The sequence below is a fragment of the Myxine glutinosa genome, chromosome 1 (genome assembly GCF_964187855.1).
Source record: "Myxine glutinosa chromosome 1, kmMyxGlut1.1, whole genome shotgun sequence".
NCBI lineage: Eukaryota > Metazoa > Chordata > Myxini > Myxiniformes > Myxinidae > Myxine > Myxine glutinosa.
The window spans coordinates 204305579-204449757 of NC_136261.1; the positions used below are offsets into that span (position 1 = coordinate 204305579).

Sequence of the window (144179 nt, forward strand, 5' to 3'; positions counted from 1 at the left end):
GGTCAGCCTTCCTCCTGTCCATCGGGCTCCGTTTCCCGTCCTCCGCGTCTGTTGACACCCCACTCCTGGTACCATCTGTGAAGAATCAGCTCTTCGTTTGCAAAAGAAGTCCACAATAGCCTGGAATGGCGCAGCTTTATTAAAGAACCAACTTATACAGATCCGGAGGAGGCCAAGACATCTATAGCAAGAGCCAGTCTCATGCCACGTCAAGCCTTCCTGAAAACACATTGATTCCCAGTCCATTTATATAGGGACACGTTTTATCAGGAAATCTCCGAGGGAACAAACAACACTGGGAGAGGTTCCTCCCACCGTTATCATTCGGGGGAGTCAGCCCGTCCTTATCATTTGGACCAAATGTTTCTCTGGGCTCCGAGAAAACAGAAATGTAACTCACAATGAGGAGAGTGTATGCTTAGCCAAACAAACCCATATATTTTATGGGTTTGTGTACATGAGTAATCCAAAGCATGTTTATACAGAGTCATGCGTTGCTGAGATTAAAACAAAATATATATAGTTAACGATAGGTTCATGTCTTTCTACTAGCATTACGCAAAAACAAGCGCATGTGGGCGTGGTTTTATGACCAGCCTCGAAAAAAGCACACGTATACCATTGTCCAGCATGACCTCATTTTAAATGAAAGCGAAGCAAAAACCTTATTGTAACTCAGGCGTCACTGTCATTAAACAAAACAGTTAATGTTTTTGGCAATTTATCAAAGGATTTATGTCTACGATTCAAGCAGCCTACCTAAGGTTCGAATACATTTTATTAACTCATGAAATAACATTATAGAACAGCATTTTATAACATAGCTTACGTGGTAATACGTCAGTCAACCAGCATTTATAATTGAGCATTAAGCAGTAACAAATCTGAGACCTGACACAGGTACTCCATCGAAAGAAAGGACGCAAATGATCGAATAAGAGAAAACCCAGAAAATAAGAAGAACAAAGAGTGGGTTTATTAATTCGATACAAAAACCCAGAGAAGAGGAAACGAAAGTAATATACAGAAGAAGAAGAGCAAAAGGACACAGGGCAAGCCTTAAAACAGTCTTATATTATACCCCAGACAAAACAAACAGACTCACATGAATAGGGAATGGCTGGAAGGAGGAGAAGGTCCAAGCCGATGGCAGGGCAGGAAGGTCCGGGCAACTGCACAGCGTCGAAGTTGGCTCCAGTCCACGCTCTGGGCTCGAGGCGAAACCCGGCGGCAGCTGCACGTATATTTTCACGCAGTAGGGGCTTTCCGAAGCAGTTCGTCAAAGAGCTCTGCGCAGCTTCGTCTCTCAGCCAGACCCCACCAAGCGCCGTCTCCAACCCAAGTCGACTCTGTAAAAAGGCTCGCGCTGGCGCTTATATTACGCGCTTCAAGATCAATGCGCACTTCATAGAGCCACGCCCGTGATGGGATTTCATCAGCCCTGGTTGGCTGGTAAGGGCTCGCTGGCTCCACCTCTGATGGTGAGTTGACGTGCCACACCTTGTTCTTGCGTCCCGCCCCCTTTTTCCTCGGCTTGAGACCGCATGTTCAATGGCGGCTTGGGGCAAGCAATCGAATCAAGACAAGGGGCAGCGAACGCTGCCTTACCGCTCTCTCTGCACTTTGAAGAGTGGGAGCGATGATTGGGGAAATTGAAGGGGCCTATCTTATTTGATTAATGCAACGCAGATTCAACTATTGGGAACAGATCCTTAACTGAAACACATAATAATGAAATAACTACAGAGAGGTCCTATGGTGCTCTACGTGTTGTACATGGACTAACTGGGGTGCGATATTTAATAAAGCCAATTAATTGGGATATTTACAGGGGATCATTTATAAGGGAACATTTACTAAAATTTACAAAGTGAAGGTTCTCAAAACAGTAACAGTATTCAGACCCCTTCACTTTTTTCACATTTTGTTATGTTGCAGCCTTATGCTGAAAGAGTTAAATTCATTTTTTTCCTCATCAATCTACACTCAATAGTTAGGCAGTTAAGAGTTAAGAGTTAAGGCAGTTAAGGCAGTTAAGAGTTAAGAGTTAGGCAGGAAGCATCGTTCATTTTTTCAGGAAAGCACCAAATTTGGCACAGATGTAGTATGGACCTATACAATTGTTTTCCCTGAGGGGCGCCCAAAAATTCAGAAAATTCAAAAAATCCAAAAAAATGTCCTGGATGCCGTGAAAAAGGGGAGAAAACGGGTATTGATTCGAACTGTAGATTCTGATATTGTGGTCTTGGCAATAGCACACTACTTTACCTACCAGTCACATGGTGTGGAGGAACTCTGGATTGCCATTGGCACTGGTAAAAGCTACCGCTACCTTGCCATCCATAAAATTGCCACCGGCTTTGGCCGCAGGAAGTCCGAGTCTTTGCCATTATTTCATGCCTTCACTGGCTGTGACACAGTGTCATTTTTTGCCCAAATTGGGAAAAATACAGCCTGGAAGGCTTGGGAGGGCATACCCCAGCATCACGCAAACCTTCCATGCTCTCGCTTATAGGCCATCTGTGGACACTATTACTATGGAACTACAGAGCATAGAAAGATATGTTGCCATCCTCTATGACCGGACTACCGAGATAAAGCCAGTGAATGACATGCGCCGACACTTGTTCACGAAGAAGGCAAGAACAATATTGATCAAATTCCCCCAACAGCAGACGCCTTCGAACAACACCTAAAACGTGCATGTTTTCAGGCTGGACACGTATGGAGTCAGGCACTTGTGCCCTACCCAGAATTTCCATCACCAGCTGATTGGGGCTGGATGAAAACAGGGACTTCTTGGACACCAATTTGGACCACAATACCACTGATACAGGAGGCATGTTCAGAGCTTACAAGCTGCCATTGTAGGTCGGCCTGTAAAGGCAACTGTAAATGCTCCAGGGCAAATCTGCCCTGCACATCACTGTGTGACTGCGATGGACAGTGCTTGTAGTGCTACGCGTCTGTGCGAGAACCTCCACCTTTCAAGTGCCCACAATATTTTAAGTTAAAACTGCAACTGTGTGTAACTTCGATTAATTAATACCATTCCATTGTTATCAGAGTCCAATAAAACAATGTGTATCACTTGGAATTGAAATTTTACCTAAAATACTATGAGAGATTCAAGGAAAATGGAAACACCATGGCGGCCATCTTGAAATTAAAGATGATGGATGCCAATCTTTATGCAATTGATCCCATTGGATTCAGAGACCATGAAAACATGGGGTAAGACACTGGAACTGTGGTGTTATCGCTCATAGTATAGAAGTTATTGAGGGAAATAGGTCACAGAGGGCGGTCATGTTGAAATTCAATATGGCGGCCACCAGGGGTTCTGAATTTTTGGGCGCCCCTGAGGAAAACAATTGTATAGGTCCATACTACATCTGTGCCAAATTTGGTGCTTTCCTGAAAAAATGAACGATACGCCCTATTTTTCGATCTTAACTGCCTAAGTACAATACCCCATAATGACAAAGAGAAAACAGGATTTTAAAAAGTTTTGCAAATTTATTAAAAACAAAAAACTGAAATATCGCATTTACATAAGTATTCAGACCCTTTGCGATGACACTTGAAATTTAGCTGAGGTGCCTCCCATTTCTCTGCGTCCCATAAATTTCTCTTTTCCCACAGAATCTTGTTTCTCACAGTCTGAGAGTCCTTTAGCCTTCAAGCGGGCTTTCATGTGTCTTTCACTGAGGAGAGGCTTCCGTCTGGCCACTCTGCAATAAAGCCCAGATCGGTGGTGGTGCAGTGATGGTTGTTCTTCTGGAAGTTTCTCCCATCTCCACACAGTATCTCTGGAGCTCAGCCAGAGTGACCATTGGGTCACCTCTTACCAAGGCCCTTCTGCCCCGATTGCTCAAGTTTGGCCGGGCGGCCAGCTCTAGGAGGAGTCCAGGTTGTTGCAAACTTCTTCCATTTAAGAATTATGGAGGCCACTGTGCTCTTGGGAACCTTCAATGCAGCAGAGATTTTTTTGTAGGCTTCCCCAGATCTGTGTGTCGTGAAAATCAAGCTCAGACACGACTTGACCTCTGGGTAGGTTTAATATCATTTAGATCTGTAGTACATCCTGTAAGAATACATGCATGCAACAGGCATTAAAATCAGAGTATTTCATGAGCAGCAATGGTTGATTCAATATAACAATGGTCCAACAGAGAGGACAGTCAGCGCAGCATTTAGGGGCGTACATACCATTCAAACTACAGGACTATGTCACAGTGAGTTCCGCTGGAGTGTCCGCGCGCCCCGGTTGTCCCGGGTCTTATAGACGCCCCTTCCGTAGCGAGCACCCCCCTGGGTTCACCTTGGTATAATTTCACTACATGTCTTATAGACACCGCCCAGTGGTTTAAGTGAGCGTCACACCTGGGTTCAACTTACATTTTCACCACATTCTCCCCGCCGTTAGAACTATGCTGCCACTAGGCAGGAAGCGAGCGCGCGTCAGCATTAATAGGTAGAGGAAGTCATTATATCATTATTAGGGTGTCAAAGAAATATCCCTATTGATTCTTGTCTTTGCGCCATTGTGTTATGTTTCGCACACTGTCAAAGTGTCTTTAGGGCTTCCTGGAAAGTGCTATACGAAACAAATCCATTATCAGTAGTACAGGTCAGTCGGTCCATCCGTAGAGGTCAGTGTGGCGAATTACCCTGCCAGCACAGGTTCGGAAACTACCGGGTACGTCGTCCCCAAATCCGGAGTCCCCTGCTTCGGAGTAGCCGCTGGAGGCAGGTGTCGGAGTGGCACCTCAGTGCCCTCACCGCTTCAGGCAGGGGTGTATCAGGCGAAGGGAGGGACGGCAGATGTTCTCTAGGCGCACTCATAGCCTGGTTAGCAAACATGTCCGATACTGGCAGACGATGAGCCTGTGGGTCACAATAGGCTAGTCTCACAGGCCTATGTGCTGGATAAGGTGTACCTTTGCGATATGCAACTCATTACATAAGGTGTACCTTGTCGAAGAGCGAATGTCCATTCGTCGCAAGGCAACCCATTACAGGAAGATGTGTCGATGTGGAAGATGTGTAAATCAGTAAGCCTCTTTACAGTAAGCTGTAACAGTAAGTAAGATTACATGACAGGAGGCCACTACAGTAAGTCCATTACAGTAAGTCTCTACCTGCCTTGGCTCCCAAGGGTACATGGTCGATCCACAATAGATCCATGTCATGGAATTGCCGAGGGAGAGAACCGACGAGAGCCATAACGAGAGTTACGCGATACCCCGGAGTCCCCCTGTTTTGAAATCACGAGACTCGAGCGCTCCCTGACGGCAGCGCGTACGAATTACAAGCTCCGGCAAATAGTTTCAAGCAAAACGTTTGTTTGCCACGAGTGCCTTCCGTAGGCTGCCCGAACGACCGGCATGGCAGATACGACGACGCACAAAACGACCGAAATGCGCCTTCCCAGCGAAGCGCGCAGAATCTCCCGACCAGCAGCACAGCGCGCAGAGGATCGGAGAAGATCGGCTATACCGGCTACCGTCCCGGAGGGAGTGTCCCGGAGGGAGTGTCCCGGAGGGATCGGCTATACCGGCTACCGTCCCGGAGGGAGTGTCCCGGAGAGAAAACGTCGAGAAATGGAAAACGTCCCGGACGGATCGACATCCAAGAGAATGGCCCGGATGGATGGAACGACATCCAAGAGGATGGCCCAGATGGATGGATCGACATCCAAGAGGATGGCCCAGATGGATGGATCGACATCCAAGAGGATGGCCCAGATGGATGGATCGACATCCAAGAGGATGGCCCAGATGGATGGATCGACATCCAAGAGGATGGCCCAGATGGATGGATCGACATCCAAGAGGATGGCCCAGATGGATGGATCGACATCCAAGAGGATGGCCTAAGAGGATGGCCCGGATGGATGGACCATCATCTCACCCCCTCACTCATCCATCCCCCCCCCCCCCCCCCCCGTCGTGAAGTGTGAGATAACAGCCGCGCATCGCGCACCGAAGTCGAGCGACCTTCACAGTCTGGGTCAGAGGGAACGCAATCAGGCAGCGGCCGGGCGAGGCGTCTCGCAGTCTCGAAATGTGTGGAGGCGAGCCACGAGACCTGTCCTAGAAGCAACAAGCCCAGAGTCAAGGGCGATCCGGCGGGCCGGTGCCCACGTGGCTTGCTCAGGAGACGAGGGAGTCGGGCGCAACGCTCAATGTCACCGTGTCATGGGGTCACCGTGCACCCCCAAATGCCCCGTGCCTTATCGATTAACGGCATAAGTCCGCGATGTTGGCTAGTCGCCCTCGAAGGCCGCCACGTTATGACACGCACTTTCGGGCAGGGGCGGTCAGATTGAGTATTTCTGCTATCTGTAGAGGTACCCAGGTAGACGAACTCTGATGACGCAAGCGCGGGAAACAGTTAAATGGTGCTGTAAAGCAAACGCGTGATTTAGTCGATGACGTCATCAATTGGTTCGGGCGCGCGCGGGCGGGTTTGACGGCAAGTTCCAGCTGAGCGGTATTCCCAGACGGAGTAAAGTAGCACTCCGAAATCTAAAGTCTCGCGTCCATTGGGCAGCAGCATTCGAGCGGGCTCGAGATCGGTGTACGGAATACGAACCCGGCCGACGAGCGAAAAGTATTATCTAGGCCGCACCGCGTACGAGGGAAACCGAAAGTTGAGCTCGGCCCGTTGAACCAGTGCGGCTTCGCCGAGTCGAGAGGGCGAGCATGCTTGGCAGCGATAGACTGCACGACCTGAAGTAGCGTCTCGTTTGTTAGCTTTCGGGTCAAAGGATCGAATACATATCACGCCCTGAAGTAGCGTCTCGTTTGTTTAGCTTTCGGGTCAAAGGATCGAATACATATCACGCCCTGAAGTAGCGTCTCGTTTGTTTAGCTTTCGGGCCGTGTTTTGTCCGGAGTTTTAGACACAGATAGTCATATAGAATACACATGGTATACGATCATCTATCATAAGCATAAGCCCGAGTGTCGTGAAAGGCTATGAAGGTCCCGCTCGACGTCCTTAGAAACTCATCCGTGCTGCGACGAGTCCTCGCATGGTGCCAAGCGAGCCTCCATTGAGGCGATTCCGGGCGAAACTCATCCGTGCTGCGACGAGTCCTCGCATGGTGCCAAGCGAGCCTCCATTGAGGCGATTCCGGGCAGCGGAGTTCGCCGGCCTCGTTGCGTAGCCACATGTAGGTGGGATTCTGACGAGCCGCGATCAGAATCGCCGGCCCCGCAGAGTGGTGCCCGCGAAGGGCGCAGCGCGTGATTTGCGCGTAGGAGGTGGTTCCACCGAGAAGCGAGTGGTCAGGGTGAGCCGGCCGTGTGAGGCACAGCGTGATTCCGACGAGCAGTGCGCGATTCGCGCGGAGGAGGTGGTTCCACCGAGAAGCGAGTGGTCAGGGTGAGCCGGCCGTGTGAGGCACGGCGTGATTCCGACGAGCAGTGCGCGATTCGCGTGGAGGAGGTGGTTCCACCGAGAAGCGAGTGGTCAGGGTGAGCCGGCCGTGTGAGGCACGGCGTGATCCCGACGAGCAGTGCGCGATCCGCGCGGAGGAGGCGATTCCACCGAGCAGCGAGTGGTCGGAGTGTGCCGGCCCGCGCGGAGGAGGCGATTCCACCGAGCAGCGAGTGGTCGGAGTGTCCGGCCCGTGCGGAGGAGGCGATTCCACCGACTAGCGAGTGGTCAGGGTGAGCCGGCCGTGTGAGGCACGGCGTGATCCCGACGAGCAGTGCGCGATCCACGCGGAGGAGGCGATTCCACCGAGCAGCGAGTGGTCGGAGTGTGCCGGCCCGCGCGGAGGTGGCGATTCCACCGAGCAGCGAGTGGTCGGAGTGTCCGGCCCGTGCGGAGGAGGCGATTCCACCAAGTAGCGAGTGGTCGGAGTGTGCCGGCCGTGTGGAGGCATGGCCGACATGGGAGTCGTGATCACTCGCGTGGGAATCTCATCTCGGGCCGAGGCACGCAAATCTAGGATGATTCTCTCGGACGGAGCTGTTAGCGTTTCGAGCAGCCGAGGCTAGACTCGTACCTTCGGCGCCAAGCGGTTCCGTCGTTCCGACGGGGTTGCGGCCCAGGACATTTCCCAGTGGCCTCCTTCTGCAGGCGCCTTGCCGGAGTCCGTCATGCCTGCTCCGGCGTTCGGGCCTCAGGAGAGCAGTTTGCGTTTTGACGACGCGTTCCCGCAAAAGGCTTGCGAGGTCCCCATCGCATCCGGTCCTTTTGAGGCAGACCGGCGGCGAGAGTACTGTAACACCTCATCGACTCATCCTCATCGACTGTAACACGGACAGCTTTATCGCAGCGGTGGGCTCTGTTTCGTGAGCAGCAAAGTAATTCTCCAGCGTTTGGAGCCAGTGAGTGAACTCCGATGCTGATCCCTCAGCTTGAGGGTCGGCTCCGAGAATCGGTACCACGATCATCTTGTGGTCAGCCATTCCGGCGATCTAAATGATATTAAATGTCGTGAAAATCAAGCTCAGACACGACTTGACCTCTGGGTAGGTTTAATATCATTTAGATCTGTAGTACATCCTGTAAGAATACATGCATGCAACAGGCATTAAAATCAGAGTATTTCATGAGCAGCAATGGTTGATTCAATATAACAATGGTCCAACAGAGAGGACAGTCAGCGCAGCATTTAGGGGCGTACATACCATTCAAACTACAGGACTATGTCACAGTGAGTTCCACTGGAGTGTCCGCGCGCCCCGGTTGTCCCGGGTCTTATAGACGCCCCTTCCGTAGCGAGCACCCCCCTGCGTTCACCTTGGTATAATTTCACTACATGTCTTATAGACACCGCCCAGTGGTTTAAGTGAGCGTCACACCTGGGTTCAACTTACATTTTCACCACATTGTGCCTCGACACAATCCTGTCTCTGAGCTCTGCAGGCAGTTCCTTCGACCTCATGGCTTGGTTTTTGCTCTGATATGCATTGTCAGCTGTGAGACCTTATATAGACAGGTGTGTGCCTTTTCAAATCATGTCCAATCAATTGAATTTACCACAGGTGGACTCCAATCAAGGTGTAGAAACATCTCAAAGATGATCAAGAGAAATGGGAGGCACCCGAGCTAAATTTTAAGTGTCATAGCAAAGGGTATGAATACTTATGTCAATGTGATATTTCAGTTTTTTTTTTAAAAATAAATTTGCCAAACTTTCTAAAATCCTGTTTTCTCTTTGTCATTATGGGGTATTGAGTGTAGATTGATGAGGGAAAAAATGAATTTAAACGATTTCAGCATAAGGCTGCAACATAACAAAATGTGAAAAAAGTGAAGGGGTCTGAATACTTTCTGAATGCACTGTATATGGATTACAGTAGTTCTAGGTTCGGGCCTCAAGAACATCAAAGGTGTATTCAGTTTCCTAGTTTCCGCTCTCCCGCTCTCTCTGTGGTAATGGATTTTTGGTCATAAAAACCTGTATGTGGTCAATTGAGGTAAGGGACTTTGACATTAAGCGCTACTCTGTTGGCTTTAAAATCTGGTAACAGGCCAATTGGGAAATACGCATTTAACGTGCATATGGCGCTGTTCAAAAATTAGGTAACGCTATTTTTTTAGGGAGGCGCGTACGGGTTTGATTAAACCTAACTAACAATGTACCACTCGACCCAAACAAAGCCAATGGAAAGCTGATGCAACAAAGCCGGACAGTGTATAATCAACAGAGGCGTATACAAGCCTTTTCTGATTAGGCCCACCAGAAAACAAGATGGCGGCCATATCATTTTGTCTCGGCACTTAGGTAGGTGGAGTTAAGTGACATATGTGGGTGTGGTCTGGCAGCTGTCCAACCAATGGGTGCACATTTCCAAAATCGATCCTCAATAACAACAGAAACGTGAAGCTCATGTCGACTAGGCCTATGACATGTCGCAGGTAAAAAAGACAACTTAACATAATGCCACGCGAATTAAGCTTCAAACTAACTGTGATATGCATGACTTCACCCCCCATGAATCTCTTCACACCGTAGCCAATGACGATAAAAAACACTGAATTTAGAAATTTAGCAAACATTTCCTATTCTGAATGACACTCAAATTGTTCACAGAAACTCGTGATCATGACAGAAAGTTCACAATGTGATCAAAATCAGGAAAAGCCTCCTCGTGTGGTGCGATGTGATGGAAAACATGTCTGGAAAGTCTAATTTGGCAACAAAAAAAAATCAGAAAAGTTTCTTATTTGTTAAAAAATATCAGAAAAGTTTCTTATTTGGCAAATAAATCAGAAAAGTTCTTAATTTGGCCAAAAAAAAAAATCTGAAAAGTTTCTTATTTGGATAAAAAAATCACAAAAGTTGCTTATTTGGCCAAAAAAATCATAAAAGTTTCTTATTTGGAAAAAAAATCAGAAATGTTTCTTATTTGGAAAAAAAAATCATAAAAGTTTCTTATTTTGAAAAAAAAATCAGAAAAGTTTCTTATTTGGCAAAAAAATCAGAAGTTCCGAATTTGGCAAAAAATATCCCAAAAGTTCCTCATGTGTAAAAGTGAGGCTGCTTTGTTTGAACTTTGGCTCGTGCACATCAAGCAGCACGAAGGTCGAGTTCAGCAGCCGAATTAACGTATTTTCTGTGCAGTCAGTGTGACAGTCAGTGAATGTGTATAGCTGGGTCTCAGGCTAGATAGTTCAGAAGCAGAGTATGCAGAGCTACAGTCTCGGCCATCCTGCCAGCGAAGACAACAGTGAACTGCACTCACGTGACTTGTTCTCGAGCGCTTTTTCAGATTTTGGTCACGTCCTGTCGGTTCAAGCGATGTTATTAGCGGCAGTACAGTAGATGTTGTTGTTTTTTGAGATAAAAAATTTTGAGATCGATTTTTGAGGTAAATTATTTTCTTTTAACTGTTTTGGAAATTTCCATTTTCGTTTAGTGGTTGTGATTTTTGCGATGTGGGACGTATATTACATGTAAATAAGAAAAAGTAATAATATAAATAATCGCCTTGGTGATGCGCAGTGGCGCTGGCGGTGTTGCATCGTAGAGCACGCCTTCTTTATGAAGCCAAATCAAGTCGTTTTTCCCTGTGTAGTATCTGCTGAGCATTGACCACACTACCGTATGTTTCCGCTTTTTAAACGACTTTACCGAGCAAAATTGAATTTACCTTGTGTTTTACTCGTCTTCGATCGTCCATTAATACGAATATGTGGTAAAACCACACGTTGTGAACACGAAACGATTGGGAAATTTGTTTTTAAAGAAGGAAAACTTGAATGCGATCTGAGGAAAGTGCTGTGGAAGCGTCCTGAATACCGCAAGATGGCGTCCTCCGAGTCTGGTTGAGGCCTGCTCGGTATCCTGTCCTTCCTGTTCAGCTGTCCGGTTGGTGTGCTTCTCTTGGGTTTAAATTGTACATAACGACCTTCTGTGGTAACTGTAACGGTGATGGATGGATGGAAAGCAGACGGCGGAAGGTGCTGGGGATCGTTACCTACACTTGATTAAAGTTAAATGCAATTAAAGGCATAATCCGTTCCCCCTTTCGTGGCTCGTAGTCCATGGGGACGGAATTGGAATACTTGTACTTAAATACCTATATATACTGTATAAAAACAGAACAAAGTACACATTGCTAAACCCCACAGGTTTGTATTCCAGCAACTCCTCTGAAGGTGATACCAAAGTCTCATATGTTCTGAGTCGTGTCCGTCAGGGTGCGAGTAGTGGAAATGTTGTGGTTTGTGAAGAAGAAGAAGAAGGGCACCTTCGTTCCACCGGTGGGATAAGGGGAAGGTGATCTAACCTGCGATCGAGGTGAAGTTTTACGTGGCCACATAAGGGAGGTGGGGGTTGTCCCATTGCCATGCTCGACGAGGTATTAAGAGGATCATTTAGTTTATGATGTGAGAAGCAGGTTGCAGGGTGAGATTATGTTGTTGTTGTTGTTTTAAACTGCCTTTAGGGGTCTTGCTGTCATGGAATGTTGCTTTCGGCCTGGTGGGCGATGGTCGTTTTGTTGTGCTGAGATGATGAGGGGCTGCGGCTGGAGGTGTAATTGAGGCTCTAAATAAAGTGTTGGTCATGTTATGAAGATCATGCAGCCATCCATGATCGGTCATGAGGCAATAAACCCACGAGAATATCTCACAAATGGAAAGCTTGATTGTCAACGCTGGCAGTTAAAAGGCATGAAGAGCTGTTGGGAATATATTGTGAGTAAATTGTACATAATGAGCAGAAATCATGACTAAACACAATGCAGCGCTCACTGCTCGGCAATGTACAGCCGTGAGTAACATGTGACTAGGGTAAATATTTGGTTATATCACGACTACACATGTTAGATAGCAATGCTCACGACTCGACAATGTATAGCTGTGAGTAACATGTGACAACAACAACAACAGGCATTTTACGGCCATTTTCCCTGCTAGAGCGGGGGTTAGCCTTGCGGTCCCCATGACAATCTTCTCCATTTTGCCCTATTTTTTGCATCCTTCCTTGTTAACCCCCTTGCCCGCATTTCTTCTTCCACCATCTTCAGCCAAGTCTTTCTCGGTCTTCCCCGTCCTCTACTTCCTTCTACATTCATTTCCATCACTCTTTTCAACCAGTCACTTTCATCCTTCCTCAACACACGACCAAACCATCTCAACCTGTTTCTCTTCACAGCATCCATCACAGGCTCTATTACCATCATCTTTCACAATTCATCATTTGTCTTCCTCTCTCTCAACGATACTCCGCACATCCACCGAACCATTCGCATTTCCACCCTTTCCAGCCTTCGTTGTTGCTCTACGTTCATTACCCATGTCTCGCTCCCATAAATCATAACACTTCTCACACATGCAGCATACACCTTTCCCTTCAGCTTCAACGACACTCCCCTCCTCATCAGCACACCACTCAGTTCCCGAAACTTCTTCCATGCACATCTCACTCGAGCAACCGTTGCCGAATCTGATCCACCTTCTCCATTCACCATGTCTCCTAGGTAACAAAATGTTTTCACACCTTCCAGCTTCACGCCGTCTCCAAGATCCAACTCAACATTTCCTCCATCTGCAGCTCCCTCTGTGCACACCTTCCATTTGAATGTAGCTGCCACACTGGTTAATGACCCTCTCAGACCATTACATTTTTGATGAACCCACTCAGCGCACATTGTACATTGAATGGAGTTCACTCCGACACCCTTCCTGCACACAGCACACGGCCACTTCCCAGTTCTTTCCACCTCACCACATGCTTTACCACTTGCCATCACCTTCGTTTTTCTGATATTCACCTTCAGACCTTTTGTCTCCAAACATTCCTTCTACTTGTTCATCTTTTCCTTCAGTCCATCCATACTTTCTGCAATCAACACCAGATCATCTGCATACAACAACTCCCACGGTAAACCCTCCTTTACGTTCTGAGCCAGCACCTCCATCACAGCTACAAATAGTAGTGGACTTAGTACCGACCCCTGATGCACTCCCACCTTCACGTCAAACTCACCACTGTTCCCGTCCTTCGTCCTTACAGCTGTGCGCGCTCTTTTGTACATTGCCATCACTACTCTGATCAACCATTCCTCCACTCCCAACTTCCTCAATGCCCATGTCACTACTTCACGTGGAACCCTATAGAATGCTTTCTCCAGATCAACGAACCCAAGAAAGAACTTCTTCCTCTTCTCCATGTACTTCTCCTGCAACTGCCTCACAATAAAAAGCGCGTCTGTCGTTCCTCTTCCTGGCATAAATCCAAACTGCATTTCGTCAATCTTCACTTTCTTCCTTATCCTCCTCTCCAACACCCTTTCCAATACCTTCATTCCATGCTCCAATAACTTTATCGCTCGATACGAGCCACAGTCCAGAGGGTCACCTTTCCCCTTGTATAGAGGGACGAGGGTACTCAGTTCCCAATCCACTGGAATGCGGCCTTCTTTCACCACCAGATTACAGATCTCTGTCATTCTCTTCACACCCCAATTTCCCTCTGCCTTCAACATATCTCCCACAACTCCCGTCGGCCCTCCCGCTTTTCTACTCTTCATTGCTTTTGTCGCTTCCTCAACTTCCTTCTCGATTATCTTCTCTGCCGGTCCTAAAACTGGGTTACTCTCTATGTTGCCATCCCATTCATTCTCTGCATTCAACAGTATTTCCATATATCTCTTCCATCTTCCTTTAATTCCATCTGGGTCCACAACGATTTGTCCCACTTCATCCTTCAAGCAACTCAACCCCATCACATCACACCTCTCTTTCGCTATCTGCTTTGCAATCCTGAATACCGCTCTCTAACCCTCTTCCGAATCCAAGCATTCTCCGAACATTTTCCTACATGCCTCCTGCGCCTTTGCTACCTCTTTCTTTGCAGCCTTCTTGGCTGCCTTATAACTTTCATGCTCTGCCTTTTCTGCTCCCATACCCTTCGCCTTCTGCCACTCCTTGAACTTCTTCCTCTTCTCGTCAATCTTCTTTCCAACTTCATCATCCCACCACCATGTTTCCGAGTGCCTCGGTGGTCCTTTTGTCCATCCACATACCTCACCAACGGCTCCCAACAGACTATCTTGCATTGACATCCAACCACTTTCAAGCTCAACCACATCATCCTCCACCATACTCAGCCTCTCTTTGAATGCCTCCCTCACTGTCACCTCTGTCAACCTCCACACCTTCATTCTTGGTTGGTACTTCACCCGCCGAGCTCTCCTCGCACCTTTCACCCTTATGTCGCAGACAACCAAGTGGTGCTGTGAAACAGCCTCCTCCCCAGGGATCACCTTTGTGTCCCGGAGGTGCCCCCTATCTCGCCTACGCACCAGCAGGTAGTCAACGGTTGTCGTCGACCCATCTGACGTGTATGTAACAAGCTTATTATCCTCTTTCTGGAACTGAGTATTACAAATCAACAAATCAGCTCCATCAGCAAACTCCAAAATCCTTTCACCTTCTCCATTTCTCACACCATATCCGTAACCCCCATGAACTCCCTCAAAACCGTCCATACTCCTTCCCACATGTCCATTTAGGTCTCCTCCGACCACAACAACTTCCTCATCTTTCACGTTTTCCATCAGCTTCTCTATAGCACACCAGAACTTGTCCTTCTCTTCATCGCTCCGACCAACCTGTGGAAAATATCCCGAGAAGATGTTCACCAAGAGCTTTCCAATCATCATTTTCACCATCATCAACTTATCACTCACTCTAGTCACACTCACCACACTGTCTACAAACTCCTCAGAAAACAGGACACCAAGCCGTGAGTAACATGTGACTAGGGTAAATATTTGGTTATATCATGACTACACATAATGTAGCGCTCACTGCTCGACAATGTATAGCTGTGAGTAACATGTGACTAGGGTAAATATTTGGTTATATCACGACTACACATATTAGATGGCAATGCTCACTACTCGACAATGTATAGCTGTGAGTAGCCTAACATGTGACGAGGGTAAATATTTGGTTATATCACGACTACACATATTAGATGGCAATGCTCACTACTCGACAATGTATAGCTGTGAGTAGCCTAACATGTGACGAGGGTAAATATTTGGTTATATCACGACTACACATATTAGATAGCAATGCTCACTACTCGACAATGTATAGCCATGGGTAACATGTGACTAGGGTAAATGTTTGGTTATCTCACGACTACACATATTAGATAGCAACGCTCACTACTTGACAATGTATAGCCGTGAGTAGCATGTGACGAGGGTAAATATTTGCTGTTTATGGTTTGTAAAAATAACTTTTTTGTGGTTTGTCTTCCTCCTGTTTATGAAATGTGTAATTTTTTTCGACTATTTTTGTTACTAAAATCGTTGATCAATGTGTTATCTGTGGCCTAAAGCCAAAAAGGTGCAGACGTGCATCTTGAAAGAGATTATGTGAGTAATTTTCATTTTAATACTGACAGGTGATGTCGGGTGATGGATTGGAGAATAGTCTCAACACATTAAACAATGGTAAGGAGGTAGTCAAAAGGCAGACACTGGCTTGATCGCAATACAAAACAAATCATGTGTGTATATATATATATATATATATATATATATATATATATATATATATATATATATATATATATATATATATATATATATATATACACACATCACTGTGGCTTCTGCAAAGCATGTTCCTGAGCTTGCACAATGCACATGGATATTATGGGTAGCAAATCAACATTGGATAAACATGTGACTTTGTGGATGTGAGGACTCTAGGTCAAACATTTGACTTTTTGATGAAAACTTGAGCATGATGGAATATGTATTTGCAGATTCAGATGATGTTGAACGAGATGAAGATGACCAGGGAACGGTAGATGATGGAAAATCTGAAGAAAGAGGATTTTTAGAATTAGCTGGAGAGAAAGAAGTTGAAGCAAAGAGAGAAGGGGCGGAAGGAACAGTGTTCGGAAGAGATGGTGAAACGGTAGATGATGAGTGGGAGACTGCAGAGGAAGAGGATGATGAAGATCAAGAGCCAGATGAAGAAGTGAAACGAGATGAAAACGGAGAAAGAGAGGAACCAAGAGCTGAAGCTTTGGCAGAGGAAAGAGTGAAAGAGAGAGATGTAGGACAAAGAAGGAGAAGCAGAAGAAGAGTAGCGAGTTGGCACCATCGTGTATCTGCTCGATTTCGTCGTCGTCATCATCATAGTGACGACGATGATGATAGCATTTCTTTGGTGAGAAATAATGGAGATTTAAATCTTGATCAGTGGCTCACTTCAGAACTGCAACCGTTGTCAATTCCAAGTTGGTGTGTTGTGCCTGCTCTTCGTCTCCGAGAAGTTGCAGGGCCAGGACGAGATTTGAGATTATGGGCGAAGTTTCGGTTTGAGTTGTCACCTCCACACAATAGAGAAAATCAGCCAGCATCATGTTCAGAACAAGAGTCGATGTTGGGGGTAGAATCTGAGCAAAGCATATATTTCGTTCCGGTGTTTAGGTCTGGTTCAGAGCTAGGTCCGGGGTCTGGGTCAGAGCAAGGTCCGGGGTCTGGGTCAGAGCAAGGTCCGGGGTCTTTGTCTGTTTTAGAGCCAGTTCCACGGTTTGTATCTGAGCCTGAGCTGGTTCCGCTGTCTGAATCTGGGTCTGAGCCAGTTCTGCTGTCTGGATCTGGGTCTGAGCCAGTTCTGCTGTCTGGATCTGGGTTCGAGCCGGTTCCGCTGTCTGGGTCCGAGCCGGTTCCGCTGTCTGGGTCTGAGCCAGTTCCGCTGTCTGGATCTGAGCCAGTTCCGCTGTCTGGATCTGAGTCTGAGCCGTCTTCGCTGTCTGGATCTTGGTCTGAGCCTGAGGTGTCTCTGCTGTCTAGATCTGGGTCGGAGCCGGTTCCCGGGTCCGCATCTGGGTCGGAGCCGGTTCCCGGGTCCGTATCTGGGTCGGAGCCGGTTCCCGGGTCCGTATCTGGGTCGGAGCCGGTTCCCGGGTCCGTATCTGGGTCGGAGCCGGTTCCCGGGTCCGTATCTGGGTCAGAGCCGGTTCCTGGGTCCGTATCTGGGTCGGAGCCGGTTCCCGGGTCCGTATCTGGGCCGGAGCCGGTTCCCGGATTTGGATCTGGGTCGGAGCCGGTTCCCGGGTCGGAGCCGGTTCCCGGGTCCCGATCTGGGTCGGAGCCGGTTCCCGGATCTGGGTCGGAGCCGGTTCCCGGGTCCGGATCTGAGTCGGAGCCGGTTCCCGGGTCCGGATCTGGGTCGGAGCCGGTTCCCGGGTCCGGATCTGGGTCGGAGCCGGTTTCTGGATCTGGATCGGAGCCAGCTCCAGGGTCTGGCTCAAACTCTGTTCCTAATTATGGGGCTGAGTATGAGTCTGTTCTCGAGTCTGGGTCGAAATTGGTTCCTCCTTTTATTTCTGAGCCTAGGCTGCCTCCATGCATTGAGCCACAACCAATTTTGGCCCATGATATGAAGTCAGATTTGCTGATGAAACTGGGGTCTGAGGCAGAATCGAAGACAAGGATCGAGACAGAATCAAGGTCACAAAAACAGCCCGATTTGCAACAGGAAGTAAATGTACAATCCATTCACAGGATGAGGTATAGAACAAGGCTTCGATCCTGTTGGACATGTCCAGCAGCAACAGCAGCTCCCTTCAGACATGCAGCACTGTCTTCCCGCTCTTTTGCCAGCCGCCTTGTTCTGACTTCCCATCTGGAGGGGCATAGTGGTTGTGTCAATGCACTTGGCTGGGATGCCAGTGGCCAGCGACTAGTTTCTGGTGGGGATGACCTTTCTGTTATCCTATGGGATTGGTCACGTTCTCGGACCTTACTTCGTTATGACAGCAAGCATCGAGCTAATGTATTTCAGGTATGTTCAATTGTTACACCACACTACACAACCTATACTTTTTTTTTTACTCAAACAGGATTTAAAAATTAATCTTTGTTGATAAAGATGCCTTTTTTTCACTCAGACCAAGTTCCTGCCTCCCCCTGGAGACTCTACAATAGTGACTTGTGCAAGAGATGGCCAGGTCCGTGCTGGTCACTTGTCAACTGCTGGCGGTCCTCCTCCAACCCGCCGCCTCGTTCAGCACCGTGGCGCGGCACACAAGGTCAGGCTGCTGTTGATTTTTGCTGTAAGATGGTAATAATAATAATAATACATTTATTTTATATAGCGCTTTTCAAGAAGCCCAAAGACGCTTTGACAGAGTACAAAAAACAAGTGCAAAAGACAAAAATAAATAGGTAAATAATCAAAGCAAAAGGAAGGAGAAGGAGAAGGAGAAGAGATAGTCAGGGGTTAAATGCTGTGGGTTAAATGTTCAATGCAGTGTTGAACAGGTGGGTCTTGAGTGATGTTTTGAATGTGGTGAGTGAGGAGGAGTCTCTGATGGTGTGAGGTAGTGAGTTCCAGAGGGTGGGAGCAGCAATGGAGAAGGCCCTGTCCCCCCAGGTTCTGAATTTGGTCTGGATGGGGGGGGGACGGGGGAGGGGACAGGAGGTTGGCACCAGCAGAGCGGAGGTTGTGGGTGGGAGTGTCTGGAGAGGAGGTCAGTCAGGTAGGATGGGGCCAGGTTATGGAGGGCTTTGTAGGTCAAGAGGAGGATTTTGTACTGGATTTTTTACTGGATTCTCTGGGGGATGGGGAGCCAGTGAAGCTTATAAAGGACGGGGGTGATGTGGTCACGGGTCCGGGAATGGGTGAGTAGACGGGCAGCGGAGTTCTGAATGTATTGGAGTTTATTGATGATTATTGAGGGTGAACCATCAGAGGAGGCTGTTGCAGTAGTCCAGACGGGAGGTGGTCAAGGCGTGGATGAGGGTTTCTGCAGTCGTGGAGGAGAGGAATGGACGGAGACGGGCGATGTTTTTCAGGTGAAAGAAGGCTGTCTTTGTGATTTGTTTAGTGTATTTGTGGAAGGAGAGGGTTTGGTCAAAGATGATGCCAAGATTCCGGATGTGAGGGGAGGTGGATACTGGGAAACCGTCAACGTTGAGGGCGAAGTTATGGGTGGATTTGGCGAGCGTTTTTGGGCCAATGATGATTATTTCAGATTTATCATAGTTAAGTTTGAGGAAGTTGATTTGAAGCCAGGATTTTATTTCAGTGATGCAGTTTGTCAGGATAGAGTGGGTGGCGGTGGAGATGGACTTGGTGGAGATGAAAAGTTGGATGTCATCGGCGAAGCAGTGGAATTGGAGACCATGACGGCGGATTAAGTGACCAAGGGGGGACAGGTACAGGATGAAGAGGAGGGGGCCGAGAACTGAACCTTGGGGGATACCTTGGGGGAGGGGAGCAGTGGGGGATTTGCAGTTATTGATGGAGATGAACTGGCGTCTGTCAGAGAGGTAAGATTTCATCCAAGAGAGGGCAGTGCCGGTAATGTTCAAGGTGGTTTCAAGTCGGGTGAGGAGGATGGTGTGATTGATGGTGTCAAAGGCGGCGCTGAGGTCGAGGAGGATGAGAATGTTGAGGTTGCCAGCGTCAGAGGAGAGGAGAAGGTCGTTGGTGATCTTGAGGAGAGCAGTTTCAGTACTGTGGTTGGTGCGGAATCCGGATTGGAATGTTTCATACAGGTTATTGGCAGAGAGGTGATGTTTGAGTTGAGTGGCTACAGCGCGTTCCAAAACTTTTGACAGAAAGGGTAGGTTGGAGATGGGTCTGAAGTTATTTAGGTTGTCAGGGTTGAGTCCAGGTTTTTTCAGAATGGGGATAACAGCAGCAATTTTGAGGAATGGTGGGACGATGCCTGTAGACAGGGAGGAGTTTATTGTTGCAGTGATAAGTGGAGAGAGAGCAGGAAGGGAGGCCTTGACAAAGCTGGAGGGGATGGAGTCCAGAGTGCAGGTGGCAGTTTTCATTCCTATGAGGAGTTCAGAGAGGTCAGAAGGGGAGACTGGGGAGAACTGAGACAGGGGTTGGCAGGATAAGGGGGTGGGGGGGCAGGTGGTTTGAGGGGGAGCAGGTGCGGTGGTGGTTAAGCTGTTGTAGATGTTGTCAATTTTGCTTTGGAAGAATGAAAGGAAGGAGATGCTGTTGTCTACTGTGAATGACTGGGTGGTGGTGTCCAGGGGGCTGAGGAGTTTGTTTATTGTAGAGTGCTTTTGGGTTTCCGGAGCCAGAGTGGATAATTTGAGAGTAGTAGGCGGAGCGGGTGCGGGAGCGGGCATCTTTGTAGTGCTGCAGGTGGTCCTTGTAGGCTTGGGAGTGAATTGTGAGACCTGTTTTATTGCGGAGTCTTTCAAGTTGGCAAGCACGAGTTTTCACCAGGCGGAGTTCAGGGGTAAACCAGGGAGCAGAATGGGTGAAAGAAACTGTTTTGGTTTTTATAGGCGCAAGCTGGTCGAGGCAGAAGGAGAGAGTGTGGTTGTAGTAGTCAGAAGGTGTCAGAGGTCAGAGGGGGTGTGGAGGTCAACGAAGGGAGAAGTGGACATTTTTTCAGAGAGGGTGGATGAGAATGAGGTAGGTGAAAGAGAGTTTAGCTTGCGGAAGTTGATAATGCGATAATGCCTTGGTGCTGGGGTGGGGATGTTGATGGTCATAGTGATGGCTAAGTGGTCAGAGAGGGTGAGGTCGGAGCTAGAGAGATGGTGCAAAATTAGTCCAGTAGAGCAGACAAGGTCCAGAATGTGACCACGGTTATGGGTAGGAAAGTTGACATGTTGAGTGAGGTTAAAGCAGGTGAGTAAATCACTGAAGTCAGTGGTTATTGTGGAGTCCATGTGGTATTGAAATCACCGAGGAGGAGGATTGAGGGGGAGAAGGAACAGAGCTGGGTCAGAAAGTAAGAGAAGTCAGACAGGAATGATGGGTGTGGTTTGGGAGGGCAGTAGGCAACCTGCAGTCGTGGGATTCCGTTTCAACATCTTGAAGGATGGAAATGTGGGAAATAAATTTGCCAGGCAAGTTGCATTTTTGCAAGTAAGCCTGCGCATGCTTTGAGGTTGCTTTGAAAAATAGCATTTTGCAATAGAGCTGCATTGAGTAAACATTTGTTGTTCATGCACGACTGTTTACTTTTTTATGTTTACCTTTTGGTTTTGCAGTAGAAATACCTGCCAAGCCAATAATAATGAGAGTGGGTTAAGAAAGGAGGAAGTGATGTTTGGCAAAAATGGAAGCTTGCTTGTCTCAGTGAACTTTCCAAAAACATATTTGTTTGCACAACACACTTTGAATGCATCAAAATATGTATTTATCTTTAAGAATGATGTAAAATTATTACCTCTGAGCCAGTTCTGCTGTCTGGATCTGGGTCTGAGCCAGTTCTGATGTCATCATGACAGGGTGATGTGATTACGGCTGATGTAATTACGGCGTTACGGCGGCTGACTCCGCACACCGGCATTTTGATTCCAATTTCGGTCAGGCCGAACATATCGTCGAACCTGTCATATATCACAATCACCATGCTCTACCTTTACGTTTTTCATTCAGTGTAAAACACAAACAAACCGATTGTTAAAATGACCATCAAATATCGAAAGCATAGACGTTCTCTTCCAATAGTACGTCTCTTCCAACAATACGGTACGTATAGGCCTTAGGCTTTATGCCTCACCTTTGGACAAATTGAGCCCATGTTTCTTCATACAGTAGTGTATCCTTTCAGTAGTATCGTTTTCGTAATAATATATTATAATAGGCTACGGTGATTCTGTCTGTCTGTCTGTCCGGGGTGTGGCTTACTCCGTTTGCAGAGTAGCTCCACCCATTCTTGGAGAGGCTTCATGTAAACAAATATCCACCATTTTATTAACTCGAATAGCTTTGAGGCCTGTTTAGTTAGGCCCGTGCTGTCTTTCTCTCTCACACAGGTTTATTTCAACTCAAATTCGATATATCATTTCATTTTTAACAGTCGCTAACATCGTTTTAGACTCGGTTGAAAAAAAAACGGGAAGAGAATCCCATGAAAGTTTCCGTTTATAGAACGAAATGATTTCTCAAAGGCCTGTAAAATAAAGCCCATTCATTGAGTCACCCTCACAATTTTATCTCAAATTCACCATCTGATTTTATTTTTATCGATGGTTTTAGAGTCGGTGTCAGAAATAATTGAGAACATTCACGCACACACGGGAAATTGCCGAGATATATTTTTTAAAAATCGCGGCACGGTCGGTCATACACCGCCTAAAATAACAGACGGGAAAATGGCGAGATATATTAAAAATTCGTGGCAGACTTTTCAATTTGATGACAATTGTCACGATTAAATATTTAATTTATCCGTCGTCACAATAATGTGGAGAGAGGGGCATAGCTTCGTTCACGTATCGCCACAGATGGAAAATTGCCGACAGATATTTCTTCGTTATTATTTCATTCATCATTATGATATGGAAGTAAAGGTAATCCTGTTTAAACTAGCATTCATTCCAGCGAGGGGTTGGAGAGGAGTTCGGGGTTGGAGAGGAGTTCGGGGTTGGAGAGGAGTTCGGGGTTGGAGAGGAGTTCGGGGTTGGAGAGGAGTTCGGGGTTGGAGAGGAGTTCGGGGTTGGAGAGGAGTTCGGGGTTGGAGAGGGGCGAGGGGTTGGAGAGGGGAGAGGGGCGAGGGGTAATTGGAGAGGAGCGAGGGGCAATTGGAGAGGGGCGATTGGAGAGGAGCGAGGGGCGATTGGAGAGGAGCGAGGGGCGTTTGGAGAGGAGCGAGGGGCGATTGGAGAGGAGCGAGGGAGGGGCGATTGGAGAGGAGCGAGGGAGGGGCGATTGGAGAGGAGCGAGGGGGGCGATTGGAGAGGAGCGAGGGAGGGGCGATTGGAGAGGAGCGAGGGAGGGGCGATTGGAGAGGAGCGAGGGAGGGGCGATTGGAGAGGAGCGAGGGAGGGGCGATTGGAGAGGAGCGAGGGAGGGGCGATTGGAGAGGAGCGAGGGAGGGGCGATTGGAGAGGAGCGAGGGAGGGGCGATTGGAGAGGAGCGAGGGAGGGGCGATTGGAGAGGAGCGAGGGAGGGGCGATTTGAGAGGAGCGAGGGAGGGGCGATTGGAGAGGAGCGAGGGAGGGGCGATTGGAGAGGAGCGAGGGAGGGGCGATTTGAGAGGAGCGAGGGAGGGGCGATTGGAGAGGAGCGAGGGAGGGGCGAGGGAGGGGCGATTGGGGAGGGGCGATTGGAGGGGAGTGTGAGGGATTGGAGAGGAGTGTGAGGGATTGGAGAGGAGTGTGAGGGATTGGAGAGGAGTGTGAGGGATTGGAGAGGAGTGTGAGGGATTGGAGAGGAGTGTGAGGGATTGGAGAGGAGTGTGAGGGATTGGAGAGGAGTGTGAGGCGGTATTGGAGGGGAGTGTGAGGAGGTATTGGAGGGGAGTGTGAGGAGGAGTGGGATTGGAGAGAGGAGAGTGTCAGGTGGAGAGGAGTGAGGAATCACATATTATCTGAAATAAATAAATTGTGTTCATTGCACCATTTCTGGATCTGATGATTTGCCAGTAACAATTTTGTAAAATTTAATGTGCAGCATTGAAATCAAGATGTCCAAATGTCACACACGTCCATGCCCGTGGGATTCCCACGGGCGACCCCACTAGTAATATTAATAATATAGTAAATATGACCATAACACTTTAATCCCAATGTCGTGAATGGAAAGTTAATGGATTGGAGTGGTGTATGGTTCAGAATCGATGATAAGTGGCGCAACCGCGGAAGTAAGGAATTAACCTCGGTTTTTTTTTATATAGTATTCTTTTTGTCACAATGATAACGTAACGTTAATATTATAATAAATGTAATCGTAACACCAATCCCTTCGTAGTGACTGCAAAGTTACGAGAGGTGAAAATATATCTTCTATATATTAAAGTAGCGGCAGTTTTGTGTCATGCTCAGTAATTACGTCTATCTTCAACTAAAGTATCAAACAAGCCCGGCTGGCTACGCTGCTATTAGACTTTCGGTCTTGTTTCTAAAAAATCACTTCACTATTTACAACACAAAATAACGAGGGTATTTTTCGGTGTATTCGTCGACAATTTTTTCACGGAAGTTCAGGCCTCGATTCATACTCAGAATTGACGTATCTAAGGTTAAAGACATTCAATTGTATGAATGAAAAAAGTGTGATTTATTCTGAAATAAATTGTATAATTATTCATTTAAAATACAACTGCAGAAATCGTTTGCCAATTGAGTGAGCAATTAAACATGAATCTGCTCATTGATGCCTGCAAAATTAGAATGGCATTCGGTAGAGCGCATACCTCTGTCAGGCTGAATAGTTTGTTTTCTATCCCACTGATAGGCCGGATCTGGATTCGGACCTTAACCAAAATCTAATCGGCTTGTTCTTGTCACCTAACCAACTCATCCCCCAAGTTTAGTCACTACTCGTCCATAACTTTTTAAAATATCATGTTATATACATATATCGCTTTTCACCCACTTTCTCAATGGTGAAGAATAACATAACAAAATTAAATACTATTCGTATCCAAATTCATATTCAGATCTTCACCAAAATCGAATTGATTGGTCCTTGTCACACACCCAACCTCTCCACCAAGTTTCGTCCAAATCCGTCCATAACTTTAAAAAAAATATCGTACTACATATCGGTTTTAGCCCTATCACTCATTGGTGAAGAATCACTTTTAAAATTCTCTGATCCAGATCCAGATTTGAATCTTCACCAAAATTGAACCAATTCTTCCTTATTACACACCCAACCTCTCCACCAAGTTTTGTCCGATTCCGTCCGCAACTTTTAAAAATATCATCTATATATCGTTTTTTGCCCCGTCTCTCAATGTTGAAGAATCACTGAAATCGTTTTAAAATTCTAGCATCCGGATACGGATCTTCACCAAAATCAAATTGGTTCGTCCTTTTCAACACACCCAACATATCCACCAAATTTCGGCTGAATCCGTCCACAACCTATTGCGATATCCTACTCACAAACAGAGAAGGGTGGAAACCCAACCTGTCCACCAAGTTTCGTCCACAACGCATCCCCCCAATATAGCACTGTACATGGGAAAATCGTATCCGAATAATGTTGTTTCGTATAGCATCGGTTTTTTAGGAACGCATCCACGATGTAAATTGTCGACTTGCTGTATCGGGAAATTGAGAAAATCAAACAACACCCACACACTTTGGATGAATTGTGAGAAGTGCTACAGGACATTTGGAACAACATCCACAGTCCTACATTGTTAACTGTATCAGATGGGAGCTTAAAGACAAGCTGTCATGTTTCAAAGAAAGTTCAACGCTCCCACACGAAATACGAATGCATTGCACAACATATTCATTTTTTTTTTGTATTTTCTGTATAATATTGCATTATGTAGTGGACAGTGCCATCAGAAAGTATTTACACCCCTTGACTTTTTCACATTTTGTTGTGTTGCAGTTGGAATTAGAAATGGATTAAATTGAGATTTTTTTATTGTCACTGATCTACACGTAATACGCAATAATGTCAAAGTGGAACTTTCATGCCTCCGCAAACAATTATTTTTCCGGTTGCCCGTCTGGCTGTCCGTCCGTCCGCCTGCCCGGGATAGGTTTTCTTTACCGTGCTAACATGAGAATGTCTGAAGGGATCCAAGTCAAACTTGGTATCATAGGTATGCATAATGATGGAATGATGACCTGATTAGATTTTGGGGTAAACAGGTCAAAGGTTAGAGGTCATGTAAAGTAAAAATTCTGTTACCGGGCCAACTTGTGAACCAGTAATGGGAATTTGAACAAACGTAGTATCAATACATGTAATGCAAAGACGAACTGATTGCATTATGGCATCAAGAGGTCAAAGGTCAGAGGTCATTTCATTTATAATGTGATAACTTTAGAACAGCTGAAGGGTTTTAAATCAAACTTGATACAAGTATGTATTATGATGTTAACCTGAAGTCAGATTTTGGGGTCAACATGTCAAAGGTCAGACGTCATGTAAAGTAAAAATTATTTAATTACCGCGATAACCTGAGAACGGCTGATGGGATCGAAGTCAAATGTGGTACAAGTATGTGTAATGATGGAATAATGTGGGCGACGTCGTGATGTCGAAGTGTGCTGTTCTAGTTTTTAAAAAGAAATTTTTATGAAATAATTAAAGATGAAATACAGAAATATCTAATTTATATAAGTATTGAACTCCCTGAAGCAATACTTTGTTGAAATGCCTTTGGCAGCTATTGCAGCTTTTAGTTTTCTTAGGTATGTCTATCAGCTTTGGGCATCTGGATTTGGGGAGTTTCTCACATTATTCTTTGCAGATTTGCTCAAGCTCTGTCGAGATGGATGGGGAGCGTCGGTGAACAGCAATCTTCAACTCTTTCCACATATTATCAATTGGATTCAAGTCTGGGCTTTGGCTGGGCCAATCAAGGACTTTCAAATTATTGTTCTGAAGCCATTCCAGTGTTGCTTTGGCGGCATGCTTCGGGTCATTGTCCTGTTGGAACGTAAATCTTCGCCACAGTCGAAGGTCTTTTGCACTCTGAAGCAAGTTCTCCTCAAGGATTTGCCTGTATTTGGCTCCATTCATTGTTCCCATCTGTCCTTACAAGCCTCCCAGTTCCTCCTGCTGAAAAGCATCGCTAGCATAATGCTGCCACCACTATGCTCCAAGGTAGGGACATTGTTAGATCAGTGATGAGCTGTGCTTGGTTTGGGCTGAAAGGATAGGCTAGAGGTATGCATTCTCACCTCTAACCTGTCTAGCCTGAGTTTGAATCCCGTCCAAGCTCTAAACTGTCATACCCATGTTTCACAGGCAGGGTGATTCATCAATGCGTGTGCCGTCCCTTGGATGGACGTTAAACCGGAAGTCCCGTCTGCCAGCATGGGTTGGCAGACGTTAAAGATCCCATGGTGTCCTCCGCAAAGATTAGGCGAGTATCGCCGGCACCATGGCTGAATTCAAAATTCCTGCCCTAACTCGGCGAATGTCATGCCTGGCCTGGCAGGTTCCTGAAATACTTGGGCCAAGCTTCCCCCGGCCGACCCCACACGGTGGGATAATAGTGGCCATTAAAGAGCAACAACAACTGTGCTCTGTTCCCACCAGATGTAGAGCTTTACATTCAGGCCAAATAGTTCAATTTTCGTCTCATCAGACCACGGTTGCTAAAGTGAGATGTGCAATGAAGAAGTTTCGGGAACTGAGTGGTGTGCTGATGAGGAGGGGAGTGTCGTTGAAGCTGAAGGGAAAGGTGTATGCTGCATGTGTGAGAAGTGTTATGATTTATGGGTGCGAGACATGGGTAATGAACGTAGAGCGGCAACAAAGGCTGGAAAGGGTGGAAATGCGAATGGTTCGGTGGATGTGTGGAGTATCGTTGAGAGAGAGGAAGACAAATGATGAATTGCGAAAGATGATGGGAATAGAGCCTGTGATTGATGCTGTGAGGAGGAACAGGTTGAGATGGTTTGGTCATGTGTTGAGGAAGGATGAAAGTGACTGGTTGAGAAGAGTGATGGAAATGAATGTAGAAGGAAGTAGAGGACGGGGAAGACCGAGAAAGACTTGGCTGAAGATGATGGAAGAAGAAATGCGGGCAAGGGGGTTAACAAGGGGAGATGCAGAAAATAGGGCAAAATGGAGAAGATTGTCATGGGGACCGCAAGGCTAACCCCCGCTCTCGCAGGGAAAATGGCCTTAAAATGCATGTTGTTGTTTGTTGTAGACCACGGAAGTTTTCCTCATGCTCTCAGTTTTTACATGACTTTTTGCAAATTCCAGGCGTGCTGTCATGTGCCTTTTTCTCAGGAGTGGCTTCCATCTGGCCACTCTCCCAATAAAGCCTAGATTTGTGATGTTCTGTGGAGACTTGTCCTTCCGGCAGGTTCTCTCATTAGCCAAGGAACTCTGTAGTTCTGTCAGAGTGGTCATTGGGTTCTTGTTCACCTCAGTGACCAAGGTCCTTCTTGCCCAGTTGCTCAGTTTGGTCAGACAGCCAGCTATAGGAAGAGTCTGGGTAGCTCCACATTCTTTCCATTTCCTGATGGAGCTCATTGTGGTCTTGGGAACTTTCAACACTCTTGAAATTGTTTATACCCTTCCACAGGTCTATTCCTCCTCACAATTATGTCTCGGAGTTCTACGGACAGTTCCTTGGACTTCATGGTAGAGTTTCTGCTCTGACATGCACTGTCAACTGTGGGACCTTATATGGAAAGGTGTGTTTCATTCTAAATCATGTCCAATCAATTGAATTCGCCAAAGCTGGACTCCATGTTGTTGAGACATCTCAACGATGATCAAAGGAAATTGGATGCACCTGAGCTCAATTTGGAGTGTCACAGCAAAGGGGTTGAGTACTTATTGACTCGAGACATTTCAGCTTTTAATTTTTAATAATTTTGTAAAAAAATTATACAAAAACTTCCACTTTACCATTTTGAGATATTATGTTTTGATCAGAGACAAAAAAATCTCAATTTAATCCGTTTTTAATTCAGGCTGTAACAACGAAATGTGAAAAATCAACAGGTGTGAATACTTTCTGAAGGCACTGGACATCTCTCTGTTGTAATCAGACATTATTTGTGCATATCCTGTTTGTTTCAATAGCTATTTCCAAGACTATGTGTGTCTGAAGGCACTGCACATCTCTCTGTTGTAATCGGACATTATTTGTGCATATCCTGTTTGTTTCAATAGCTATTTCCAAGACTATGTGTGTGTATATATTGTTGCGGATCTCCCGAAGCCCGTCGACGTACAGAGGGGGGGGGGGGGGGGGGTTAAACCCCTTTTCCCCCTCGGGTCTTCGTGTCCACGAGGCCGAGTCGCCACTCCCGCAGCGAGTGTGGAAAAAGGTATCGGGTCGACGCCGCATGTACCTTTGGTACCCACGCTGCCACGGAAATGGGGACCGGACCTCGCACAAGCCACGCTAATCGAATACGCCGAGCGGTTTGCGTATCACGTGACTCGTGCTGTTACCTTTTATTGAACCCGATTCGAGCGGTTTTGTTCGTGCGATGCTAAGCCAATAGTGAAAGGACGGGAACGATCAAATAAGAGGAAGAACATGGTTTATTTACTATGTACAGGGCGAAGAGACACAGAGCAGGCACTTAAGCAGTCTTAACTTATCCCCAGACAAAGGGCCCACTCACTCACGCGGGGAAAAAGAAGGAAGGAAGTTCGCGTGCCAAACGCGCCTTGCCGTCGGTCGCTCCCGGACAGCTCGCCGGGCGTGGTCCTCTGGCGGTCACGGCACGTATGCAGGGAGCCCAGGTAGGAGGATCGTCGGCGTAGGTGGCTCCGGGATGGTTTGTCTCCACCCCACGCGATTAATACAGCCGCAGAGCGCAGGGCACAGGGCACGGGGAATGTTCGTGTACAGCGAGGCTATAACAAGCAACTCGATTCAAGCACTCCGACTCGTTCAGGGGCTGGGCGACTGACGCGTTCTGTTGATTCTGACTCCAACTCGCTCTGACTCTCCCCGATTCTGACTGATTCTCGACTGAGGCGGGGGACCCGGGGCAGGGTTTTATGGCCCCGCCCCGGCCTTACCCGAATGTTCTATGCCCCTCCTCTTGTGGCCGTGGTGAGCCATTCCCCTTGAGCTCTGATTGGCGGCTCGCCACTTACCGGCCACTCCCCCTGCAGCTCCTTCCTTCGGCTTTGCCAGACTTGTTCCAGGCCGAGCACATGGCATCCTAGCCCAATTGAGGCCTACTCACTGGCCTGCTCAACGCAAAACTAACACAGGAAAGGAGACTACGCTTACATTTACTAAGAAATAACTGAACTACAGCAAGGCTACATGTTGTGGTGCGTGACGTACTAAGGGGGGGTTAACCCTTCTCCCCCTCGAGCTTCGAGTCCACGAGGCCGCTACCCACCTTACACTCGTGGGGGGCGGATTGCAAAGCAATTCCAGCCGCCAACCCCGCAGCGAGCGCGTGGAAGGGTTTCCGGTCAAATACCCGAGTACCTTCGATACACACGCCACCACGAGGACGGGGGCTGAACCTCACACAAGTCACGCTGGGTTGATACGCCCAAGCGGTTTGTGTGTCACGTGACTCGTGCCATTAATTATTAGGAACCCGATCGAGCGGTTTTATCTCGTGCAATGCGAGGCCAATGGGGAAGAGACGTAAACAGCCAAGTTGGAAGCAAAACACAGGTTTATTACACAATTGTACAATGGCCAGAGAGAAGAGACACAGGATAGAAACTTAACCGTTCTTACTTAATACCCAGACAAGGGCCTTCTGACTCACGCGGAGAAACGGAGGAAGAAGACGCGCTAAAAGCGTGGCCGCTTGGTGCAGCGCGCCCCGGACGGCTCGTTGGGCGTGTCCCTCGAGGATGTTCGCGGCAGGGACGTCGGCCTCCAGTCGTGCATGCACCGGAATCTGCACAGCGTGTCCCGAAGTCAGAGGTGAAGCGCACGTGCAGGGAGCCCAGGCAGGGAGAGATCGTTAGAGCATAGGGCCACGCGAGAGATCGTCCTGCGAGAGCGTTTATCTCAAAAGAGTGAGGGCAAGACAGGAGACCAGAGCCAGGGAAAACGGGGCAGCAGAGTGCGGGGGCAGAACGCAGATATCTGGGCAGAGCGCTGAGAGCTTCTTGAGCTCGGGGGCAGAGAGAGAGCTAGAGCTCTGTGGTCTGGGGGCGGGCCTTATATCCCCCCGGAGCCCCACTAGAATGTTCCAAGGGCCTCCACTGGCCACCGGGGGTCACGTGTCGTGATAGCCCCCCATCAGTTACTCCCCTTAGTTCCCCATTGGCCGCTTGCTGCTGGCCACTCTCCTTTAGCCCCATTGGCTGTTTGCTGCTTGCCAGCCACTCCCTCCGGCTCCTCCCTCGGGCCTCCTCGACTTGTTCTAGGCCCAGCACATAGAATTCCAGGCCCAATGAGGCCTACCCTTACTTACCTGTCTCAATGCATACCAACACTGGGAAGGAGACTATACTTCACATTTAATAAGAAATAACTGAACTAAGCAAGGCTACATGTTGTGGTGCAACTAACTAAAGGGGGGTTGCCTTTATTTCAAAAACCACAACAATATGTAATATATAAAGCTTATTCTAGCCACTCAGACTAACTGACTCATTGGCTGATTTTAATGTTCCGTACCTTCCGGGTGACGTACAAAGCTGAACTTCTGCATGCCGACGGACATCGAAGCCGATACACTGGGAATAAAAAAATCACAGAACCATCGGAAAGCATCCATAAATGAATATATTCGATAATAAGTGCAGCCTTGTGAATACTGCAGGTAAGCGACCTGAGATAATGTGTACAGCAGGGGTGTAGTGCAGCTGGAGCGGCAAAATTATAATTTCTATAATTGTAAACTGTGGTCATAAAACCTTCAATTAATATCTAGCAGGAGGTCGTGATGCTTGCCTATAATCATAAAGCTTCTCTTTATTATGGAGCTACGTATGAAGCATGGTTCGTTATTTATTACTGTGTGTGTGTGTGTGTGTGTGTGTGTGTGTGTGTGTGTGTGTGTGTGTGTGTGTGTGTGTGTGTGTGTGTGTGTGTGTGTGTGTGTGTGTGTGTGTGTGTGTGTGTGTGTGTGTGTGTTCGTTCCACACATCCATGTTACCCATGAGAACTAAATTTATTGAATGGTTTGTATAATTTATCTTGTTTTCACAAATTTGCTTCATTAAAAGCATTCTGTATCTAATGATTATTTTTTATGCCGATTGATGTTTTATTTGTTTATTGTTTATCGTAGTTGGCGCTCTATCCAGACTCTCCATGCTGTTTTGTCTCTGCTGGGGAGGATGGACAGGTGTATGGGCTGGATCTGAGACAGGACAAACCATCAAGGTAGAGGGAGTAGGGGAGTCGAGATGGAAAAGAAGGAAGGGGATTGTGGGTTGAAGAAAATTCTGAAAAGATTGTAGAGGATAGCTTTGGATTTTGGAATGTGATGGATGGAGAAATGGATGGCAGTCAGAGTGGAACTGGCATGCAAGTAATGTGTAGGAAAGACATTGGTAAACATCTGTGTACTTTAATGTTACAAGGACATTCATGGACGGAATAGTAATGGGTATCATGGACAACGGTATTGTCAATGGGATTGACAAATATGTACGGAATAGTAAATTTGATTTGAACCTGAGTTCCGAGCCATTAGTCCGGGTGAGAATGCTAAAGCAGCCCAACCCAAATTGTCAGTGAACCCCTTGCTTTATTATCAAATATGCAATACTTCTTGATATTTCTGTATTGTAGTGGGATTTAATAGTAGTCAGGTGTTGCAGTGGGGAGAGGTGGGTATTTGCACAATTGCCCTTTCACTCACATTTCAGAAGCCAAGTGTACACCACTATTCCCTTATTGAAAGAATATCACATTCTGGCCTTCCATTAGGAATGGCTGCCTGCTGTGTTTCAAAACGCCATAGTTTGGAATCAAAATACACTATATCTGATTTACATGTTATTCGACCTTACATAGTCACGTGAAAAAGTAAGTACACCCCATGTAAAGTTTTGACTTTTTCAACATATTTCAACATACAGCTATTTGATCTTCATTTCAACAATATTGATAGATAAAGGTGATATAATAAAACAAATATCATGAAACATTTACATTTTGTAGTCCATTGTATAATTTAAATAAACATAAATGCAAATTTCTCATGTGGAAAAAGTAAGTACACCCTTGGCTCTAATAGGTGGTATTGCCCCCTTTGGCAGAAACAACCTCAAGTAGGCGTTTCTTATAACTGTCCACCAGTCTCTGACATCGACTGGGAGAAATTTTTGCCCACTCCTCCATGCAGAATTCTTTCAGCTGTGCGATGTTTGAGGGGTTTCTTGCATGCACAGCTCGTTTCAAATCCCCCCACAACATCTCCATGGGATTTCGATCCGGGCGTTGACTTGGCCATTCCAGAACACTCCATTTCTTTCTTTTCAGCCATTCCTTGGTGGATTTACTGGTATGTTTCGGGTCATTGTCATGTTGCAAGGTCCACCTTCGGTTGAGCTTCAACTTTCCGACATATGGCCTCACATTATCCTCAAGCACCCTCTGGTACAATGAAGAATTCATAGTGGATTCTATGATGGTGAGCTGCCCAGGCCCTGATGCAGCAAAGCTGCCCCAAACCATAATATTTCCACCACCATGCTTTACAGTTGGTATCAGGTTATTGTGGTCAAATGCTGTCTTTGGTTTTCGCCAAACATGTCTTCTGGTACTGTGGCCAAATAGCTCTACCTTTGACTCATCTGTCCAGAGCACATTGTTCCAGAAGTGCTGGTCTTTGCCTCGGTGTTCATTGGCAAACTGCAGTCTTGCCCTGATGTTCTTTCTGGACAGCAAAGGTTTCCTCCTGGCACACCTCCCATGTAGATCAAATTTGTGCAGCCTCTTTCTAATGGTAGACTCGTGCACTTTGACATCAACAGTGGCAAGAGCTACATGTAGGTCCCATGATGACATTCTGGGGTTATTGGAGACTTCTTTCAGCATCTTGCGGTCTGCTCTCGGGCTGAACTTGCTGGGGCGGCCTCGCCTGAACAAGCTGGCAGTTGTTTGGAATTTTCTCCACTTGTAGATGATCTTCCGGACAGTCGAATGATTGATTTCAAATTGTTTGGAGATCTTTTTAAATCCCTTCCCAGACTCGTAGGCATCTATAACCTTCTTTCTGAAGGTCTTCCCAGACTCAACAAAGAGCAAACCAAACTAAATGTCTGAGGTTTAAATAAGACAGGTTCCTCCAAGATCCTCTCTAACGATGTTCTAATCATTTGCACCTGAGCTGGTGCACCTGATTCTAATTTTAGGTATTTGAAGTGGTGATAAATGTAGGGGTGTACTTACTTTTTCCACATGCGAAATTTGCATTTATGTTTATTTAAATTATACAATGGACTACAAAATGTAAATGTTTCATGATATTTGTTATATTATATCACCTTTATCTATCAATATTGTTGAAATGAAGATCAAATAGCTGTATGTTGAAATATGTTGAAAAAGTCAAAACTTTACATGGGGTGTACTTACTTTTTCACGTGACTGTATATGGACACATACTTATAATTTGACTTTTCTCCTGGATTCTATACCTTACATACTTTTATTGCATGACAATCTCTAAAACCATTATTATTCCCATACTTTTTAAAAGAAAAAAACGGGGATGTTGTAATCAATCGATCCATCCTGCCATCACCTATTTCTCCAAAACGGTTGTGCATAAATTTGTCAATCGTGGTAGTTATGAACACCACGGGGCAAAAAGATGCGAGAGCAATGTCATTTTTGCCCCCGCCTCTGGGGCCTGGTCAAAAGGTCAGTTACCCAAAAATGCAATTATGGGCACATTTTGAAATGTTGCTTTGATGAAACTTTGTATATATGCAATCAACATTGTAGTGGGGCAGATTTGTGTAAATATCCATAAGGATTGTGGGTTTTGTGGTAAAAGCACCAAAATTGGCATATATGATGTTAAGGGCCTACTAATTGATTTTAGATATTGTACCAAGCAGGATTTTTTCCGAGAAGCTCATAAAGTGGAAAAATCCAAAATGGCCGCCGGCCGATTCGAAATATCTGTCAATTGTCATATCTTTATGAATAGTCAATGCAGAAACCTGAATGAAGTGTCTTTTTGTATGTTTCTGTACATGACGAATCCAATGGAACCATTATTTGCTTTGAAAAATGCATATAAATCAATATAATGGGCAATTTCAGGTTGAAATTCAAGATCGCCACCATTCGATTTGTCGATATCTAGCAAATGTCATATTATACACAGTAATTCATATCACACCATGGATGAAGTGTATTTTATATATTAGACAGTATACATATTTCAGCCACAGTCGCACCATCAATAAAAAAAACAATAACATGGTTGTGATTTGTGTCATGCGGCACCCATACCGAGTGTCATATCTTCCCCAAAATATGTATATCGTATGAATATGTCTTTCCAAACAGGAGGAATACAATGATACCCTCACCTCATTGCATCATCGTTTGGCTTAGATTGTCCATCGTGCCTTGCAGGATCTTGTAGTAATTAGGTGTGGGAAAACGAAATAGGTTATTGTCGTTATAATATTAATGTTTTTTTCGTTGTAGGTGACTGAACAGAAGTGACTGAAATCATGTCGACACGCAAGAAGTGCAAGCTTGTTCATAGAGAGACATTAAGATCACCTGCGGCCACAAATGAACCTATTGACTGGAGTCTTTGTGCTTTATGCCAGGAACGTTCAGACAAACCATTGAACTGTCCAGCCAAATCAAAACGTCCCGACGTCGGTGCTGGATATCATACTCTCGGTGATAACTTGAACAGTTTTCTCAATTTGGACAGCCAGCCATTACCTATCGACAAAAGTAGGTGGGATGATGTACCTCAAATGGTATGAGTGAACCCATACCATTTGAAGAATGGTGCATGAAGCGAGTTGAAGCCTCTCCACAATTCCAGTTCTGGTTTATCGTCATGCAACTTGAGCTCCTAGTCTTGGTGTATGTACGGTCTCTTCGTGATTCCAACTTCTCGCTTTATGTTGCTGTCCTTACAGCACTTGCACCCTGGTTCTTCGCCTTGGACCACACGCACTACTCGAGGTGGGTGCCGATTCACATTCGCGACATGATGACCTTGCATGAACGACATCCTGGTGTAGCTCGCCAGTTTGCTCAAGGAGGCTTCGTGGTGCACAAAACGAAGCGTCCATTCTCTGCCTTAGCTATCGATCATGCACACGAACAAAATAACAAGGTCGTGAAAGGAGATGGTGGAGCAGTCGGGTTGCTGCAAAACCCAAAAGCCTTACTCCGTTGGATGGTGGCGGGACCAGAACTAGCAAGGGTCATTGAGGAGTTTGAGGTCAATTGTTTGGATCTAGGTCCTAGGAAAACTGATAAGACCACTCTCAGGCACCACGAGCATACTGCTTCGGCACAAGTCGCATTTGCTAAGGAGACTGCTGCTCTTGTTCGAGTAATAGAAGACATGGGAAATCCATTCATGGAAGAGAGTGATGACCTCCTGGTACTTGACAGCCGAGATGTTGCTGATCCAGCTGTTGTCCAAACTGTGCGTGCGATAGAGAAGACAGGCCAGGAACAGTATGACAAGTACGTGACTGAGCGAGTGATGGAGCGAATTACACCAGTATCTGATCCCATATGTAAAAATCAGATGCCTTTGTACAGCCGACCACCATGTCGAGTTCCGTCCAAAGCGAAACAGATCGTGACATCACTCAAGAGTGACTGTGCATTGTTTTCCAGACTGTACATTGCCTGTCAAACCCGTGATGGAGACTTGGACAATTTCTTCCAGCATGAGAATCTTGCCTACCCTCCGTCATTGTCGCAGCTGGGAAAACTAAGGTTTGGGTCGAAGTCTAATCTTGTTGAATGTCTGGAAAGGTGCTGCACATCATGTGGGGATGCCCCATTAGTTGATGTCATCATATTGGATGGTGCTGCAATCATCAACATGCTCAGGCCCATTGGCATCAAAACGTTCCAAGAATATGCTACACAGGTATTTCTGCCTTATGTCAAAGCACAGCTGCGCAACGTGATGAGAATTGACATAATTTGGGATGTGTACCTGGAAGAGAGTCTGAAGACCACTGCGAGAGAGAATCGAGGAAAAGGTGTTCGGCGGCGTGTTGCACCATCCAACATGATCCCAGGAAATTGGCAAGAGTTCTTGAGATTGGCAGACAACAAGACAGAACTATTCGACTTCTTGGCACACCAGGTAAGCTTTCAGTATTTCACTGGCTTTTAAAAAAACCATATACATGTAGAATCGATTGTAAACTACACAATATCAATGACATGAAATTTAATCTAGCTTCTTTTCTTTGCCAATTTAGGTTGTAGAACATCTTTCTGCGGAAAAGGATGTGTATACAACATGCGGTCAGAATGTGCTCTGCACGAGAGTTCACCAGGACATCTCATCTCTAGCACCATGTACGCATGAGGAGGCAGACACACGGATGCTCCTTCATACAGTTGATGCAGCAAGGAGAGGGTATCGCCGAATCATGTTGCGTACTGTGGATACAGACGTGCTCGTCCTGGCAGTGTCTACTGTGGCACGCCTTGAAAACACTGAAATTTGGGTTGCTTTTGGCACTGGAAAGCACCTGAGGTACATTCCTGCCCACGATATCGCCACTGAGCTTGGTAGTGAGAAGGCACATGCACTTCCTATGTTTCACGCCTTCACTGGTTGTGATACGGTGTCGTCATTCGCTGGTCGGGGGAAAAAGACTGCGTTCGACACATGGAAGTCCTTCACTGAAGTGACACCAGTATTCTCTACCTTGCTAACGGACCCGACGTCGCTCAATGATTGCATGTCTGTGCTCGAGAAGTATGTCGTCCTGTTGTACGACCGCACATGCACAGAATCTAACGTTGATTCAGCTAGGAAACGCATCTTCACTACAAAAGCGAGGTCCATCGACACCATACCACCCACCAGAGGAGCACTGTTACAGCACACAAAACGGGCAGTATACCAAGGTGGACATGTGTGGGGACAGGCACTTGTCCGTTGTCCAGTACTTCCATCACCAGAGACATGTGGTTGGCAGAAGAGTGCCACACAGGGTTGGCAACCATTATGGACGGTATTACCAGAGGCAGGGGCATCTTGTTCCGAGTTGCTCAGGTGTGGGTGCCAGAAAGGTTGTAGGGGACTATGCAAGTGTGTTAGAGCTGCTCTTAAATGTACATCACTCTGTCGTTGCAGTGGTAATTGTGACCACAATGAGAGCAACTAATATTTGTTTCAATGTAACATAAACATCCACACTCGAAAAAAACCATACACATTTTCACACTGAGGGAAATGTTTCAGCCAGATTGTACTTATTAAGTACTACTTAATATCTAAACCCAATGTCCAACATGTCATAATCAACACAGAAGTGTGTATATGTTTAAGGCTCGACGCTGGGTAAATATTCTATAAATGAACCAGCAGAAACTTGAAAAGTGCAAAATTCATGGTGTTGTTCAAAGTAATCGGCAACAATGTAATGATGTATGGTATGGGAAGTGTTATTTAATGTATAATGCATAGAGTATATACTGTTGCGGATATGGGATTTGGCCTCCATCCATATCCGCTTGTAAATATTCCCCTATTTCCCCAATACTCCCCAACTATCCCCAATCCCCCATTCCCTAGTCCCATTGTCTGTAAACAACACTCTGTAGAACCGACCTTCCCCTTTTTCCCCCATTAAATGTCGTGCCCAGGTTCACCGCATCTCACGTAGACAACTATAGGACATCTTGCTAGTTATTCTTAGTCTATGTCAGTTAAGGACTCGTTTCCATTAATTCTGACTCTTCGTTGCACCAGAATGTGATTGTATGGCACCAGTAGTGAGTTTAGGACCTCCCAATACCTCCCCACAACCTCATCTCCGCATCCTCCCATCATCTCATGGAACTACAACAACAACAACAACAGCGCACGGGGAGTGCGCGTCCTCACTCCGGCTTGGTTAGCCGCCATTGACCATGCGCTCCGACGGGGTTACCACGAAGGGGCTGACTGTCAGCTCCTCGTCAAGGGCGGAGCCCGGTAACCCCCCCGCACCCAATAAGAAGCGGCGGGCCGATTCCATCTGGGGCGGAGCTAACGAGCCGAGGGCGTGTCACTCCCCGCTGGATATACGCAGCCACTTACCGGAGGTGACGTCAGATGCGCCCCCAGCTTGGAAAGAGAAGACGCCACCTCCAGCGCGACGATACCTCCCCGCATATCTGGACCGGACCGTGTGGATCCTGTCCCTGAGCCAAGGTGCACCTTGTGCTATCCATCGACTACCTGCCCTTGCCATCCTTGCCATCAATCCCTGTGTGAGTCAGTCTTGTCCTGTTTATCTGTGGTCTGTCGGGGTTACTATAAGACCGTGATTAAGTGCCCACCTTCCTATGCTGTGCCTCTTGTCAGTGTAATCTAAACGTTCTGCATACAAATATTATAACCTCCTCCGGAGGTCTTGAGAACTGTACCCCTGGTGTCGTGTCATTTAACCCAGCCGTTGTGTCCTTTCCTTAATTGATTTAGCATAGCGCGATTTGGCCAACGTTCGAGTGGAATCGGGTAAACTGTGCAGACGCGGTCATACCAAACCGCTCGGTAAACTAACATCCAAAACCGCGTCTGTAACATTTGGTGTCGAGGAGTTGGATTCGGACCTGGGACTAAATTTGTTAGGCCCAAATTTTGGAACACCAATTGTACCATTAGAGTAACATTTGGTGTCGGGAAGTGGGATTCGATCCGGAGCGCGTTTCACGCGCTCGAAATTATAACAGCGAAATTTAATTGTGTTTTACAAAAAAAATAAAAACCCGAATTTTGAAAGTCGCGCTATGGCAGACCAAGACGGCTGGGTTCCGGTAGAAGAGAGTGAGGCAGGGTCGATCCAGGACCAAAATGAGGGACAAGAGGAGAGCGAAGCAGTGAGGGTAGCAGATTCGCAAAATAGCGTCGTCGCGCACGAGGTTGCGGCCGCGCAAAATGGCGCCTCGCACATAGCCACGACGACCGCGCCCGCGACCGTAGTAGCGCCACCGGTGGATTTGAACCTTTTTCTTATGCAAATGAAGGCCCTTATGGACAAGAATAATGAAGAAATGGAAAACAGAATGATGGGGGCCCTTATGGGCCAAATGGGGGTAATGAGGGACAAAGCGAGGGGTACCGGTGAGGGGTTAGACAATAATTTTAAGGGATTAGACAAGAAATTTGGGAAGTTAGACGACAAATTTGAGGGGTTAGACAACGGGATAAAAGAGGTGAAAAATGGGTTAATGGGGGTAGAAAACAGAATGGCCGCTCAAGAGAATCAAATGGAAGGGATGCAAAAGGGGTTAGAGGGGTTAGAAAACAGTATGGAAGGCAAATTGAGGGACATGAGGGACCAAGCGTAAAGGGAAGTTAAACAAATGGGGCAGCAGATAGAGGGGGTTAGAATGGGGGTAGAAACTAAACTGGATGCTCACAGGGAGGAAATGGAGCAGATGAGGGTGGCATCTGGGCAGGAGATGCAAGTGATGGGAGAGGAGATCAGAAGAGGAGTGAGTGAGGAGGTCGGAGGAGTGCGCGAGGAGGTGAGGCACTGTAAGGAGCGCATGGAGAAGGAGGTGAGAAAGGGGACTGTAAAATTGCAAGGGGGTATAGAGGAGTTGACGCTGGGAGTAGAACAACTGACAGTGGGACAAAAGGAGTTGGGGGAACAGGTAAAGAAGAACACAGCGGTAATAGAGGGGTTAAAATCGACACAGAAGGAGATGAAAAAGGACGTAGGGGTAATTAAAAAAGAATGTCAGATGGTACGTGAGGGACTGACAGCGAGGTTGGACGAGGTGGTAGAGGTAATGGAGACTAAGGACCGGCAGGTGAGGACGCACATAGAAACGGTCAAGGTAGCCTTAGAGGACGAACTTGAGGAGACGCACCGGGAGATAAAAGAGGTGAAGCAGAAATTAGAAGAAGTGGAAGAAGGGGTGAGCGAAATTAAGAAGCGACGGAGAGGGGATAAGAAAGAGATAAAAGAGGAGATAAAAGAATTGGTCCAAAGTCTGTGTTTGGATCGTGATGATGTGCTCATTAACCGGATGAGGGATTCGCAGGTGATGGAGGAGGAGCGAAGAGGAAGAGGACCCGGTGTAAGTGGTGACCAATATGGTCGTGCGTATGATGCGCCAGGTGATTTAAGAAGCTTGGGGGTCGAGATGGACCCGGGTGTTCGTGAGAGGCCGTTGGTGAAGTGTGCGACAGGTCTGGTGTGCGAAAAAGGAGGTGTGCGAGAAAGTCCGACTCTGGGGTGTGTGAGGAAAAAGTGCGTGCCAAGGAGTGAGGGTGCTGGCGAGAGTGAGTCGGTCGTAGCGCGTGTGCGAGGGAGCACATGGAAGCGCGGTGTGGTAAGTGTTACAGAGGGTGTAACGGGAGAGTGTGCGCAAGAGTGTGCGCGAGAAAGGTGTGTGACGGACAGGTGCATGGGGAAAGAGTGCGCTGTCAAAGGCAAGGAAGAATGCATGCCTGTGGTGAGTGTTACAGAGGGTGTGACGGGAGAGTGTGCGCAAGAGTGTGCGCGAGAAAGGTGTGTAACGGACAGGTGCATGAGGAAAGAGTGCGCTGTCGAGAGTAAGGGTGAGTGCGTTGTCAAGAGTGGAGGTGAAAGTAGTGAGAGTGACATGGAGCGTGAGTTAGTTGTGACAGGTGAGCGAGGATGTACACCTGGGATGGAAGGATGCACACCTGGAATGGTAGAGCGTGAGTGGGAATGCACGCTGGAATTGGTAGTGAGGCACGTGGTTGGGTGTGCGAATGAGAGCACACCTGTGATTGTCACAGAGGAGGTGACCGAGGAGGGGGTGCGAAGAGGTGTGTTGGTGAGGTGTGCGACCAACGAATGTGTGCCAAGGTGTTCGGTGGTCAGGTGTGTGACCAAGTCTGTGAGTGGAATGAGAGTACCTGGGTGTGTAAGGAAAGGTACGACGAGGAGCATGGGAACGGCTGGATGTGTGAGCAAGGAACGGGCTGCGGGGTGAAAGCATGCAGGTGAAGCATCGACGTTAAACGGAGCAGCGGTTAGAACGACTTATAGCCGAATCGGGCCCTCGGTGCGTGCTGGGCCTCGCTTTGAACGGCCGCGTCCGTGCTCCACTAGGCGGAGCGGGCGGCTGGATAGGAAGGGTCGTCATGGCGACCACTTTTTGTTGAGGCATTCCGGCAGGTCGAGATCGGGCCATGGGATGGCTCCGTGCCGAGATGGTGCGAGGGATCTCGGCCCGGGTAAACCTCCTGCCCTGCACCGAATGCGGGACGTGTCCAGCCGCTGACACCAAACAACCCGCATTCATGGCTTGGCTTTACGAAGCCGGGCTTTGGACAGGAATTGGCGCACCGAGAGGCATTAGTGAGTAGACTGTGTGATGAGGTTAGTGTTTTGGCCCCAAAATTAGAGAAAAACAAAATTTGATGATTGGCAAAGGATTGGCAGTAATGATTGGCAGATGATGGGTAGTGATTGGCAAATTTTTGATTTGTTGAAATTTGATGTGCAAAATTGGTAGTGAGCGAAGGGCCCAGTGGGTAAGGGTGGCATCCCTGCCACCCTTCCCATGTGGGGCAAAGGAGCAATAGTTTATGGGGTGTATGGCAGTGAAAACTAGCCCGGGTGGGTTAGGATATTGATAGGGATCTAGCGAAGATGACAGTAGGTAACGTTAAGATTAGTTAGTGACTGATACCTGTAGTGGGGACGCAGGTAGATTAGTGTGGATTATAATGACGAGGGAGCGCAATAGTTTAAAGGGACGACTGGGAAGCGCAAGTTTCAGAGGGGAGTAGTTAGATGAGATGATGCTGTGTGAGAACTGGACAGGTGTGTGGAGCAGTGTATGAGTAGTGAGTGTTGTGGATCAGCGCGAATGCGCTTGGGGAGAGAAGGGTGCAGGTGACACCAGGTGTGAGAGCACAAGTGTGCAAGTACAGGTGTGTGGAATATATGGAGCAGAGAATGAGTGGTGTGGAGAGAGCTGGAGTAAGTGGTACGGAGTGGTGTGCATGGTGCGAAGGTGTGGATGGGGGAAGAGTGGACCCCCTTTCACGAGTACCCGGGGCGGGTAGTGTAAGTGTTAGGTAGAGGGTATAGGTAAATTGTGGGTGGATATTGGCATTTGTGGTGCGGTTGCAGAATGGTATTGTGGATGGGTGCATTAGTGTTGTGGAAATGGCTGGAGCCTGTTAGTGTGTGTAGTTGGTTGGGCACACCACCACTGTGAGGATGTCGGCCAGGTGAGGCCGCAGGTGGGCTCTGGGAGCCGTTAGTGTCAGTGGGGCCCGAGGATCCGGAGGACGGACCCGGGTAGCCCAGTGCCAGAGAGGGCACCGAGTGGGGAGAGCGCCAGAGGGCCTTCCCCAGGTAGTTAGGTTAGGGTAAGGAGCAGGTAAGCTCGGAGGCAACTACAGTGGTGGAGGTGTGCAGGTGGGTAGACCGGCTAGGAGAGCTACACGTCGCAGCCCAGAAATTGTACGAGGGCACCGAGAGATGAATCGGGGGAGTGAGGCCCCAAATTGAAAAGCACCACAGTTTGGTCAATGGGAATTGGTTTTTTAGAACCCATAGTGTAAGAGGGCCAATGGTTTGGCAGGAGAAAGACCCCGGGTAATGTAAAGTTGTTAAAGTCATTTAGGAAATAGTTAGGATTGATGAACCTGTCGCACCATACGCAGCCACTTACCTGTGGTGATGATGATGACTCCACACCTGTGTTTTCTTTGTTTTGTGTTGCAGGAAGTGAGAATTGCTGTTTGGATTTGTGAGACGCATCACGACGTGGATGAGACATTGGGGTGATTCCATCTCTCCCTCCTTAGGAGGGACTGATGATGAATTGGTGATGGCAAATTTTGATGTTGAGTTGGAGATGGCAAATTGTGATGAGAGTTGGAAATGGCAAATTTGATTGGTTAGGAGGGAGAGAAGACGAATTTGGTTTATGGGAGGAACGGGGAAGACAGTAGGGACGTTTGTTGATTTGTAAAGTAGATGTTTATGGGTAGTGTTGTGTTGTGTGGATACAGTAAGGGGTAAGGGAGGGGCCATGTAGGTTACCTGGTGGGGGGGGGGGGGCGTACGGTAGGAACGTACCTGTCTCACCTGGTTCCCATGTGCCCCCAGTGTGCATCATCCTGTATTGCGTGCACTTTTGCGCCCTTACCACCTTACTCACTTGTCTTTTCTTTTGTCTCCCACCTCCGAGGATCTGGCTTTGGGGCAGAGAGAGAGGAGAGAGAGGTGCTGGCTCCGCAGTTGTGGGCCTGCACTTTCGCTGCTTGCTGCCGGGATCGATACACCATATGGACCGCAATGTTTGTGGCCGCCCACCATGGACCGCAGTTCTTTTGCGGCCAAGCACCACCCGTTGATGGACCTATGGGTCAACGTGGCACCTATGCCATACAGGTGAACCACTTTTAGTTGGCCCCCTGACGGCCACAATAAAGAAATGGACGCGGTTGGCGCCTTTCGTTATTTTCTAAGGAAGCCAGAACACCAAGTGGGCTCCATGGCAAGACCAGCGGCAGAACATCGGCCGGCTGCGACACCACCAGTGATTTATGAACACTTTATTGGTGCACCGGATGGTGCTGACTGTATGTAGGGGGTGGTGCTTTTGGTGCTTGGATGGGGTGCTCTGCACATTATTAAAGGCCGTAAGGCCACAGAGCACTCGTGGGTTGGTGTATCGCTGCTGGCATGCGTGCTCTCTCTATGCATAACATCTGCATGTGTTCCTCCAAAAACAGGTCCTGGATCGTAGTGTAAATATCAGTGTAGTCTTATGTAAATAATGCTCCCTACCGGCTGTATGTTTAGTTTGAGAATTCTTTCCGCGATCGGTTATCCTGTGGGTGTGTTTCTGTGAGGAGAAGGGTGCAACGTCGCAGGGGGACATATTTACTCATTTGTGAACATCTGTAAAACTGTCGCACTCAGGGTAGAGTTAATAGTAGAGGGAACTACATCTGAGTGCCACACTAACGTAGGTAAAGATTTATCGGGTCGGGACGCCCCGAGGTAGAGAAGGGTGCAATGTTGCGGATATGGGATTTGGCCTCCATCCATATCCGCTTGTAAATATTCCCCTATTTCCCCAATACTCCCCAACTATCCCCAATCCCCCATTCCCTAGTCCCATTGTCTGTAAACAACACTCTGTAGAACCGACCTTCCCCTTTTTCCCCCATTAAATGTCGTGCCCAGGTTCTCCGCATCTCACGTAGACAACTATAGGACATCTTGCTAGTTATTCTTAGTCTATGTCAGTTAAGGACTCGTTTCCATTAATTCTGACTCTTCGTTGCACCAGAATGTGATTGTATGGCACCAGTAGTGAGTTTAGGACCTCCCAATACCTCCCCACAACCTCATCTCCACATCCTCCCATCATCTCATGGAACTACAACAACAACAACAACAGCGCGCGGGGAGTGCGCGTCCTCACTCCGGCTTGGTTAGCCGCCATTGACCATGCGCTCCGACGGGGTTACCACGAAGGGGCTGACTGTCAGCTCCTCGTCAAGGGCGGAGCCCGGTAACCCCCCCGCACCCAATAAGAAGCGGCGGGCCGATTCCATCTGGGGCGGAGCTAACGAGCCGAGGGCGTGTCACTCCCCGCTGGATATACGCAGCCACTTACCGGAGGTGACGTCAGATGCGCCCCCAGCTTGGAAAGAGAAGACGCCACCTCCAGCGCGACGATACCTCCCCGCATATCTGGAACGGACCGTGTGGATCCTGTCCCTGAGCCAAGGTGCACCTTGTGCTATCCATCGACTACCTGCCCTTCCTTGCCATCAATCCCTGTGTGAGTCAGTCTTGTCCTGTTTATCTGTGGTCTGTCGGGGTTACTATAAGACCGTGATTAAGTGCCCACCTTCCTATGCTGTGCCTCTTGTCAGTGTAATCTAAACGTTCTGCATACAAATATTATAACCTCCTCCGGAGGTCTTGAGAACTGTACCCCTGGTGTCGTGTCATTTAACCCAGCCGTTGTGTCCTTTCCTTAATTGATTTAGCATAGCGCGATTTGGCCAACGTTCGAGTGGAATCGGGTAAACTGTGCAGACGCGGTCATACCAAACCGCTCGGTAAACTAACATCCAAAACCGCGTCTGTAACAATACTATATATGCATTGGATACAAATGTGTAGATCTATATAATATGTCACTTAGTTTGTGTGGTATTTTTTCCTCCATCTCAATATGATTTGGAATTTGCAACTCGTAGTATAAATGATAAAGTAAAGTCGACTGTTTATGTATCTGGTTGATATCATAGAACTTGGCATTGCCATTGGTCACTATGAATTCAGCTTTTCTTAATTAGTGGTGCCATTTTGTCTGACATATGTGAATAAATCTACAACATACTTCATCCATGGTGTGATATGAATTACTGTGTATAATATGACATTTGCTAGATATCGACAAATCGAATGGTGGCGATCTTGAATTTCAACCTGAAATTGACCATTATATTGATTTATATGCATTTTTCAAAGCAAATAATGGTTCCATTGGATTCGTCATGTACAGAAACATACAAAAAGACACTTCATTCAGGTTTCTGTGTTGACTTCATAAAGATATGACAATTAACATATTTCGAATCGGCCGGCGGCCATTTTGAATTTTTCCACTTTATGGGCTTCTCGGAAAAAATCCTGCTTGGTACTATATCTAAAATCAATTAGTAGGTCCTTAACATCATATATGCCAATTTTGGTGCTTTTACCACAAAACCCACAATCATTTCACAAATCTGCCCCACTATTGGGGACTTTGGGTCACAGGGATCTAAACGGAAAAAAACATTTTAAAATCAAAATTTGATATCAAGTCATTCCTAATATAACTTTTTCCCAATCTTTCATCGTTGCTTAAGGTAGGAAGCATGGGGATATGCGATGACTCTTCACTCTATTTCATTGTTATTTGAATGAGAGATCCACCAGCTTTAAAGAAATTTCAAACAAAATAACAAATAACAGAGCCGAAACCACGTAATAATTGCCATAACGAAACATCATATCACATCTTCAGGTGAAGTTGCTTATTTCAGTTCACAGCAAATAAGTATTGACTGCTAAAGGCCTAGGTTCAGCTCTTGAGGGAATCCGCCTCAGAAATAGACAAAACAGGTAATTTTGTCAATGTCCAATACCATGTACTGTACTGGTTGGTATATTTGTGTGTCTGAAAGGATGTTAATGGGTGAGGCATTGCTTGCTTTATCCCCATTTTATTTATCTGTTGTGGGAATGTGAAAGGCCAGAACTTACTTTTTCCATTACTATATGTGAAGGGGCTGTTTTGAAGTCAAGGATGTGTTTGAGAAACAATTTTTGACTTGCATTTATTTTCTGGCATCCTTAGACAAGTTGAGCATTCCTGAAATTTTATGCTAACAAAGGTTATCTTTAATGGACTCCATTAATAGGAGGGGAATGGCATCTTCAAAATAAATAAAGTACCGAGTAATCTTATAATTACTGTTTCATCATAGCTGGGGTTTGTGACAACTCTGCTTGGTGTTTTGTGTCAGTCGCTTAACAGTGACTCGGGAAGGAAAGCGGGTGGCCCTCTATACCGTTCACATCAATCCAGCACGACCCACAGAAATCGCTGTTGGAGGAAGAAGCAGATATGCATTGTGAGTACACACTATGCATTTTGCCACATTGTTTCCCCCACCCCCACCATGCTCTCTACCGTTTCTCTCCCACATGATCAAGCTGTATTGGCAACTGTGAACCAACCCACCTGCACTTCAAACACATTTTTCTCACCCCTTTTACATTTCCTACACCCATCTTTTTGGATGCTATAAGTTTTGTTTTGCAACGTCAAATATATGGACAAAGTGGTTATGTCCCTCAAATTTTGGTTTCTTCCAGGGTTTTTGACCAACGGACCACGGGAGATTCCACTTGGGAGCCAGTTACTCAACTGTGTCCAAAACACCTGGTAAGTACAGATTTTACTTCATGTTATGTTTTTCTATTCAGTTGAATGTGAAGAAGAAGAGGAATGGGAAGTTTTGGAAATAGGGTAGAGGAGGGTTGGGGTTGACTTTCGAAGTTTTAACCACAGGTCTCGTTGGTTAGGGTGAACTGTTACCCTCCACACGCGAGGCGAAATGCCGGTTTCAGCAATTGGTTCATGTCTGTCCGTCCATATTATCGGTTTATGAATAAAAAATATAAAAAAACACCTTTAGAGGCCATTTTTCCCCGCAAGCGGGGGTTGGCCTTTTTCGGGAACTGTGGTTGTTGTTGTTTTTCGGTCCCCTTTTTGAAGCAATGTTTTACGGCCGGATGCCCTTCCTGACGCCAACCCTTTTTGCCGCCTTTAACGACAAACAGGGAATTACCAGTGAACTGGTACTCAATTTGCCGACCTCGGAAGGATGACAGGCTGAGTCAACCCCCCTGGCGTTAATTCAGCGATTGACCGGGATTCGAACCCAGGATCCTAGGATCCTATGCCGGCACCCTAGCCGCTAGCCCAACACCAGGGCCATTTGCAATCACCATGGCAACCAGCTTACACTTAAGCGAAAACTTTAAAAATCCTCTTCTCTAAAACCGCAAATGCTATCGATTTGATTGTCAGGTCCAGAAAGTTGAACAGATATATATCACATAGGTTTATGAATGTCAGTTTATAATTGAGGAATAGGTTATTTAAATTGAATGTTATATTTTGAACACAAATCGGAACATTAATAGGAAGACAAGTTTACCCTTTTACTGTATTTTGGCTCTGAATTCATACTAACTGCACATGTGCAGAAGGGAGTGAGATTATTTTTTTTACTGTCTGCCTGCCTGGCAATCAAACAAAATTGAAAATCATTCTAAACAGGAAACTTACGGTTTTTAAGGACGTCATAATGGACACGTGCAACAGGCACGAATAACTAATGTAACGTGTTAGATATGGTGATGTAATAGCGGCTGGATAAAATGGTGGTAAAACCCGGAATTAATTTTTAACTCAACTGGACTACTGTCCAGTTGAGTTCATCACATACTGAACCCTCCGGCGTCCGTCGTCGTCGTCGTCGTCGTCGTCTGTCGTCTGTTGTCCGTTAACTTTTTGACGTTAACACTCCAGCGTCCACAAATATCAACCGATTGTGATCAAACTTGACATGCAGCATCCTTATCCAAAGGACCAGGTTGGTATTACATTTCAGCCCGATCCGTTGAAAAATGGCGGACCTAGGCGACCATTTTGTTTTTGGTCATGAAAACGACGTTAACACTCTAGCGTCCACAAATATTAACAGATTTTGATCAAACTTAGAATGTTTAACCCTCACCACACAAGGTAGGTTGCTATTACATTCCAACCCGATCCGTCACAAAATGGCCGCCATAGGCCGCCAAATTGTTTTCAGCTCCGAAACGACGTTAAGACTTTAACATCCACAAATATTTATGGATTTTGATCAAACTTGGTGTGTGAGACTCTTACCACACAAGGTAGGTTGCTATCTTAAGTCAAATCTAGTACAGACAACTGACCTACTTTAAAGCTGTCCAGTCAGTTCAGTTGAGTTCTGCTTCCCTGGAAGCTCTTGTTTATACACACCTTTAAACCTCTTTTAAATATCTATAAGTTTAGTTATACTTATACGATACTTGAAGACTGTATAACACAAATCATCTTCATAATTCTTCCAAAAACCATGCTATTTAATGTCGATATATAGCATGAGAGGGCATGGCATGTGGGAGAGTGCATATCGAGTGAAGAAGAGCCCGCCATTATGGCTATGTACGATGCCGTTGCAATGTTAATGGGGATTTATTCACCTAATTAATTAACACGGACCGTTAACACAATAACCTCAATACCAATAACCCAATGGCAATTGAACATGAGAAAAGACAAGAGTGTAGCATTAGGTTCACTGCTTATTGCCTCGGTGGATGGAAGTTACGTTTTCTGCCGTGTGTCTGTCTTTTTGTTTGTTTGTCTGTGAACAGGATATCTCAAAAAGTTGTGGACGTTTCGGCTGAAACTTGGTGGACAGGTTGTGTGCTTGACAAGGACAAATTGAATCAATTGTGGTGAAGATCAGGCTAAAAACGATGAGAGTGATCGGGCTAAAAGCCGATGGTGCTAATGAGTCTCAGGTGTACAGACTGAAAAAATTTGTTTCCGTAGCAAGGAAAGAACTTCGACGATCTGCCACTTGATAAAGTCTTAAAACTCGTTAAGGTTTTATCTATTGCGAGTATAAACATAAACGGGGGCCATGCCCCTATACGGAAGACACATTTACGGGTATTATTGGAGCAAAGGCATGTAGACATCGCCTTTCTGCAAGATGTACGTTGTGGGGATACCTGTTCAGCTGAATGGCAAAATACAATAAGAGGTTCTTGGTTTTTCAGTTCATTTGATTGTCCTAAAGCTGGAGTCGCTTTCTGGTTTAGATCGGAAATCTCATCCAGCCAAATAGCATGTCATGAAGTCAGGCGAGGTCATTTGGCCTTTGTTGTTTTTTCTTATGGAGGCCATAAGATCACATTGTTGAATGCCTATGTCCCAAGTGGTCCTTCTCAAAGAAAAGAATATTTTTCCCTTCTTGATAATAATTGTTTTAGCCCAAATTGATTTTGGTGGTCTTGTCTGCCTTGCTGGCGATTTCAATTGTACCTTAGAGCCATCTTTGGACCGTAATGGGATAGAACCTCACCCTGAGAGTGCAAAACATTTGGCGGCTCTAACTAGTAAAATATCACCTGGTTGATGGGTGGAGATTGCAGCACCCTGGGGTTAAGCAATTTTCCTGGTGCCAAGCCTCTAATAACAGTGTCTTTTGCTTGGTTAGATAAATTTTATATCAATAATGGGTTTCGAATTTGATTTTGTCAACGGCGATTTTTCCCTCTGGTTTTTCGGATCATCATTTGGTTTCTCTAAAATTGAGTTTTTCCTCCGTCCCTCGTACGAGTGCCTATTGGGTCCTCAATGTGGAGCTGCTAGAAGAACCACATTTTTATAATGCATTCAGAGATTTTTGAGAGTCTCTCCATGCTAGGAAAAACACTTTCCAGAGCAGGAGGCAATGGTGGGATATTGCAAAGACCCGTATCAAAAAAAAATTAAAACAATATAATCTCTATCACTCGAGGGATAATTTTTCTATGATTTCTAAACTTGAAAAAGAGATTCTAGAACTGCAAGCAAATCCTACCAAGTTGAGTAGCAACACAAAAGAGTACAAAGATTTTTTAAGCAAGAAGGAGCTGCTTCATCGCCTTGTTAAAGAACGGGCACAAGGGGCTTAAGTTCGGCTCAGAATGAAAAACTTAAAACTTCTTGACTCTCCTTCTAAGTATTTCTTCTCCTTGGAGAATAAGAATAAAGCACAACAGCGAATGCTATCATTGCAATCACCAGATGGTGGGGTTGTAAGTGAACCTAAAACTATCAGAAGGTTAGTAAGTGATTATTTTTCCTCTCTTTTGTGTGCTAAAGATGTTGATTTAGATGTTGCACATACCTTTGTTGAACCATTGCCCAAGTTGTGTGAATCGCAGCGAGTCTCGCTGGAGAGCACTATTACCCTGGGGGAATTGAGGCGCGTGCTTTTCGGTGTACCAACTGGTAAATCTCCTGGACTGGATGGCATTCCTCGTGAATTCTATGAAGCTTTTTGGGACATTATTGGAACTGAGCTTTTGGAAGTGCTCCAAGAAAGTTTACAAGTTGGGGAGATTCCCCTAAGTTGCAGACGAGCAGTTGTGTCCTTGCTACCAAAGAAAGGGGACACTCAGCTACTTCGGAATTGGCGTCCAGTCTCCCGACTGTGCACAGACTACAAAATATTCTCCAAAGTCCTTGCCTCACGCTTAAAATCCGTCGTCCACTCGCTTGTCCACCCCGATCAAACTTGTTGCGTGCCTGGACGATCGATATATGACAATCTTGGTGCTGTTCGTGACATTTCTGACGTGTGATTGCCTACGCAAGAGCACAGGCCTCGTCTTTATAGACCAAGAGCACGCTTTTGATAGTGTAGATCACAAATATTTATTTGCTGTTCTGAAGGGTTTTGGTTTTGGTCCCACCTTTATATCATGCATCCAGTTATTATATCATAATATTTATAGTTTCGTGAAAGTGAATAATGAACTGATTTCTCCTTTTTCTGTTTCAAGGGGGTATAAGGCAGGGATGTCCCTTGTCTGGTCTCCTTTATGTTCTTGCCATTGAGCCCCCTTTCAGTTCGGTTTCGCGAGAAATTTTTGGGTTTCTCCGTTTCCCCTAATGCTCCCCCTATAAAAGTTGTAGCATACGCAGATGACATCTGCACTGCAATACAGTCTCAAGATGATGTATCCGAGTTGATCAGAGCTCTCAATAATTTTAGTCTTGCTTGTTCGGCTAAGGTGAACTGGTCAAAGAGTTGTGCCACCTTCTTTGGACTACCTTCAGATTTTTCTTTCCCGCCACTGCCAGGAAATTTGTCCTGGAAGAATGATGGCGTTTACCATTTGGGCGTGCATCTCGGTGATTCCCAATGCATTCAAAAAAACTGGGATGGATTAATTGAGAAAGTTCATTCCAAGCTACAAAAATGGAAAGGGCTTCTTTGCAACCTATCCTACCATGGAAGAGCAATTTGTGATCAATAACTTGGTCACTTCTACCCTATGGCACAGGTTTATGGGCTTACAGCCACCAAAATGGCTCATCAAAACCATCCAGAAACATTTAATTGATTTTTTCTGGGGTGGTAAACACTGGCTCCGACCAGGCGTGCTCAGCCTTCCACGTAATGAGGGGGTCAAGGGCTCGTTGATGTCAACAGCAGGCTCATGACTTTCCGCCTTCTTTTTGTGAAGAAGTTTCTTTACAGCCCCATGCATTGGGAGAGTTTAACCTTGTGTTTGCTAAAGCAAGCAGGTCGGCTGGGATATGGTCGCGAACTGTTTTTGCTTGATCTCCCGAAGATCGATGTCTCATCACTTCCGCTGTACATGCAGAGTGTCATCAACGCCTGGCAAGCCTTGTCGTTGTGTCGTGAGACCGGTTCCATTACCACCTCGACGTTCCTCAACGAACCAATCTTCTACAACCACCTTTTTTCAGCCATTCCTTCTTCCAGGACTTTTGTCCAGTACTTTGTGGGGTCAGATCTTCTCTCTGTACATAATTTGTTGGACTTTCAAAGAGAAAGATGGAAGTGTGCTCACAATTTCTGCCTGCTCTGGTTTCAGGTCCATTCGGATTATTGGCCAGATTTTTTTTGCTATCTCAAGAGCAGCAAATAATCTTGGAATAGAGTTCAGGAGCCTGTTTGAGTCTGTGGGTTTGCTTGACCAATATGCTTTCTCTGTTTTGCTTTTGAATTTTAATGGCAGATTTGTACCCCTTAACTCCATTGAGAAAGGGCCATTACATGAATGTTGTGTGCCTTTTATTTTTGCCGACTTTGCAAAAGGCCCTTTTGAAGTTCAGTGGAAAGAGCACCTGTCAACTCCTTCACCTATTACTCCTGTGTGGCACAGTCTATATGCACCCCCAATCTCCAAGTGTACGGGCGACCTGCAATGGAGGCTTGCGCATTGGATTCTTCCTCATAACATTTTGTTGCACAAATTTTCAAATGACATTTCTGAAGTGTGCCCCTTTTGTGAAAGTCGTGAAACACTTTATCATGCATATGTTGGGTGCAGAAGACTTGTTCCTTTGTTTAAGTTTTTGCATGCCAATATTTTGAAAATGGGGCTTTCTTTTTCTTCTGTTGAATTTATTGGTGGTTATCCTATTTCTGCTGTACATAAGTCTGAAACTGCTTTAGCGAACTTTTTGGTTGCTGAAGGAAAAATGGCAATTTACAAAACAAGGAAAAAGAAGGTGAAAGGTGATGAATTTTCTTTTTGTAATATTTTGTTGACCTTGAACGTCCTGATTATTTATCGGATACAGCTTGAGTACCTGTATTGCAGCAAGTATGGAAAAGAACAAGAATTTTTATGATAGATGGTGTGTTAAAAATGTTATTTGTTCTGTGAGGAACGAAACGCTTAATTTTGCTTTTTGATGTATTCATAGCTCTCGCATGAGCATTTCCGTTAAAATTGTTTGTGTTTTTGTTTTTGTTTGTGTTTTTTTCACCTTTGGTTTGTAAAATATTTTTATACTTGCTGGTTTCTTTTAAATATCCTTTGCTCCTTTTTGGTGTATTTATGATCCTCATGCAAATGTTTCTTCAAACTGGTTGCTTTGTTTACAACTGCTTTGTGAAAGGGTTTCATACTTTTATAATAAAAGGACACAAAAGTCAAAGTCTCTCACTCTCTCCACCTCTCGTGTCCTCTCTCGCTCTCACTCTCTCCACCTCTCGTGTCCTCTCTCTCTCTCTCTCTCTCTCTCTCTCTCTCTCTCTCTCGTGTCCTCTCGTGTCCTCTCGTGTCCTCTCTCTCTCTCTCTCTCTCTCTCTCTCCCCACCTCTCGTGTCCTCTCTCTCTCTCTCTCTCTCTCTCCCCACCTCTCGTGTCCTCTCTCTCTCTCTCTCTCTCTCTCCCCACCTCTCGTGTCTCTCTCTCTCTCTCTCTCTCTCTCTCTCTCTCTCTCGCTCTCCACACCTCTCGTGTCCTCTCTCTCTCTCTCTCTCTCCCCACCTCTCGTGTCCTCTCTCTCTCTCTCTCTCTCTCTCTCTCTCCCCACCTCTCGTGTCCTCTCTCTCTCTCTTTCTCTCTCCCCACCTCTCGTGTCCTCTCTCTCTCTCTCTCTCTCTCTCTCCCCACCTCTCGTGTCCTCTCTCTCTCTCCCCACCTCTCGTGTCCTCTCTCTCTCTCTCTCTCTCCCCACCTCTCGTGTCCTCTCTCTCTCTCTCTCTCTCTCTCTCTCTCTCTCTCTCCCCACCTCTCGTGTCCTCTCGTGTCCTCTCTCTCTCTCCACCTCTCGCTTAATCTCTCTCTCTACCTCTCGCTTAATCTCTCTCTCTCCACTTTTCTCTTTGGGCTGACACCATCACTCCTTGTTTAGACAACTGGGCTGTCATTGCACTTATAGATGTGCTATTTGGGGATGAGGTATTTTTTTCAGCTGAAGCAGAAGTTTTATACGTGTTTATTGAAATGTTAAAATAGTTCCAATCATGTGCTTTCATTCTATGCTCATCTTGTGAGAATTTTGAGTTTGTGATCGAAATTCTTCTTTTTACGACATTACCCTTGTTGCTGCTTCATTGGCATACCAATGTGGAAACTTCTTGTTTTATCGAGTTTAAACTCACCTATGACTGCAGCAATTTTTTGTTGTGATAGTTCTGAAGAGGTTTTTGTTATGACATTTTAAAATTCTCATTACCTTATGTCTTCAGGTGTCCTCCTCACAACTCAAGGTCATCACTTGCATGGTGTACAGCCCTGATGGTCAAGGTGTGTGTACCCTTCCAGAATGGATTCATACTTCTTTTTTTTTTGTAAATCACCATCCATATCCTTGCACATTATTGATAACTGCCTGTAAGCGTCAATTGTGTGCATGCTGTGCTCCTACAGCACAAATTTAAACTGTACTTTAGTATAATTGTCTTTAGATGTCCTCCTGGTTCATTTAATGAACATGTGCAATAGAACACCACTCGATCATGTGGGGTTGTGCTCCACTGGACTGTGTGATCAGCTAAAACGTCTTTGATGTACTGTCTTTGTCTTTCCCTCGCGGTCCCCATGTGCTGTTTTTGTCTTTCCCTCGCGGTCCCCATGTACTGTCTTTCCCTCGCGGTCCCCATGTACTGTCTTTGTCTTTCCCTCGCGGTCCCCATGTACTGTCTTTGTCTTTCCCTCGCGGTCCCCATGTGCTGTTTTTGTCTTTCCCTCGCGGTCCCCATGTACTGTCTTTCCCTCGCGGTCCCCATGTACTGTCTTTGTCTTTCCCTCGCGGTCCCCATGTACTGTCTTTGTCTTTCCCTCGCGGTCCCCATGTACTGTCTTTGTCTTTCCCTCGCGGTCCCCATGTACTGTCTTTGTCTTTCCCTCGCGGTCCCCATGTACTGTCTTTGTCTTTCCCTCGCGGTCCCCATGTGCTGTTTTTGTCTTTCCCTCGCGGTCCCCATGTACTGTCTTTCCCTCGCGGTCCCCATGTACTGTCTTTGTCTTTCCCTCGCGGTCCCCATGTACTGTCTTTGTCTTTCCCTCGCGGTCCCCATGTACTGTCTTTGTCTTTCCCTCGCGGTCCCTATGTGCTGTCTTTGTCTTTCCCTCGCGGTCCCCATGTACTGTCTTTGTCTTTCCCTCGCGGTCCCCATGTACTGTCTTTGTCTTTCCCTCGCGGTCCCCATGTACTGTCTTTGTCTTTCCCTCGTGGTCCCCATGTACTGTCTTTGTCTTTCCCTCGCGGTCCCCATGTACTGTCTTTGTCTTTCCATCGCGGTCCCCATGTACTGTCTTTGTCTTTCCCTCGCGGTCCCCATGTACTGTCTTTGTCTTTCCCTCGCGGTCCCCATGTACTGTCTTTGTCTTTCCCTCGCGGTCCCCATGTACTGTCTTTGTCTTTCCCTCGCGGTTGTCAGCTCTTTCACGAGCCTCGATTCAGTATAGAAGAAACAAAATAAAAAAAAAAAAAAAAAAATAACAATGTTTGGGTCCGCACAGGTCCATATGGTTCACTAACAACATTTTAATTGGTGCTTTAATACTATAGTACATGTAACTTCATATAAATAAACATTCATAATAATTACAACAAATACAGCAATAAAATCAGTAAGGAAAGGTACAAAATGTGAATAAATATTGGCCGAAATATTCAGTTCCGAAACAAGAAGAAGCGTCTATTGATGGTGACGCAGTGTTTACAAGACGGACGTGATGAATATAATGAAGCTGAACCTTCATGCGATGATCCTTGCTGACTCTTCCATCTTCATGCTTGGGAGTGCAACACATCCATGATGGGCCAAATGGCCTCATTTCCTTGTTTTATGTTGTGCCGGATTGTGCGACCACTCATTACACTCAGTGAGTCCCATGGAGGCTGTGGGCCCTTTGTATATTAATTGCCATTCTGCATATGGAATACAAATATGTGAATGCATCTGGTTTGATTCCCAAATGAGAATCGACCTTTGAAGCCAGAAGGTCAAGCCAAGCTCAGCTCTCTCCCCACCGAGGGGGACATCCGACGTACAACTCTTGACTGCCTAAAGCGCCATTATTTTGTGTGTGTGTGTGTGTGTGTGTGTGTGTGTGTGTGTGTGTGTGTGTGTGTGTGTGTGTGTGTGTGTGTGTGTGTGTGTGTGTGTGTGTGTGTGTGTGTGTGTGTGTGTGTGTGTGTGTGTGTGTGTGTGTGCGCGTGCGCGCGCGCGTGCGTGCGTGCGTGTGCGTGCGTCGGTCGCGCAAAATATGTGCAAGTTGTTTCCGCCACACACAACATGCGCACTGACAATACAACTTGTGCACAACATGTATATACAGTGCATTCAGAAAGTATTCAGACCCCTTCACTTTTTTCACATTTTGCTATGTTGCAGCCTTATGCTGAAATCGTTTAAATTCATTTTTTCCCTCATCAATCTACACTCAATACCCCATAATGACAAAGAGAAAACAGGATTTTAGAAAGTTTTGCAAATTTATTAAAAAGAAAAAACTGAAATATCACATTTACATAAGTATTCATACCCTTTGCTATGACACTTGAAATTTAGCTCAGGTGCCTCCTATTTCTCTTGATCATCTTTGAGATGTTTCTCCACCTTCATTCGAGTCCACCTGTGGTAAATTCAATTGATTGGACATGATTTGGAAAGGCACACACCTGTCTATATAAGGTCTCACAGCTGACAATACATATCAGAGCAAAAACCAAGCCATGAGGTCTAAGGAACTGCCTGCAGAGCTCAGAGACAGGATTGTGTCGAGGCACAGATCTGGGGAAGCCTACAAAAAAATTCTGCTGCATTGAAGGTTCCCAAGAGCACAGTGGCCTCCATAATTCTTAAATGGAAGATGTTTGGAACAACCAGGACTCTTCCTAGAGCTGGCTGCCCGGCCAAACTGAGCAATTAGGGGAGAAGGGCCTTGGTAAGAGAGGTGACCAAGAACCCGATCGTCACTCTGGCTGAGCTCCAGAGATCCTGTGTGGAGATGGGAGAAACTTCCAGAAGGACAACCATTACTGCAACACTCCACCGATCTGGGCTTTATGGCAGAGTGGCCAGACGGAAGCCAAGCAGTTCAATCTTGGTTTCATCAGACCACAGAATCTTGTTTCTCACAGTCTGAGAGTCCTTTAGGTGCTTTTTTGCAAACGCCAAGCGGGCTTTCATGTGTCTTTCACTGAGGAGAGGCTTCCGTCTGGCATACTAATTTATACGATTCTGAACTTTCTTGAAGATATTTATTCATTTACCTACTGTTACGTGGTCCTCCCGGTGACTACCTGGTCTCGGTGACCCCCGGACCGTGAGAGGAACTCCGCCAGAAAGATTTATTATGTATGCGCTTTCGTAACGCAATCAATATTAATTCCAACCAAGAAAAAACCCCACACCAAGGATCCGGAATAATCAATGATATATTCCCCGAGCAATCAACCATCAACCATCAGCAATCAATAGTACAAAGATGTAAACTCATCTACATTAACTCTAAGATGGCCACCTTATACATTCCTCACGTGAGCCCCACTCCCGACTCCCTCCGTGGTCAATGTCTCTCACAATGTCTCCGTACTCCTGTAGTTCGATCTCCGCACGTGGGCGGTTGAACGGACCCTTCCTGACGTGCTTCCACCGGGCACGTCCCGTACCGGGAACAACGGCTGCAGCGCACACCTCCTGGCCAAGCAAAGCGGGTAAAGCAATGTGGGCAAAGCAACACGCGGCTTGCCCAGCGCGCGAGGCCCCAAGGTGAGACCCGTACGCGGCCTTGTAGACGGTGAGGCGAACTGTGCCGGACGCTTGGTTCCGTGCACGAACCCACAGTGACTTGACGTGTCAAAGGGTAGTTACACGTCCCGGTAACTCATCTCGCCAGACGGGCTTTTAAACGCCGAGTCTCTTACGTTGCTCAATGGCGATCCCGCTCGCGTCCGAGCTCGGCGAGGAAGAAGAAGAATCGTCCCTTCTCCCGGACCTTGTGTCTTTTTCTTCTTCCGTTTCCGGTCTCCTTTTTCCCAGAAGGGCTCCTGACACTTTAATCACAACAACCTTTAATCGACTACACATTGATAAGCAAAGACCTGAATAGTAATTCACATACATTCACATAAATATGTAACACTCCCCGCCCCCCCTTCAAGAAAGAAAGTTTGAACCCAGCGAAAACTTTCTTTGCCGGCCAACTTGGATAAACAAACCAGATAACTCACCCCCCCCCCCCCCCCCAACTCATCAGTTCCCCCCGGGTACAGTCATCACTTAAAAATAAAGCAACAAAATTTCACACAATCCCCTAGATTAATTCCCTCTGGACCAAGCGTCAACCACTTCTAGTTTCTCTTGAATGACAGTTAAGAGGGGGTGACCAAAGCCCCCAAATTTAAACCTCTCTATAACACTTTTTCGGGAGGCCCAGCGGAGTATTCCCTACATGGACGCCTTAAGGAATGCGGAGTTCACGGTTAGTCCGGGGAGGAAAGTTCATTACATGGACGCCTTTAAGAACGTGGAGTTCACGGTTAGTCCGTGCAGGAAAGTTCACTACCTGGACGCCTTTAAGAACGTGGCGTTCACGGTTAGTCCGTGTAGGAGCCCCGGCTCGGCGGCTCCCCCGTATATATAGTGCTTCAACTTCTCCAGACTCTTAACAGTTATGGTGGGACCACTTGTCCCAGCCGTTACCTGACTGGCGGTCTCCTTCTCGGCCAGTGCTCTGACATTCATTCTTTCGGGAGGTGCCGTAACTCTGGGAGCCTCCATAGTAATATCGGCTGCTGCCAACCCCAAAACTACTGCCAAGTTGTCCTCTTCTGTAGACCTCTCGACGCCTACGAAATGCCTTCCCTACTGTTATGGTCCGACCCTCCAAATCCTTACCATTCCAATTCTTCTCTGCCTCCCTGGCGTCTCTTGTGCTTGCAAACGTGACAAAGCCGAACCCTCTTGACCGTTGCGTTTCCCTGTCTTTTACCACCCGCACTTCCACCAGCGGCCCATATCTGTTGAAGACAGAGGTCAGAACTTCTTCCTCTGTGTTGAAGTTCAGTCCCCCTACAAATAACTTGGAACTTTTGTCGCTATCCCGAGCTGGTGGGGTGTTATTTTCCCTGTTGTGCTCTTTACCAACCCTCGGGTTACCATAAATTTGCCCCCCGGCCAAATCATTCCCAATAATCACAGATACTCCCTCTACAGGAAGCGTGGCTTGTAAACCGACGGTGACCGGTCCTGACACCAAATCGGATTCCAAATGGATGACATGAAGTGGGGCACTAACACAGCCACCGATCCCTTGTAACCGAACACTATCACCAGTTGCGGTACTCTTTGACAATGGCAAAATGCCTTCAAGCATTAAGGATTGATGGGCTCCTGTGTCCCTCAAAACCCTAACCGGTCTTGGGTTAGTCAAGTCTCCCTTGAGTGAGACCAACCCCTCATAAATAAATGGTTGGTAACTCTTCTGTGGGCGATTTCTTACGTTTGCCATCGCATTCGGAGTTGTACTAGTCGGACTCCGCTCTGGGTTGTCCCTTTTCATGAGGTAACGACTGGACATCAAGTGTCCAGGTTTTTTGCAAAAGGCGCAAATAGGCCCGTAGGAAAAACTCGTGGTCTGCCTCGGGCCCCCCGGGAAATAAGTTTGTCTTGGGCCCGTAGCCCCCTGATTTCGAACAGTTCGGGTATCAGCGTTGCCCCCATATTCATCTCGAGGCCGCCGCCATGTATTGTTGTTCTCCGCACCTGCTGGTCCACACCTCCCCTGCGGAGATCTAGGCGAGGAGTTAGGTTCGTGGACCCCTATCCGGTGTGTTAAGGCATAATCATCTGCCATGGTGGCTGCATCCCACAACTTTGGTACTTTCTTTTCCTGCAGGTACACTTTGATGTCCTCGTGGACACACTGTTGAAATTCCTCCACCAGGATCAAGTCTCGCAATGTTTCGAAGTCTTTCCCGACTCCTTTCGATTCACACCACCGATCAAACATGTTTTCTTTCACTCTGGCAAACTCCACATGGGTCTCACTCTCCCTCTTCCTGGCATTCCTGAATTTTTGCCGGTAAGCTTCAGGAACCAACTCCTAGGCTTTGAGGATGTGCTTCTTCAATACCTCATAATCTGCACATTGGTCCATTGGTAGCGCCGAATAAATCTCGAGCTTTTCCCACCAGCACACTTTGCACTAGTATGGTCCAGGCCTCCTCCGGCCAGTTTAACTGTCGAGCCACTTTCTCAAAGTGTGGAAAAAATTTCGCGACCTCCTTTTCACTGAAGGGTGGAACCAGCCTCACATGTCTGCCCACATCCCAGGTGTTCTGGCTAGGTGTCGACCCCGTCAGCAAGGGTGGTACCTCTCCCCGTTCTCTCATTAACTCCAGCTCCTTGAATTTAATTTCCTGCTGAAGCTCCATGTCACGTTCCTTTAATTCCCTTTCCGCTTTTCTCTCCTCTGCTTCGAGGTCCCTTGCAGCTCTCCTCTCCTCTGCTTTTCTCCCTTCTAACCTTTCCTGGAGTTCTCGTTCCACTCTCCTTTCCTCTGCTTGTTTCTCTTCTCTCCTCTCTTCTGCTTTCCTTTCTTCTTCTGCTCTTTCCTTTTCTGCTTTCCTTTCTTCTTCTGCTCTCCTCTCTTCTGCTTTCCTTTCTTCTTCTGCTCTTTCCTTTTCTGCTTTCCTTTCTTCTTCTGCTCTTTCCTTTTCTGCTTTCCTTTCTTCTTCTTTTATCCGTTCCTGGCTCCGTAATTGCAACTCCAGTTTCCGGAGCTCAACGTCTTCTGGTTCTTCGGGTAGCCAATGCCAGGCTAACTCGTCCCATGTTCCTAATCCCACCATAGACTGTATCACTGTGGTCTGCAACTCTGCCTTCCTCAAATTAGTTCGGACCTCCAAGTTAAAATGTTTGGCCAATTTCAAGAGGTCCGCTTTTAGTAACGCTCGGAACTGTGCCTCACTAGGTGTTACCGCAAAGTTCTGTGCAACAAACGCCATGGTGACTATCGTTAACACCTGTTAACCTTCCCCCAAGACTTTACCCCAATTTCTCAAAAATTTACCAATTAATAATTAATTTAAAATTTTTAATTAATAAAAATTATTATTTTATTATGTTATACAATTTTAAATCCCGGACGTAGACACAATACACAGCATATGATGTCACACAGAACAAAGCAAAAAACATGCCAAAGGAAAACCAAGAGCACAACCAAAAGCAAAATCAAAGCCAAACGTAGTTAAACCACAATCGCGCATGTGCACGTGCAAATTACGGCGTGTGTGTGTGTGTGTGTGTGTGTGTGTGTGTGTGTGTGTGTGTGTGTGTGTGTGTGTGTGTGTGTGTGTGTGTGTGTGTGTGTGTGTGTGTGTGTGTGTGTGTGTGTGTGTGTGTGTGTGTGTGTGTGTGTGTGTGTGTGTGTGTGTGTGTACGCACGCGTCATCGCTACTGGTCCTAGTCTCCCCTTAGACACCCACCTCCACTCGGGTCTGCCAAATCTCAGCCCCTCCCCTTGCCCCCTATTGGCTACCTTGCAAGAATGCAAATTGCCCTCGGAGCATATGACAAGTGAAGCCCCAATGAGCCATTGACCAATAATAAATCTGAGGGCACTTCATAAACTGATGAAATATTCGCATATGCTTGTCGAGTCTATCGTGATGTATGGACTTCAATACAGATGCAGTGAACCAATGTAGCAGTTTTTGACAAACATGACGACTCATTGATCCAAAAGCGGAGCGACAGGTAGGCTCCAGCTAGTATTCTAGTAATATAGATAACTACCTGAGGACTAGCTCTGAGCTTGGATCACATGGGCATAGCTTCAAATCAACATGTAACTCTCGCCTGGTAAGTGTCAGTAGGGCATCATGTTTCAGCAATTTCCGATGCTTGTTTCCCAGGTAGTGAGTCTGTTTATCAAATACAAACGCTGATGGCTCAAAGTGGTCTTCACAAACAACACGATATTTTTAATAAACATACGTTTTGATGTTGAATTTGGTTGTTCCTCGGTTTTTCAACCATAAAGCCCACGATCATTGATCTTTCCGTGGGTCAGAGATGCAAAAAAAAAGACTTCTGAGTTCTGTGGGCAAATTTCCTGACTATTCGAACAGTTAAAAGCTTGGCACATTGGCATCTTGAACGCTACAAGAATTTGTGATGAAACACAGACGTACACGTTTGTTGACGAGTTGTGCACCCGTAACATCATGCAAATCGAAGGAAGTAGCTCATTTGCATAACGGAAGTGAAAATAGTCCGATTTCAAAACCCATTTATCTGGCTTATTATTCTCCCCCAATAAATTTTTTGTATTAATGGGTCAGGGATATCATCCTCTAAAACATACCTCTTCAAAAAAAAAAAAATGATTGTGTCCCTTTAAGAGTGCTTGAAATGTGCGTTTCCCAATCGGCCTGTTACCAGGTTTTGTCGCATGTTGTGACCACAGTGAGGTCATTCTTGTTATTATTGAATTCTTTAAGACCCCCTTTACACAGGGCTGCGACCTTTGTGCCACCTTTGAACGACCAAAAAATGGCCAGGACGCTCAATGGTCGCCTAAACCCAGAAAATCCTGTTTCCATGTAACTGCTCCAGTGATTCTTGTGCCTCCCTTGAACCACCAAAAATGCAATTTTCATGGCGATCTACGAGCAACCTGTGCGTCCACTGCGCCACCTGCCTGCTTCCCCTGTGCAACCTATGGCAACCAACGCGATTAGAAGCTACATAGGCGACCCCCGAGCAATGTTTGGGCAACCATTGAGCCTCCTCTGTGCCATCATTGGCGACCAACGGCAACTAACAGCGACCACTGGGCGACCATTCAGCCATGCTTCTGCCTCCTAGGCGACCCTTGAGCATTGTTTTGGCGACCCCTGGCGACTGCTGGGCAACCTGGAGTGCCTGGGTATATATATGCCCTGATTCTGGTGCTTTTCCATCAGTTTCATCCAAGCTGCCAAAGTGAGAACATCTCCAGAAGATAAAGATTTTGGGATGAACAACCAACTCCTCTTGCATACTGCCATCTTACAAGGTCACCAAGCACTGCTGGTGAACCAGATGGCCATTGCTGTCCTTAGAAGAGGGATGAACAGGCACAGAAGAAGGAGACCACGAACCTGGTGGGTCCGCCCCTGGCTGACAACAGAGAAGGTTACAATTCGGGGACTACAGCCAACTGATGCAAGAACTGCGGCTAGAAGATGAAGGGTCCTTCTACAATTACTTTCGAATGGAGCCAGCGATGTTCGATGAACTCCTCCAAAGGGTTGGCCCAAGAATTACGAAACAAAATACCAATTGGAGAGCAAGTTTGGAGCCTGGTCTGAAGCTGGCTGCGACCCTCAGGTTCCTTGCTACTGGGGACAAGTACCCTACCCTCCAGTACCAGTATCGTGTGTCACATAGCACTAGCTCTATCTTTGTGCCAGAAGTTTGCAGAGCAATCCGAGAAGAGTATAAGAATGAAGTTGTCCAATGCCCAAGAAACCCCCAAGAGTGGCAGACTGTTACAGATGACTTTAAGAACCGGTGGAATGTGCCTCATGCATGTGGTGCCATTGATGGAAAACATGTAGCAGTGCGATGTCCTCCCAACACAGGCAGCCTCTACCACAATTACAAGGGGTTTTTCTCTGTGGTCCTGCTTGCGTTGGTGGATGCCAACTACAAATTTCTATGGTGTGATGTTGGTGGCCTTAGTACGATGTCTGACTGCCAGATATTCAATGAATCAGAACTGAAGCAGTGCCTTGCAGATGATACCATCAACTTCCCCGCTCCTGAGCCACTGCCACATGATGACCGTGACACACCATTCTTCCTACTTGGTGATGATGCGTTTGCCCTCAGGACCTATATGATGAAGCCATACTCTTCCAGGGGACTCGCCAAGGAGCAGCGGATCTTCAATTATCGTATATCTCGTGGCCGACGTGTGGTGGAGAATGCATTCGACATTCTAGCTCAGCGATTTCAAGTCCTCCTTTCAACGATGCAGCTGTTGCCTGAAGCTGTCCGGGATGTGGTTGAAGCAATGAAGCATGCATCTGTCTTCACAATGTAATGCGCGAGAGATATCCAGCCCTACAGAATGCTGCACTTGATAAAGAAGATGAAAATCACAACCTCATCCCTGGAGAATGGCGACAGCAAGCAAACATGCACGGTGTCGAACAAGTAGTTGGACCCAACCGTGACACACGAGCAGGGAAACAGCTGCGAGAGTACCTCAAGCTGTATTTCAACAATACTGCTGGATCTGTTCCTTGGCAGGACCGTATGATTTGAGCTGTTGTGTGTGTGGAACAGCGTTCTCATACTCATGGACTTTATTCAACATGAACATTTAATGATGAACATTTTCATAAAACTGACGTTAAAGAAACAGTATGGAAACGCCTATGGTATGGCAGTCTATGAAAACACTTATGGTAGGGCAGTCTATACACGTCAACATACACAACACTTTAGCTCTACTCAGTCACTTGCAGTTGCTTGGAGTTGAGGGGTGTTAAGTGGCTGGTCACTGATGCGACGACTTTGGCCCTCTCCTCCCTCACTGGCTCTGGCTAAGCCAGATTGATCGACGGCTTGCAGAGTGTCAGTGTCCAGGTCCCTTAGGAGGCTCAAACCACTCAAACGTAGAGAGGATTCTGGGGTACTGGTTGAGGGTGATGTAGGAGCTGTCCATGGGCGCGGTTGAGATGAGCACGGGGTGTTCAACTGGAAAAACTCTTGCTACAACCGGCGTGGCTCCATTTAGTCTGGCAGATAGGTGTAACAATTGTGGGTTTATACGTACAAGCATGAAATTTGGCACAGTCATAGATAATAGTCTAATGAATAATTCCAGATATGGACCCACCGCGAAAACGTCCTATGGTAGCCGTGGCGGCCATTTTACAAAATGGCCGCTTTTAGTCTAGTGGCTAGATAGGGGTCTCGTGCACCCCCCCGAAATATACTTCTCATTGGTGTCTATAGATAGGAAAAAATGTGTAGAAAAATCTCAAGCCAGGGACAAACGTGGGAAAGGCATTCGAAGGAGAGTTGACGGATCCACTGTTCTTCCAGGAAATTGGCAGCAGTTCCTGAGAATTGATGCAAACAAAACAGAACTGTTTGCCTTCTTGACAAAACACATCACACATCTTGTATCAGATAAGCAGATAGTCACCACGGATGGTTCAGATGTGACGTGCATTCCCGCACGCGACACCAGTCATCTTGCCCCATGTGACCATGAGGAGGCTGATACACGAATGATGATACATCTCGCGGATGCAGTCCGTGATGGATTTCAGAAAATTCTTCTGCGTACGGTGGATACAGATATAGTGGTATTGGCTGTGGCAGCAACAACCAAACTCAAAATCCAGGAGCTTTGGGTGGCCTTTGGGACAGGCCAGCACTTCAGGTATATTCCAGCACATGAAATTGCAGCATTCCTCGGACCAGATAAGTCACAGGCCCTCCCGATGTTCCATGCATACACAGGGTGTGACACAGTCTCGTCATTTAATACACGGGGCAAGAATACAGCCTGGGATACCTGGAAAGTATTTGACGAATTGACGCCAGCGTTAGTTCATCTCTCCACGGGGACAGCAGACATCTCTGATGACGTTGTGGCAGTGCTCGAGCGGTTCACCATTCTTCTCTACGATCGCACCAGCAATCTCGTCAACATAGACGAAGCTCGACAGGCACTCTTCACGAAGAAAGGACGAGCCATGCAAGCTATTCCCCCTACCAGAGGAGCCCTGGTACAACAAATCAAGAGGGCTGTGTACACGGGTGGCCACTGCTGGGGAAACATGCTCAAGGTTGTTATGGATCTGCCCTCACCTGGGGATTGGGGATGGATCGATCCCCACAACTGGAAACCCCTGTGGTCCATGCTTCCTGAAGCCAGCATTTCATCAAGGGAGCTGATTTGTTGTAAATGCAAAAAGGGTTGCCAGGGACGATGCAAGTGCAAACAAGCTAGTTTGAAATGTACCGCTTTGTGCCAGTGTGGTGGAGAAAATTGTGACGTATAAACAAGATCAAACTGGAACTATCTAGTAATATAAGTTACCGTTACAGTGCTTGGTGGGTTAATTGACATTGCTGGCAACACAAATGCAAATTGTGGTCATTTGGAGAATACAATTATGGCATATATGTGTATCTAGTCATTTCATTAGAACATAAAGAAGCATTTGTGTCGTCCGGTAAAAAATAATCGCGGTCAAAACGGCCATTTTGTAAAATGGGGGGAGGCAAAAGCAAAAGGGAGGCAAAGGGAGGCAAAAGCTTTGCCATGGTGGCTCAAGGGTTGTCGTGGTCGCCGAATGGAGGCACAGCGGTCGCCACAGTCATCGTTCAATGCACGCTATTGGTCGCCCAAAGGAGGCACAAGGGAGGCAGAAGCATCGCCCAGATTGACAGGAAAATTTGCAGCACAACGCATCTATTACCTGGCGACCATTGGGCGACCACTGTGCCTCCATTCTGCAACCACGGCAATGCTTGTGCCTCCCTTCTGCCTCCTTTGAGCCACCTTTGAGCAACCAACCTCCTCGGCGACCACTGTGCCTCCATTCTGCAACCACGGCAATGCTTGTGCCTCCCTTCTGCCTCCTTTGAGCCACCTTTGAGCAACCAACCTCCTCGGCGACCTTGGTGCGACTGTTTTGAACATGTTAAAAAATTTATGGCGTCCATGGCGATGTCTGACCCTCCTGTGTACCACCTTTGAACGACCTAGGCAACCATTCTGCCTCCTTTGAGCCTCCAACGGCGACCTGGAAAATTTTATGGTCGCACAAGGGAGGGACAAAGGTTGCCATCCTGTGTAAAGGCCCCCTAATCAGATGCTTATATTGGTCATCAGCCCCCCTGCTCTCTAAATATCGGTATCGGCATTGGTCCTTGAAAAACCCATATCGGTTGACATTTGCACGTCGCACGTCGCACGCATTTGCACGTCGCAAAGATATCCTTTATCGAAGAGTTTGTTAGTGTTACTTGGTAATGATGCACAGCATCGTCTTTCCAATTGTGGATGTCTATTACATATATCGCCAAACCTGCCATGTTCACAGAAGACATTCCCACAAGGTGGCAATTTCATCTGTTGAGTATTTGTGCAGCACACACCCATCTACTTGGTCCTTGCACGAGCCCACATCATTGTGAGTTTTCAGTGTGAGCATCTGCCCGTTCATTGAGCTGAGAAAGTTCTCCAAGTCATTCGTTATGCCGAGGCACGTACTTTTCCAAGTATTTTAGGCTTCTTATTTTAGGCCATTTTAGGTAGCAATCCTTGTATCGCGCACACCCTTGTATATAAACTTGCTGCTAAGGGCTTCTGCACGTGCGTGCCGAGCATTCTGGGGCAGATGATGTCATTTTGAAAGTCCTGTGTTGCTGACAGGATGGCCTAGAGCCTAGACTGAGGTATGCATATTCACCTATAAGCCGTTTAGCCTGCGTAAGATTACTCATGACTGATTACTGCATTAGCCTGCCTGCGTTAGACCCAGCTATAAACTCATCCCGGTGTTTCACAGTCAAGGTGATTCATCAATGTGTGTGCCTTCTCTGAGATGGACGTTAAAGGGCATCCCATCTGCCAGCATGCATTGGCAGAGGTTAAAGATCCCACGGTGTCCTTTGCGAAGAATAGCTATCGCAGGCACTATTGCCAAATTTCAAATTCCTGCCCTAAATAGTCAAACGCCAGGCCTGGCCAGCCGGTTCATGAAGTCTCGAGCCAAGCTTCACCTGGCCGACCCCAAATTATAAGATAGGTTAATAATGGCCGTTAACCCTTTGAGTGCGGGATTTTTTTTTGATAAAAATACCCCCGGTACGGGATTAATTTAGCATTTTGGTACGGGAATGCAACCACATACTGCCGATCTATTTATAGGTATAGTCGATGACGTGTAGTAACGTCATCCGTGCACAAAACTTTTTCGTGGGTTGTGGCACTGGACGTCATCCGTACTCAAAGGGTTAAACAAGAAGAAGAAAATCCTGTATTGACAATAATCGATGAATAATAATAGTGTCTCGAGCTTTTTTCAAGCCACCTGGATTAATCACGTGAAAAGTCACCATCCCCGCACACAAATGAAAAAAAAAAAATTGGACTCTAGACATGAAAATGATCCTAACTTCTTTTCTTGTGCATTCCATTGAAACGTTAAAGAAAGATACGCGATCGAGTGGTGTTCTACTAGAGATAAGTCTCAACATGATTGAAATAATTGTGTGGTCGAGTCTCAACATCATTGAAATAATCCACATTACCAAAATAATATTCGTGCACATTCATGTATCTGTGCCTGTTCATGATTATTTATGGTTCCCAAACCCCTTTTTCTCGTACATGCAGAGCTTTTGCTAAGTTACAACGATGATGACATTTACCTCTGTGATGTTCACCATGGTGATGGCTCCCTCTACAAACGCCGTTTCAAGGGTCACAGGAATAATGCCACAGGTAATCATAGCTTTTTCCCCTCATTATTTTCATTCTCATTTTTTGTTGTGATTTTACCCGAGTTTTAACCACTAGTAAATAACGTGTATGTGACAGCTTTCACGGTTTATCATTTATCATGCGAGAAAAAGCTGCTTTTCAACCCTATCTTGTGCCAAGCGTGCTGCGATTTCTGGTCCTCACCGGGCGCACACACACACGTTTCTGGTTTCTGCGCTGGGCAAGCTGCCATCTCCAGTTCTGCGCCAGGCGCACTGCCATCTCCCGTCCTGCGCCGGGAGCATACAGATCGCTCACTTCCGGTCCTGCGCCAGGAGTGCACACACACTCGCGTCTAGTTCTTCACCGAGAGCACACGCTCATCTCCGGTTCTGCACCGAGAGCACACACACTCGCGTCTAGTTCTTCACTGAGAGCACACGCTCATCTCCAGTTCTGCACCAGGAGTGCGCACACACTCACGTCTAGTTCTTCACCGAGAGCACACACTCATCTCCGGTTCTGCACCGAGAGCACACACGCTCGCGTCTAGTTCTTCACCGAGAGCACACGCTCATCTCCGGTTCTGCACCAGGAGTGCGCACACACTCGCGTCTAGTTCTTCACCGAGAGCACACGCTCATCTCCGGTTCTGCACCGAGAGCACACACGCTCGCGTCTAGTTCTTCACCGAGAGCACACGCTCATCTCCGGTCCTGCGCCAGGAGTGCACACACACTCGCGTCTAGTTCTTCACCGAGAGCACACGCTCATCTCCGGTTCTGCACCGAGAGCACACACGCTCGCGTCTAGTTCTTCACCGAGAGCACACGCTCATCTCCGGTTCTGCACCGAGAGCACACACACTCGCATCTAGTTCTTCACCGAGAGCACACGCTCATCTCCGGTTCTGCACCGAGAGCGCACACGCTCATCTCCGGTTCTGCACCGAGAGCACACACACTCGCGTCTAGTTCTTCACCGAGAGCACACGCTCATCTCCGGTTCTGCACCGAGAGCACACACGCTCATCTCCGGTTCTGCACCGAGAGCACACACACTCGCGTCTAGTTCTTCACCGAGAGCACACGCTCATCTCCGGTTCTGCACCGAGAGCACACACGCTCATCTCCGGTTCTGCACCGAGAGCACACACACTCGCGTCTAGTTCTTCACCGAGAGCACACGCTCATCTCCGGTTCTGCACCGAGAGCAAACACGCTCGTCTCCGGTTCTGCACCGAGAGCACATACACTCGCGTCTAGTTCTTCACCGAGAGCACACGCTCATCTCCGGTTCTGCACCGAGAGCACACACACTCATCTCCGGTTCTGCACCGAGAGCACACACGCTCATCTCCGGTTCTGCACCGAGAGCACACACACTCACGTCTAGTTCTTCACCGAGAGCACACGCTCATCTCCGGTTCTGCACCGACCGAGAGCACACACGCTCGCGTCTAGTTCTTCACCGAGAGCACACGCTCATCTCCGGTTCTGCACCGAGAGCACACACGCTCGTCTCCGGTCCTGCGCTGGTTACATGCACACGCTCGTCTCTGGTCCTGCGCTGGGAGCACGGAATCGCCCGTCCTGTGCGTCTTTGTATGTCCATTCATGTAATTTTAAAGCTTATTTTGTGCAGATTTTAGAAGGATAGACTTCTCAAATGTTTCCTTTTCTTTTTTGACTTTCTGCTCATTTTGTCTTGACATGTCATATTTTTGTTCTCCCCCACTCGTGCAAGCGCCTTTGTTGCCATTATTCACTAAAGTATTTCGGATAACTGACGTATTTTTAGTTTTCTTCTGTTATGACATTATTTTCCCCTGTATGCCTTGTCTTGTTCATTCTTTCAACCCTCTTACACCACAAAAAGATTACTCTCTTCTTTCCCTCTGCCTACTTTTTTATCTTCTGACTACCCATAGTGAAAGGTGTCAATTTTATGGGTAGTGGGGGTGAATTTGTGGTGAGCGGAAGTGACTGCGGACACCTCTTTGTTTGGGACAAAGAGTCAGCTCAGATCCTGCTCGCTTTGCCGGGTGACACTGGTGGTGTGGTGAGTACGCAGGATGGTTTAATATTTGTAACTATTCATTTTGTCACTTAAAAGTGCCATTTCAGTCATTTGCTTTGATAACCAATTTGGGATGCCAAAACGGTTTGCTTTACGGCAACCCCCAAGTGTAGAAAAGGTTGGTTATCACCGAAACAAAGGAACCATGGTGGTTCTTATGAGTTGCACTTTGTTTCTAGGTTATGTGGGTGAACATAAACTTTTCCAACTTGGCACATACATTGACACATTTTCCAACTTCATGTTTGTGACGTGCCTGTCCTATATACATTATACCTGGAGAGCAACTCAATTCAGATCGCAAGGCCAAAACAAGAAAGGACTTCTGCCTACATCACAGAAAACATTAGCGAGGGCAAGTAGGGAACTATTTATTTATTTATCGATTTATTTTATTTTTAAAGTTTTTTTTTTTTTTTCTTTTTTTTTTTTTTCCCCCATTTATAATTTTGTAGGCAAAATATTTGCTCTTCGAAGAGGGGGTGTCAAAGGAACGGACAACAAGTGACAGTGAATGAACAGGAAAAGAAGAAAGGGAGGAGGGGATTTAACATGCAAAAGTGTTTGGTTGGAGGGGAATAATGGAAGTAGAAAAGATTACAGGTCACGACGGAGGATTACGTGAGATGGTGGAGCACCATCTGCAACATGAGATGGTGGGTAGAAAAATATGTGATTTAACTGTGTCTCATGGGAAATGACAATGATGTTGAGACCTTCAGATTCTGCAGAATCAAGGAGATATGTGTGATGCTGGTATGTCAGCCCATAGGTGAGAGCAGTCCTTCAATGTGCTACGGACAAAAGCTTTTGAGGATTTGTTTAGTTCTGGTTAACCTGAGAGAGGTTGAGATCTAGACGTTCAAGAGAGTGAACTTCCTTCAAGAGCTTATCACAGAAAGAGGTGGGTTAGAATGTTGCTCTTTCTGGACTGTCAGTGATTGTTGGATTTGTCAGGATTGAAAGACAGGTTCCAATAATTGTCAGATCAATTGGCCAATTAACCATATCGGCATTGGTCCTGACCTTTTTTTGACACTTGAAGTCCCCGACCATTGGTGAAAAATATGCATAGTTGAGTGATCACGACATAATCCAAATAGATGTTCATAGATAAGGCTCTGAAAAGAGGAAAGTAGACATCGGCAGCGGTGATTGATTCCATTTTCTTGTCGTTAGAACTAAGCCTACTGGCTTGTAATAATTACTGCATTCTTGTGAATCACAGTGATGTTCGTGGACTTGCAGGCAACGAGGAAGCAGCTAAAGGAGGAGGATGTTGAAAAGAGCAGCAAACAGGATTTTGTAACATGGGAACTATTGCCAACTTGGCCCGTTGCCAATGAAGAGTCGATGCTGGATAGAACCTTCTCTCCCTTCTTGTGTGTGGGGAAAAAAGTCAAGAAGGCAGTGGCTATAAGAGGATAAGGTGAACACAGGTTCATCTGTAGGGTTCATGAGACCTGGAGGCAAACACCGAGTTCAGACATTCTCCCTCATCCCAAGCAGAGTCTGGCACGAGGTCAGTTGAAGTGAGAAAAGGAGGGGGACCATGCTACAGAGACAGACCTACCAAGGCAACACCTGGACTTTGAGGAAGGAGACTGGTTGGAGAGTTAGTTCTTGCATTAACAAGATGATTTCTCTATTTATTTATTTTTTTGCTAAGTCTATGTATTAAGCAAAGCAAATAAATGAGAAATCTATGTATTAAGCATATGTTGGGAGCATGGGATTGATATACCACTATGCATTGTTGTTGTTTTTTGCCAATTTTTTTTTTTAAGTTACACATTGGTGTAACTTTTATTAGAACTATCCTCATACGTAAATATTTTGCAAAAATATTCAAGTTTCGTATTCCTGTGCCGTTTCTGCATTCACACCTTCCTGACCCGTTCAGGGATGACTTCGAGATTAATCAGATTTGACCTGCAATTATTTTCGACACATACCACTTTTCAAGCCAGTGCCAATTGGAAAATTTTATTGTTTGATAATTTTGCATGTTAAGATTTGATACCACTGTCCATCATTCAGAAATTGCAGGGCATCCATTTTTATTTTGCAGCATTTGCTTTGTATCTCGGTTGAACTGTGCTTTGTTTAGTTTGCATACGCAACAGCAATATTTGGATTTTTTGCATGTCTAAAAATATTTTCAACTTTTGGCAATAGGTTATTCCTGTCTTAATGAAAGGTATTCGACTTGAATTGTGCTTACTTAAGTGTGTATGCAATTGATTTCATTTTATGCTATCCAACATGCATTGCAGCCTTCTCTTGGTTTTGTTTCCATCTTGATTTTTAGCTCAATTGCTTGGAGCCTCACCCACACGCCCCACTGCTAGCCACTTCAGGGCTTGATTCAGATGTAAAACTCTGGTCGCCAACAGCAACTGAACTGCCTGATCTCTCGCAGCTGTCAGAGGTCAGGGGCCACAACCTTATTCTGGAACTGGGGTCATATGTTTCTCACTCCTTAATCCTTCTTTCTATGCGCCCCTTTTCCCCCTCTGTGCCCCCTTTCCTCTTCCTTTCTCATTATTCCACACTCTCCCACAGCATTGCACATTTTAATATGTTCCCCTTTATGTTTTCTATTCTATTTTTATTTCATCCCTTCTCACTTGGGTGGCATTATCAAATTCTGGTGAAGCTAAGAGGAACTTTTTATTTATTTTGTTGTTATTATTATTATTATTATTATTATTATCAGAACAATATTTAAGATCCATCCAATGCATTGCGTTTCCAAGAGCACTGAATATCTCTTTTAATATAAAACATGTAATGACATTTATGTCTATTAAGCAACTTAGATGAAAATGATACCTGTGGATTCTAAAAAGCTATACTTTTTTGAGGTGTACTGTTTCATGTTGCAGGTGCTCAAGAGGAATAAACGAGAGCGCGATGAGGAAAGCCATGAGCCCGCAGGCCCTTTCAATTCCCACATGCTTTGGCTACTTATGCAGCAGCTTCGACATCGCTCGGTAAGCACTTTTTATTTATTTTTTGTATACAAGGTGAAGGCTCATGGAAGAGCAAGAACACGGAATGGATCAGAATGCAACAGAATAAAAGCAACAGCAGGGTTGAAGGACAAAATAGGAGACATGAACAAATGATGGGTGTGGGAGGAATGAGGGGTAGCGGAGGATGCATGGTGTGAACAATATGGATACTATAGCAAACTCTAAGAAAATTTAAACTAGAAATCTGGAGGGGGGAGTGGGATAGAAAAGATCATGGTTTTGGATGGGGATGATCTGAGTTGGCACTGAACAGCCGTCTTGAATACTTGGAGGGAAGAATGAGATTGAAGAGAATATGAAAGTTGATTCCACATGCGGACGGGCAGGGGTAGGGTGGTTGGGGGGGGGGGGGGAGGGGATGGGGGTGGTGGGGGGAAGGGAAAGAGTAACAATGAGTGTAGGTGAGCAGTGATCCTGGATTTTGCGAGTTTCACCAGAAGGGGGTTGATGGTGAACCGGGTGTGCCCTGCAGAAACCTGGGGGAGAGGGTACAAAGCACAGGAAGAGCAGAGGGTGCAATACCAGAAAGGAGGTGATGGAAGGCAGAGAGACCACTGACCTGTCTGCAATGTGAAGGCAAATTGATAAGCCCATAGACTCTGCTTCATCATGGGACATTCCAATAATCCTGAAGGCCTTGGTTTCCACAGCGTTGAGCTGAGCAAGGTGTGAGGCAGGGGAGCCAACCTAGATGGGAGAACAGTACTCCATCAAGCTGTGGATGAAGGCTTTGTAGGTGGGTATGAGTTCAGGTGTGCTAAGGTAGGACTTTGTACGATGCAGGGCTTTGTCGGCGACTGGCTTTGGAGACCAACTTTGAAATGTGGTTTGCTCAAGAAAGATCATGGCTGATAGTAAGACTCGGGAGTTTGAGTGATTAAACTTCCTTGAGAGGATTGTTAAGAGAGAAAGATTTGTCAGGATTGAAAGATATTGTTACGGAAACGGAGTACGGCTCTTCCCCTTAGCAAGAGGGGGGTTAATCCCCCTTCTATTTGCACTGGCCGTCTCTGCTCCTGAAGCTACCCCGCTCCCTCCACGAGGCAGGTGGGCAACTTCGCTTGAGACCACGGACAAGATGTTATTTTGCCGAGCGGTTTTTAGCAGCCCGTGGCTCGAGCCATTAACAAAAAACTAAACCCGATCCTAAACGTTGGCCAAATCGTGCCACAGGTGTTCAATGTGGAAACCTCTAAAGCGACCGAATGTGAAGAAGCAAAAGGGGTAAAGAAAGAACACAGGGATTTATTAATTATTTACACACAACCAAAGCAGAGAAGAAAAGAAATGTAATTTACAGGGAAATGGAAGGAGCAGAAGGACACAGAGCAATTTCTAGCTTATCTATACAGTCTTACTTATTCCCCAGACAGAACAAACAAGACAAACTCACGTACACAAATGGATGAATGAGGGCAGGAACGAATGGCTGGAAGGATGCGAAGGTGGGACCACAGGGCACAGTAAACAGGTCCTCTCCAGGCAGGAAGCGAAGAGCCGGCAGCTCCTCGTATTCAGCTTTACACCGCACACCGGTAGGGTCACTCGCTGCCCCGTCAGGGCTTCACCCGGCTGGTTGAAGCGGCTCCCTGCAGAAATCCCTTGGTTCAGAACTCAGCTGGGTCACACATCTGCTGGGTCACGCATCTGCCGCATCTCTCCTGGGTCATGCATCTGCCACATCTGCCGCATCTCTCCGAAAAGGCTTGCGTGGGCGCTTTTATAACGCGCTTCAAGATCAATGCGCGCCACGCCCGTGATGGTATCTCATGAACCCTGGTTGGCTGGTAGGGGCTCGCTGGCTCCACCTTTTCATGACGATGGGCGGGCAACGCCCTTGATGTAGCTCCTCCCCCTTTTTCTCCGAGGCTTGACCACGCCGTAATGGCGGCAAATGCAGTTGGCAATGATGCAGTTGGAAAGGGAGGCTTTGGGGGAATTTGAAAAAGGGGATCTATCTTATTCAATTCGGTGCAATGCAGTGTCAACTAGTGGGCAACAGAGCCTTAAACTGGAACACATAATAAAGAAATAACTATTTAGAAGGGTATATGATTTTCTACGTGCATGCGATGGACTAACTAAGGGGACGACCTTTGACCTTTACACAAATCGGAGGTATTTACAAGAATTACTATTTACAGAGGGTGATATTTACAAAAACAGGATTCTCAAATCCGCAACAATATATTCCAAGTGTTTGATCAGTTTGTCATTTTTTTTTCAAGGTCTGAAGACAGGGATAGGTTGCAGCCTGCCTGTTTGGAGGATGAGAGATGTTACGGCAGAGGGTGGAGTCATCGGCAAATACATAGAGATGTTCCAGAGAGTCAGAGAAATTGTTGATGAAGATCATGAATAGGACTGGACCCAGAACACTGCCTTGGAGCACTCCATACTCGACTGAGTTGAGAGCCACATGTTGCCTATAAGAGTGAAGGAAGTCAGGAAACCATGTGTGGAGTTTGCCTTGGATACCATAGGCAGAGAGTTTGGAGAGTAAGGCAGGATGCTAGACTGTATTGAAAGAACGAGATATGTCCAGAGAGACGGCCCTGATCTCATGTCTGGCATTGAGGGCCTCCATCGATTGTTGGCTGAGTCAAAAGCAGCTTATCCACGATATAGTGACCTGGTCTGAATCCAAATTTGTGATCTGAGATGAGGTTGGAGAAAAGGAATGATTTCACATCAACTGCGATGATGGATTCCATGACATTGCTGATGATTGGAAGTAAGCTGATGGGTCTGTAGTTAAAAGGATCAGTTTTTGCATCTTTTTATGTAATGTGGTGATGTTGGCTTATGTCCAAGCAGATGGAAGATGACCTAGAACTAATGATAGGGTGAAAAAGAGCAGAAAGAGGAAGTGCAAGAACAGTAGGGCAGGGTTTTAGGACATATGAGCTGCTGCCGTCCGGTCCAGTTGAGTTGAGTTGAGGGTTGCCAGAAAGTTTTCCACCTTGTTTTCTGGCTCTCCTGAGAATGGACACACACTTGTGGTCTTTGTGGAATGAGCGGTGAATTGTGATTGCCTTTTGTCAGGTTTGCTTTCCAGGAAAGGAAGTCTATTTATTTGAGTGCAACTACCTCACCACAGAATTAAGTGTACCATGGGTGGGAATAAGAGTGGGATTACTGAAGACAAGATGGGATGGCTTCTTTAAATTAGCCATGGGAAATTATTTCCGCTTCTTGTACAATGTTGTCTTGTGATGCAACAATAGGGCATCATGAATATCTACACCGCCGTGTCTGCTTTGGAATGCTGTTTAAGCCCGCTATCGAGCTGCGGTGCACCATATACAAATGGAATGCACTGTCTCGCTTTGTACTGCACCAGAATGGACTGCGCGCCAAAACATTTTTGTGTTTTAACAGTCACGTTCAGATCCCGATGTCACGGTCGATTCTGAGAGCTCTTCACAGTCAGATGACTCCGACGACGAAGAGGATTACGATGGAGAGTGGGAGAGGGTACAGTGCGCACCTTCATAGAGTGCATGCAATTTGTGCACATCTACAATTGAATTGTTTTATTTTGTTGCGGCCTTACTTAGTAAGTCATGGGGTTGGGTTTGGCAGGAGGAATTGTGTATAATTTGATGCATTTGAATTACTCCATAACAAGCCCAAATTATTTGATCAGATTGCTTTGTTTTGCAAGTGGTTATTGTTGTTTGGATGAGGTGGATGTGGGAAAAGGACACTGGAAATGAAACATCATTTTATGGTTGCCTTTATTTTACATCAATCCTCTTACGTTGAATGAAGATCTACTTTCCTATTGTTTGAGCATTGGAATAATGGCATGTGTGTTCATAATGAAATTTGTTCTGATAATGCGAAGTAAAAGTAAATAAATAAATAAGCGAAGGCCAAGGTGGTGTGTGTACAGTATGACGGAAAGGTGGGCTTTGATTTCTTGCACCACAAACCTCATTGTGGTCTTGTTGGTATTAAGGGCCGTCTTCTGGCGGAATTGAAACGTGTCATTGTTATTGGGGTTGTCACCATTAATATTTGGCCAGTGGAAACTATTTGCAATGGACCTCATGGCTAGAGTGAACAGGAATGCACAGGAGATAAAGATGGTTGTCACATGACAGGAAAGGGAGAAGAACGTGTGGTTGGGAATGTTTTGCGTTATAATTTGTTGATAATAAATTATATTGAAAATATGAGAATTGTATTATTCCATTGTGAGATTCATTTTCTGTAACCCTTGGTAGTTCTGACTTTCCAAAATTTCTTACATGCAATTGCTTACAAAGCAATGGAAAAGGGAACGAAATTATTCAATAAAGTTTTCCCACCATGTATGTCGGAGGGTGGCGTGGGAATTCCTTCATTCATCAGCGCTCTGACCTTGTTTTGAAATAGCAAAATGTTTTGCTTGCCAACTATTGATTAAACATCAGCTTCCATCAGTCTGGTGCTTCCAGGTCTTCTCCCCAGATTTTAATCTATCAATCAGAGATGGGTTATGAGGGGGGCAGTAGGGGGGGAGGTGGGAGATGAGGGATGTGACTGCTTTAGTAGACAAGAGACACTATTGCTGGCAGTGTTCTGGCTTGGCACAAAGCCTAGACTCGCATTAGTCTCCCAAACACTTGTCCTCAGCACAAGGAGATTTTTATTCCTTTTTTTAGCTCACCTGGAACTTAGTTCCGGGGAGCTTATGTGATGGTGCGTCATCCGTCCGTCAGTCCGTAAATACTTGCAACCTCTTCTCTGGAACCGCTGATGGGATTGTGACCAAACCTGGCACAAATGATATTTGGTATGTTGCAACTCGAGTTTGTTCATGGCATTAAAGGAATCGGGGTCTAAGGGGGTCTACCGGGTGTCAAAGTGGATCCAGGTTTGACCCCCCTCTTCCGCCCCAAAATAGGAATTTGCTTTTTCCTCTGATACTACATGCACTATTTCTATGAAATTTAACCACACCATTCATCACCCGTGATGTACCAAAATTTGTTCATAGCATTAAAAAAAATTGGGCCCTGAGGGGGTCTACTGGGGGAGTTGCCACCCCCTCCCCCGAAATAGGTATTTGCTTTCTTTTCAGAAACTACGGATACAATTCCGATGAAACCCGACCACACAACCTTCAACACCCATGATGTACCAACGGTTGTATGGGTGGACTCCAAAGCCAGTCACCTACTGGGCATCATCCGTCGTACGAAGTCCTTCCTTGGCACTCCAGAGCTAATCACCACACACAAAGCTTTCATCTGCAATTTGATGGAGTACTGCTCTCCCCTCTGGGCTTGTGCTCCTGCCTCATACATAGCTCGGCTTCACGCTGTAGAAACCAAGGCTTTTAGGATCATTGGTATCTCCCAGCTCACCAGATACTCTCAGCAAGGGAGCCTCGTGAGTGGAGGAGGCCAACGGGGCCGACTGCGTGCCTCATGGTTGCAGCAGTTTTATCAGCATCTCAAGGAGATAGGAATGGGCCATGCATCAGCCTGGGGGATGGACAGACGGAGGCCCCTGGAGTACCGTCGAAAAGTGGATGCGGCGACGCGCTGCAACGGCGCATGCTCCCATACCTGACCTAGTATCTCCCACGATGAAGCCGATTCTGAGAGCCTTTCACTCGCTCACCGCAGGCAGGTTGGTGGTCTTTGTCTTCTTCCAACTCCTCTCCGGCCTAGCTCTCCCTGCTCTGTCTGTGCTCCGTCCCCCAAATATTTCTTCAGGACGCTCAAGATCTACCAGCAACCCTCTTATGGTTAAACTGCCAAAATCAAGACTCTCTGCTCACCTTCACTCTTTCATTCCTCTTTTCTCCTGCCTCTGGAACAAATTCCCACACACTTTTCAATCCAACTCCCCCCTCCAGGTCTTCAAAACAGCTGTTCACCACAATCTCATATCTCCCCATTCCAAAACATTGATCTTTTCTAATCCTGTTAATCCAACCCATACACACCTTCAAATTCCTTGTTTTCTTTCCAGAAATCCCCAGTAGTGTCCACCTTGTTTATACCGTGTACCCCACCCCAGCCCTCTCCCTTCCACAGATCTCCCGATTGTTGTTGTGCTTCCCTCTCTCTCCCCTTCTTGTGTCCCGCTTCCTTTATTATATGTTTCATGTGTGTTTCTGTTCATGTCTTTAGCTCTGGCATGAGCCTCGACTTTGTATACAAAAATAAAAAGAGCTCCTGCTGCCACGCATATTTCTCGTGCTGTCAGGCCGGCGGTGCCCATGATGGGCGTGAGGCGATGATGAGGTACGTGCGTCGTCAAGGCGAGGTTGTGGTGAGGCTTCGTGTCGGGAGCAATGAACAGAGTGTATAATTGCTTAATGCAATGGAATTTAACTTGTGTGTAGGAAACAAGTGTAACTAAAAATCTGTATTAATAAACGATCATTGTGATGTGTCATGTATGAAGGAAATAGTGGATTAGTGGATGACAGTTTGGTTTTAGCGCACCATTCAAATGAGGTTGTATATACCCCAGATCTACTGTTATCTCTATATACCCCAGAAAGGATAATAACACGACCCTTCCTGCTGCTCCCCTAGAGAGCAGGTGTACTCGTATAAAAAAAAAAAATAGAATAATCATAGAATGTGCTTCATGGACAATGATTAAGCATTCGATAATGTCACCCATGTGAAGGTAATGGGAATTTTTCAAGAACCTTGTAAAAGATGGAAACTATCTTAGAATTTTGGGAAATTTATACTAAACCCCTCGCACCCTCTACAAAAGTATTTGTTTCTTTGTATAATAAAATATGTTTATGGAATAAAATGGCAGTAGTGAAAATGGATGTTTCTCCCCAGATAATGAAACACTAAAAAGCAACGCTGTCTACTTTCACCATTGCTGCTTAACTGCTACAAATAACTAATTCGTGGAGATGGAAGAATGGTAGTACTATAGTCATAGTTTGGGGTTCATCCCTCAATAACCTCAGGTATGCTGATGATACAGTAATTGTAGCAGAATCACCAGACCAGCTACAGAGGATAGTGATGGCAATGAGTCAGAAAGGCAAGGAATCTAATAAAATTTGTTGTCTGTCTGTATGTTCGCGTTTTTTGCAAAGCCCGCTGAGCCGGAAACTACTGCATTTGGCACACAGACCAAGTCCAACCCGGGGATTGTCCTAAGGGTATTTTCATCCACTACTTCTACCTTTAAACACCACTTTTGTACACCACTCCTTTCCTATACCATCTCCAGATGCTGCATGACATCATTGCCGGGCACCGAAGGGGGCTCGGCAATGACGCACGCTGAAAGGGAGTACTCAGTTTTCACTCCGGTTGTTTTTGTACACCAGTCCTATCCTATGCCATCTCCAGGCACTGCACGAGGTCATTGCCGGGCACCATAGGGGGCCGGCAGCGCACTGAAAGGGAGTACTCGGTTTTCACTCGGTTTCTTGTTTGTTTGTTTATCCGGGCGATATCTCAGCCATCCTTTGAGCTACGAAGCTGACATTTCAGCACAATAGTGAGCAAGTACTTTGGCAAAAACGGTATTTTTGTTTTTTTTATTAATCAATTAATGGATTACTTATTTAATTATTATCGATTAATTAAGTACTTATTTATTTCCTTTCTCATCTGGGCAACATCTCAGGCACCTTTTGAGCAAGGAAGCTGATATTTGGACATGACAATGACCAAGTGATTTGGCTGCAAAGGCTATTTTTGATTTATTGATTAATAAATATGTTAAATGTTCAAATAATTAATAAATCAATAAATAATAAAAGATTAACAAATATGTTTATTGATTAATAAATGAATAAATGTTCATTTTTCATTAATCATCCACTTTCTAAACTCCCCCCTGACCCCTCCCCGACAAAACTCCCCCTCACCCCTCCCTTTCAATTCTCTTTCCTTGACCCTCCCCTCCTAAACTCCACCCAAACCCCTCCCCATGAAATCTCCACCCCCTACCATCTTTCTCCAATTCTCCCTCCTCCCCCTTCCTCCTCAAAGCTGCCTCCCCACTTTGTCTCCCTTCTATCTCATACTTCCACCTCCTCCAACCTTCTACTTTGCTCTGCCCCCCCCCCTCAAACAACCCCTCACTCTGCCTCATCCCATCACCATCAAACCTTTTGTCCTCCTCATCCTTCCCTTTCTCCTATCTCTGACACACTATCAACAGCTCTCCCTACCTCCCCCTTTTCCCCCTCATCTTACCCTACCCTTATCCTCCCCTGTCCTGCACCCGACGCTGTCCCTCCCTCTTCCTTAACGGTAGGGACCTCAAACATCCGGGGCATTCACTCATACCTGATTGATCTCTCCCTGCAGGTTGCTTCTGACAAACCAGACGTAATCTGCTTAACAGAAACTTTCCTCCTTCAAGATGTCTCTGATTCCTTGATATCTCTTCCTGGTTACTCCCTCCTCCGGTATGATAGACCTGAGCCTCGTCCTGGTGCTGGGGTTGCTATCTTTATCAAAAAATCTCTTCCTCACTCTCCTTGCACTGTCCTCTCTCCACCCCACCCCCAGGAGTACCTCTAGCTACGGCTTCCTCTCTGCTCCCACTTTTTGTTCATATGTGTTCTGTACCGTGCTCCAAACAGTGATGACTCCATTTATATTTCGCTGTCTGACAACATGGACCAACTTCTATCCACTCATCCCAACTCTCTCTTCCTCATATGTGGCGACTTCAACTGTCATCATGCGAGCTGGCTGGTTGAGGGTACCTCTCACCAGCCATGGCATCTCTGCAAAGGACTTCTGTGAATCATTGGGACTGACACAATCGGTCAATTTCCTGACCCGGATCTCAGTCAATGGAGTATCTTCCCTTCCAGACTTGGTTATGACAAACTTCCCTGCAAATGTTTGCTGCTCTTCTTCTGCTCCAATCGGTTCTTCTGATCATTTCCTTGTTAAAATGGACATCTCTCTGGCCATTCTCAGAGAGCCTCAGCGTGGACGAGTCTGGCATTTCACTTAAGCCGACTGGCATAGTCTTCAAGCTGCCATCAATCATTTCTACTGCCTCTGACATCAACTCTTCCTGGGAATACTTCCAACGTAAACTGCTCTCTCTCTCTAATGCACAGATTTATCCCATCTCGTCTTCAGTTGTCACACCCTTCCTCCCCTCCATGGTACACTGAAGCTTGTGGAGAGGCAGTTGCCCTGAACCAACTTGCCTTTGCCTCATGGAAGGTTAATCCAACCAGGAAGCACCATCTCTCTACTCTCAAGACTGAACTCTCAAACCTGTCTCCCTCCTCCAAATCCTGGTGGCATCTGGTGAAATCTGTTTCTGGTGTTTGTTTTCCCCTCCATCCCCTCCCTTACCTCAAATGGCTACACAGCTGACACCACACGTGACAAAGCCGAATGTCTCAACTCTGTGTTTGCCTCAAAATCTTGTGTCCCAAACCCATCTCTCTCTGTACCCACCCTACCCAGTCGTACCCAGCTGCTCGTTGACTCTGTGTCCTCTCCTGACAAGGTGGAGAAGTTTCTGTCAAACCTCGACTCTGATTCTGCAACTGCACCAGACGGCATCAGCCCACGAGTCCTAAAATCCTGTTCTGCCGCTCTTTCACACCCTCTCTCAATTCTCTTCACTCTCTCTTTTGCTTAAGGTCATCTCCCATCTGCTTGGAAATCAGCCACCATTACCGCTTTAAACAAAAAGGTGCAAAAACAGATCCTTGTAACAACAGACCAATCAGCCTGCTCCCAATAATCAGCAAAGTCATGGAATCGATCATCACTTCTGACATCAAATCCTTTCTCTTCTCCAATGGCTTGATCTCCGATCATCAATTTGGCTTCAGACCAGGTCATTCTACTCTGGACATGCTGCTTCTGCTGGCTCAACAATGGATGGAGGTCCTCGATGCCAAACAGGAAATCAGAGCTGTCTCCCTTGACATATCACGTGCCTTCGATACGGTCTGGCACCCAGCTCTGCTCACCAAACTCTCCTCGTATGGTATCCATGGAATCCTCCACACATGGCTTCTAGATTTCCTTTCTGGTCGCCGTCAACATGTGGCCCTGAATGGAATTCTCTCATCTCCCCTTCCTGTTCAGGCTGGAGTTCCTCAAGGCAGTGTTCTGGGCCCTGTGCTTTTTCTGGTCTTCATTAGTGATCTCTCTGACTCTGGAAAATCCTCTCTATCTCTTTGCTGATGACTCCACTCTCTGCCACTCCATATCTCAACCCTCAGATTGGCAGTCTGCAGCCTTCTCACTCTCTGCAGACCTGGACAATATCACAAACGGGTCAAACAAGTAGAACATGTCTTTCAATCCTGACAAATCTCACAATCACTTTGTCTCTCTGAAAAGACCGTCTGGACAACCCTCCCACCTACTTTCTGAACAAACCTTTTGAAGAAGTTCTGTCACTCAAGCTTTTGGGTCTCAATATCTGCCATGGTCTTTCCTGGGAAAACCACATTTCCAAGCTGGCCTACAAAGCAAGTCGCCGACTGTGCATCCGCCATCGTGCGAAGTCCTTTCTGGGCACACCTGAGCTCCTCACCACATACAAAGCTTTCATCCGCAGCTCAATGGAATACTGCTCTCCCCTCTGGGCTGGTGCTCCTGCCTCGCACCTAGCTTGGCTTCACGTGGTTGAAATCGAAGCATTCAGAATCATTGGAATCTCCCGTGATGAAGCCTTTGAGGGCCTTTCTCTCTCACCACAGGCAGGTAGGTGGTCTCTGTCTTCTACTGACTCCTCTCTGGCCTTGCTCCCCCTGCTCTGTCTGTTCCCTGTTTCCCAAATATTCCTGCAGGACTCAACGTCTGCCTGCAACCCTCTTCTGGTGAAACTTCCAAAATCAAGACTCCCTGTTCACCTTCGCTCCTTCATTTCCCTTTTCTCCCACCTCTGGAACAAACTCCCTCACTCTCTTCAATCTCACTCATCCCTCCAGGTCTTTAAAACAGCTGTTCACCACCATCTCTTATCTCCCCCCATCCAAAACCTTGATCTTTTCTACCCCTGTTAAAACGCCCCAAATCCACCTCTTTCAATCCTCAACTTCTTTCCTGAAATTCCTAGAAGTGTTCATTTGCTTTATACCGTGTACCCCTCCCCCCCTTCCCCCAGCACTCCCCCTCCCACAGATCAACCCATGTCGTTGTTCTCTTCTGTTGTGCTTGTGTACTTCCCTCTCTCCCTCTTGTCTCCCGCTCCCTTCATTGCATGTTTTATGTGTCTGCATGTTTTCATGTTCAATGTGTTTAGCTCTTAGATGAGCCTCGATTCTGTATAACAAAAAAAAAAACGATTAATCGATTAATTATTTAATTTATCCGATGAATGATTTCATTAATTTTATTTTTTTTAGTTAGATTCGGATGAAACGGTGGTGGTTTCGGTATTCTTTTAGCCAATTTTTATATTTAGGATATTTATGTATTTGGCATGGGGGTGGTGTACTTGTTTCTTTGTTTGTTTGTTCGGGCAATATCTCAGCCATCCTTTGAGCTCGGGAGCTCAAATTTCTGCACAATAGTGAGACAGTGCTTTGACAAAACAGTATTTTTTGTTAAAGTGTGATTAAAGGCTTTGGGCCTATCATTTCACCATCGCAGACGAAATCTCATCTCTCTATCTTCTACCACCTCCTTTCTGGTCTTGCACCCTCTGCCCTCTCCGTGATTTGTTGTTGCCCCCCGCCCAGTTTTTGAGGGCAAACGCGGTCCACCAGCAATCCCCCTTCTGGTGTCACTGCCTAACATCAGGATCACTGTTCACCTCCACTCATTCATTCCTCTTTTCCCCACCTGTGGAACCAACTTCCAGACTTTCTTCAATGTCATTCTTCCCTCCAGATCTTCAAAACAGCTGTTCACCACCATCTCAGATCATCCCCCATCCAAAACCATGATCTTTTCTCCCCCCTGTTAAACTTCCCCCAAAATTTTCCAGTTTTTCCTTTCTGAGAGTTTGCTTCTGTATCCATCTTGTCCACCCCCCTGCATCATCCCCTACCCCTCAATCTTACCCGCATTCCTTCGTTGTCCGCCTCCGTCTGTGTTCTCCGTCAGTCCTGCTGTGGATGTTTTCCCCCTCTTATTTAATTATTTCGCATCTTAGGATGGGGATCCTGAAGTCACACGACCATGACACGATGTGAGAACCCTCGCCGTTCGGGAAGCGACAGAGAAGCGGATGCAGCTACTCTTAGCCTTGCCACAGTGCACATGGAGAGACAAAAAGCAGATGTTGACGAGGTCATCAGGTCGGTCTCAGCCTCACGTGTAGCAAAAGGATGCTCTGTGTGGAGCATCATCAATACTCTCACCGGCCGAAGGAGTCCTAATGCACTAAACCCAGCTGGAGACACCATTGGAACGCATGGATGATATAAAAGACTTATTTTGTAGAATTACCAATGTACCACCACTTCCTGAGATACATCTCATGCTCTCTGAAGACATCAGACTTCTATCTCCTGCTGACTTCAATTGCACTGCAATCACACTTTAATCAGTGCTTCGGATCGCTCGTGATAGCCCAGGTGGGAAAGCAACCGGCCTGGATGAAATCCCAGTTGAACTCCTTCGGGTGATGGAAGAATGGTTCAAATTATAATGAACGATGGTTTGAACCGAATGGATCCTCCTAAGGAACAGCACAAATTGAGGGAATCCCAAAGAAACCGGGTGAGAGAACAAAGGAGGTTTTCATTGATGTCTTGTGCAGCAAAACTATACAATAAATTGCTGCTGAAACTACATACAACCAGTGCCAGAGCTGCACATGTGAACTGAGCGTAATGGATGCCGACCCTGCCGAGGCACAGTGCAGCAGTTCTTGGCACAGTGCAGAGTCATAGAAGAAACACAAAATCCACCATACTGATTTAGTGGTGATTTTTGTTGATTTCTACAAAGCTTTCGATAGTGTGTCAAGAGTGTACACTCCTAAGATCCTTATCTTACCTGGATCCTAATCTTATTAGGACTTATCTTGATAGGCTCCTGTTTGATTGTGACGTCCCTGATAAGAGCTCAGCAATACAGCATCTCAGAACATTGGCCTTACTTCAATACCTTACTTACTTGAAGTAGGGTTACTGACGTCACTTACTTAAATGTTTAAGGTGTATTTTGTACTTGTACTTGTGTCCTGTACTTACGGTAATCATTTTACGTGACGTATTATTATTACCCTCGCCAAAGGAGAGGGTATTGCATTTGTGTCTGTTTGACTTTGTTACTTGGCAAAAATTTTTATACTTTATATAATGATGGAGAAGATTGTCATGGGGACCGCAAGGCTAACCCCCGCTGGAGCAGGGAAAATGGCCTTAAAATGCATGTTGTTGTTGTTGTTGTAGTTGTAGTATATAAAAGATGTATAAAATTTTTATTTCAAAAAATTAAAATGTTATACTCACTTATACTTGCCTTCAGGTCAAAATTTTAAACCGATCTTCACGAAACTTCACCAAATGGTAGTTGGTGGTCTGCCATAATCCTATTTATTTTGATGTCAAAAGGTCAACATCGGCCAAAGGTCAGCAACTTTCTTCAAATTTCTAAAATTCTCAATTTTCATCTGATTGACATGAAATTGGAATAGGATTTCCATATCAGCTAATTGAATTCAGCCAACAACTATTTTTAGATCAACATAGGCCAAAAGGTCAACATAGGCCAAAAGGTCAACAACAATTTCTAATTTCTAAAATCCTCAATTTTCATCCGATTGACTTAAAATTTGAATAGGATTTTCATATCAGCAAACTGAATTCAACCACCAACTATTTTTGAGGTCAGCATAGGCCAAAAGGTCAACATGGGCCAAGGTCAACTACTTCTTTCAATTTTCTAAAATCCTCAATTTTCATCCTATTGACTTAAATTTGAATAAGATTTACATATCGTCGAACTGAATTCAACCACCAACTATTTTTGAGGTCAACATAGGCCAAAAGGTCAACATAGGCCAAAAGGTCAACAACCATTTCAAATTTCTAAAATCCTCAATTTTCTTCTGATTGACTTGAAATTTGAATAGGATTTCCATATAGTGGGGTGCCTCATGTATGTATTTAGCAGTCCCGTAGGAATCAGATGCCCAAAGTGAGATCGTGGTTGATTTGACTTCATTAGGGTATGAATTAAAGAAAAATTTTGGGTGACGATTTTTTCGGTGCCCATAAGGGCGTGTTAGGGCCCAAAATCCAAAATGGCTGCCATCGCTCATGGAAAATACAGACAATGGCACATCTTTGGACTACTTGACCAATTTCAATGATTTTGGAGTCCATTTTAGGGTTTTCAAATATGCCTGATCATTTGGAAATGGTGGCAAGCTGATTGGAGGTCAAGGTCATGCAGTGGCATCAAGGTCAAGGTCATTTTTTACCTCTGTGCCGAAATATGCATATCTCTGGAGTTAATTGGTCAAATCGCATGATGTGAGAGTCCATTGTAGAGTTTTCAAACATGCCTGATCACTTTGAACAGGTTTCAAGTCGATTTGAGGTCAAGGTCATGCAGTAGGGTCAATGTCAAGCTAATGTTTTACATCTCTATGCAGAAATATGCATATCGCCCAAAATAAATTGCAACATAATTTATTTCTGTTTAACCCTTTTCATACGAAGTCAATTTTTCTTGAATTTGTTCATCAAATGTTGGGCTGGTTTCAATTATTATTATTATCAATCCCCATTATATTATCTATTTCCGCTTCCTGATTCCATCAAATCAAGTCAAAGTTATCCTGCTCCAAACGATTAAGACTATATACAGAAATCAAACATGTCTGAAACTACTGCAACACCACATGTAATGTGTGTGTGGTGTGTAAGAGTGACTCTGGAAACCTTGTGGCTCACCCTGATGTTGAAAATATATGTGATATATTGCGCTATGCAGAAAGCCTGGCTGACCTCGGGGAAGTTAGTTTGAGACCTCCAGCAGATTTTCTTTCTCGTCTACCCCAATCAGAGCTAGAACAGGTCAGATATCATTCAGACTGTCGTAAGAAAATTGTTCATAAGACACGTCTGGAAAGAGCCCAAAATAAAAGAGCCTGCTCTGACTCATTCACCAGGCCAGCCAGTGAAAAGAGGCCGGCCAGCCAAATCAACAACAGGACGTCCACAGAGACAGGCGGGTGCTGTTCCGAAGGAGAAAGTATGCATATTTGCTCCAACTTCTGGTAAATGCAAATATCATGAGGAAGAACTTCACAAGGTTGTGTCGGACAATCGTGGGCAAACACTGCTGAACATCAAGGCTAACACCATGGATGATCATATCAGGGCATCACTGTCCAGTTTACATCAACCTGATGATGCCCATGCTCAGGAAAAGTGGTGTCATAGTAACTGTATACAGGGAGCTCAAAGGACAAGTTCAAATGACACAAGTGCAGACAATGATAATATGATGAGGGAAATTTCAGATGTTCAGATTGTTATGCATGTTAAATCATCACTGATGTTTGATGCTGGGGTGGTATTGAATATGGCTAAAATAAACAATATGTACCTGTCTATACTTAAGAAAAACAATATTGTAAACTTGAAAGACAATCAGAGAAAGTATTTGAAGAAATTGCTGAGTGATCGAATTCCAAACATAAAATTTGTTCAGCCTCCTCAGCAAAATGAGAGTGAAAGGGTCTTATCCAAATATCTTGGTGAAGCTGTTGACAATGCTACCACAAAGGCACCAAATGCTGTACTAGAGAGCTTGTTAGAGGTAGCAAGTGTAATTCGAGCTGAAATTATGAAGTGTAGATATAGGTGGCAGTTCTCTGGTGATAGTTCTCTGAGTAATTGGGAAAACCCTCCCCTCACCAAACTCTTTCTTACTCACCTCTGGTATGGGCCTTATGCTGAGAATGTTGGAGGGAAACGGGATACAGAGGTTCAGAAATGTGTTGAAGTTGGTTGTCAATTCATGGTTCAAAACACTCACACCGACAGGCAGGTTAAGCACAAGCCCAAAGACGATATAGGGTTTGTCCAACGTGTGGAGACATCACTGTCTGTTGGCTTGCCCCTGACTATTCACCAGCGAGTTCGTGATAAAAACCTAGTACGTGTGCTCTCCAGTGTGTATGTGGGTACAGGGTATAAACACATCTTAAACATTATGAAGCGTATTGAGCATGCGGTGGTGCTCCGAATGACAGACACAGGTGGATATTGTCTTCCAGACTTCATCAAGAAAGGCATCCCAGTTTTCTTCGCTGTTGATAACATTGACTTTCTGGAGGAGACTCCCTATGGGCAGTGTACTCTACATGGCTAGACATCTAGAAGAGAGACAGCTCCTTGCCCGATTCCTCGTCATCCAGCAGTCACGCCCAGGCTAGTTCCTTGCCTACCTGCAACCATTGGCGATTACGAGATGGCGGTCACACCAAGGTCAATGTTTGCATCAGATGGATCACTTCTCATCCCAACAGACAAAGCATCCATCATACATGCTGTTGAATAAGGAAAGCCCATCCAGACTGAGACACAAGCACCAGTCCAGGCACTGGCACAAGATGATATACACGATGGCCTCCTGAACATTCTCATTAATGACTGTTGAACCTCATGACCGTGTTATCATCATTGACTATGGCTGTTGTTCAATGCATAAAAAAAGGTCCAGGCATGAAGAAGATCCTCGACTTCACGAAGGCATTTGTCAAGAGAATTGCATGGATGGTGAAATCGTATGATGAGGGGCGTATCATTTTTGACCGTTATGACATCACTCAATCACTGAAGCAGAAGACGAGGGCCAAGTGAGCACAGGAAAAGGAGATGGAGTTCGCAATCCACGATGAGATGGCCATCGCTAAGGTCACCCTCAAAGAGCTGCTGTCTGCCTCTAAGACAAAGGCCATGCTCTCCAACACTCTTGATGATGCTCTACTGGAGGCATACAAAGGGTCAAAGAAGAAGGTGGTCGTCGTGAAAGATACCACAGTGCAGGTCAACCAACCCCACTCCTTGGCAGAGTCGATGTCCACCCACAATCATGAGGAGGCAGACACCATGATTCCTCTACATGTGATCGATGCCCTCAGTGACTCCACTATGAGAGAGATAGATGTGTGGTCACCCGACACTGACGTACTGGTTTTGCTAATGGACCTTGTGGCTCATGGAAGACTTGGTGCTTTCACCAAACTCAACTTCCTCACTGGGAAAGGCAACAAATATCGATCCATCAACATTCCTCAACACGTGAGTACCATTGGACAAGAGAAGTGTCAAGGTTTGATTGGTATCCATAACTTCACTGGTGCAGATTGGGGTGGAAAATTTGTTGGCATCTCAAAGAAAAGTTGGATCACCTCGTATCTATCCTTGCCCAATGATGACCCCATCATCTCTACCTTCCGACTCCTGGGTGAAGGGGTACTCACAAACCATGAGCTGGTGGATGGTCAGCTGCCCAAACAATTGCAGCCTATTGAGAGGTTTGTTTGCGCGGTATACAGCTCTGGGGGTCCAACTACCATACCAGCTTTGCGCTGGGATCTCTTCAAGGCCAAGAATCTGGAGGGTGAGAAGCTTCCTCCAACCAGAGCAACACTTATGCCCCATATCTTACGCACCAACTTTGTGGCTATGAGGGACAAAAGTTATATAACACCAAACCCATGCCTACCACCACTAGAGGAGAATGGATGGATGCTTGTCAGGGAAGAGTATGTCCCATTGTCCCAATCTGGTGCCTCTACAAACCAGCACCAGTCGCCGTCTTGGAACTGATCAGATGTGGTTGCCGGACATCTTGGAAGGGTCAACAATGCTCGTGCAAGAAGAACAACCTGCACTGCACTGCACTATGCAAATGCCACAATAGTGATTGCTGCAATCTTCCTGACTACTGCATGATGGAAGATGAAGATGACGATATGTGATTGTTGCAGGAAGATGAAAGGGGATAATAAAGTCGGAGGATTGTGTGCCACTGATTTTACTACATATTACATGGTATGTGTTATGATGCATTTATGCTCCAATAATGTAATCATTGAAATTCAATCATGACTGAAATGTAGTCTTATTCAATGTGATTCCATGTGTTTACTGTGTATATGTATCTAATTTGTATTATATTATGCTGTAATGGTAATATGACCAAATTGTTATAAAGTGATATTTTTGAAATGTTCAGCTTATTTTGATGTTTGACTTGACCCATAGTGCGACCTTGATCTCCCAGCAACTTGAAACCTGTTCAAAGTGATCAGGCATGTTTGAAAACCCTACAATAGACTCTAACATCATGCGATTTGATCAATTAACCCAAGAGATATGCATATTTTTACACCGAGAAGTCAAAGATGGCCTTGACCTCGATGCTACTATATGAACTTGACCTCCAATCGACTTGAAACCTATTCCAAATGATCAGTCATGTTTGAAAACCCTAACACTGACTCCAAAATAACTGAAATTGATCAAGTAGTTCCAGAGATATGCCATGCTCTGTATTTTCCATGAGCGATGGCAGCCATCTTGGATTTTGGGCCGTAACACGCCCTTTTGGGCACCGAAAAAATCGTCACCCAAAATTTTTCTTTAAGTCATACCTTCATAAAGTCAAATCAACCACTATCTCACTTTGGGCATCTGATTCCTACGGAAATACATGAGGCACCCCACTAATATCAGCAAACTGAATTTAACCACCAACTATTTTTGAGGTCAGCATAGGCCAAAAGGTCAACATGGGCCAAAGGTCAACTACATCTTTCAAATTTCTAAAATCCTCAATTTTCATCCGATTAACTTAAATTTGAATAGGATTTGCATATCAGCTACCTGAATTCAACCGCCAACTATTTTTGAGATCAGCATAGGCTAAAAGGTCAGCATAGGCCAAAGTTCAACAACCTTTTCAAAGCACTGACACAGCACAACGTAGTATGGCCACGGCACGGACACAACACGGTACGAACACGACACAGCACAGACACCGCCCAGGCACACTCGGACACTACCGACAAAATGGGCGACAAATGCTTTGTCACACCGTTGCAGGCTGACCTGGTGTGTTGTATGTTGCAGAATCGCAAAGTTTCATACTTTTCCAGGACGTCATTTGTGTCTGTGGTCATTCAGTGCCGGGTTCCCACGATCATATCCGTGCCGTGTCGTGTCCATGTCGTCATGTCGTGCCGTGCGATGTCCGCCCCAGTGCAGGGGGGAGTGGTGCTTGGAGGAAGAGGGGTGTGGAGTGGTGGCGAGGTGAGATCAGTCTCCAGCAGGTTAGCACAGGTGTTTGATTCACCACTCAAATCACCCGTGTCCATATGCTGGTAGCTGAGTGGAGATTGTCTTACAGTTTTGAGTGACGGCTGTTTCTTTCGCTTAATCGTGGGGATGGTATCCTCTCTCAATTGCAGCAGAAAACCACAAGATCTAGCCGTCTTTGTTGTTTCATAACAGTTCTCTGTAAAATGTTCTGATCACAAAAGTGAACATTTTGTAGGCCCGACACTCGGGTATTTCGGGCAAACCTCGTCCAATTTCTGGTAAATTTAGGGTCTTTCGGCCATTGATGTAACATGAAACCATCTCAGTTTGTATTACTACAACCACCAAGGATGCATTGACCCGACATATTTGTGGAAAATCGAAAATTATTCACCATTTGAGTTAAATCGTACCGCGATGTAACCCGTAGGCAATACCAATATGGCGGTCGACTTCTGAGTGTGACGTCACGGGTTAGTGTGAAAAAGAAGATTTTGACTTTTAATCACAAAATCACCAATGGTTCCTTGATAAGTTAGAGCTTTAGACCTTTTAGACCCTTTTTACATTGTAGAAAGATGAGACCCTTTTGACCCCTTATATGCTAACTACTATTAGAACATACCCTTTAGACCATCTAGAACCTTTTAAGCGCACACCACACAAACATCTGTAGTCTTCTTGCAAAACAGACATTACTTTTTTCAGCAACTGATGTGCAAGCTAGACCCACCCAGGGGGTGGGTACTCTACTAGTGTGTATTAATTACATTAGACTCTTTAGAACCATAAGACCCTTTAAGGGCCCTCAGACCCTTTAGTTAGACCATATGACCCATTAAGACCACAAACACCCTAAGACCCCAAAAACCATTTAGAGCCTTTGGAGCCCGAAGACCATTTGAGACCCCAAAGACCCTTAATAACCCGAAGACCATTTAAGACCCCTAACACCCTGTAGACCCCATAGATCCAGTTACAACCTTTAGAACCCTTCGACCCTTTAGATCCTTATACCCTTTAGAACCCCGAAGGCCCTCAGACCCCTTTCTATCCTTTTAGACCTTTACAACTTTTCAGACCTTTGACCTTCACACATTTACAACTATACCATTTAGACATTTCATATGCATTCAACAACCTTTCAGTTAGTATTTGTTTTTAGTATTTTCAGTGAGTATACATTCTTCCATTTATTTGCCACACAAAATAAGTCCTGGTGAGGGTCTGCAATGTTATTGATTGCTCTTTCTTGTTACCCTCGCCAGAGGAGAGGGTATTGCATTTGAGTCCGTTTGTCTGTATGTCTGTCTTTGTCTGTCTGTTTGTCCGCAGAGAATAAAAATGATTTTCTCTGCAACCGTTGGTCCGATTGACAGGAAATTTACACCATAGGTGCACCTCCTCCTGTAGAATAACTCTCCATGGGGAATAACATATGTTAATGATGATGTCATAGGTGCCTCCATTATGACGTCATAATTCGAAAAGTACAAAACTTCATCTGATCAAGATGAAATTTCTTGAGCATCATCTAGGGACAAATTGTTGGAGGGGAAAAAATGACGTCGTCGGTCACGTGGTTCGGCCGCCATATTTGTTTTAACACAAAAGTCTTAAAAACCACTAAAAACACGTCCTGGCGAGGGTTTGCAATCTGCTCTTTCTTGTTATTATTATTATTCCCCCCTCTCTTTCTGCTATTCCGTTTGTTTTGTGCATCCTGATGTGTTCTTGGTTCTAGCTCTTCCATGAGCCTTGACTTTGTACAAAGAAAAACAAAGAGGAGTTAATTAAATGCCATGTGTGGTCAACACTGCTCTACAGTGCAGAGGAGTTGTGGCCACAATTTGTCGCACACTGTTCAGCAGGCTGGGGGCTTTCTCGATGTGGACACAATTTGTAGCACAATATTCAGCAGGCTGTAGGGTTTCTAGATGTGGACACAATTTGTAGCACAATGTTCAGCAGGCTGGAGGCTTTCTAGATGTGGACACAATTTGTAGCACAATATTCAGCAGGCTGGAGGGTTTCTGGATGTGGACACAATTTGTTGCACAATGTTCAGCAGGCTGGAGGCTTTCTAGATGTGGACACAATTTGTAGTACAATGTTCAGCTGGCTGGAGGCTTTCTAGATGTGGACACAATTTGTAGCACAATGTTCAGCAGGCTGGGGGGTTTCTAGATGTGGACACAATTTGTAGTACAATGTTGAGCTGGCTGGAGGCTTTCTAGATGTGGATACAATTTGTAGCACAATATTCAGCAGGCTGGAGGGTTTCTAGATGTGGACACAATTTGTTGTACAATGTTCAGCAGGCTGTATGCTTTCTAGATGTTGACACAATTTGTAGCACAATGTTCAGCAGGCTGGAGGGTTTCTAGATGTGGACACAATTTGTAGTACAATGTTCAGCTGGCTGGAGGGTTTCTAGATGTGGACACAATTTGTAGCACAATGTTCAGCAGACTGGAGGCTTTCTAGATGTGGACACAATTTGTCGTACAATGTTCAGCTGGCTGGAGGCTTTTTAGATGTGGACACAATTTGTAGTACAATGTTCAGCAGGCTGGAGGCTTTCTAGATGTGGACACAATTTGTAGCACAATATTCAGCAGGCTGGAGGCTTTCTAGATGTGGACATAATTTGGAGCACAAGGTTCAGCAGGCTGGAGGCTTCCTAGATGTGGACACAACTTGTAGCACAATGTTCAGCAGGCTGGAGGCTTTACAGATGTGGACACAATTTGTAGCACAATGTTCAGCAGGCTGGAGGGTTTCTAGATGCGGACACAATTTGCAGCACAATGTTCAGCAGGCTGGAGGCTCTCTAGATGTGGACACAATTTGTAGCACAATGTTCAGCAGGCTGGAGGCTTTCTAGATGTGGACACAATTTGTAGCACAATGTTCAGCAGACTGGAGGCTTTCTCGATGTGGACACAATTTGTAGCACCCGTATCCGCGTCCATACCTGTACCCGTATCCGCATCTGTACCATCAGCCAGCTGATGTGGTTTCTAGATGTGGACACAATTTGTAGCGCAATGTTCAGCAGGCTGGAGGCTTTGTAGATGTGGACACAATTTATAGCACAATGTTCAGCAGGCTGGAGACTTTCTAGATGTGGACACAATTTGTAGCACAATGTTCAGCAGGCTGGAGGCTTTCTTGATGTGGACACAATTTGTAGCCCAATGTTCAGCAGGCTGGAGGCTTTCTAGGTGTGGACACAATTTGTAGCACAATGTTCAGCAGGCTGGAGGGTTTCTAGATGTGGACACAATTTGTAGCACGATGTTCAGCAGGCTGGAGGCTTTGTAGATCTGGACACATGTTGTAGCACAATGTTCAGCAGGCTGGAGGCTTTCTAGATGTGGATACAATTAATATCACAATACGAATTGTATCCACAAAGTTCTTTGTGGACACAATTTGTGGACACAATTTGTCGCACAATGTTTAGCAGGCTGGAGGCTTTCTAAATGTGGACATAATTTGTCGCACAATGTTCAGCAGGCTGGAGGCTTTCTAGATGTGGACACAATTTGTAGCACAATGTTCAGCAGGCTGGAGGCTTTGTAGATGTGGCCACAATTTGTAGCACACTGTTCAGCAGGCTGGAGGCTTTCTCGATGTGGACACAATTTGTAGCACAATATTCAGTAGGGTTTCTAGATGTGGACACAATTTGTAGCACAATGTTCAGCAGGCTGTAGGGTTTCTAGATGTGGACACAATTTGGAGCACAATGTTCAGCAGGCTGGAGGGTTTTTAGATGTGGACACAATTCATAGCACAATGTTCAGCAGGCTGGAGGCTTTCTAGATGAGGACACAATTTGTAGTACAATGTTCAGCAGGCTGGAGGCTTTCTAGATGTGGACACAATTTGTAGCACAATATTCAGCAGGCTGGAGGGTTTCTGGATGTGGACACTATTTGTTGCACAATGTTCAGCAGGCTGGATGCTTTCTAGATGTGGACACAATTTGTAGCACAATGTTCAGCAGGCTGGAGGCTTTCTAGATGTGGACACAATTTGTAGCACAATGTTCAGCAGGCTGGAGGGTTTCTAGATGTGGACACAATTTGTAGTACAATGTTCAGCTGGCTGGAGGCTTTCTAGATGTGGACACAATTTGTAGCACAATGTTCAGCAGGCTGGGGGGTTTCTCGATGTGGACACAATTTGTAGTACAATGTTCAGCTGGCTGGAGGCTTTCTAGATGTGGATACAATTTGTAGCACAATATTCAGCAGGCTGGAGGGTTTCTAGATGTGGACACAATTTGTAGTACAATGTTCAGCAGGCTGTATGCTTTCTAGATGTTGACACAATTTGTAGCACAATGTTCAGCAGGCTGGAGGGTTTCTAGATGTGGACACAATTTGTAGTACAATGTTCAGTTGGCTGGAGGGTTTCTAGATGTGGACACAATTTGTAGCACAATGTTCAGCAGGCTGGAGGCTTTCTAGATGTGGACACAATTTGTCATACAATGTTCAGCTGGCTGGAGGCTTTTTAGATGTGGACACAATTTGTAGTACAATGTTCAGCAGGCTGGAGGCTTTCTAGATGTGGACACAATTTGTAGCACAATATTCAGCAGGCTGGAGGCTTTCTAGATGTGGACATAATTTGGAGCACAAAGTTCAGCAGGCTGGAGGCTTCCTAGATGTGGACACAACTTGTAGCACAATGTTCAGCAGGCTGGAGGCTTTACAGATGTGGACACAATTTGTAGCACAATGTTCAGCAGGCTGGAGGGTTTCTAGATGCGGACACAATTTGCAGCACAATGTTCAGCAGGCTGGAGGCTCTCTAGATGTGGACACAATTTGTAGCACAATGTTCAGCAGGCTGGAGGCTTTACAGATGTGGACACAATTTGTAGCACAATGTTCAGCAGGCTGGAGGCTTTCTAGATGTGGACACAATTTGTAGCACAATGTTCAGCAGACTGGAGGCTTTCTCGATGTGGACACAATTTGTAGCACAATGTTCAGCAGGCTGGAGGGTTTCTAGATGTGGACACAATTTGTAGCGCAATGTTCAGCAGGCTGGAGGCTTTGTAGATGTGGACACAATTTATAGCACAATGTTCAGCAGGCTGGAGACTTTCTGGATGTGGACACAATTTGTAGCACAATGTTCAGCAGGCTGGAGGCTTTCTTGATGTGGACACAATTTGTAGCCCAATGTTCAGCAGGCTGGAGGCTTTCTAGATGTGGACACAATTTGTAGCGCAATGTTCAGCAGGCTGGAGGCTTTCTAGATGTGGACACAATTTGTAGTACAATGTTCAGCAGGCTGGAGGCTTTCTAGATGTGGACACAATTTGTAGCACAATGTTCAGCAGGCTGGAGGCTTTCTAGATGTGGACACAATTTGTAGCACAATATTCAGCAGGCTGGAGGCTTTCTTGATGTGGACACAATTTGTAGTACAATGTTCAGCAGGCTGGAGGCTTTCTAGATGTGGACACAATTTGTAGTACAATGTTCAGCAGGCTGGAGGCTTTCTAGATGTGGACACAATTTGTAGCACAATGTTCAGCAAGCTGGAGGCTTTCTAGATGTGGACACAATTTGTAGCACAATGTTCAGCAAGCTGGAGGCTTTCTAGGTGTGGACACAATTTGTAGCACAATGTTCAGCAAGCTGGAGGCTTTCTAGATGTGGACACAATTTGTAGCACAATGTTCAGCAAGCTGGAGGCTTTCTGGATGTGGATGCAATTTGTTATTTTTGTGATTCTCCCATCATGTGATTCTTATTATTAATGTTTTCCCAAAGATTTAAACCAAAGCACATCCCTGATCATGTATCCCAGGCGACTGTTCCTATTATCCGTGCTGAATGGACTGTTAGTCAGGTTCACTATGTTTTTTCGTTCAAAATCATGGTAGATTAGCAAACCTATACATTTTTGGAAACGTTATTACATGGAAAATCAGAAAATCAATGTTTACATTTGCCAATTCCAACCAATTCGATTCGATCAATTCGACCAATTCGACCAATCGACCAATTCCATTCGACCAATTCGACCATTCGACCAATCGCTTCGATCGACCATTCGACCAATTCGATCGATTCGATTCGATTCATCGAATTCGATTCGATCGACCATTCGACCAATTCGATTTGCCAATCAATTTGACCGACCTTTGCTTGTGTGGAACGGACTGTGAAAACGATGCGGACTATATTGTCGGATACGACACACAGGACAGTGATGACGAACTCTAAATGGCATATTCTGTAATCGTGTATGTTTGATGCCATTGACTGCCTGTGTATATTTTGTCATTGACTGCCTGTGTACATGTGAAGTTATACTGACTGCATGTGTATATATGATTTTGCTGACTGCCTGTGTATGTTTGGTGATATGAATTATTGTGACACATTTTGATGTTATTAACTGCCTGTACAAAATGATAACGTCTATTTGATTATGCAACTTATCGCGAATATAAAGACAGTATTTTGCAATTCAAAACCTTTGATTCGTGTCTTACCATTCCCCATAGCACTAATTTGATACTTTCATTGGATTCCTTGTCCCTGAAAATATAGGTTTAGTATATTTTAAAAAGTTTTTAGGGTAATTAGAGGCAGAAATAGAACAAAATATGTATTTTACAGTGGCCATTTTGAAAATCCAAAATGGCCGCCATACAGGTATCTCTCCAAATGTAAACATTGATTTTTAGTTTCCTTATGCTATAACCTTTCCAAAAATGTATAGGTTTGCTAATCTACCATGATTTTGAACGAAATATAATTTATTGACATAGTGAACCTGACTATGTATGTGAGTGAGCTGGGAAGGGAGGGGTAGTGGCTAGTGGGTAGTGGTGAATACTCGGTGACAAATCAGGAAATAGCTGACAATGTGTCATTGCCTGGACGAGGGAAGCGAAGTTTGTGTCCCACGTTGTTCACAAATTCCACACCAAGCACACCACGGACATTTAATTACTGGACTGTTTGTTTACATCATTAAGTTGTTAAAACATTTTATTTTGGTGTTTACCTGCCTGTGTACTGTTTCAACAATCTAGAATAGACAAGTACATACTAAATGTATGTTGTGCAGGAGTTTCATGATTACATTTGCTCTTCAACCAGGTGTGATTTTACAATGGTCTTTTCCTGTTCTCGTTTCCTCGATCGGCCCTACCGACTACCGTACAGTTATATTAAGGGAAGTGGTGTCTGGTAAACCTGGAGGATGTGTGAGTGACACGTCGGTACACCACAAGAACGAATGGGTCCAACTCGCACCCGCGTCCGTACCTGTACCCGCGTCCATACCTGTACCTATATCCGCGTCCGTACCTGTACCTGTACCCGCGTCTGTACTTGTGCCGTTATCCGCGTCCGTACCTGTACCCGTATCCGCGTCTGTACTGGTACCCGTATCCGCGTCCGTACCTGTACACGTATCCGTGTCTGTATCCGTATTACCTCATCCATATCCATATCCGTGTCCTACCGGTGTCCATGTCCGTGTGGGGCTTTTCTACTTTCTGCAAGCTCTTCGCCGACTTCCTGCCTGGAGCAGAACAGATGAGGATGTTTTTGTGGGATGGAGACCCGGAATGAAGAATGGATGAGGGGTCTCCGATCATGGAGGTGCAGTGGGAGACGGTGCTGGCTCTACCCACGAACATGTTCGTCTGATCGTCTCCATCGAATAACGAAATAACCATTCAGGAATGAATAATTGTTTTTGATGGAGTGAGTTATTGCCTCTGAATGAATAAATCAGCAGGTTAGATCGTTAAATATAGTGAAACGAATTCCCCAACAAATAACTTGGACGCAGGAGGAGCTCAACCATTGCGGTCATCAAAGTCTGCGCTATTATCGCCAACCTATGGTTGTTCGTCCGTGCTCCATTCGTTTAAAATGCTCAGCGTCAATGAAGGGAGCAGCACGCACCATTTTAATGAAGTTGAAGGTCCTCGCTAGTCGCTATGACCCATGACCCATGACCGATGACCGATGACCGATGACCCTGTGCTCGCGGAGGTTCTTCGAGACGAAGAGCCAGAGGCGGTTAATATTCCGATCCAATGACGTCATACCCCGAAAGGATCCTCGCGCCCCGCCCGCCCCTTCCGGTCCCCGAATCTCCGGGATGAGCGCACGTGGTGCACGTACCACCGGCGTGCTCGACCAGAGGTGCACGAAGACCTTCAGCGGGAGGGGTCATTCGAAAGAGCAGTGCGTGACGGCGAAACGAAGGACAAAACAGAAGAGGTAGAGAATACATATTGTGGGTTCAGAGAGTCCGTCCCGCCCCTCCCTTCCGGTCTCCATATCCACCCCACCCCACCCCACCCCTTCCCGTTCGGGCTCCATATCCACCCCACCCCACCCCACCCCTTCCCGTTCGGGCTCCATGTCCACCCCTTCCCTTCCCGTTCGGTCTCCATGTCCACCCCTTCCCTTCCCGTTCGGTCTCCATGTCCACCCCTCCCTTCCCGTTCGGTCTCCATGTCCACCCCTCCCTTCCCGTTCGGTCTCCATGCCCACCCCTCCCTTCCCGTTCGGTCTCCGTGTCCACCCCTCCCTTCCCGTTCGGTCTCCGTGTCCACCCCTCCCTTCCCGTTCGGTCTCCGTGTCCACCCCTCCCTTCCCGTTCGGTCTCCGTGTCCACCCCTCCCTTCCCGTTCGGTCTCCGTGTCCACCCCTCCCTTCCCGTTCGGTCTCCGTGTCCACCCCTCCCTTCCCGTTCGGTCTCCGTGTCCACCCCTCCCTTCCCGTTCGGTCTCCGTGTCCACCCCTTCCCTTCCCGTTCGGTCTCCGTGTCCACCCCTTCCCTTCCCGTTCGGTCTCCATGTCCACCCCTCCCTTCCCGTTCGGTCTCCATGTCCACCCCTCCCTTCCCGTTCGGTCTCCATGTCCACCCCTCCCTTCCCGTTCGGTCTCCATGTCCACCCCTCCCTTCCCGTTCGGTCTCCGTGTCCACCCCTTCAAGGCGTTTCCCATTGAATCTGCTGGAATAGCGCTGGGAATAGCGATCGTGAGGTTTAGTCGGGTGGAGGTGGAGAGAAAAGCGGGATAAAAGGAAGAAGAGGAAGAAAGAAACGATCAATACATACAGAGACTAGAGGAAGGGCCCAGGGCAATTAGAAGAGGCATCTACTAAAGAATATCGAGAAGAGTAAAAGTGAAGAGGAGTGAGAGGAGGTGAGGAAGAAGATCAGGAGTGAAGATCTCGCACGAGCGGTGAAGTTTCCGCAGAGACCGCGGCTGAAGCGGATCAGGTACGATCGCATCATGATCGTTACATGAGATTATCATGGCAGTACAGGTATCTGTACATGTAACCGTTAACTTGATTAGAGAGCGATGCCGGACACTGGCACGAATCCGTACGTGGTATATGCGGATAACGGGCCGGAAGATGCAATGGTACTGGGGGGGGGGGGGGGGGGGGGGAAATCCTATGGGATCGCAACGTCAGCTCGTTGAGTCATTCTCTCTCGCACTGTTTCCAATGACGCGAGCAGGTGTCGAAACACGGGGATGGTTATACGTATACCTGTCTGTGTCTGTGTACGGTTATATAACCCACAATGCACGGTATCACTCTGTGTACGGTTATATAACTCACAATGCACGTTATCACTCTGTGTACGGTTATATAACCCACAATGCACGGTATCACTCTGTGTATGGTTATATAACCCACAATGCACGGTATCACTGTGTACGGTTATATAACTCACAATGCACGGTATCACTCTGTGCACGGTTATAAAACTCACAATGCACGGTATCACTCTGTGCACGGTTATATAACTCACAATGCACGGTATCACTCTGTGCACGGTTATATAACCCACATGGTTATACGTATACCTGTCTGTGTCTGTGTACGGTTATATAACCCACAATGCACGGTATCACTCTGTGTACGGTTATAAAACTCACAATGCACGGTATCACTCTGTGCACGGTTATAAAACTCACAATGCACGGTATCACTCTGTGCACGGTTATATAACCCACATGGTTATACGTATACCTGTCTGTGTCTGTGTACGGTTATATAACCCACAATGCACGGTATCACTCTGTGTATGGTTATATAACTCACAATGCACGTTATCACTCTGTGTACGGTTATATAACCCACAATGCACGGTATCACTCTGTGTACGGTTATATAACCCACAATGCACGGTATCACTCTGTGTATGGTTATATAACCCACAATGCACGGTATCACTGTGTACGGTTATATAACTCACAATGCACGGTATCACTCTGTGTATGGTTATATAACCCACAATGCACGGTATCACTGTGTACGGTTATATAACTCACAATGCACGGTATCACTCTGTGCACGGTTATAAAACTCACAATGCACGGTATCACTCTGTGCACGGTTATATAACTCACAATGCACGGTATCACTCTGTGCACGGTTATATAACCCACATGGTTATACGTATACCTGTCTGTGTCTGTGTACGGTTATATAACCCACAATGCACGGTATCACTCTGTGTACGGTTATATAACTCACAATGCACGTTATCACTCTGTGTACGGTTATATAACCCACAATGCACGGTATCACTCTGTGTATGGTTATAAAACTCACAATGCACGGTATCACTCTGTGCACGGTTATATAACTCACAATGCACGGTATCACTCTGTGCACGGTTATATAACCCACATGGTTATACGTATACCTGTCTGTGTCTGTGTACGGTTATATAACCCACAATGCACGGTATCACTCTGTGTACGGTTATATAACTCACAATGCACGTTATCACTCTGTGTACGGTTATATAACCCACAATGCACGGTATCACTCTGTGTATGGTTATATAACTCACAATGCACGGTATCACTCTGTGCACGGTTATAAAACTCACAATGCACGGTATCACTCTGTGCACGGTTATATAACTCACAATGCACGGTATCACTCTGTGCACGGTTATATAACCCACAATGCACGGTATCGCTCTGTGTCCGGTTATATAACCCACAATGCACGGTATCACTCTGTGTCCGGTTATATAACTCACAATGCACTGTAACACTCTGTGTACGGTTGTATAACTCACAATGCACCGTATCACTCTGTGTACGGTTATACAACCCACAATGCACGCACGGTAGCACTCTGTGTACGGTTATATATCTCACAATGCACCGTATCACTCTATGTACGGTTATATAACTCACAATGCACGGTATCACTCTATGTACGGTTATACAACTCACAATGCACGGTATCACTCTATGTACGGTTATATAACTCACAATGCACTCACAATGTAATAGCCTCGTGTTGGCTTAGCGGTTAGGGTGCCGGCTTGGGATCCTAGGATCCTGGGTTCGAATCCCGGTCGATTGCTGAATTAACGCCAGGGGGGTTGACTCAGCCTGTCATCCTTCTGAGATCGGCAAATTGAGTACCAGCTTGCTGGGATGAATGATCATGGTGTGTACCCCGGTTTAGAATAGGTACACCGTATCCCTGCGCATCATGAGAGCGTGACCAAGGGTTGGTATCAGGAAGGGCATCCGGCCATAAAAACATGGCCTCAAACAGGGAACCATGATTGTCATGGGGCCCACAAGGTTAACCCCCGCTCTAGCGGGGAAAATGGCCTTAAAACGATCATTCATTCAATGCACGGTATCAGTCTATGTACGGTTATATCTATCTATAATTCCAGTAATCTCTGTGTGTCTGTGTGTCTGTGTGTCTGTGTGTTTGTGTGTTTGTCTGTGACCGCTGTTTCTCGACAACCACGGGTCCGATATACTTTAAACTTGCCAGGTATATTGCTGGGGACCCGAGGATGTGCCTTTTCAAGGTTTCATATTAATCGGACAAGTAGTTACCGAGCTATGGCGATTTCTTTACCAAACTCCGCAAGCCGTTCGCTTTGGACCAAACCATTTCATGTAAATAGAGGGGGGGGGGGGTTCTGTGGTCGTTGCGAATGGACCAAACCATTCATGTAAATAGAGGGGGGGGGGGGGGGTTCTGTGGTCGTTACTGCCACGTGGTTTCAAAGTTTTTTTTTGTTGTTGTTGTTTGCACGCATGTTTTTTTGCACCCACGTACGGGCACGCCCTAGGATGTTTACACACACACACCCCTACACAAATTATTATTATTTTTTTTTTTGGCAAGGAACGGGCACCCACGTACGGGCACGTCCTAGTAACTCAGAATGCATGGTATCACTCTATGTACGGTTATATAACTCACAATGCACGGTATCACTCTATGTACGGTTATATAACTCACAATGCACGGTATCACTCTATGTACGGTTATATAACTCACAATGCACGGTATCGCTCTGTGTACCAGCTTTGCACATCTGGATTTGGGGAGTTTCTCCCATTCTTCCTTGCAGATTTGCTCAAGCTCTGTCAAGTTGGATGGGGAGTGTCGTGAACAGAAATCTTCAGGTCTTCCCAGAGATTCTCAATGGGATTCAAGTCTGGGCTTTGGCTGGGCCACTCAAGGACTTTCATGTTCTTGTTCTGAAGCAATTCCAGTGTTGCTTTGGCAATATGCTTGGGGTCATTGTCCTGTTGGAACGTAAATCTTCGCTGCAGTCTGAGGTCTTTTGCACTCTGAAGCAGGTTCTCCTCAAGGATTTGCCTGAATATGGTGCCATTCATTGTTCCCTCTATTCTTACAAGTTCTCCAATCCCTGCTGCTGAAAAGCATCCCCATAGCATGATGCTGCCATCACCATGCTTCAAGGTGGGGATGGCATTAGTTGGGTGATGAGCTGTGCTCGGTTTCAGCTAGACACAGCGCTTTGCATTCAGGCCAAAGAGGTCATATTTTGTCTCATCAGACCACAAAAACTTTTTGCTTCATGCTCTCCGTCTTTCGCGTTCCTTTCTGCAAACATTCAGGCGTGATGTCATGTGCCTTTTTCTCAGGAGTGACTTCCGTCTGGCTACTTTCCCATATAGTCCAGATTTTTGAATTTGTGAAGTAATGCCGTGACTGTTGCCCTTCCAGCAGGTTCTCCCATCTTGGCCAAGGAACTCTGTAGTTCTGTCAGAGTGCTCATTGGGTTCTTGTTCACCTCCCTGGCCAAGGTCCTTCTTGCCCGGTTGCTCAGTTTGCTCGGATGCCCAGCTCTAGGAAGAGTCTGGGTAGGTCCATATTCTTTCCATTTCCTAATGATGGAGCTCACTGCGCTCTTGGGAACACAATACACGGTCTCAGTCTGTGTACGGTTGTATAACCCACAATGCACGGTGTTATGCCCAATTGCATCGTATTAATGAACCTGAATGCACATCCTGTACAAGGCGCTGAAGTTGAAAAAAAACAACAACAAAAAAACGCTCCCAGATTGAGAATGATGCAGAAAACAATGCGACAACTGTTTCACACATTCTGCTGGAGATGACATCATGTTCGGATTGCAGTAAAATTGGATCACTGGCTTGTCCTGATGATGCAAGACAATGTGATTAGATGGAAGTTGACCTTCCGAGGCAACGACCACGCTTTCTGATTTTGCATTCAGCTCGTCAATACAAACCTTGCATTGCAACTTGCATGTGATGTTATTGCAGTAGCTCGATCTCTTTACGATGGGCTTGTGTCTTGCACTATGGCTCAGTCCCGCCTTCTATTTCCCATCTTCCTGCTCGCCCTCTTTCACACATTGCAATTTGCTATCCAATTTGTCCCCAGTGCCTCAATCCCCCCACCCTCTTCCTACCTCAACCTCCATCCCTTAGCAACCAGTATAAAATGTGGACTGTTTCTCGTTTTCCTCCCCTTATTCCTCACCCCATGCATCCGCTCTCACTCTCTCTCTGCCCCGCCCCTTCACTCTTTCACTCCCCGCTCTCCTTGTCTCCCCAGCCCTTTCACTCCCCGCCCCTCAATCGCTCGCCCCTCCTTCATCTCCCCCCACCCCCCCTACCCACTGCCTGCTCGTCTTTCCCTCTCCCATTCCTCTTTCGCTTTCCAAATCCTCTTTCTCATGGTCCTTCTTTCACCCCGACTCACGTTGTTTCTCTTCTCCTCCCCTTGTTTCTTCCCCCTGCACTCTTTCTATCACCCAACCCTCTTTCTCCCATTCTCTCGCTCCCTCCCCCAATTTTAACCTTCTTCCCCTCTTTACATCCTCCACACTCTTTTTCTAACCCTTTCTTTCTCTCCCCCATCCTTACCTACTTTCTCTCACCTGCCTCGCTTTCTCTCACCTGCCTCGCTTTCTCTCACCTGCCTCTCTTTCTCTCACTCCCACACTTTTCTCACACCTCCCTCCACTTTTCTTCCCATCTCCCCTCTTTTTCTTACTTGCACTCTTTCTCTCACCTCGCACCTCACCTTTCAACCCCCCTCCTCACCTTTCTCTCCAACGTTCTCTTTGCTCTCTTGGTTTTATCCCTTCCACCTGCATACAGTGAAATGAAACAAATCGTCCTTTAATTTGACACATGCACATTAGGTCACACCGTGCAAGGATGCACACACAGAAAAAAACATGCACACGCCCTGAATCACACAGCAAGGAGTTTGCATCCGCTCAAAGGTCATGTGTGTATGGCGCTCACACCTGTGCAGAGGCTTGTGTACATACATGCTTTCGCCAATGCAGGTTGCTAGATCACGCGTGCAGGGGGCCGAGGGTCACAGGAGTTTGTCGCGACTGGTTGAACAGTTCTGGAGATTTTGATCTTTCTTTGAAAAAAAAAATCATGTGGTTGCCAAACCTTTCGACCAATCAGGTTAATTGAAGGATAAGCACTAGATCTAATGACTTTGAAGAGTATTTGTAAGTTTTGACTTTATCGGTGTAGCGTTTGTGATCCATCCACAACTTTTTGAGATATCCCGTTCACAGACAGACAGACAGACAGACAGGCAGACAGATAAACAGACAAAGAGATAAACAGACAGGGGTGAAAACACAGCCACTGTCCCCTTTAAGTGGTGCAGGTATCTACAGTACAGAGTTCATAGACCATGATACCTTGTGAAGTGTTTCAGCCTATACATCAATTTTAGTACAATAATGATTTTAAAGATCGCTAAAAAATAGGTTTAGCGCTATTGAAGCTTATATACCAACAAAGTCTTAAACACCAACCACTCCTATACACCACCATATATACCATTGCAAAGTAATATAAAACTGGAGGTTATTGGAAGTATTTAGAAGGTGATTTGCGTTCTACAGTCCAAGTATATACAGTGCTTTTAGAAAGTATTGTTGCGGATATGGGATTTGGCCTCCATATCCGCTTGTAAATATTCCCCTATTTCCCCAATACCCCCCAACTATCCCCAATCCCCCATTCCCTAGTCCCATTGCCTGTAAATAACACTCTGTAGAACCGACCTTCCCCTTTTTCCCCCATTAAATGTCGTGCCCAGGTCCACCGCATCTCACGTAGACAACTTTCGGACATCTTGCTAGTTATTCTTAGTCTATGTCAGTTAAGGACTCGTTTCCAGTAATTCTGACTCTTCGTTGCACCAGAATGTGATTGTATGGCACCAGTAGTGAGTTTAGGACCTCCCCATACCTCCTCCCATCTTCCCCATGAAACAATAACAACAACAACAACTACAACCACAGCGGGGGTGGCGCGGCCGTGGTGCGGGGAGTGTGCATCCTCACACCGGCTTGGTTAGCCGCCATTGCCATGTGCGCCCACGGGGTTACCACGAAGGGGCTGGCTGTCAGCTCCTCGTCAAGGGCGGAGCCCGGTAACCCCCGCACCCAATAAGAAGCAACGGGCCGATTCCATCTGGGGCGGAGCTAACGAGCCGAGGGCGTGTCACTCCCCGCCGGATATACGCAGCCACTTACCGGACGTGACGTCAGATGCGCCTCAGCCACGAAGAAGAACCAGTCGCGACCTCCGAGCGCTGAGAGACCTCCCTGCATCTTTTGGGCCGCGCTATCCTGTCCCTGAGCCAAGAGTGCACCTTGTGCTGACCATCGACTACCTGCCCTTCCTTGCCATCAATCCCCGTGTGAGTCAGTCTTGTCCCGTTTATCTGTCGTCTGTCGGGCCTAAGATAAGACCGTGTTTAAGTGCCCACCTTTCTATGCTGTCTCTCTTGTCTTTGTAATCTAACGTTCCGAACTATTATAACCTCCTCCGGAGGTCTTGAGAACTGTACCCCTGGTGTCGTGTCATTTAATCCAGCCGTTGTGTCCTTTCCGTAATTGATTTAGCATAGCGCGACTCGACCAACGTTCGAGCATAATCGGGTAAACTGTGCAGACGCGGTCATACCAAACCGCTCGGTAAACCAACATCCACAACCGCGTCTGTAACATTTGGTGTCGAGGAGTTGGATTCGGACCTGGGACTAAATTTGTTAGGCCCAAATTTTGGAACACCAATTGTACCATTAGGGTAACAATTGGTGTTGGGAAGTGGAATTTGATCCGGAGCGCGTTTCACGCGCTCGAAATTATAACGGCGAAATTTGATTTTGTGTTACGAAAATAAAAACCCGAATTTTGAAAGTCGCGCTATGGCAGACCAAGACGGCTGGGTTCCGGTAGTAGGGAGTGAGGCAGGGTCGATCCAGGACCAAAATGAGGGACAAGAGGAGAGCGAAGCAGTGAGGGTAGCAGATTCGCAAAATGGCGCCTCGCACGAGCGCGCGGTAGCCGAGCCCGCTGTATCAACGGGCTTTAACATGCAGCCGATTGACATGCAGGCCCTCATTGCGCAGCTACAGGCAGCTGTACAGATGAGTATGGGGAGCCAAATTGAGCGATTGGGTGAGCGGTTGGGAAACCAAATTGTGGGAATGAGGGCTGATAGTGAGCGATTAGAGGGCCAAATGGGGGCAATGAGGGACGAAGCGAGGGGTACCGGTGAGGGGTTAGACAAGAAATTTGGGAAGTTAGACAATAATTTTGAGGGGTTAGACAACGGGATAAAAGAGGTGAGAAATGGGTTAATGGGGGTAGAAAACAGAATGGCCGCTCAAGAGAATCAAATGGAAGGGATGCAAAAGGGGTTAGAGGGGCTAGAAAACAGGATGGAAGGCAAATTGAGGGACATGAGGGACCAAGCGGAAAGGGAAGTTAAACAAATGGGGCAGCAGATAGAGGGGGTCAGAATGGGGGTAGAAACCAAACTGGATGCTCACAGGGAGGAAATGGAGCAGATGAGGGTGGCATCTGGGCAGGAGATGCAAGTGATGGGAGAGGAGATCAGAAGAGGTGTGAGTGAGGAGGTCGGAGGAGTGCGCGAGGAGGTGAGGCACTGTGAGGAGCACATGGAGAAGGAGGTGAGAAAGGGGACTGTAAAGTTACAAGGGGGCATAGAGGACCTGACGCAGGAGGTGGAGCAGCTGACGGTGGGACAGACGGAGTTGGGGGACCAGGTAAAGAAGAACACAGCGGTAATAGAGGGTTTAAAATCGACACAGAAGGAGATGAAAAAGGACGTAGAGGTAATTAAAAAAGAGTGTCAGACGGTACATGAGGACTTGACGAGGAAAATGAACAAGGTGGTAGAGGTGATGGAGGTTAAAGAGCGGGAGGTGCGGGAGCACATAGAAAAAAATAAAGTGGAGTTAGAGGAAGAACTTAAAGGGGCGCACGAGGAGATGAAGGAGGTGAAACAGAAATTAGAAGAAGTGGCAGAAGGGGTGAGCGAAATTAAGAAGCGACGGAGAGAGGATAAGAAAGAGATAAAAGAGGAGGTAAAAGAATTGGTCCAAAGTCTGTGTTCGGATCGTGATGATGTGCTCATTAACCGGATGAGGGATTCGCAGGTGATGGAGGAGAAGCGAAGAGAAAGAGGACCCGGTGTAAGTGGTGACCAATATGGTCGTGCGTATGATGCGCCAGGTGATTTAATAAGCTTGGGGGTCGAGATAGACCCGGGTGTTCGTGAGAGGCCAAGAGTGAGGTGTATGGCTGGTCCGGAGGGTATGGAACGAGAGGTGCGAGGTGTGGGTGAGCAAGGTTGTGGTGGTATGGAATGGGTAGCGGGTTGCGGAAGTGTGACCCATGCATCGACACCAACGGGGGTAGTTGTTAGAGGGACCGGGGAGGCACGAGAGCCCCTTGGGGGTAATGTACTGTGGGGGCCCGGCCGGTTCGGCCCCGCGCTGACCCCGCAAGGGGCGACGCACGGGGTCCGGCAGGCGGGCAACGACTCGCATACGAGGTGGTCCCACAAGGTCCCACTCGCGCCGTATGACGGTGGGTAAGGGGGGCATCCCTGCCACCCTTCCCATAGTGGGGCAAATGCGCAATAGCTTATGGGGTTGATGGCAGTGAAAACTAGCCCGGGTGGGTTAGGTTATATTGTTAGGGATCTAGCGAAGATGACATTAGGTGACGTTAAGTTTAGTTAGTGACTGATACCTGTAGTGGGGACGCAGGTAGATTCGTATGGATGATAATGACGAGGGAGCGCAATAGTTTAAAGGGACGACTGGGAAGCGCAAGTTTCAGAGGGGAGTAGTTAGATGAGATGATGCTGTGTGAGGATGGAACAGGTGTGATTGCACAGGTGTGCAACTGGACAGGTGTGTGGAGCAGTGTATGAGTAGTGAGTGTTGTGGATCAGCGCGAATGTGCTTGGGGAGAGAAGGGTGCAGGTGGCACCAGGTGTGAGAGCACAGGTGTGCAAGTACAGGTGTGTGGAGAGAGTTGGAGTAAGTGGTACGGAGTGGTGTGCATGGTGCGAAGGTGTGAATGGGGGAAGAGTGGACCCCCATCACGGATACCCGGGGCGGGTAGTGTAAGTGTTAGGTAGAGGGTATAGGTAAATTGTGGTTGGATATTGGCATTTGTGGTGCGGTTGCAGAATGGTATTGTGGATGGGTGCATTAGTGTTGTGGAAATGGCTGGGCGTGTAGCCTGTTAGTGTGTGTAGTTGGTTGGGCACTCCACCACTGTGAGGATGTCGGCCAGGTGAGGCCGCAGGTGGGCTCTGGGAGCCGTTAGTGTCAGTGGGGCCCGAGGATCCGGAGGACGGACCCGGGTAGCCCAGTGCCAGAGAGGGCACCGAGTGGGGAGAGCGCCAGAGGGCCTTCCCCAGGTAGTTAGGTTAGGGTAAGGAGCAGGTAAGCTCGGAGGCAACTGCAGTGGTGGAGGTGTGCAGGTGGGTAGACCCGCTGGGAGAGGTACACGCCACAGCCCAGAAATTGTGCGAGGGCACCGGGAGATGAATCGGGGGAGTGAGACCCCAAATTGAAAAGCACCACAAGTTGGTCAATGGCAATTGGTTTTTAGAACCCATAGTGTAAGTTGGCCAATGGATTGGCAGGGAAAGACCCCGGGTAATGTAAAGTTGTTAAAGTCATTTAGGAAATAGTTAGGATTGATGAACCTGTCGCACCATACGCAGCCACTTACCTGTGGTGATGATGATGACTCCACACCTGTGTTTTCTTTGTTTTGTGTTGCAGGAAGTAAGGATTGCTGTTGGATTTGTGAGACGCATCACGACGTGGATGAGACATTGGGGTGATTCCATCTCTCCCTCCTTAGGAGGGACTGATGATGAATTGGTAATGGCAAATTTTGATGTTCAGTTGGAGATGGCAAATTTTGATGAGAGTTGAAAATGGCAAATTTGATTGGTTAGGAGGGAGAGAAGACGAATTTGGTTTATGGGAGGAACGGGGAAGACAGTAGGGACGTTTGTTGATTTGTAAAGTAGATGTTTATGGGTAGTGTTGTGTTGTGTGGATACAGTAAGGGGTAAGGGAGGGGCCATGTAGGTTACCTGGTGGGGGGGGGGGGCGTACGGTAGGAACGTACCTGTCTCACCTGGTTCCCATGTGCCCCCAGTGTGCATCACCTTGTATTGCGTGCACTTTTGCGCCCTTACCACCTTACTCACTTGTTTTCTTCTTTTGTCTCCCACCTCCGAGGATCTGGCTTTGGGGCAGAGAGAGAGGAGAGAGAGGTGCTGGCTCCGCAGTTGTGGGCCTGCACTTTCGCTGCTTGCTGCCTGGATCGATACACCATATGGACCGCAATTTTGGTGGCCACCCACAATGGACCGCAGTTCTTTTGCGGGCAAGCACCACCCGTTGATGGACCTATGGGTCAACGTGGCACCTATGCCATACAAGGTGAACCACTAATAGTTGGCCCCCTGACGGCCACAAATAGGAAATGGACGCGGTTGGCGCCTTTCTTTATTTTTGAAAGAAGCAAGAAGAACCAAGTGCACCACACGAAGAGCAAGAGACACCTGCAGGGTTAGGGGTTGTTGTTTTTATTTTAATGAACAATGGTGACTGCACCGATTGGTGCTTGGGGTGGTGCTTTTGGTGCTTGGAAGGGGTGCTCTGCACATTATTAAAGGCCGTAAGGCCACAGAGCACTCGTGGGTTGGTGTATCGATGCTGGCATGCGTGCTCTCTCTATGCATAACATCTGCATGTGTTCCTCCAAAAACAGGTCCTGGATCGTAGTGTAAATATCAGCGTAGTCTTATGTAAATAATGCTCCCTACCGGCTGTATGTTTAGTTTGCGAATTCTTTCCGCGATTCGGTTATCCTGTGGGTGTGTTTCTGTGAGGAGAAGGGTGCAACGTCGCAGGGGGACATATTTACTCATTTGTGAACATCTGTAAAACTGTCGCACTCAGGGTAGAGTTAATAGTAGAGGGAACTACATCTGAGTGCCACACTAAAATAGGTAAAAATTTATCGGGTCGGGACGCCCCGAGGGTAGAGAAGGGTGCAATGTTGCGGATATGGGATTTGGCCTCCATATCCGCTTGTAAATATTCCCCTATTTCCCCAATACCCCCCAACTATCCCCAATCCCCCATTCCCTAGTCCCATTGCCTGTAAATAACACTCTGTAGAACCGACCTTCCCCTTTTTCCCCCATTAAATGTCGTGCCCAGGTCCACCGCATCTCACGTAGACAACTTTCGGACATCTTGCTAGTTATTCTTAGTCTATGTCAGTTAAGGACTCGTTTCCAGTAATTCTGACTCTTCGTTGCACCAGAATGTGATTGTATGGCACCAGTAGTGAGTTTAGGACCTCCCCATATCTCCTCCCATCTTCCCCATGAAACAATAACAACAACAACAACTACAACCACAGCGGGGGCGGCGCGGCCGCGGTGCGGGGAGTGTGCGTCCTCACACCGGCTTGGTTAGCCGCCATTGCCATGTGCGCCCACGGGGTTACCACGAAGGGGCTGGCTGTCAGCTCCTCGTCAAGGGCGGAGCCCGGTAACCCCCGCACCCAATAAGAAGCAACGGGCCGATTCCATCTGGGGCGGAGCTAACGATCCGAGGGCGTGTCACTCCCCGCCGGATATACGCAGCCACTTACCGGACGTGACGTCAGATGCGCCTCAGCCACGAAGAAGAACCAGTCGCGACCTCCGAGCGCTGAGAGACCTCCCTGCATCTTTTTGGCCGCGCTATCCTGTCCCTGAGCCAAGAGTGCACCTTGTGCTGACCATCGACTACCTGCCCTTCCTTGCCATCAATCCCCGTGTGAGTCAGTCTTGTCCCGTTTATCTGTCGTCTGTCGGGGCTAAGATAAGACCGTGTTTAAGTGCCCACCTTTCTATGCTGTCTCTCTTGTCTTTGTAATCTAACGTTCCGAACTATTATAACCTCCTCCGGAGGTCTTGAGAACTGTACCCCTGGTGTCGTGTCATTTAATCCAGCCGTTGTGTCCTTTCCGTAATTGATTTAGCATAGCGCGACTCGACCAACGTTCGAGCATAATCGGGTAAACTGTGCAGATGCGGTCATACCAAACCGCTCGGTAAACCAACATCCACAACCGCGTCTGTAACAGTATTCACACCCTTTGACTTTATTCACATTTTGTTGTGTTACAGCCTGAATTTAAAATGGATTAAAATGAGATTTTTTTCGTCGCTGATCTACACACAATAACCCAGAATGTGGATTTTTTCTTTTTTAGAATTTCTGTATAAATTAAGTAAAAATGAAAAGCTGAAAAGTCTTGAGTCAATAAGTATTCAACCCCTTTGCTATGGCACTAAAACTGAGCTCAGGTGCATCCAATTTCCCTTGATCATCCTTGATATATCGCTACAACTTGAGTGGAGTACACCTGTGGCCAATTCAATTGATTGGACATGATTTAGAAAGAAACCCACATTTCTGTATAAGGTTCTACATTTGACAGTGCATGTCAGAGCAGAAACTCCACCATGAAGTCCAAGGAACTGTCCATAGAACTCTGAGATATAATTGTCAGGAGGCATAGTTCTGGGCAAGGGTATAAAAAAATGTCCTCATCAAATAAAATCGCAGGGCTTCTCGTGTTCAGTGTGTGTGAGCATGACGGTTTTGGGTGTCGCCAAAAACGAATTCATTTTGCGTGTCCAATTGTGCAATTCCACTCGCGGCTCCTGTTTGGCCAGAACAGTGCTCAACAAATCGCTCCTGAAAAAGTTTTGCTTAATTTCACTGCTAGAACTTCATGGATTTTGAATTTTTTTGACGGTGTAAAAATAATTATATTTCACTGTTCATTATATTGAAGTAATGTTCGTTTGTTCAGACGGGTTCTCCATCAAATGTACCATTGGTTGTTATGGAATTCATTTAGGCAAATGTCCTTGATAACCAAAATACTGCAAATGAATATTTTAGAGTCTTCGTTAATATATAACAATGAGCGTACAAGTTTGTATGTTCAGTATATGCATATCGTGGATGGAATGTCGTGCGAGTGAGAATACGCCTATTTTATTGAAATGTGCTCCTTTTCATTCCATCAGGCATTGCAGACATGTCAGAAAGATATCAAGGCCTGCTGGCAGAGCTAGCACAGCGAATATCACCTGAGGAACTTCGACTGCTCAAACTGGCTAGCCGGGAGGATGTCGGAGGTCAAGCCTTAGAGACGGCCGCCAGTGACACAGAACCCTGCGATTGGTTCAAACACCTGGAGGAAAAAGAACGCTTGTCAGAGGGTGAGTGAATGTGCACACAACTCGTTTATGATTTTCTTTCTGTTGGCCTCATTTGCATTCAGATATTGCTTCACGAGTTATCAAACAGAGTGACCACTATATTCGTCATGGGTGTGTGTCTGTCTGTCTGTCTGTCCGCAGCATAACTACCGATGATATCATCCGATCTTAATGAAACTTGGGTGGGAGGTTGATATCATTATCTAGTTCTGTCTTGCCTAGAGTGGGCGTATTGCGCCCATTGTGGGCGGAGCCACGCCCGAAAAAGATGTCTTTTTAGGGGGTAATCGAGTTCAAGCTACATCTTCTCCGAGGGGTTTGGTGGAATCTGACAGGGGTTTCGGTATTTGGTTAGGCCAATGTCATGTGTCTAGCCCCATGGAGCTCGATTTTTCATTTTTGCCCCAAGGTCAAGGTCACAAGGTCACAAAATTTAGAAAAGTCGATTTTTGATGGTTTTATTACATTGTTCGCTTCCTGATAGGGTGAAATGTCGTACATGATCTTTTATTATCACATACATCATGAAATACAAGTTTTCCAACAAATTTCAGAATATTTGACCTTTGAAAGTCACAAAGGTCAAATTTTCAAAGTTGTCGGAATCGAACCGAATTTTCGGTATTGTGTTGCTAACTAACCTCATAACTGATTATACATTATTTTCTATCTCATTTCAAGGTCAGTAACCTCCGTTTTGACATTTCCAGGCCTGGCCTGTCCGGGCCTGTTTCGGTTATAGTCCATCCTTCTTTGTCATTGAATACCGCTCGCTCGTGAACCATCGTCGTCTCCTGACTTGTCATTTATTATTATTATTATTATTATTATTATTATTATTATTATTGTCCCCCGTCGCACCGCGGAGCGAAAGGGGGACTATGGCTTTCCCCTCCGTCCGTGTGTCCGTGCGTGTGTGTGGGCGTGCGTGCGTAAGCGAAGGACCGAATTCTAATTTGGTGTGTGGGTGCAACCCACGTCAAAATCCAAGATGGCCGCCACCATGTATGTCTGACGCCATGTATGTCTGACCCTTGTGAGCGGAATATCTTGAAAAATAAGCGAAGTACCAACTTCTAATCTGGTGTGTGGGTGTATCTTGGCATAAGGAAGAACCCTATTGAAAATTGGGTCGCCACCTTAAAATCCAAGATGGCCGCCGCCATGTGTGTCTGAACCTTGTGAGCGGAATAGCTTGAAAAATAAGCGAAGTACCAACTTCTAATCTGGTGTGAGTGTATCTAGGCATAAGGAAGAACGCTATTGAAAATTGGGTCGCCACTTCAAAATCCAAGATGGCCGCCACCATATATTATTATATATGTCTGAACCTTGTGAGCGCAATATCTTGAAAACTAAACGAACTACTAACTTCTAATCTGGTGTGTGGGTGTATCTATGCATAAGGGAGAACGCTATTGAAAATTGGGTCGCCACGTCAAAATCCAAGATGGCCGCCTTGCGTCTTCCACTTTGTCAACTCACATCACTTCATCGACGGGGGACCTAGGCGTAACGCTTGTTATTATTATTATCATTATTATTATCATTTTTTATCATTATTATTATTATCATTTTTTATTATTATTATTATTATTATTATTATTATTATTATTATTATCATTTTTTATTATTATTATTATTATTATTATTATTATATATGCAAAATTGAGGCTTAAGGAAGAACTAGGTGATGGATGGTAAAAGGTAATGTATACTAACTGTATGGCAGTGGGGCCACAGTTGTATGAAACAAACAAGGGAATGAATGAAAAAGAGAGACAGAGACTGCATCCTGCAAGGAAGAACTTACATTGGGCCATTTGGGCTGATTTATTTGTTCTGGGATTTAATTTTGACAGATCTGCCAACAAATTGTCATTCTGGTGCTTCAAAGTCAGGACTTTGTCATAGAATATACCTCCGAACAAAACGTATTTTATGTTGTTTTGATTTTGTGGGTTATCAGTCTTCTTCTTCTTTCTTATTTCGTATGCAGCATCATTGGCCAAGGGCACGGCTGTGCCGCTGATGCAACACACTCTAGCTTAGGGCAGCAATTTGTAATTTGGCCAAGCTGCTGGTGATAGCTCGCCTACTCTTCGCGAATGATACCATGAGATCTTTAACATCCACAAACGAATGCTGGGTTATCATAGACTATGGTACAACATATATAAATGGAGGAATGAGATATTTTCTTGCACTTATTTCTGTAAACAAAATGTCGGCTCATGAAAGAGCGACATCATCGAGGCCAATACGCCAAACGTACTGACATTGAGACGTTGTGGACAACAGGTAGATGTAACAAGCAAGTAAATGATTGAATGGGAAAGGAAAGGAAAGGCAGGAGAGGAGGGCAGGAAACAGTTACTTGCAAGATTGAAGGTAAGGTAGGTATGGTAAATAGAGGCAGAAAACATTGCAGGCAGGAATGGGGAGTGATATGAGGTGGATGTGTGATGCCAGCTTGAAGCCCTGAAGGGAGTTTTGGGATTGAACCATATCCAGAAGACAGTTCCACATAGGGGAGAAAATAGTTCAAGTAAATAGTGAGTTTCGAATTTTACGAGTTTATGCAGGAAAGCAACAGGTCTTATGCTTCGGCCTCATCGTGGGAGATGCCAATTATTTAGAGAGCTTTAGATTCCACAAATTTCAGGAGTGAAAGTTGTGATTCTGGCATTGCAGCCCATAGTTCAATTGAGTTCTGCTGTCCCATATGGACAACGTCATTGTAGGCTGCAAGTAATTCTGGTTCATCAAGGAATGACTTGGAACGATGGAGGATGACCAGCCTGCCTGCGGCTGGCTTTGGAGGCCATTTGGGTTATATCAGCTCGGAAGAGCTCATGGCTGATGGCAAGGCCGATAATTTCAAGGGACTGAACCTTTTCCAGCAGCTGGCTGTCTGCCCGTCAGTGGGATGTGCCTGTCGGCATGATGCCGTACTGAACTATACACAACTACACAATGTGGAATGTTCTGCAAAAAGGAAGAGAGGGTTTTCCAGAGCAACGGTGAAGTCGTTAATCCTCAGGATTTGATCCATCGTTTGCAAGTTTGGCGATACCGAATTGAAGAATGGCACTGGTACTGTGCCTGATTTGGAGCACAATTGCCTGTTGGGGTTAATGGTATGGAATGGAAACTTCACGTCAACCTCAAGAATTTAGATAAATAAATTTAGTAGAGGATCGAGAGTAATGTAGTCATACATTTTTCACCCCTGTGATCTGGATATTCCTTTGAAGTCAATATTCTGATCTTCATGCCTCCTTGACATCTGCTCTATCCAAGGAGCCTGGCATGCTTCCTCCCCCAATAGTGTCTTGAGTCAATTTCTCTGGTTAGCTTTTATTTAAGAGCTTGTTCTTTTGATGTAAAATTATCTTTATCTTTTTGCAGATGACAACATTATGTTGAACCATGCCCATCCCTCATGTGACAGAGTGACAGCTGCTGCATCCCTCACAGAATACATCAACAAGATTAAGACCTGATCTATTACCTCAAACATGACATGCAAACCAGATAAGTCGCACCTTCTTCCAGGGGCTCTCTCCACAAGCGCCATCAAGGAAACCCACCCTTCCACTTCTGTGATCAACCTTTGGTAGAAGTTCAGTCTCGTGAACTCTTGGACCTCACCAAAAGCTATGACCTCTACTGGACAGATCCTTTCTCCAAGTTGCATGGCTGATAGAACCAGGCATACAGACGGGGCAAAAATATTGGCACCCTTGCACTTTTTTCAAATAATGCACCATTTCTTCGAGAAAATTGTTGAAATTAAAAAATATTTTGGTATCCACACAAGTATTGCTTTGGTTTGCAGTGGAATAAAACAAAAAAAACCTTTAAAAAATTACTAAATCTTAGCTTATTCCACACAGAAATCATAAAATGGCCCGGACAATATTATTGGTACCTTTTAGAAGTTGTTAGAAATAATTAGATTTAAAGCAGGTGATTCTCCTTTACTTTGGAATTGAACTCACCTGTGGTGAGTTGCAGGTGCCTGCATTATAAAAATCACTCATTCAACCAGTTTGAATAGAGAAAAGGAGTCATTCTGCTGTTTTGTGTCACTGTGTGTACCGCAATGAGCATGGAGAAAAGAAAGAAAACCAGAGAATTGTCTGAGGAGGTCAAACACAAGATTGTAGCCAAGCATGGACAATCTCAAGACTACAAGTCCATCTCCAGAGACCTTGATGTTCAAGTTAATGTGTCCACCGCACGCAATGTTATCAGGAAGTTTAAGGCCCATGGCATTGTAGCCAACCTCCCTGGATGTGGCTGCAAGAAAAAACCTGATCGAAGATTGTCGTGAAGGATTGTTCGAATGGTGGAGAAAGCACCTCGATCAACTGCCAAAGAGATTTAACGTGACCTTCTCACACAAGGTATGACGGTTTCAATTTGCACCATCCGTCGCCAACTAAATGAAAGGGGGTTCTATGGTAGGAGACTCAGGACTGAGAGAGAGACATAAAGCCCAACTGAATTTTGCCAAAACACACCTGAACAAGCCAAAATCCTTCTGAGAGAATGTCCTGTGGACAAATGAAACCAAATTAGAGCTTATTGGTAAAGCACATCATCTCTATGCTTACATAAAACAAAATGAAGCCTTCAAAGAAAAGAACACCTTCCCTACAGTCAAACATGGAGGAGGTTCAGTGATGTTTTGTGGTTGCTGTGCTGCCTCTGGCACTGGGTGCCTTGAATGTGTTCATGGCATCATGAAATCAGAAGATTACCAAGGCATTTTGGATTGCAATGTTCAACCCAGTGTCAGAAAGCTGGGTCTCCGTCGAAGGTCATGGGTCTTGCAGTAGGACAATGACCCCAAACACACTTCAAAAAGCACCCAGAAATGGATCAAGACAAAATGCTGAACTGTTCTGAAGTGGCCAGCAATGAGTCCAGATCTAAATCCCATTGAACACCTGTGGGGAGATCTGAAAACAGCAGCTAGGAGAAGACCCCCTTCAAATCTGAGAGAACTGGAGCAGCTTTCACAAGAAGAGTGGGACAAACTGCCAGTAGAGAGGTGTAGGAAGCTCAATCATGGTTATAGGAAGTGCTTGACTGCAGTTGTTTTGTCAAAAGGCTGTGTGCTACCAAACATTAAGGTGTCAATAATTTTGTCAATACCATTTCTTTTTATTTTCTGATTTAAAAGGATATATTAAGTTATGAATCAAAGACAGAGGTTCTGTAATATTAACAGTGAAATATCGAATTGTGGAGACCAAATACTTTTGTCAATTTCAACATATTTTTTGAGAGAATGATGAGTTATTTGAAAAAAAGTGCAAGGTTTCCAATATTTTTGGCAACGACTGTAAGACTGAGCATTCAGTGTTGGGCAAAGTGTTTCCCTGGTTCTGCAGAACCCTTCAAGGGCTATGAAGCATTTGGTTGACGTGCAATGGAGCATTGTTTTTGCTGTGTGAGCTGGCACACTGGCATCCACCTCGTGCTGCTTGAATGCATGGGCGTTGATGCTTGAAATCTCTGAAAATCATCACCCATCAGGGGCTGTTACACAGGGCCGACTACTGTTCTTTTATTAATACCATAGATTGGTTGGTGGTGCTTAAAGGTTTTGCAATCTCTCATCCAGTCTTCTTTCCTGCCGTTTCAGCCATCTCCCCCCCCCCCCCCCCTTCCCCATTCCTAGCTCTTACTGAACGAGTGCGTTCGTCCAGAAACCACTTCTTCTTGCTCATCTTCATTCCTTTGTACCTTTTTCTTTAAACCTGTCTGTGGATTACCTTTCAATCATGTACGTCACTCAACCACTTCATGGTTGAGGCTCATTGGCATCTCACATCCTCTCCCCATTTCCAGTTATCATTTTATCCCCGCCAACTTCCTGCCATCCCCTACCTTTTCTTACAGGCCATGTTTGTATTGCCTTCTGCCATTTTGTGGCAGTTGAAACCTCCCCATTGTCTACATTTCACTCCTGCATGAGCCTTAACCTTGTATTGAAAAAAAACCAAAAAAAAACCTACAGCACAATGATGTTCACCCCCGTGCTGCAAGCTCGATGCAACATTTTCTCAGCAGAATAAGCTGGTATGTTCACTTGACTTGTTCTCAGTCAAGCGTGTACACAATGAGATTGGAAAACAGTTATATTGATCCTCATACCTTGCCTGGAACTAAGTAACGCAAACTCCAATGTAGAATGTTATTGCAATGGCTTTCCTGCAATGAATCGTGGTGTCGCTGAGACAGACATGACCAGAATGCAGAAGAGAAGTGGACCTAGAGTATTGAGGTAGAGATGCACGCAACTTATTGTCTGCATGCACTGAATGCCCAGTATGTTTTATGGAATACGCAGTCATTTATTTTTTATTTTTACAAAACCTAAGGCTTGTAGGAGAGCTTGTACATTAAATGAGTATATTACATGCAAGACAATGCCATTATAAGACATCAGCATCCTTTACAATTTACATGAAAACTTCATACAATAGGAAACAAATGGACAAATTAACACAGTATACTTGCACCAACACAATCATCTCTATCAGCTCAGGAGTTGCACGTGAGTGATGTGCAAGCATCCATAATTTAGCATATGCTGTCATTGGTTTATGCATTGCCGTAAATGTTCTGTCATTGGTCAGTGGTGTAAAGTTTCATTTGCTTTACCAATGACAATGCAGAGTGCAGGCAAAACCAATAACAATCTTTTTTTTAACAAAGTTGTGAAATCTGGTAACTCTCAGTTTTTGACGTTAGAGTATAGTTTCCCTTCCCTATGGACTGATAGGTATTCTTTTTTGGGGGGGATACAAAGTCGAGGCTCCTGTAAGAGCAACACGTAAAACACAAAGACGTAAACAGAAAACACATAAAACATATAATTAATGGACTGGGAGACAAGAGGGGGAGAGGAAGGGAAGCACAACAACAGTAGAGAACAGTGGAAGGAGGAGAGGACTGGTGCAGAAGGGGTACACGGTATAAAACACATGGGGCCCATAAGGAGTTTCAGGAAAGAAAAACGGAATTTGAAAAAGGTGGATTTGGGGTGTATTAACGGGGGTAGAAAAAAAATCAAGGTTTTGGATGGGGGAACATAAGAGATGGTGGTAAACAGCTGTTTTGAAGACTTGGAGGGAGGAGTGGGATTGAAGAGATTGTGGGAGTTTGTATGTAAGGTTGTAAGGAAATCAGGTGTAAGGATGCAAGGTTTGTAAGGAAATAAAATTTTGAAGTCCTCATTTTTGAATGGCTGGGTGTTAAGCCAATCATGCCATCTGTTTGCCTTATTTGTAGACAGGAAGTATTTCCATGCATCATTTGCATAAATAATTGGCCTGTTTGGGTTGGATCCTGGATTCAAATTCTATATACTATATTGATTTTTTTCCACACTCCTAATGTTGTAATTCATGTAAAATGTGTACTCTTGGTCTTTCTCCGATAATAAATATTGTCGCGTCGCTCCCCCTTTGTTAATACTGGGGAAATCACGGATAGCCAAAGCCAGCTTTAACTCCAAAGGCGTTCAGTTCAATAGCGGATTTTATATCTGCACGCGGGAGGAAGAAAAAAGAAGAGGACGCTGAAGCTATTACCTGTGCGATCCCGCCGCTCGGTCATAGCACACTGCAAAAATAACTCAAGCGGGAACGGGTTTAAAATGGACAAAAATAAACAGCTTTATTTAACGGAATGCCGGTACAAGAAAAGCGCGACGATAATGAATAATGTTCTAAATGGAGCGCTCCCTCACCAGACGTATAACACAGAAAATAATCTGTAAAGTAATGTGGGATTATCGTGCACTTAGCTTAACTGGTGCCTTGGCAGCGATCGTCCAGCCCCGAGCGCGTACTCCGGACGTGGCTCCGGTGCTGGCGGGAAGAAGGCCTCGAAGCGCCCTTGTTCACTAGGCCTCGATAAGGCCTCCTGCGCGAAGCGAACGAGCGGGTGTGTAACCCGCTTCCTCAACCATGCAATGTCCTCGGAAATTCGGCACGGAAACTGCGGCTTTTCATTCTTACGTCCAAACGAACAGGGGGACGAGGAGACTATGCCGGCACACAACCGTTTGCACCGAGGTCCAGAACGTCAAGCAGGCACAAGGGCGAGCAGGTCCAAAGCAAGAGAGGGTCCAGCGCAAGAGGGCAGAGAGAGAAAATGTCGGTTTCCTCGTACCTTTATCGATCCCTCATGACGTCATCTGCCTCTCTACCAATCCCCGCAGGCCACCACTACTGTCCTTCACTCTCCACCAATTCCCGCAGGCCACCCTTTGATGTCATCGGTGTGTCCTACCAATCAGGCCTCTGCTTCCCTCTCAGCCTTCCTTCCACCAATCCGCAGGAAGCTTCTTGCCCCACCCCTGGCCAATCACAAGTCCTTCTTTAATACGTTCTTCCCATTGGTCGACTCCCACCCAATAGCGAGTCGCTTCTTGCTCCGCCCTGGCCAATCACAAGTCTCCGGGGCGTTCTTCGGCCTGCTTGAGCGATGTTTGTCTGCCAGGTGGGATTGTTAGCCTTGGTGCTTGATGCCTGGCTTCCGGTTGGGTTTTATTATTATTTGTTAATTAGTGTGCTAATGGGCCTGACTAGTGTCTATCTGCAGTGCCATATGGGACAACGGATAAATCGCAGAGGTTTGAGTAACAAGGTAGTAGTTAACATAATCCCTATAACTAGTTAACATGCCCCATTCCTCGTAATGGGGACGAAGATACACCTTAATCCGAACACACGGTCTACACAGGTCCTTGACTTATGTACATCGAAGTGGTTCTTTCTACCCACGATCATCGGAGCACCTACCTATGCAGATCTACCTGAATCTATATACCACTCTACCCTACCGACATAGCAATATTTTGTTACGGTTCAGTCCTCACCGGATAATTCCGGTCCAAGTGTGGCGAGTCGCTAAGAGACCACGATAGTCAGTTGTCCCCAGAACTTCCTGCCGGATCTCACGTCCGGAGCCGTGTTACCTTACAGATTGAAGTTTCCGGTATGGGCGAGTCACGTGACGGATCTAATGATATGGCCGAGCGAACCAAGTCATGTAACCGTGGTCTCATCTACACGCCAATCCACTAGATCAATTGGATCCCTTTCTCAGCCGCAATATGACACCGTCGTGATGTGAGAAGGATGAGTCAAGAGACCAATCAGTTTTAATCATGTATTAAAGGAAATGGCACATATTTACAAGCAACAACAATTCCCCAAATTTCCCTTACGCATATGCTCACGCACACCCTCGGGATGATCGGATATTCACAAGCAACTTAACAATCCCAAATAGGGCCCACACATTCATCAGACAAAGATACAGTTCTGGCGAAGAAGAGTTGGACACCTCTGGGAAGCCGGTGTTTCCCTCTGGAAGTTGCACAATCTAGCACCTAGCACAAGCTAGCACCTAGCACAAGAGCTAGCACAAGAGGCTAGTTGCACAAGTTCCTGAAGGGTGCAACGCTTCGTCCACAACTGTGGTAACCGGTGCCCATGCGCTCTGTTCTTTATTGCGTCAATGCTCTTTGGCACCAGATGCCAAAAGTCATGAGGTCCACGTGTAGACCATTCACGTCATTGAGATGTTGGCTGCTCCTTGCTCATATTCCTCATCCATACCAGTAAATCCCGCACAGGGCAACCTGGCACAATAACTGCACAGCAAGATGTCCTCGGTCATCAGAGTTTTGCTGAGCGTGATGGTTGGCCATCCCGATGGAGTGCCACTGTAGGGAGAGGGTGATTATTGCCAGAGATAACTAAGCAGAGCGCCGTAGACTGTGGAGCATCCAACCCAGGCAATGATGAACGAACAGGCATAAACCACGGTGCACCAGGCGAGAGACCAACAAAGCAGATGAATTGTGACGTGCTAGGGAGGCCTAGCCAGGCCGATGCCAAAGAGTCCGACGAGATATCCAGGCAAAACTGACAGACAGACAAAGACCAAGAGTGCATGACAATGCGGCCTTTTATCACCGACTCCCCAGCACTAATTCAGCCCATTTTCTCCTATTGATCTGCATAGTTGCATACTGCATCACTCTTATTGCCATGAGTATGAGGGGTGCACGTCATTGCCTGACTCCGTTATTGGTGGCTGCGCGCAAGTCCCCTTACCCCGATTGGCTCTGAGCTCCAAGGGTGTGTACCGTTTCTGATCCACACTGATACATCGTCATGCACCAAGCCACCAAGGTGGTAAACCAGCTGGTTGAACCAGTACCAAGAGAGAGAGGAAGAAAGAAAGAAGGACTGACTCGGAAAAGAAACACTATGGTGGGGAAAGAACATCTATATAATACATATGCATCATATCTATCCACATGTATTACAATACGCTTAACTGAATAGATACTTAGGAATAACTATCGTTATACCAAAGATGCATTATTTAATCCCGAGGAGCCATAACCACAACAATATGTTACCAGCTCTTTTCGAGCCTGATTAAACAATGATTTCAATTTTTAAAAAACCAAACTGAAAGACCCATATCCAAAGATCTTTTAAAGTTTTTAATGTTGGAGGATAACTAAAATCAGGTAGAAATTGCAAAGCAAATCATAGTATTGAATTGGGGCAAAAGGATTATCCCATGTTATCAATGCTGTATTGTATGGATAATAAATGAGTACTTTTGCTTGTTGATTGACATGCATATTCTTTCTTCCTTTGGTAACACCGGAAACAGACGATCTGTCGTACTTGGAGTACGTGTTTGAGGCTTCACGGAGACCTGACCTCCTTACTCTGCTCGATGATTATCGTCGCCAAGGCAATACTGCCTCCACCATTCCACGCCTACCACGCATGCCCAGTGCACGCAAGTATCATGGTAAAAATAACTGTACCATCATAAACAGCAAATTGGATACATGTCTACTGGAACCATCAAAAATTTATCATTTGTAGCTGCCTCATTTACCTGTCAACGGAGTCTCTGCATTTTCTACTACCTGCTGCCATGCATTCTTCCAAAAAATATTTATCTAAACCTCAAAATAATTAAATTACCCCATTATGCACTTGCAAACATACACATGCATGTGCGCACCCACATGCACGCATGCAGGAACGGACACAAGCAAGGTGGTATAAAGATTGAGGAAGGTCTTCAATGTAGTTGTTGGTGCCAATACTAACAAACTAATATAACCACAGGAAATATGAAAGTTTTTTTTTCTTAAATGGAATGCATTGAAAGTTTTTAATGAATACAACGAAAGTTATGAAAGTTTTCATTCACATGTTCATTTTGTTGACACTAGCTTGCCAAGGAAAGTCTTCTGTTCATGGCTCAGGGCAGAGAATATACTGGGTGGTTTTCCATGGCTCTTCCCAGTGGTGCGCTCAGGTCAGAACTTCAAAATTTGTCAAGGGTGCTTGTGAGAACTACTCGCTAAAGACAAAATGGGCTCATTAAAGTTACAACTACAATGGCACTCAATAGAGCACATACCTCTGCCAGGCTGAACAGTTTACGTTTTGTATCCCACTGATGGGTCACATCTGGATCTGGACCTGAAACGAAATTTATTCGGCTTGTTCTTTGTCACTTACCCAACTCATCCACCTAATTTTGTCATAAGTTGCCCACAACTTTTTGAAATATCATCCTATATATCGTTTGTGGCTCTATCACTCAATGGTGAAGAATCACTGGAGAATTTAAAAAAATTCTCATATCCGGATCCGGATTCAAATCTTCACCAAAATCCGAATCGATGTGTCCTTGTCAAACAACCAACCTGACCACCAAGTTTCATCTGAATCCGTCCACAATTTTTTGACATATTGTGCTATATATCGTTTTTTGCCCTATCTCCCAATGGTGAAGAATCACTTGAAAAAATCTCGGATCCGGATCTTCACCAAAATGTAATCATTTCATCTGAGTCACATATCCAACCTCTCCACCAAATTTTGTCCAAATCCGTCCACAACTTTGAGATATCCTGTTCACAGACAGACAGACAGACAAACTTTCAGTGTTGGAGGTAACAACCAATCATTTTATAATGTGATGCAACTCGATGGTCATGGGATAATCTTAGGAAACTGTGGATGGTTGGTGCAGCTTTGATGCACCAGGCCACACCAACCAATGCCAACGACCTTTCAAATGCCTGTTGTGAGTTCCTTTCTGCACCTTCCTCTTCCGTCCACACAGGAGGTGGATTGAAGACAAAGGTGCAGAATGCCACAAATAAAAAGGCAGAGGGTTTGGTTTCAATATTAATGTCGACCTTGTAAGTGCAGTGTCCATACCAGAGAGGGTGCCACCTGAGGCATGTATTGATTTATAGTTGAGATCTAATCAAGAGGTTTCAGGACTTTTTATAAAACTAAAGGTATCCCCTTCAAAAGTAGTTTCCTCCTGATTGAACACAATGATTCCAGCACTCCTGCCATTTTATGAAGCATCTCTGGTACTCTTCTTTTGTGGTGGCTTTCAGTTCCTATGTCGAATTTTGGAGGATGGTTGGCATATCCTGAAATCTTTCCTTTTCGGGTGTGTTTCAGTTGTAACAGAAACAAGTACAAAAAGTTTTAATTAAAACAAAAGCCGCGTCGATGTTACACAATGCCTAGATGCAGCTGTGCTTATAACGTCGATGTTATAGGCACAGGACATTCCTATTGATTCGATTACTTGATGTTATTTTTGTGCAAAGTGAAAATATATCTCGGCAATTTCCCGTGTGTGGCGACGAATTTTTAATATATCTCGGCATTTTCCCGTCTGTTATTTCAGGCGGTGTATGACTGACCATGCCGCGATTAAAAAAAAAAAAATCTCGGCAATTTCCCGTGTGTGGCGACACGTGAACGAAGCTATGCTCCTCTCTCCACATTATTGTGACGACGTATAAATTAAATATTTCATCGTGACGATTGTCATCAAATGGACGAATTTTTAATATATCTCGGCATTTTCCCGTCTGTTATTTCAGGCGGTGTATGACTGACCATGCCGTGATTGTAAAAAAATATATCTCGGCAATTTCTCGTGTGTAGCGACACGTGAACGAAGCTATGCTCCTCTCTCCGCATTATTGTGACGACGTATAAATTAAATATTTCATCGTGACGATTGTCATCAAATGGACGAATTTTTAATATATCTTGGCATTTTCCCATCTGTTATTTCAGGCGGTGTACGACTGACCATGCCGTGATTGTAAAAAAATATATCTCAATGGACTTGAAGTTACAGGCCTTTGAGAATTCATTTCATTCTATAAAGGGCAACTTTCATCGGATTTTCTTCCCGTTTTTTTTCAACCGAGTCTAAAACTATGTTAGTGACTGTGAAAAATGAAATGATATATCGAATTTGATTTGAAAGAAAACTGTGTGAGAGAGGAAGACACCACGGGCCTACAAAACAGGCCTCAAAGCTATGCGAGTTAATAAAATGGTGGATATTTGTTTATATGAAGCCTCTCCCAAAATGGGTGGAGCTATGGTTCCCAGAATGGGTGGAGCTTTGAGGTTTTGTCTTCTCTGCAAGAACAAGAAGAACAAGAAGAAGAAGAAGAACAAGTCAGCCTTCTTTCACCTGAAAAACATTGCCCGTCTCCGCTCATCCCTCTCCTCCACGGCTGCAGAAACCCTCATCCACGCCTTCATCACCTCCCGTCTGGACTACTGCAATAGCCTCCTCTATGGTTCACCCTCAAAAATCACCAATAAACTCCAATACATTCAGAACTCCGCTGCCCGTCTACTCACCCATTCCCGGACCCGTGACCACATCACCCTCGTCCTTTACAAGCTTCACTGGCTCCCCATCCCCCAGAGAATCCAGTACAAAATCCTCCTCTTGACACAAAGCCCTCCATAACCTGGCCCCATCCTACCTGGCTGACCTCCTCTCCAGACACACTCCCACCCGCAACCTCCGCTCTGCTGTTACCAACCTCCTGACCCCCTCCATCCGGACCAAATTCAGATCCTGGGGGGACAGGGCCTTCTCCATCGCTGCTCCCACCCTCTGGAACTCACTACCTCACACCATCAGAGACTCCTCCTCACTCACCACATTCAAAACATCACTAAAAACCCACCTGTTCAACACTGCATTCAACATTCAACCCACAGCATTTAACCCCTGACTATCTCTTCTCCTTCTCCCTCCTTTTGCTTTAAATATTTCCCTATTGATTCTTGTCTTTTTGCAATTGTTGTTTCATGTATTGTTATGCATTATGTTTTCCACTCTGTCAAAGCGCCTTTGGGCTTCTGGAAAAGCGCTATACAAAATAAATAAATGAATTATTATTATTATTATTAACAACAACAACAACAACAGCAGAGGGCACTCTATGAGCAGCGTCTGCGACACGGCTAAAAAGTAATTTGCTGCCAAATCTAGTGAATACTGTGGGTGGGAAACCAGTGGGATGTTGTGCTTGGCCAAATATCATTGTGTGGAGAGTGCCGAATGTGTCGGTGCATTGTTATGATGCAACATCCACAAGCCTGACTCCCACTTTTCAGGCCACTTCCATTGAACTGCATCTCTTTAGGCGTTTCAGAACGTCAAAAATAAAACCACCGATTCACCCTTTGACTTGTGGAACGAACCCCTGGTGCACAATACCTACACTGTCAAAAAGACGATCAACATTGTCTTCACACTCGAGCTCACCTGTCTTGCTTCCTGTGCTTGAGGTGACGACGAGGTCTTCAACTGAGATGACTTTTTGACTCTTTGTCTCAGTGTCGTCACCATCACTCGCTCGTCACCTATAATGTTGCTGCGCAGGAAGTTTTCATCATTCCCTGCATGATCAATGAGTTCATGAGACAATGTGAGGCAATGTTCTTTCTGTTCTGGAGTGAGAACCCATGGGATGAACTTTGTCGAGACCCACCTCATTCCCAAACCTCATGTCATAATCATTTGGCATGTGCCGTAGTAGATGCCAACTTCTTCGGCCACTTCACAGATCATCGTTCGTCTGTTGCCACGAATCGTGTCACAAACGCGAGCTATTGTTTCCTCCCTGGTGAGGTTTATGGATGGCCAGAACACGGATCATCATCGCCGGAAGTTCGGCCACTTCTAAACCAGGCAAACCTCTCCCAATGTTCTTGAACTGCTGAGAGCTTCATCCGCACATGCAGTTTTTCTTAAACATTTCAAACACACCTGCACAAAACAGCATGTCACTCAGGACTGAGACGAGATGGTGGCTTCCTATCGAAGGTTTGACGTTAACAAGTGTTGCTCACAATGCCACTTCTTTAATATCTGCATGGTATGGTATACTTCATTTTCCTGCAATAAATCTATTCCCGGAACCTTCTCATCAGACCTCGTATGTTCAAATGTTTTTTATTTATTTATCACAGATCAATTTATTTAAAAAATTAATGTATTTGAATTTGTATAGACAGCTTTAATCGAATGCATGCCTTGTTTGCTGATTTTCAAAAGAAACATAATTCTGTGTTGTTATTTGCCTTTCCATATGATCTTCAACCATATAGACTTGGAACGCCAAGCATCGGAGGATGATGTTATAGAGTTGGCTGCACCCCCCAAGAAGCGCTGAGTGGGTCACATGACCGTCTCCCGAATGACATCGTTACCATCATGCTGACTTGGTGGTGAAGAGGACAGATTGACAAGGAATGGCTTTGAAAGAAAAGTTTTGTTAGTAAATGGTGGACTTCCAAAGAAGAGTGAACAAAATAATATTTGAAGAGCCTGATGAGAATTTTGAGGAATGACAGGTGGAAGAAATGAGTCAGTATTGACATGTATAGGTCTGGAAATTGAGTATTGATAAAGAATGATATTCAGTTCTTCTAAACATTCCTAAAATTCCCTACATTCCTTTATATATGTGCCAAGTGCTGTCTAATACAGTTGACTCAGAATAGGCAGACATCATCCATCTTCCCTAACGATTCTTTACCCAGCCTCTTTTACCTATCCATCCTGAGACTAACACACTTAGCTCCAAGTTCTACACTGAGAAACACTTCCCTCGCTTTCTACATTTATACCTTCAAATTGATCTTGAAACTTCACCTTCTGTGCCAATAACATTCTTCCCACACTTCCTGATATAGTTGGATCGTTTCCTTGAATCCTCTCCAGCACTCACTTTACCCATTAACAACAAAAACCTCTTCATTCCATTTCTCCCACATCCAGCCTCCACCTCAATTCAGTCTGACCTCCAAATCTATAAATAAAAAAGTGCCCAATGATAAAAAAAACACTTTCTTATGGTAAGGCTTATACAGGGTTTAAAGTGAGGAAAAAAAATGTAACGATGAAAAATATAGTTATATTTTAACAAGTAAAATTATATTGATTGTTTATATTCCCTTTCCCCTTCCATCTGTGCTCTTTATTTTTAAATAATTTCTACTTTTCTCTCTTTTTAAATTACATCTGCTCTTAACTTTCACATCTTTTTTTTTCACATCAGTTTTTATTTAGTTTTTCTCTGCTTTTGTCTTCCTTTTCTACTCCATCCCCTTCCATCTCTTCTTACAAGAAGGAAAACCTAACATGAGATTCCAGAAAGTTCCTTCTTTCCTACATCTTTTTATTTTCTTCTTTATTCCCTGCAGTGCTTTTTCCTTAACATCTCAAACTTCTGCTTTTCATGCCAATGGTTAACTCTCACTTTTCTCATCCATATGTACACTTTCCTTTTTTTCCCGTCTCCTTTCCTTTATAGCATTTCAATTATCCTTTCCTATTTTGGGCAACAAGATAGCCGAGAGGAAATCATATTCACCTCTAAACTGTCTAGTTTGGATTGGAATCTCGACTCGGCGATAAACTGTCACCCTGGTGTTTTGCACGTAGGGCGAGGCATCTATGCGTGTACCGTCCCTTGGGTGGATGTTAAGCTGGATGTCCCGTCTGCCTGCACTAGGCGTTGGTGGATGTGAAATATCTCACGGTGTCTCACGAGTAGGTAAGTTATCACCAGCACCCCGAACAAATTACAAATTCTTGCTACTTTCAGTCGAACGTCAAATGTGACCAGCCGGTTTGTGAAAAACTTGGCCCAAAAACCTTCCAGCTGGCCTACCCCACAAGGGAGGAGTAATTGGGGCCAACATTTTTCCTTCTCTTCGTTCTACATTATTTCCATTCCTTTTGTTTTTGTTTTTAACATCTATATTTACTCTTTCCTAACTAACCAAGTTTTCCATTTTGAGTTTTGTCTTTTCCGTTTAAACATTCCTCCTTAATTTTTATTTCATTTTATAATCTTGACTTTCTACTTATTCATCTATCATTTTTCTTTTTAAAACATCTTGATTTTTCTTTTGGAAATTCATTCATTTTCCACAAATTTCCTTTCATACTTGTCATTTCCACCATCTTTCCCCCATTATTTCCTTTTTCCTATCTATTTTTCCTCCAACCCCTTTCCTCTTTCTATTAATATTTATCAGTGCTATTTTTCTTAATTCTGTATCTTTATTTTTTCTTTTACTTTCATCTTTACTTTTTTTTCTCGCAACCTCTTTCACATCTCTTTTCCACTGTTTAATTTTCCTATGCCACTGTAATTCAGACACTCTCGTATCGCTTGTCCCATTTTCTCATCAGCAACCCCTAGTCGATCATGTGTTACCGCTAAAGTGACATAAATGTTTTGCACATTCTTTGCCCATCTCTAAGGCATTGTTTTTCAAACATAAAAGCAACCAATGATTGTGCAATGAGTCCAGTTCTTGGAGCTGCTAAAAGCAGCCATCTAATAGACTTTTTATTGTGGCTTGTGGTTTCCTTTTTTTAGCCATTGGAAAATTGCATTACTGTGGATCGGATGTATCGGTGTACTTTATTTGTCTGAGTTACATGCTGTCGTGCACGGTTGTGTGTGCGTGCACGGTATCTCTGCCCCTTGCCTTCCAATCCTCTGAGCAGTGTTGCTTGCCACACTTGCGCTCACCTTGTTGCTCACACAACAAATGCTAACTTTTGTATCGCGTAATGCCGTAACTACAACTTTTATGCCAGTTTAGATTATTCCATGCACATCCTGCATTTTAGGCTGCATGCTTTTATTACAACTTGTAACGTAATATGGCTTTTTATGCTTATTAGAAATTAACAAGGCATCTGGCTTATTTCACTTTGCTACAAATGGCTACGTTTTACAGTTGGTCAATAAATTGATGCTATTTGCACGTCCATTAGATTTTCGGTATAAATGGTTTGATGTTGCCCGTAAAACAAATACAATGCTCAAAGAAATAACTGCGAGTTACATTGTCTGACACGCCACGACCACTGCTAACAAATCATAGAAATGTCAACCGTACATGCAAAGTAATTCTTGATCGGCTAGCCATGTGAGCTAATATGAAAAGCCAGTGGTTGAGACATTAATTTTAGACTGTTAAAGACAACACTAATTAGACTTTTCTCCACTCATTTAAGAATTTAATTTAAAAATCATTCGTGTGCATGGGGAATCGTGTTCATTGTTAACCGCATAAAGATCAAATGAAAATCTTAGAGACTTCTTTGATATGGAAAGCAAAAGAAGAAATAATCATTTTTATTTTTCCTTTTTTTTTTTCTTGCATTTATTTTTATACCGTTTGGATTATGAAATGGGCATCAGTTATTAGATACAATCGAGTTGAAGGCGAGTTTATGAAGATATTGCCATTGTTGATGGACAAGCCATCACAACAAAAAATTGACATTTACTTTGACTGTGATGTTTTGATATTATCGATGAATGCCCTTGCAGTGTTGTTAAAAGTGCCTGATTGAGTTTGTGTACAAATTTTGAACCTTTTATGATCAGCAGTTTTTAGTGAACAAAAACTATTTTTGTTATGTTTACCTTTGTGACTTTTGTGACTTTCAATTAATACAATTTGCTTTACCATCCATCTTATCCGTGTGAAGTTTAATTGGTGATGCTTCGCTTTTTGTATGACGAATCATTTTCAAATAACGCTTTGAGGGTTTTCATAAATGACTGAAATCAGCACAATAGCAATGTGAATATAACTGAATGATCAATAATTTTATTTTTGGAAATACGTTTCACAAACAAACATGTTCATCATTAAATTAACGTTTCTGCAATAACTTCGAGTAAATGACGTGTTACAACAGTGAATGCCAGGGTGTGTTCCATTACCAATCAGCTTGGAGAGCGCTGGCCAAGTGGCTTAAGCACTCAAGCAAGTACTCCCTTGAAACGCTTGATGAGGAACGGCTTGCTTGGCAAGCGATAGCAAGCTGATTGGTAACTGGCCACAACCCAGATGATCGTTTCATTCTTTCAACAGGTAATAATATCGATGCGTTTTATTTTGCTGAATCCAGCTAAAACGATAATGATATTAATTATATATGCCTTAATGTTAGAGATTTGATGTTTCCAAGTATCTTGATTGGAAAAAAAAAAATTCTCCTTGATATCTTGAAGCAGTCCTGAATACCTAAAATATATTTGCCGTATTTAAGCTCTTAGTTATCAAAGTAACTTCTTATATATTGTAACGGATTTGGGAAACCCTGCACTTGGTGTAATTGTTGTATATATCACCCTCTGTAAATAATAATTCTTTGTAAATACCTCCATTCGTGTAAAGGTCAAAGGTCGTCCCCTAGTTAGTCCATCGCACCACGTAGCGAACCATAGGATCTCTCCATAGTTATATCCTTATTATGTGTGTCAGGTAAGGCTATGTTTCCACTAGTTGACCTTATGTTGCATCAAATCAAATAAGGATGGGCCCTACAGCTCCCTCAACATCAGCGCGATTGATTTTCTAACCCGTGCGCCGCCATTACGCACGCGGTCGTCTTGGAGAAGAAGGGGGAGGAGTCAGCCAAGCACCAGGAACAAGGCGTGGCTCTGCCAACGCCTCATCAAGGGGCGGGACCGGTGAGCCCTCGCGACCAACCAAGGCCGAGGCGAGCTCACCGGTGGGCGTTTCCAAAAGGCAGGCGGCTTGATACGCAGGCGGCCAATATAAGCGCCGCCGCGGACTACTTACAGAGGTCGAGTGGAGTGAGCAGAGGCGAGCGGCAGAAAGAGAGCCACGGAGATTGACCGGCAGAGATTTGAATTGCGTATGCAACATACCAGCTTTCCCCCGCTATATAATTGTCCGGTCGCGTCCAACGACACACGGAGCTGTTTGCCGGGTTTCGCCTCGACCCCAAAGCGTGGACCGGAGCGCATGCTTGGAGCCGGACCTCGACGCCTACCATCTGCCTGGACCCTTCTCTGCCTTCCCATACCATCCCTGCCATTCCATCCTTTCATGTAAGTGTGTTTGTTCTGTGCTGGGCATTTGATAAGTTAAGCCTGTATAAGCTTGCCCTGTGTCTGCTTCTTCTTCTTCCCATGTACATGCCTTTCTTTTGTTTCCTCCGGGTTCTTGTACGTAGTTAAGAAATCTTTGTTCTCCCTTTACTTTGGTTTCCTCTCTTATTCGATCGCTTTCGTGATTTCTGTCAATTGATCACCTGTGGCACGATTTTGGACGAACCGCTTTACAATCGGGTTAGTAATTGCTAACGGCTCGGATTCTGGATTGCTAAACCACTCGGCAATTACCATCTTGTCCGGGATTCGAGCGGGGCCACCCACCTACTTTGTGGAGGGATTGGCGGAGGTGTCCGGGAATCCCTTGACCAATCACCTTGGCCAATCCTATCCCATTAATGAGCGGGGTGGGTCCAGGAATGGAGACGGCCAGCTTAACGACGAGGGGATTAAACCCCCCTCGGTAAGGGGAGTGCCATACTCTGATTCCGTAACAATATATATATATATATATATATATATATATATATATATATATATATATATATACAGACTTGGCATTTAATATGGAATATTTTTTTTGTGGGGGTGAACTTACTTTTCAAGATGTCTTAGAACCAAAAGTTCATTGGAATTATGTTGAAATTATTCTAGATTTTGTTAATGTGACCTTTAAAAGAAACAAAAACCACATTTGACATTTCGAAACAAATAAATTGATCCTTGAAAGTGATGTAAACTGATATCGAACTCAATTCATGGACAGTACTGTGTTAAACTTCTGTACGTTTTCCAGAAGTATCTCTTTATTTTGCACATTAGCCTTTTTTTTTTTTAACAAAAACAAAAGTTAAATTACGACTGGGATTACGGACAGTTAAATTACATTTCAGTACTTCGTGTAACCCCCACGAGCATTCAGGAGAGCACGTACACGTTAAGGCATGTTGTTCACGAGATTTGCCATGGTTTGGACAGGAATCGCTTGCAATGCAGTGACAATAGCCTGCTGCAATTCACGCACAGAGGCAGGCTGCTGGTCCAAGTGGTCGATTTGACGCGTTAATTCTGCCCACAAGTTCTCTATCGGATTCATATCCGGGGACATGGCAGGCCATTCCATATGCTCTACACCACGGTCAGCAAGAAAGTGTTGGATCATGCGAGCACGATGAGGCCGTACATTGTCATCTTGGAAGACAAAGTTTCCTCGAAAGGCTGCACGAGCAAATAGAAGCAATGTTTCTTCCAGAATGGCCCTGTACTTGAACTGGTTCAGGTTTCCATTCAGAACAACCAGGTCAGTTTGGCCGCCTGCATGAAAAGCAGCCCAAACGGTCACCCCACCACCTCCAGCTTGGACTCTTGGCACTATACAATCTTTGTTGTAGGCTTCATGCACTTGTCTGCGCACTCGGACGCGGCCATTTTGACGATAGACCAGAAATCTAGACTCGTCACTGAAGATCACGTGATTCCAGTGTCCTGGCTGCCATTGACGGTGCTCTCTGGCCCACTGCAATCGGCGCTGGCAGTGTTGTCTGGTCAGGCGTGGCTTTCTCAGGGGACGCCTGGCACGATAGCCTGCTTGAACCAGTCGTTGGTTGACTAGCCTTCTGGATACAGGCACATTTGTCAGTTGCTGCCACTCAGCCCTAAGCCGATTAGCTGACTTGGTACGGCCATTGCAGACTAACTGGTGCAGCTGGCGATCATCCCTCCGTGTGGTTCTGCGGGGACGTCCTGGCCTCGGTATTGGAGTAGGGACACCCCTCTGAACATTTTGTTTCAGGATCTTTGGCACTTGACCTTGAGTGATGCCATACTGCCGAACAATAGCACGCTGTTTCATGCCGTAATTTCGTAAAGCCACCACTCCATGACAAACAGCATTGTCGAGTTGACGGACCATCTCCAGAGGAAGCGGCAATAACGTTTGGAGATGTGCAGCAGTTGTTTTCCACTAATACAGAACGCAACAACCCTTGTATACCCGACTGTGAAGCCAATCATCAAATGCAGCTGTCCGTACATTTTGCCACGCCACCTGTGATTTTTTTGTTTTTTGTTTTTTTTGTATCCTGAACCGAGGCTCGTGAAAGAGCTAACATTTACTTCACAAACAAATCAACCAGACAAACAAAATATATTAAAAGAGGGAGCAAGATGGGGAGAGAAGGGGAAGCACACAAACACAACATTTAAGAGCACGGAGATGTGTGGAAGGGAGAGGGCTTGGGGGAAGGAGGCGTGGGAAGGGTGGGGTGGGGGGGGGGGGGGGGGGGGAGGGAGAAGTATAAAACACAAGGACTTCCAAGACAGAAGTTGGTATTTCAAAAAAGTGGAATTGGGGTGAAATTAGCGGGGGTAGAAAAGATCAAGGTTTTGGATGGGGGAAGATAAGAGATGGTGGTGAACAGCTGTTTTAAAGACCTGGAGAGTGGAGTGGGATTGAAGAGAGTGAGGGAGTTTGTTCCAGAGGTGGGAGAAAAGAGGAGTGAAGGTGAACAGAGAGTCTTGATTTTGGCAGTTAGACCATAAGAGGGTTGCAGGCAGATCTTGTGCGATCTGTAGGAATATTTGCGGGACAGAGCCCAGAGAGAGCTGGGGGGGCAAGGCCAGAGAGGAGTCGGTAGAAGACGGAAAGACCACCAACCTGCCTGCGGTGAGTGAGTGAGAGGCCCTTGGAGTTAGCTTCATCGCGGGAGATTCCAATGATTCTGAATGCTTTGGTTTCAACAGCGTGAAGACGAGCTAGGTGTGAGGCAGGAGCACCAGCCCAGAGGGGAGAGCAGTATTCCATTGAGCTGCGGATGAAAGCCTTGTATGTGGTGAGGAGCTCAGGTGTGCCAAGGAAGGACTTCGCACGACGGAGGATGCCCAGTCGGCGACTGGCTTTGGAGGCCAGATTTAAAATATGGTTTTCCCAGGAAAGATCATGGCAGATAGTGAGACCCAAAAGCTTGAGTGACAGAACTTCTTGGAGAGGATTATTCAGAAAGTGGATGGGAGGGTTGTCCAGTCGGTCTTTTCGGAGAGTCATCGTAAGAGTGTGAGATTTGTCAGGATTGAAAGACATGTTCCACTTGTTTGCCCAGTCTGTGATTTTGTCCAGGTCTGCAGAGAGTGAGGAGGCTGCAGACTGCCGATCTGAGGGATGAAGAATGGAGCGATAGAGAGTAGAGTCATCAGCAAAGAGATACAGAGGATTTTCAAGAGAGTCAGAGAGATCATTGATGAAGACCAGAAAAAGCACAGGGCCCAGAACACTGCCTTGGGGAACTCCAGCCTGAACAGGAAGAGGAGATGAGAGAAACCCATTCAGGGCCACACGTTGACTACGACTAGAGAGGACGTCCGCCAGCCATGCATGGAGATTTCCATGGATACCAAAAGAGGAGAGTTTGGTGAGCAGAGCGGGGTGCCAGACCGTATCGAAGGCACGTGATATGTCAAGGGAGACTGCTCTACTTTCCTGTTTGGCATTGAGGACCTCCATCCATTGTTGAGAAAGCAGAAGCAGCATGTCCAGAGTAGAGTGTTCAGGTCTGAAACCAAATTGATGATCAGAGATCAAGCCATTGGAGAAGAGGAAAGATTTCATATCTGAAGCAATGATGGATTCCATGACTTTGCTGATAATTGGGAGAAGGCTGATTGGTCTGTAGTTTCTGGGATCTGTTTTTGCACCTTTTTTGTGCAAAGCGGTGATGTTGGCAGATTTCCAAGCAGATGGAAGATGACCTTGAGCAAAAGAGAGGGTGAAGAGAACAGAGAGAGGGAGTGAAAGAGCGGAAGAACAGGATTTTAGGACCCGTGGGCTGATGCCTTCAGGTCCAGTTGCAGAATCCGAGTCGAGGGTTTGACAGAAACTTTTCCACCTTGTCAGGAGGAAAGGACACAGAGTCCAGGAGCAGCTGGGTATGACTGGGTACGGTGGGTACAGAGAGGGATGGGTTTGGGACACAAGATTTAGAGGCAAACACAGAGTTGAGGCATTCAGCTTTTTCACGTGCGGAGTCAGCCGTGTGGCCATTTGAGGTGAGGGAGGGGATGGAGGGGGAACAAACACCAGAAACAGATTTGACCAGACGCCACCAGGATTTGGAAGAGGGAGACAGATAAGAGAGTTCGGTCCTGAGAACGGAGAGATATTGTTTCCTGGCTCTCCTGAGGGTGGACACACACTTGTTTCGGGCTTTGTGAAAGGAAATGAGATTTCCTTCCGTTGGATTTGCTTTCCAGGAGATGAAGGCAAGTTGTTTCTGGGCAACAGCCTCACCACAAAATCCGTGTACCATGGACGGGAGGAAGGGTATGACAACTGAAGACGAGATGGGATAAATCTGTGCATGAGAGAGAGCAGTTTACTTTGGAAGAATTCCCAGGATGAGTTGATGTCAGAGGCGGTAGAGATGGGAGACCAGTCCAGATGATTGATGGCTGCTTGAAGACCGTGCCAGTTGGCCTGAGTGAAATGCCAGACTCGTCGATGCTGAGGAGGCTCTCTGAGAATGGTCAGAGAGATGTCCACTTTAACAAGCACATGATCAGAAGAGCCGATTGGAGCAGAAGAAGAGCAGCAGACATTTTCAGGGAAGTTAGTCATAACCAAGTCCAGAAGAGAAGATGCTCCGTTGACTGAAATCCGGGTCGGGAAATTGACAGATTGTGTCAGTCCCAGTGAGTCACAGAAGTCCTTTGCTGAAGAGCCATGGCTGGTGAGAGAGGTACCCACACCCAGCCAACTGGCATGGTGACAGTTGAAATCACCACATATGAGGAAGAGAGAGTTGGGATGGGTCGATAGAAGTTGGTCCATATTCTCAGACAGCGAGATGTAGATGGAGTCATCACTGTTTGGTGGACGGTACAACACACATATGAACAAAAGGTTGTAGCGAAGGGGAAGCCGTAGCCAGAGGTATTCCTGGGGGTTGAGGTGGAGAGAGGGCAGTGCAGGGCGAGTGAGAAAGAGAGTTTTTGATAAAGATAGCAACCCCACCTCCAGGACGAGGCTCAGGTCTATCATACCGGAGGAGGGAGTAACCTGGGAGAGATACCAAGGAATCAGAGACATCATGAAGGAGGAAAGTTTCTGTTAAGCAGATCACGTCTGGTTTGTCAGAAGCAACCTGTCTGGAGAGATCAGACAAGTTTGAGCGAAGGCCCCGGATATTTGAGCTCCATACTGTTAAGGAAGAGGAAGGGGGAGCATCGGATACAGAACAGGGGGGGTGGGGGGGGGGGAGCGGTAGGGTAAGATGTGGAAGAGGAGGAAGAGGTAGGGAGAGCTGTTGAAGGTGTGTCAGGGATTATAGAATAGCTTGGAGAAAGGGAAGAATGGGGCGGACAAAAGGTTTGATGGTGATTGGGAGAGGCGCAGTGAGGTGTTATTTGATGAGGGGGAAGAGCGAGGCAGAAGGTTGAGGGAGATGAAGGTGAAAGTTGGAAGGGGGAAGAAGTGGGGAGGACGCTTTGAGGAGGAGGAGGGGTGAGAGGGGACTCTAGGAGGGGAGGAGCGAGGGAGAGTCTCAGAGGGGAGGGGTGTGGGGGGAGATTTGAAAGGAATGGGTGATTGGGAAGATTGGAGGGGAGGGGCAAGGGGGAAGATTTGAAAGAGATGGGTGATGGGGATGATTTGGAGGGGAGGGGCAAGGGGGTAGATTTAGAGGGGAGTGGTGATGGGGAACTTTTGGAGGGGAGGGGTGATGGGGAAGTTTTGGAGGGAAGGGGTGATGGAGAAGATTTGGAGGGGAGGGGCAAGGGGGAAGATTTGAAAGGGATGGGTGATGGGGAAGATTTGGAGGGGAGGGGCAAGGGGGAAAATTTGAAAGAGATGGGTGATGGGGAAGATTTGGAGGGGAGGGGCAAAGGGGTAGATTTGGAGGGGAGGGGTGATGGGGAAGTTCTGAAGGGGAGGGGTGATGGGGAAGATTTGGGGTGAAGGGGGTGATGGGGAAGTTTTGGAGGGAAGGGGTGATGGGGAAGATTTGGAGGGGAGGGGTGATGGGGAAGATTTGGAGGGGAGGGGTGAGATTGGATTTTGAAAAGTGTACGATTAATGGGAAACGAACATTTCTTGCAAAATGAGTTTCTTGAGACATTCGAGTCAAAAATACGTTTGAGGACGCTGAAGGATGGGTGGAGTGCTGGAGAGTTTAGGGAATGAATGAAAGATGCACTATAAGAGATGGAATTTTTTTTTGGAATGAATAGATTTGGTGAGCAAGTCGAAAGCATCCTTTTATAGAAGAGGAAGAAAAAGGTGTAATAGAATATGACAGAATACAGGTCTTCAGGGGACAGATTAGACATTTTTTAACAACATGATCACGTGATCACAAACAATGTGGTCGAAGAACGAACGAACAAATAAGAACGAATAAACGAATAATAACAGAAGGAAATCTCTTTTTGGTCTTTTTTTTTTTTTGAGATTTTAAAACAAGGAAGTATGCAGTGAAAAGACCGGGAAAACCAGAGACCAGAAAGTAATTGCAGCACGATCGAAGAACCGCTGAGACAAAAACAAAGCCTCAAGCCAAGGTCAGACACGGTAGCCTAGTACTACACTAGGCCTCAGAATACGCGATACGAAAGACCGACGATTCTGTACACAGGTATGAAAAACCAACACCAAGAATACTATTAAAGACACACCAATAGCTACATACACCGAGAGAAAGATAGTTTCGACAAAAACACAATTGTGAAAAGTTACTTAACTTCGAAAGCGTGCGCGCATGGACAGCTTTGAAGAGACGAGACCTCCAATCTTGCGCATGCGCAGATCACTCAACAGGATCATATAATCCTGTTGTTGACTTCTTGCTGCGACAGACAATCAGTGACATGGTTCTTTTAACAAATAAATCACCAAAGTGTAAAAGAAACTCACCAGATTGATATACTGAGTTAA

The 144179-nt window shown here is 45.8% G+C and overlaps 3 protein-coding genes across 9 annotated transcripts; all 3 read left to right on the plus strand.

Annotated features, from left to right (window-relative positions):
• The first annotated feature begins 10929 nt into the window (after positions 1 to 10929).
• On the plus strand, positions 10930 to 79061 carry DCAF8 (DDB1 and CUL4 associated factor 8). Of its 6 annotated transcripts, none has more exons than XM_078782582.1 (14): positions 10956 to 11072; positions 11217 to 11338; positions 15896 to 15944; positions 16262 to 18294; positions 18401 to 18541; positions 32113 to 32207; positions 47542 to 47649; positions 47894 to 47963; positions 55351 to 55408; positions 69536 to 69643; positions 71553 to 71683; positions 74013 to 74132; positions 74590 to 74697; positions 78121 to 79061. In XM_078782582.1, the coding sequence occupies exons 3-14, from the start codon at positions 15899 to 15901 to the stop codon at positions 78235 to 78237; spliced, it is 3135 nt and encodes a 1044-aa protein (XP_078638708.1). In that variant the 5' UTR covers positions 10956 to 11072; positions 11217 to 11338; positions 15896 to 15898; the 3' UTR covers positions 78238 to 79061. The 6 variants fall into 6 exon arrangements, with proteins under 6 accessions (XP_067981779.2, XP_078638708.1, XP_067981786.2 ...); XM_068125685.2 differs by having other exon boundaries at positions 10977 to 11072; positions 11217 to 11342; XM_068125678.2 differs by having other exon boundaries at positions 10930 to 11338.
• LOC137433218 (uncharacterized) lies at positions 35596 to 38876 on the plus strand. Its single transcript, XM_068125667.2, has 2 exons — positions 35596 to 37146; positions 37265 to 38876. Exons 1-2 carry the CDS (start codon positions 35788 to 35790, stop codon positions 38180 to 38182), a joined length of 2277 nt encoding a protein of 758 aa, XP_067981768.2. The 5' UTR covers positions 35596 to 35787; the 3' UTR covers positions 38183 to 38876.
• A 23048-nt stretch (positions 79062 to 102109) lies between the features above and the next one.
• On the plus strand, positions 102110 to 135861 carry PEA15 (proliferation and apoptosis adaptor protein 15). 2 transcript variants are annotated; one of them, XM_068125660.2, is made up of 4 exons: positions 102110 to 102237; positions 116740 to 116934; positions 127660 to 127803; positions 132468 to 135861. In XM_068125660.2, exons 2-4 carry the CDS (start codon positions 116751 to 116753, stop codon positions 132530 to 132532), a joined length of 393 nt encoding a protein of 130 aa, XP_067981761.1. In that variant the 5' UTR covers positions 102110 to 102237; positions 116740 to 116750; the 3' UTR covers positions 132533 to 135861. The 2 variants fall into 2 exon arrangements, with proteins under 2 accessions (XP_067981761.1, XP_067981756.1); XM_068125655.2 differs by lacking the exon at positions 102110 to 102237 and adding an exon at positions 102367 to 103247.
• The last annotated feature ends 8318 nt before the right edge of the window (positions 135862 to 144179 follow it).

Coding starts and splice junctions, on each gene's coding strand:
- DCAF8 (XM_068125673.2), top strand. Junction 74,133..74,589: donor ATCTCTCGCAGCTGTCAGAG/GTCAGGGGCCAC, acceptor TTCATGTTGCAG/GTGCTCAAGAGGAATAAACG. Junction 74,698..78,120: donor AGCAGCTTCGACATCGCTCG/GTAAGCACTTTT, acceptor GTGTTTTAACAG/TCACGTTCAGATCCCGATGT.
- LOC137433218 (XM_068125667.2), top strand. CDS start 35,788: ATGAGTGAACCCATACCATTTGAAGAATGGTGCATGAAGCGAGTTGAA. Junction 37,147..37,264: donor TCGACTTCTTGGCACACCAG/GTAAGCTTTCAG, acceptor TTGCCAATTTAG/GTTGTAGAACATCTTTCTGC.
- PEA15 (XM_068125660.2), top strand. CDS start 116,751: ATGTCAGAAAGATATCAAGGCCTGCTGGCAGAGCTAGCACAGCGAATA. Junction 116,935..127,659: donor AAAAGAACGCTTGTCAGAGG/GTGAGTGAATGT, acceptor CACCGGAAACAG/ACGATCTGTCGTACTTGGAG. Junction 127,804..132,467: donor CAGTGCACGCAAGTATCATG/GTAAAAATAACT, acceptor TCAACCATATAG/ACTTGGAACGCCAAGCATCG.